Below are 144,179 nucleotides of genomic sequence, written 5' to 3'. Positions count from 1 at the left end.
TGTCTTTTTGTTTTTTTGCGAAATATCTATTTTACTACCACAAAGTCTTCCCGTTGCGTGTGAGAACCTGCATGACACCTAAGAACACCAAATTGATGTATAATTATAACTTCTCCTTTGCAGACTTCCACTTCATATAGCATCCTGATGAGGGCAATTTGCTAAAAACGTTGAAAATGATTCTGAGAAATGAAAATGAATTTGCAGTGCCCAGGGAATGAGCATGTGTGCTCGCTCACCAATTCTCTTTGAAAAAAAGAAGCGGCTATAAAAGAACTTTCTCCGGTACACACCTGGAGGTTGAACAGCTCTTCTGTTCGGCTTTGTTGTTGTTATAAAATCTCATGAAAATGGAAATGGCTAGCAGCTTTTATCGGCAACAGACCACATACGCTAACGTATTGGGATACGCTAACGTACGAGGATACGCTACAAGCAAGGCAGGGATACTACACTATCTGGCCCAGAATCTGCGAAAACCAGGCTTAGGGTGAAATTTCACAAAAATGACTTTTTCCCATTTTCAGCTTCTACTGGGCATGGGGGGTCAGGAAACTAAATATTACAGGTGTGGGTCGACTCATAGTGGTATTAAAAGCATCTCAAACACACCAGGGTATTGTGTTAAAAAATCCAAAAAAAACACAAAATTGTTATCACAGGAAAGAAATGAAGAGAGATCCACCAGACTGAAGGAAGAGACATGGATGATTTTTGTTTAGGTGACATGACAAGGTAGGAATGTGGGGGCAGGCTTGTTGTGGCCCCTTGGTGCTGCAGGCTGTAGTGGCCATGCACAGTTCTGCATGAATTATTTTGTTTGCTCCTCACTCAGCACATTCTGGGGCTGAATACATGTGCTGGCATGCTCTGGCGCTACACACCACAAGGAAACCCAACTCCAGTTAGAATGGCACCTTTTGAAGGGCGAATCTAGTACAACTGTTCAGAAACAAGCAAGAACACAGCCTTTCAAACTGTTCCACTGTTCACAGTAAGCGCATAGTGTGCTGGCGTGCTGCAGTATCTGCTTGGTGCTGACCAGCAAGTGAAATATCAGCACGCCGTACCGTGAATCCCTTGCAGTTAGCTGTCCAGCGAGGAAAGTCTCGAGTGGGGGCCTCTCGATCTGCTCGCTCATTCGCCTGGCATTCAGTAGCACTTCATCGCCAAGGACTTCAATTCAAAACCGTTTTCACATTGCGCTTCAAGCCATTTTCCTCGCGAATTTGCTGCAAACGTATGAGCTCCGCTGCGCGCGTTCCCTTTGCGTGAGGCCCAGAAACAGCTAGTATCTCTGTACTTCGATTGGCTGGATCGATGTCGTCCAGGTTCTCCTCGCTATCGCCATCACGACTCTAACTGGAGACGATTTCTTCACCATATTCCGCAAGCAGCAGCTAGCGCAGAAATTTCGCCATCCCTGAGTGTAGGAAATGGAATCCGTTCGATCAGCTCAAAAACTCTTCGTTGTGACTAGAGCCAGTAGAGGAGTAGCAGAGAATACTCTACCGGAAGCCCTTTGACTTCCCTGACTGCTGAAACCCTTCCTGCCATGACTGCTACTTCTTCAAACAAGCGAGATTCTCTTTGGTTCCACTTCACTGCACTCGATCGTCCACGCGACACAACCTTTTTACAAAACATCATTTTTCTCAAAAAAATGATTTTTCACCCTAAGCCTGGTTTTCGCAGATTCTGGGCCATCTTATCCAAGGGCGCGTTTGGTTGGTACGAACTAGAACAGGATTCACCAGAACAGCGCGTTTGGTTGGGACTGCACCTGTTCTGGGTCGGCCAGAACATGTTCTGCTTGCTCCGGCCTCGAGGCCGGAGCAGACCGAGCAGTTTCACTTTTTCACAGTGAAACCTGGCGGGAACATCAATTTTGGTCCCAGATGATCACGTGCATACGCTTTTGGGTTGGTTTCGTCGTACCGTACAAAGTGACCATGGTGACCCATACACATTTTGAAGAATGCACCAAGTTTGGCACATTTTTCCACAAAAATGTGCTCTGTTTCTGGAGTACCGTTTGGTTGGCATGAGGTTGCTCCATGTGCACCAGCTGTTGGATCCTGTTCTAGATCGTACCAACCAAACGCACCCCAAGTCATGGGGTGCATATATCGGAAAAGAGATTTTTTGCGTAGTTCTGTTATTTTGATATGCGGTAAATGTGTATAGCACGGTATAAAGAGTATTAAGAGATTCTTCCAGGAAGTGATATACATCCTATCAAAAATCTACTTTGTTCTCCCAGGGTTTTGTGGGACAATAAACTTGTTGACCTACCTGCCGGGCTGTTTGACGCGACAACCGAATTGAGACACCTGTAAGTCATGTTGTGCATGTATCGTAAACAGGCGTTTTTTTGGCGTAGTTCTGTTCTTTTAAGATGTGGCGAATGGGATTTCGGGATGTGGCATCTAGGCATATGCGGATCATGCCGGCAGAAAATGGGCAGAATTCGGTACTTTTTCTTGTAAATTTCATGCTTGTTTGGTATGTGGATAAAGAAATGGAGCAAAATTCGAGAAATTGCCCGCCATAAGGTTTGTATCGTTCTGCCAATTTCACTGCTTTTCGAGCAGAATCTGCCACCTTTTCGATGATTATCCACCAGTGCCCAGTGGCATCTCGTTGGTTGATCTTAGGTACCCTTCCCCACCCTTTATGACCGATACCTGATGCTGCTCACGAGGTGGTCGCAACCAACGTAAGCGAAAATGTGGATCTTCATCCACCCTGTACCGAAACCCGTGCAGAACCAAGAGCAGCTTTGTATCAGCTACAGTTGTATGTAGACAGCTACGAAGGACCATCCGTCTGCTAAGGATGATCATGGCCACTGCAGGTAGCCATGGCTGCGTGGCGAAGCTTCGACACGCTAGCTGCTATTGTTATTCATTTTCCACTCTTCTTGCTCCTGGGTGCCATTGTCCTGATCTGTCAAGGTCTGAACTGAAAAATAGCTACAACGAGATGTGAGGGCAGTGCGTTTCTTCTCATTGCGCCTGGTGGACGAATAATGAAAAAAAGTTCGCTCCTATTTGTTTGCAGCGTTGACAGCCTTGCTCTGTGACGACTTGCTGCTCTCCAAAATATGAATCATGCTTTCCTACGATTCCGAAATGTCATGTCAGTGTTTCAGGTTTGCAAAACCAGCGAAAGATAGCGAAATAACAGCAGCGAAAAGTACAAGAGGACAATTCCGGTATATGGATTGATATTGACAATGACCCTTCAGACATCTGTTTCTGTGGTGTCGGTGATGTGAGTGCAGAGTTTGGATCGGCCAAGAGCGCAATGAGGCGGTGTGGTGTATTGCTCTTGATATTTCTTACCAATATCACTGTAGCCGATATATTCTTATATCCGGTCACTCAATAGCCGATACAGACTGTAGTTGTACACAACTCAATACAGAAGAAAAAAATTCGCGTACAGGTACCTCTGTATCGACCTGACATCACTATCACATTATAGTCAGGCGTAAGAAAAAAACGTTCTCTTTGGCCTCAACTTCTTTGTTGTCCAGTTGGCCATTGTAGCCGTCGACTAGAGCGCAACATAAATCCCTAAACTGGTGACCCTTAATGCTGCCCACTTCGGAGTTTGCCCGATGCGTGCCATCCCTGAGCTCTCGCCGCAGTTTCCTGCTCGTCTCAACTCTTGGGTTGCCGTCAATTGCCGGCCGGTAACATAAAACTTGAATCTCAGCATCATTCGACACTGGATCCGCCTCAGACTGCTAAAACCCTAAAACCCTAAATTGGTGACCCCGACATGCGCTCTTCGGAGTTTTCATCATGCCATCCCTGAGCTCGGCTTGCCGCAGTTCCCTGCTCACCTCAACTCTCGGGATCCAGTCAATCGCCGACTGTTGACTGTAAAACCTGAGCCTCACCATCTCGAAACTGGATCCAGCCTCGGAGCTAGTGTGGCCCCTGCCGACCTCCCGGCCCACCTGGATAACCCACTATCCTGTCACAGCACATTGTTCAGTCGTCTCAAGCTGGAAATTGGCCACCTCCACCCCAAGTATCAGTTTGCAGGCATACGCCCGGCACAGCACTTGGAGGCACGCACGCCTCAATCAGTCCTCGCCTCACACAGCACGCCTCGCGCCAGTGTTTCCTGTGCTCAGTGACTGGTACGTTGCAGCCGCCTCTTACATGATAACACTCCTGATAACTGTCATGCATCTCTTTCTTTTCCAATTTCTGCTTTCTGAATTTTGTTTTGGTCTTTGCTACCACGTTATCAACAAACTTCATACACGCAGCGCTCTCTTGTACATATTGTATTCTATTTTTGCCTTTCCGCCTTGTACATGCCGCGCTTCCTTTCTTTTCTCTCTTTTTCTTGTTTATCGTGCTTCGCGCCTCCCGGCCTCACCAATGGCGGGGGAGTACTGTAGCGAACTGACGTCACTATCACATTATAAGCATGCGCGAAATCATAAAACATTCTCTTAGGCGTCACCTTCTTTGTTGTCCAGTTGGCCTTTGAAGCCGTCGTGTACGGCCCGACGTAAAACCCCTGAACCTCTACCGCCTACCTCCATCAATAGAGTGATTCTACTCTACCAGGAAGCTAAAAACGAACGCAGCCTAGAAGGCGGACTGGGGGCCTGGGGACTCTCTTGGTGCTTCAATGGCTATCCGGGATGCGTAGGAATCCCCCCTAGCACGTACTGCAGCTGGCTCTGATGATTCTTCCTTTCACGTTGGAATTAGTTGTTCTTTTCCTGGAGAGCCCGAATCTCCTCTCGAAAGTGCGCAATGGCGGCTTCCTTTTTCTGTTCTTTGGAGGCTGTTAGACTTTTCAGGTCCGCAATATCTTCCACAAGAAGACGCACTGTCTCCCTTAGCTGATTCATGATCGTAAGCATCCTGATGCTGGCGGCTTGAGGGTCCATTGGTAGCCCAGTCTGTAATGCTACTCGATCATTTGGCTGGATTTTTTTCCCGGAGTGCTCCGACGAGCTGAACTCGGCTGAGGCTGGCCAAGTTCACATTGGTCGCCCTTGCTAGGCTTTCTGTCCCTAGCTATCCAGAATACCAAAATCTATGGTAGCCATACTCCCCCTGGGAGAGCAGGGAATTGGACGTAAAAGAACCTACAACTGCGCAGGGGAACGACGAAAACGATTTCATGCCCCAGGGGCTGCTGTGGCTGTCGACGTCAGCGAGAACATCTAGCGTGTCGTTGACGTATGCCTTGAAAAGTGTTGGTCCAAGAATGCTTCCCTCGGGGACTCCAGCGGTGGTCGTGTACGTAGATGACGTACGCCTCCAACGAGGCACTGTAAGGAACGGGTGTCGAGGAACGAGGCCAGCCATCTCTGAAGCAGACCATTAATGCCTAGGCTACGCATCTTGTGGAGGAGGCCGACATGTGAGACACGATCAAACGCTCCTGTGATGTCCACAGCAAGGATACGCGCCGCCCTCCACAGCCCACAGCTCTTGCCCAGGCAGTTTGGAGAGCTTGCAAAGTGTCTGATTTTCCGAGGCCTCCGCGAAATCCAAACTGGTGTGACGTGAGCAGATGGTGGTCCTCAAAATAGTTTACGATGTGTCTGTTTACTAGAGTTTCCATTATTTTCGAGATTATGCACAGTAAGGATATGGGCCTGTAGTTGAGCGGGAAGATCGCTTGTGGATCAGAACAAAGTTGGCCGTGTTCCACATCCTAGGTTGGACTCCAGACCGGAAGCATAAGGCAAATAACTTGGACAGTGGCTCTGCAAGCTCGTGAGCACATTCCTTGAGGACGCAAGCAGAAATACTGTCAGGCCCTGTAGCCTTGGAGACGTCGAGCTTTGCCAGGAGGCGGCACACAGCCTCTGGGCGGAAGCGGATGGTGCAAAGAGGTTGAGCATCTGAGGGAGCAGGGTCCAGTAGGTCAGCCTCCACAAGGTCCAGACCGGCAACGCTACATTTCTTTGAGAAGAAGCGAGCGAATGCCTCGGCTTTCCCTGAGCTCGTTGCCCACTCGCGGCCGAAAGAGTTGACAATTAGGGGAATTTCGAGCTGTGTGCAGTTGCCAGCGGCGTTTTTCAACTTCGTCCACGACTGTTTGTCTCTGAGGGACCCAGTTGAGAGGTCGCCACAGAGGCTGTCCTCCTTTGCACGTCATGATCGGAACTGAGTGGCGATCGCTACAGTCACGGAATTGGTGAATGCCTGCTGAAGTGCTGGGTCGGGTCATAAGGGTGTTTTCTCCGGTCGCGCCAGCGCTTTTTCTTCTCCCTCTCGGTCTGGGTGCATTCAGGCGTCCACCATACCGAATCGGAAGGCCTCGTTTCCAGAACTTTGGATGGGACAAATTATGCAACAGCTTCAGTTATCGAAGCGGTAACTTGCTCACAGGAAATTTCCTCCGTGATGATATCACCCCATTGCACGTTGCGAAGGTGCGCCCTATTTCACCCTAAGCCTGGTTTTCGCAGATTCTGGGCCACTTATTGTTTTACTGCTTATATAGACAGTTTCCTCTGAGACAAGAATGTGACAATACTCATAAAAAGGGCTTTACGAAAATCTTGAAAGTTTTGGTTTCACAAGTATACTTTCAAGCCTTCTCATCAGGTGAAATAAAGGCAAAGGAAAAGGAAAAGGAACACTGCGAAAGGCCGAAGCATTCGGGCAGTATTTCTCCGCAAAGTGCAGTCTTGGTGACGACTTGCAAGCCAACAGCCTCCCTCCAGTCCGCTCCCGATCTCAAGCCCAACTCCGCAATGTCCACTTTCGGCCAAGCATAGTTGAGCGGAAGCTGAGGCAACTCCACCCCGCCAAAGCCACGGGTCCAGACGGCATCCCCGGGCGTGTACTCCGGCAATGCAGCAAAGAGCTGGCTGCACCAGTGTCACGGCTCTTTTCGCAGGCCTTCCGCCAAGGTCGGCAACCTACAATGTGGAAGACGGCAATGGTTGTACCGGTGCACAAGAAAAAATCCAAATCTGATGTTAAGAACTACCGCCCGATCTCCCTCCTCTCTATTCTGTCGAAAGTCATGGAGGCCATTATTAACCACTCAGTCCGACAGTTCCTGGAGGCACACAACATCTTATCGAAAAGTCAGTATGGCTTCCGCAGCCAACTCGGCGCCCAGGACATACTCACGCTACTCAACTACCAATGGAGTCGCGTTGCAGCCAGAGGTGGTCAGGTTCGAGTCATTGCAGTTGATGTGGCTGGCGCATTCGACCGCGTCTCTCATGTAGGCGTTTTGCACAAGGCACACTGCTATGGTGTAACTGGTCCACTTCTCGCTTGGCTGAGGGATTACCTGACTGATCGTCACTTGAGGGTTGCAGTTGGAGGTGAACTTTCCAGTCCGTACCCGACCAAAGCTGGCGTGCCGCAGGGCAGTATCCTTGGTCCCACCCTGTTCATCCTCTACACCAATGATGGCGAGGACCACCTCCCACCAGCTATGGAGCTAGCAGCCTACGCTGGCGACACCACTCTCTTCCACTGCCTCACATCAAGAGCTGACATTGACTGTGGCTCCGAGCTCCTCCAGCAGGGCATTGATGCGTTTTCCCGTTGGGGACATAAGTGGAGGATCAAATTTGAGCCCTCCAAGACGCAGGCTATGTCTATAGGCCACCATCGCCAGCCCTGGGAGCTCCCTCGAGCAACATTTGACGGCACACCGGTCAGTGAAGAGAGACGGCTGAAACTCCTGGGAGTCACCTTTGACGACACCCTGAGCTACTCCTTCCACCTCCGCTCCCTAGCTTCCCGTGCTAACCAGCGGATTGGCTTCCTGAAGCGAGCGTCTCCCATTCTGGACGCCGAGAGCCGCCAACGCGTCTACAACGGCTTTGTGCGACCCACACTCGAGTATTGCCCCTTAGTGTGGATGGGCTCACCCTCGTCCTATCTTAAGAAGCTGGACCAGATCCAGCGAAGGGCCCTCCACATCATCGGAGCAGGTACTTGGCTCCCTAGCCTGGCACTCCGTCGCCTGGTAGCTGCACCTGCCTATACCTACAAGCTCTGCTATCTAGATGCATCCAGCCCTCTGAAGCAGATGCTGCCTAAACCAGCCACTCACCGTGCCCCCGAGACAAGACCTACCCGTCAGTCTCTCCAGCTGCAGGATTCCCATCCATACCAGATGACAACTGGCCTGCCTGCCAACACCCGGAATAGCTGTCTCCAAGGATTCCCTGCTTGCACCTTTGCAACATGGAATGCCCTGCCACCAGACCTGTTCCACCACCCACCCGCCCAGCCCCACATGCAAAGCTTTACATGCCTAGCATGTACGTCTGAACCATCCTGCAAAGTTTGAATGACGTAGGTTGAGCGATCGCTCCGCGAAACATACTTTTTGAAATTCTCTTCATAGTATATCTTCCACCATTGAAATTTCGAATTTCTTCAAAAAAAGTGCTGAGAGGGGTGGCTTGCAACCTCGATATGGCTTGTTCCAGGCATGGTTTGGAGCCTTCTTCTTTTCAAGTAGTGGCGGGGATCTGCCCTGCAACTGCTACAACAAAAAATGATTCGATCTGAGAAAGGGTGAGTCCGCGAATCTCGGTTGAATATTGAGTATTTCAAGCCTTTTCACGACGAAGATGGAGTTCTTTTTGGAGATGGACGTCGCGGCAAAGGAAATGGTGTCCGACTTCTGGCGTCAGGTGAAGCCAGGGATCATTTGTCCAGTCAGGTCGGCAGCCAAACCGTCGGTAAGCTTGTGTCTGGATCCCGTTCTGCTCGATGTGGTAGATCACAAACAATTTGATATCGCACAAATTGATCTCAGCATCGTGCGTACGGTATTTTATATTCAGAAAATCCCAAAAAGTCTCTGTGTGGCATTCCTATGCCACGAGAAACTCCAATCAGGCTCCAATGTCCCCTGCCTTCATGATTGAATGTCCACTTCGTTTGAACAACGAACACAACAATCGAGGACGGCTTTGCTATGAAAAATACAGCTATACTGGAGCTGAAAAAAAGAAGAAAAAAACGTGCTCAGGATGAGACTCGAGTACACGCATACTCTCCCGGCAGGTGCAATTTTTTGTGAAAAATGCGTGTCGCCGACTGACCAGTAATTTCGCCTGACGTGTCAACATCTGGACTCACGCATCCGACAACAGGAGACGTCCAGCAAAGAATCATCCTGGTACAAGATGATCTAACACAGCGGCATCAACACCAAGCAACGTCGACTCACAATAAACTAGACCACCGGAAAAACAACCGGACAAGACACTTACTGGCATGGCAGTGACAGGAACCGCATCAACTAGAAGAATGAGAAGATCGGCAACGACGGCAATGGCAGTAGGAGCAGTCTGAAGAACAAATTGCCTGACTCCACCAAGACTCGAACCAGGGACCCTCGCTTGTAGCCAGCGATGCTGTCACCATTCAGCTATGGGGTAGTGGTCATCCCAGCAGAAACCGTTCAACATTTTCTTCAGACTTCGAAACTCACTCTTTGTGTGAATCTATACAGGCGGGTGGGACGCAGCCCTCACTGTAATCCACACACTCCACCTACATACTAGCACGCAATATTCTTCCAAGATCATACATCCTATCCAAATTCTACTTTGTTCTCCCAGGGATTTGGACGGTAATCCACTTGTTCACCTACCTGACGGGCTGTTCAAAGCCACAACCAAATTAAAAGAACTGTAAGTCATGTTTGGAATGTACCGTAAAAAGGCGTTTTTGTCGTAGTTCTTTTGAGATGAAGCAAATAGGATTTCGGGATATGGCATCTCGTTGATTGATCTCATGTACCCTTTATGACCCGAAGCTGACGCCGCCCGTGGAAGACTTTTCCAGGTAGAACTCCGTGTTGGAAGCAAAGAGCTGAGATAGTGTCTTTACAAGTTCCACTGCGCATTCCTTCAAGAAAGAAACTAGCTCCTGCGATTTCTTTTCCACTAAACCACCTATTTAACCTTCTTTACCACAGGCAAGTTCCCTACCGACTGGAAACTGGCTACATTTGTGCCTATTTACAAGTGAAAAGGCAGCAAATCCAAAGCGAGTAACTATCGCCCAATTTCCCTCCTGTCCTGTATTTCCAAACTTTGCGAACGGCTCTTCTTCAATCAATCAAAATTCTCCTGCTGTGGATCCTGCGCAATCTGGGTTTCGTCGTGGTGACTCGACTGCTCTACAGCTCACCAAGCTGATCCAAAACATTGTCGACTATCGTCATATGGGGCGGAAAGTTGCCATGTGCTTTTTCGACCTCGAGAAAGCTTTTGACACCTTGTGGCACTGTGCATTACTTGCTAAACTTTCCAAAGTTTTCGGTGTGTGTGGCGCAGCGCTAGAGTGGAAAACAGACTACCTATACGACAGAACGCAAGTAGTCTTTGTAGGTGGACTTCTCTCAGATGCCTCGCCTGTTCTGTCCAGAGTGCCGCAGGGATCCATCCTAGGGCCCCTCCTTTTCCTAGTGTATATTAATGAACTTCCCAGTCATGTTGAAGGTGTGTCCTTATTTGCTGACGATACTGGACTGCTCCGGTTCAATGAGTGTCTAGAGAGGCTGCGAGACAGTCTCCAGTGCGGCATCAACGAAGTCCATCAGTGGATGACTACCTGGAGATTAAGACCTAATATCGCCAAGACTGAGATATTATTCCTGCCGAACTCAGAGCCAACCTATGCATTCACTCTTCCCGGATCTCTCACAAACCTCACAGTGGTAAAGCAACACAAGCATCTTGGTTTTGTCATTGACTCAGACTTATCGTTTAGTAGACATGTCGACTATATCTGTAGCAAAGTCAGTAAAGCTGTTGGCTATCTCGTGTCTCATTGCTCCCACCTACCGCTTGAATGCATTTGCCTTTTTTATCATTGTAATATTCTCCCCATTTTTTTCTATTGCTCAACCGCCTGGTCATCCCTACTAAGTAAATCGTTAATGAGTACCCTGGAAGTCCACAATAAGAGGATACTGAAAGTCCTTTTCTGCAAACCTTCCCTATCTCTAGTCAAGCGGATCGAAAACTGTGTATTGTTGTTCATTCTATTCGTCTTGACAAAGCCCCGCCACACTTGCGTAAATATAACTGGTTTCTTCCCACTCGTTCTACGCGCAATCCCTGCACTTTACCTAAAGCCCGAACATCAGCTTATACCAGATCTCCGTTTTTCGCTGCCTATTCTCTCTGGCTGGCCCTGCCTCTATCAGTAAAATCGTCTTGTACCCTAACTGATTTCAAGGCCAATATGAAGCTCGTGTTCTAAAAGAGAAGTTCTGCTATACGTCAAACGTAGAGAAATCACTTAGATATCAGGTGTCTGGGTTAGAGTCTACGGCTTCGTATGTTTTGGGTCCAGATTTCTACGCGGAGCTGAGGTTCTCTACGTTGTGGCACACGCAAAGAAAATACGTACGGATTGGCTGGGTATCGATCAGCTGATGCAGAAAACTGCCAAATATAGAAGGGAAATTCCCAGTACTCATTCCACGTGACTTCTCTACGTGAAGAGTAGAGCAGAACAGGATTTCTTTACGTTATGGGAAAGCGAAGAGACTTCGCGTGATTCTTTGCGTCACCCTAACGTAGAGCAGAACCTCCCTAATACCGTATTTTCCGCAGTATAAGCCACACCGGGATATAAGCCGCACCCCCTTTTTGAGGCAAAATATTGACTAAAAGTTGGTATTCGGAGTATAAGCCGCACCCACAAACCAGCATTTTTCACACTCATTGACAAATGGCCTTTCTACAAATTTATTATGTATGGATGTGTGGAAACCGGCACTTGCAATACCCAAAATAGAGTCCCCGTATACGCGTACCGTATGGTGTAGCCCGCGCACTAAAACTAGTAAAAGTGCCGGGATAGCAACACAGGCGCGAAGCTGAGTCGAATGACATGTAACGTGACGTCAGAATGCATACTGATGTATGCTAAGCATTCATTCACGCAGGCATATTCGGTGTATAAGCCGCAGGGCCGATTTTGGTCCGATTTTTAGCGAAAAAAAAGTGCGGCTTATACCCCGGAAAATACGGTAAACTGCTAATTCTTTATCGAGGTTTGTTTCTCTTTGCCTCCAGTAATCTGTAATATTTATATTTCTGCTTTGTTTTTGTTTACTGCCATGGCTGGCTACTGCCCCCTCCCTCCATATTGGCCTATATTCTCTGGCCACGGTAAGGTGAAATAAATAAAAATAAAATAAAATTGCATCGCAGCTCAAAGAAACTATTTGATCGCAAAACGAAGTGGGACCCATGCCGCTCGTCAACAATTACAACACTTTCGTTTCGACAAGTTCTCTCTGACTCCATTATCGATACGAGGAAGAACTCGTTTGTTGTAAACGAGACGTTCATGACTGTATGAACGTGAGTGAGTTGTCATTCTTCCTGCTTTCGCGAGGAATATTTCTTCCAGTTCACAGTGAGTTTTTCCATGCAGCTCTCGAGTGCTCATATGGTAAGACGGCAAACTCCGCGGGCGATCGCCAGGATTGCTCATCATTTTGAAACGGACTGTAGGTCCTTCACATTGATTCAATACCGAATAGCTAATGTTTACTGCATGAACCATATAGCTGGCAGTACTTCTTGAAGAAATGAAGAAAATCTATCTGGCTGCTTTTGGAAAACGCCCGGCAAAGTACAGATATTTGCATTCGGAACCGAATGATTCTAGTCTATACATGTTGCCACTCACCGACATACAATATTTAATGCTCGCTCCATAGCAAACCAGTCGGGCGAACTCATTCAAATCGGTGAGGACGACGGAAAGCGCCCCCTCAAGCTCCAACACCAGGCACCGCTCCAGATGCCAGCACGCCAAACCCTGCAGCGTGGTCACCTCCACCGAGTCTGACAAGAAATTTGAACTGACAACCCTTGTCACTCCAAACAACAATCATTAATTTACTGAAGAGGGAAACATCCCCGACACAAGTTGTTTCACAGAACACATATTTTCGGTTTTACAAATCTTTTTAAAGGACTGACCGGTTTCGCTGTCTAAGGCAGCTCATCAGAGTGAAGAGAAATGTAAAAACACAACAGAATGTATGCAGGCGAGAGTGGCACTAAATTATACATAGATACAAGTAGGCCGCCAAAATGCTAGGGGCCCCAAGAGCATTGGGAGTTCCTAATTTGGAAGTGCTGCAATTCTGTTATGACATATGTGTAATAATGTGGGCTTGAATTCCAATATGGATGAATGCTTAATATATGGAACATGCTTTGTAATTTTGAACAAGTTGTATGTTGTACATGAAAAAGCATGCAAGCCCAGTTTGTACATTATATCTGTCTGGTAATGTGTACAGACTTATTTCTGGCAGTGTCAATATATTGACACTGCTAAAAAAATTCAGGAAAAGGGCCGTAAGTCGTAGATTTCACGAAAAACTGCTGTTTGATACTGACTTTCTTCTCATTGCTTTTCTTTCACATGTACTTGTACATGATGTAGTCACTTTCGCATGTAGAATATTCCATGTTTAATTTGACGCTAAGTGTCGTCTGAAAAATGGACAATGCCGAGGCATTCCCGATCTCGACGGTGTTTGATGATTACGAGACAGAAGGAATGCTGTTCCCTGCTCGGTTTGATATTGCTCCGTTTATGATGTTCCTTGTTTGTTACTGGAGCACAGCAGTGCCAAGAGTAACAAATTTTGCTGAAGCAACTGTGCCCAGTTATTCTATGAACAATTTTTGCCAGCATTTTCTTCTCCCTCCTTTATCTTGCCTTTCCCCTATTTTGTTGCTGGAAGAGGTTTGATGGAGTTGTGTGCATGTGCATGTGGCGGACCAGTTTAGTACCATCATGACTTTTCAACACGTGGCTTCTTTTCTTTTCTTTTTTCACATCACCCCATGTGGATCCGTGGAATCGATTCCGAATCGATTCCAGGGCTCACGACATGGAAATCGAACGACTTGAATGCATGCGAATGGATTTATGAATCAATCCAAGTGTGTAATCGAAAGCTCTCAGCCGGGCCATCCTCCACTCGCTCTGGCGTTTTTCGGCCGTAAGTCGCAGGATCTGCACTCTGGAACCTGCTGCCAGATGATGTTGGGACCATAGCAAGACAGAACAAGTTTAGCATAAGTTGCCTACCATATTGTTGGTAAGATTAGCCCGCCCCTAGCTCTCCTCAACCACCCTGTCACCCCTTGTCAGATACTTTCGTCATTTTCTAATTCCTGTCCTCTCTTTTCTAAATGCGGCTTACTGTAAAGCGGCTAAATTTAGCGTTTTGCAAAACTGGACCAGTTAGCGGCGATTAATTTTAGCGATTTTTACCTTCCACCGAAAACCTTAAAGAATTTTATTTTACGAAGCCTCGGAGTGCTGCTGCAGCTGGGACGCAGAGTACATGAAGAATGAGAGAAGAAATCAAAGAATGGAAGAAGAAAAAAGAATCAAGGAATCAAAGAGAACCATAAGGTAAGTACTAGTGCTGGTCTATGTACATGACTGAACACTGTTATTGCTGTTGCAGAGATATTACTGCTCATTACTAGAACTACCGCTAGGAATACAGTCCAGAATTCCAGCCTTCCGGAAGCCCAGCTTCACGCACGCTGCTGCATCCGCTAATTCGGACATGGCAGTGATGAGCCACCTGGCATGCCGTGGCTTGACTGTGGACGCTTTCAGATCGACCTTGACTTTGTCAAGGGACACGCCATCCTTCAGCGCTGCCTCAACCTCGGCCGCATACCAGTCGGCAAAGAGTGCCTTCATCTTGCCCTTGAACTGGTCGTTGAAGGTGAGGTCCAGTGGCTGAAGCTCACCAGTACAGCCAGCCGGAATGAACACCTGGTGAATGTTGTGCTCCTTCAGCTTGTCCAGGACTGAAGTGCAGCGGTGGGAGGCAAATACATCAAAAATCGCCAAGGCAGGTTGCGATGCTGGTAGCTTCAGCTTCTGTCGCTGCTGTGCAGCATATGGAACCACGACGTTATCCACAAACTGCAGCATGGTTTCCTCTGTGCTCCAGTGAGAGGGGGAGTGGGTGATATTCCAGTCATCCGGAAAGTTCACCTTGGGATGACACGCCGGAGTTTTCCCAGCGTAGATGACTTGCGGAGGAAGCAACACGCCAGCAGCAGATACGCAGACGAGGATGGTGATCTCCCTCTTGTCGTCCTTGCCGACAACACTGACTTGCTTACTGCCCTGCTCAGCCAATGTCCAGGAGTTGACAGGAACCAGCTTGGTCCCTGTCTGGTCCCAGTTGATGATCAGTTCTGCTGGAATGATGTGCTCCTGTACAACAGTCTTGATCCGCTGATGGAAATTCGATTTCTGCTGGTCGAAGTCTTCAGGGAGCTTCCTAGCAGCTTTGGTGGCCTTCCGTTTTACGAAGTGGTGACGCCTTCGGAACGAGTCAGCCCAGTCCTTGGTGATGTTGACATGTCCACCATTCTCTCTCAGAAGACTTGGCTTCTTGTGCGCAACGATTCCGCGCGCAGCTGCTACAACAATGCTCGTGCTGACACAACCACCAGCGCTACAAAGTGCGCGGATATAGTCCGCCACTTCCGCGTCCAGGTTGCCCAATAAAATCGGACGTCCTTCATTTCCGTGAGGAAGAGCAGTCACCTGGTTCGGGTCCTTGACATCTTTTAGTGTCGCCAAGTACAACTTCTTACAATTACGAATTGTGCTCTCGTTGATTTTGTGGCCAGTCTCGCTCGAGAACTTGTCGACCGCCGACTTGTTACCGAACTCCGCAGCATGCCTGCCCATCTTTGCTCTCAGCTCGTCGGAATAACGATGGTACTTGGAGCGTTTCCGACTTCCAGGAGCTTTGGCCAGTTCCTCCATCACAGATGCATTTGCCGCCGCAGCTGCAGTTCCGCTATCGGCAACAGGGAGAAAGGAAGGCGTGTTCGAAGAGGGATCATCGGAAGACTTTCTCTTCGAACTGCTGAGCCACTGGGCGATACTCATGGCGATAAAATTCAAAAGATTTCTTCGAGCAGTACTAAAATCTACGGAACTGCAATCTGGCCAAACATTCCAACAACACTCTCCACAACACTGAGACATTCTCCAGTCGATCGTTTTATTCTCTTCTGGCTCAAGTCGCCGTACTCCAACGACAACTAGCAAGTGTTGTTACGTTCCAAACAGCTGCGCGCTTTACTTTAGTTTGGAATCTTTAGATGTAGCCCTGCAACCATCGATCAGCGCTAGCTGCGAATGTACAGTCAGTCCATGCAGTGAGTGATACACGCGCGCGTACATGTACCATGTACGTAAGTACAGATCTGTTGCAAAAAGATCGATCATCGCGTACTGCAGTGTACTGTAGTACATGCACAAAATTTCATTTTCGCGTGTCAAACTTTCGCGATTCGACCCTGCTCGCGAAAGTCGCGAAAGTTAATCGCTCGCGAAAGTTTGTCGTTTTACAGTATCCATTCGCCTTTATAACATTGCGTCTAGTTCCCGCTTATTGTGTGAATTAAAATAAACCAACCAACCCAGCAACATAGCAGATCGACGGATTTGATCGAGTTGATCGACAATCAAGATCAGAATCAAAATCTGGACGATGAAGGCTGATCAGCAACACGATGTTTGCGTACATTTACCCGAGTTGCCCGAGTTCGCAGAATGTAGCAAGGTGTGGGTTTTCCTCAGGTTCGGTGAGGTGCGAGCGTACGTCTGCTTGTTGTAATTTTCTTGTCGAGCAACTATTTGTCTCCAAAAGGTCGACACTCTAATCAGTGACAATGCAGAGCTTGTTGACCGCGCAACGTTTGGTCTCAGCGCGACTCCATTGACCTGGCAAGGAGGATATTTTGAAATCAGCTCGTAATGAAAATTCGATTTCTAGGACTCGGATGACTATGCTCAAAACCCCAATAATGACCATTGTGTTGAGATCATCACGTTATCTGCTTGCAGGAATATAGATCAGGTGGGAATAGAGACATTATGTCGATAGGAATCAACTCTATTCTCTTTGTCGAGCTATGTCGCTCCGGCACCAGATGTCATCCATGCGTGAAACACAAAATTACTGTTGGCATCCTAAAAAATGCACGAAACACACGACCAACTTACCAGATACACGAAATAGCCGTGGATGCATTTCCGTACCCAACAAGTCGATCTCTCCAGGGTGCACCTAAAAAGCAAGTGCTCGAACCTGTCATACCTGTCATACTGGCCAACCCTCCCGGTTTTCCTGGGAAAATCCCGGGAAATCAACACTACTCCCGGGGTCCTGGGGATTTGAAGGAAAATACCGGAAAAGTCACAGTTTCGTCTGATACAGGATTTTCCTGAAAACTCCATGGATTTGCTTTGAATGTCCCCGTTGTTTTCAAAAATATGTACGGTGCGCACTTGCACTTCGAACTGTAAACGGCACTTTCAAGACCTGACCACAAGATCTGCACTGACAGGCGCTATAGGCGGGCGCCGACGTGCCGACTGATTGAACTGCAGTGCAGGGTTGAACTGTGCCGTACGCAGATCTGCAGAGTTGAACTTTTTTTGGCGGGAAAAGCCCTTTTCACTTGTTTTTGTGCCATCCAGGGATTTTGCGAAAAATCCAGGGATTCTGCATGTATTGTCAAGGGATTGAGATTTTGGTGGTTGGTTAGTATGCTACGTGGTCGAAATTTCAAATGATATTCCTGGAAAACAGGTTGCAGCTAGATCCCAAATCATGAAGTGCAGGGCATCGTACCTCTTCATGGTTTAACTCAAGCAGCATTCCTTCATACATCACAGTAGCAGCATAGCAAATATCATGTTGCTGATCAACCTGATCATCTAGATTTTGATTCTGATCTTGATTGTCGATCAAATCGATCAAATCCGTCGATCTGCTATGTCACGCGGTGGTCGGCACACGGCCAGTTTCAGGACGCAAAAATATCGTGCTTCGATCGCACAAATCGAGATCTGTTCAATATGTTTGCACTTCTGCAGAGCTTTGCTGCTAGTGAAATTCGAGTTGTTCAGGGAAGGAAATGGTTGTTGTTTGGAGTGACAAGGGTTGTCATTTCGAATTTCTTGTCAGACTCGGTAGAGGTGACCACGCTGCAGTGTTTGGCGTGCTGTCTGGAGCAGTGCCTGGTGTTTGAGCTTGAGAAGGCTCTTTCTGTCGTCGGGTATATAATTGGCAATGTTGCAATGTGGTGAAGTGAAAATATTTGAATTTGTTTATTTCCAGAAAACCTGGAACACTTTTTACGAGACATGTCCTGGGTGGTAGTGGAGTATAGTCCACTATCCTGCAGTCCATGGTTCAGAAAAATAGACCGCGTAAATGGCTCCCGCTATGGCCCTTGACATTTGGCTATTCTAGCGATGCAATTTAGTGATATTTGGAGATGATGGCCATTGCTTTCCTGGATGTAGCCATAGCTCTATGTGGTGGTGATGTGAAGACTGCTCAGGTGAGGTAATGTTGGCTGGGTGGTGGTTTGTTCTTAGCTCCGTTGCGTATGCTGTACCAGCGCTCGTTTTGGACCCAATATTCAGTCGTATTTTGAGCCCATTTTAGCCAAGGTGTCCGTAAATTATGCAACGAGCCCTTTTGCATGATTGTTGTAGACCCCAAAGCAAACCTACTTGCAAAATTTGAGTGAAATCAGAGAGATGGCCTGCCCAGCGTTTTGGTTTTCTCAGATATGCTCTATTAAAAATGCTACAAGATGAAAACATTAAATTTCCCTGTCAAAATTTTATTTTATACACAATTTCCAACATTCCTTCATACTCTTTCCTTGTTCAGGCTTTTGCAATATAATAATCTCCGCTATCTTCCCAGTGGACTGCCTCATGACACACCTCACTTAATTCATCTGTAAGTCTTGCCTGACGAACAAGACTACACACATTCCCAGTATTTCATGATTCAGCCGTTTGCTCTTCCTCTAAGGATCTCTGCGGACCTGGGATAGTGGGTAGGCTGGGGATGCTGTTTAGGATAGCCATCGGAAGTGGCCCTACTATTGTGACTATCGAGTATGCAAGATAAGTTACAAAGGATACTACTGTCGATGATGAGGAGTATGATTGTGATTTGCTTAGTTTATGATGCAGTTTTATCATAAGCAGATCAAGACTTTGCAGTGTGTTGCAAATTCCTGTAGGAGGACGAATAGCTTCTTTCGGCTCATACCCACACATTATTTCATACATCTACTTCGAAATAAATTTATACATCTCTTATACATCTAAGTTGGTAATCGATAGGCACATCAGCAAGATGTGCAACCTCCGCCTAGAAGAAAACCTGCAGATAAACTGAGATAATCGCTGCAGACAAGGCAACGCTACTGCATTGTAGGAGTGAGCTTGTATGTAAATGACTCGCCAACCAATTCCTACTAAAGAACCCCAGTGCAGCCATGACATATTCGCAGGTGTGCAACCACCCCTAAATCGCAATTTTGTATCTCACCCTCTACCTTCGCTCTCCTCCCACTTCCCTAAGCCTCGTGCTGCCCGTTGTACGAGGAGCCAAACCACCCAACCCATTGCAGTGAACACATTGCGTACTTCTGATGGTGTCAATTCTTTTTTGAACCGTGCTGCATTGTTCTTTAATGCGCTACCCTCTGAACTCCGCAGTTCTTCACACACTCAGCATTACATGCAGAAATTCAACAACTTTTTGAAGGACCCAATGCAGGTCAATCGGTTCCGTAACTTCCTTTTTGGCCGCGTTACCAATGTGTGGCGGACGTTGTATATCCTGGAGTGACCGTTGTACAGTGGATATCGGTTATAAAGTCATCGGACATAGTGATAAACCGGCTATATTGATACAAAATGAAAATATCAAAAGCAAAACCAGAAACAGCCAGTCAAATTATCATTATAACCAATATATCGGATATAGCGATAAATCGGCTATAAGGATACAGAATCACCATTCAAAACATCTCTTTGTGCAGAACAAATATCGTCTATAATGATAGCAACACTCGAGTGTGAGGCATTGACGTCTCGACTTGGAGCCACATGTGTGTTTTCATAGTGTATTCTGGTCTGATGCTTCCTGGATGATGCCTTTGGGCCAAGAAGTTCTTCACTCTAGACTGGGGAAGGTGCAGCAGCATGCATCGTGTATCAGTACGCTACATTAGCGCGATCGAGTACCCACACGTGTATAATGTGTATGTAAGACGAGCGCAGTTGAAAATCGCCTGTAGTGATATACCGGTACCGGTTATAGTGATAAAATGTGAAAAATCAGAAGGGCACGTTATAACCAATATCTACTGTATATCCTTATTGACTTCTTTTTCTTTGCTGCAAGTCACACTCCATGTATGTTCTTCATTATCTTTACCTTAACTGTGTCTTCACATTGGCTATAGCCTCATCGTTTAACTTTTATTCTTCCTTTTGCCTCATCGGCGCTCTTTAAATTTGTTTGTCAACACTGTTGAGTTGTTCGATGTTAAATAAATAAGAAGATGCTGACTGAAGGCGCAGGCAACATCAGTGTGCGTGTTCAACGGGTATGGCGGCGTGGTGTGGCTGTGTGCGACGGGCTGGCAGGACAGTGATTGCCTCAGGGGCCTCTGGGTCTGCCGCGTTGGCCAGTTCGCTTCGTCGTTCGTTCCCCGTCAAGTTACTATGGGACAAGTACAGTCAGCCACAGTATCTTTGTTTTTGTGGCACATGCAATAACTAACCTTTCTGGTGTCAGACTGACTGCTGTTTTTTGCGCTCCCCCCCCCCCATTTTACACGTGCTTCATGTTCCTGTCCCAGCCATGAGCGTGTGTCGTTATCACCTGACCTTGTTATCACTTTTGTCACTTAGGGTCTGCCACGCCTCTATGCAGAATGAACGCAATTGCGCCAATTTAGCCCTATAAAGATTAGTCAATTCTTATTATTCTGTTATTATTATTATTATTACTTCGTATTATTATTATTATTATTATTATTATTACACAAGAGAGAGTTTGGAAGCTTTGTCACAACTCCGAGTTTCACGTATCTCTACGATCATCAGGCAACTGATGGATCCAAAACGGGCAGCCAGAACATAAGGGGGAGCAAGGTGGGAAATTCCGAGGGGTGTCATAGGCGACGCGTATCATAGCGCAAGAGTCAGGTGCAGGCGTGAAGTTGCCAAGTCTTCAGACTTGGGGCTATGCAGCAGTAGTTCCGGCATGAATGATATAGAATAGAGCTGGGGACAAATGCCAAATCCACACATGCCCACACCACTATACAAACATACACCCACATTCTCTCCCTTTTCTCACATACACATAAATGCCAAATCCACGCATGCCCACACCACTACACAAACATACACCCACACTCTCTCCCTTTTCTCACATACACATAAATGCCAAATCCACACATGCCCAGACCACTACACAAACATACACCCACACTCTCTCCCTTTTCTCACATACACATAAATGCCAAATCCACACATGCCCACACCACTACACAAATTATTATTATTATTAATATTATTATTCAAACAGTAGTTTGGAGGCGGTGGGAAAACAGTTTCGTAATAAGTATTCGCATGCAACGACGCAAATCCACACAATTCAGTAGACACTTCTTTTCTATCAAACGTTTTCTTTCCCTTCTCTTCAGGATAGTACAGGGAATGTTGTAAATTTGAAAAAACACATAACTATAATAGAGAATGAAAGAAAGAAAAAAGTCAACACTTCAACACCTATGTGGAAGTGTTGACTTTTTTCTTTCTTTCATTCTCTATATAGTTATGAAAAGGCGAAGAGGAGACAATAACTTTATTAATGCGATCAATAGTATAAGTGAAGCGGACATTACAAAATGATGAATGAGAATACATGTATCTAAAATGGTTGTTCCTAATCGATTTTCTTGAGACTATCATCAGGGAAAAAATTTCTCACAATAGAGGCTATACGGAGAAACAAACTACTTATAGGTTATAGGATAGTGGGAAGTATACAAGGTGAGGTGTGAAAAGAAAAAAAGTAGCTCACACCGTCGGAACACTCTCACATCTTTTCTTCTAATTTCTTTCGTCTTCTCTCCCACTTTCTTTTTTTCTTTTCACACCTCACCTTGTATACTTCCCACTATCCTATAACCTATAAGTAGTTTGTTTCTCCGTATAGCCTCTATTGTGAGACGATTTTTCCCTGATGATAGTCTCAAGAAAATCGATTAGGAACAACCATTTTAGATACATGTATTCTCATTCATCATTTTGTAATGTCCGCTTCACTTATACTATTAATCGCGCTATGTAGTTATGTGTTTTTTTCAAATTTACAACATTCCCTGTACTATCGTGAAGAGAAGGGAAAGAAAACGTTTGATAGAAAAGAAGTGTCTACTGAATTGTGTGGATTTGCGTCATTGCATGCGAATACTTATTTTAATTATTATTATTTATGTTAGGTTGAGCACTCTTACCTTATCACGAACCCTTGCCGCTCACCCTGTGCAACGCTCACTGCTCTTGGAGCATTTCGAGCACTCTTGGCGGGGTTTGCAGGTCTTTATCAAAATGCTTTGCTTCACGGAAACGTATTTCATTGCGAAGAGCTGCGCTTCGGTCCTCTGAGCTGTGCTGAGGAGCTCTAACAGAGCGAAACAGTTGCTGTCCACAGATTTGAGTATTGTTATTATTATTCGAAGAGAATTGGTGAGCACACATGCTGATTCCCTGGGCACTGCAAATTCACAACTCAATTCATTTTACAGAATCATTTTCAATGTTTCGGCAAATTGCGATCATCAGGATGCAATATGAAGTGGAAGTCTGCCAAGGAGCAGTTATATACACTAATTTGGTGTTATTAGGTGTTCATAATATTTCTATGACTGCACATGTTACCTCAGTGCTAGAAATATGACATGTCTAAAACTAGTGAAAGATCACAAGTTTTCACTGACTCATATGCTGGGTGTTGGTAATAAGTTAGCACAGCGCAGATGTCACCAGATAACTTGAGAAATGTCTGAACAGGTTCTCGCAAGCAATACACGAATGTGACCATGTCAGTGTTTTCCAGAAAATACTGTCACCTAGGTAGCCAGTGTGGTGTGACTGTTTTAGAGTAATGACCATCCAGCACTGGTGTTGATCTCTGGGCCTTCGTTTCTGATCTCTACTGCCTCTCGGAATTTGCGGCTTGCCCTGTCACTGGCTCTTGCAACCACAGACACTGCCGAGAAGACGCTGTCCCCGACACCTAGGTTGATCCTCGCATGCTTAGCTCGCATGTGGTCACCCCATGCTTATCCACAGTGCGCCTACGAGCTTCACCGTTGTGTTCGTCCAGTCTCGTCTCAAGTGTGCGACCCGTCTCTCCGATGTATTTTCCCTGCACAACTTGCATTGCAGCCGTTTTTATCACATTCTTCTTCAAACATAATTTCACTCCACCCGACTCACAAGTCAGACACGGTCCCATTGGGCGTCCTCTTCTCTTTGTCTTTCTGATGTTGGGCTCCTTAATGCAGCTGGGCGGACTTTGTGCTGAGTGACAGAGCTGACGTTTGAGGCTACCCGCATGCTCATAAACCACCCGGACTGGTAGCTTGTGCTTCCGGATAGCTTCCGGATGATGCACCCTGTCCGACTTATATGGCAGCTTCAGAAACGCACAACACGGATTACCTTGGCGGCGACGCTTGGGGTTTCCTTGCTGCTTCTCGGGCATTGATGATGAGGCTCTCTGGATAGTGGTTGAGTTGAAGTTGGTCTTGAATTTTCTGTTCATTTTCTTTACACATGGTGTCATTGGAAGACAGACGTTGTGCTCTTAAGAATTGAGACTTGGCAACGGCAAGTTTGATGTGATGGGGCACAGCAGATGCGTAGTCTATCAGCAATCCACTATTGCATGGCTTTTGGAAGAGCTTGTACGTCATCTGGCCCGACTGTTGTATGGCAATCGTCACGTCCATGTAATCAATCCAGCCTTTGCTACTGCTGAGCTCGTAGGTGAACTTGAGTCGGTCTTGTCCTGCATTGAAGTGCTGTATTAGCTCCAAGAGGCGTTTCTCACCGTGGGTCCAGATCACATCATCAAAGTACCGTTTGTAAAGCACAGGCAGAACCGGTGACTCAGCCAGAAGGTGCGTTTCCAGAGAGTGCATGAACAATATTGCGAATGGTGGTGCTAGATTATTGCCCATTGCAACTCCCTCTAGCTGGTGGTAAATTTCACCTAAGAACACCAAATTAGTGTATATAATTGCTCCTTGGCAGACTTCCACTTCATTTTGCATCCTGATGATGGCAATTTGCCAAAACGTTGAGTATGATTCTGTAAAATGAATTGAGTCGTGAATTTGCAGTGCCCAGGGAATGAGCATGTGTGCTCACCAATTCTCTTCGAGTTATGAAGCTGCAGGATGCCTCACCGCTACTTCGTTCATAATATTATTCAACATCATATGCCTCCACTGATGAGCTCAGGAGGAGCGAAACAGCTGTCTGGAGGGCCATTGTCAATATCAATCTATACACTGGAACTGTCCTCGCTGAAGTGATGGTTATGTGAGTGCAGAGTTTGGATTGGCCAAGAGCGCAATGTGGTGGTGTGGTGTATTGGATTCCATAATGGCCGGGTCGTCGCTACTTCTTCTCAACTTAAACGAGAGAGCTTGGAAGCTCAGGGCCCTACGCTATGCTTTTATGCTTTTTTGCTTCCGTTGATTGGCTTCATCATTGTATTGCAAAAACGTTTCAATCAGTTTGAATATGAGTTAAGCAAAAGTATTTGCAGAATTTATTACGGATCGTTATTTTTCTCTCACTTCATCCACTTTTGGTTTTTTCCTTCTTTTCCTTTTGATCTCCGTATAATCGGATTTTCTGACCTTTTTGTAGTGATACATTGACCTATTGAGCCAATGAGGTAAAATTATATTCCATATTATTGACCCCCACAGAAACTTGTGATCTCTAAGCGGTCAAATATCAGCATATATGGTAGTGACCAAATTTATTGATGGCTGGCGCTGTCGCCTTCATCTCTGGTGCAGGTGTAATCTAGTGACTTTGTTCATTCGTTATAACAAGAGTACTCTTGGTTATAATAGTAGTCCAATCCCTTTGCTTGGGTTCGTGAAATGGGCAACGCGTGCAAGTAACAGTTAGCTCGTGTTAAGTGCATGGTTTTGTATTTAGTTGGTATGTGGCAGCTTATGGGACAGAGAGACGTTTGCTCCCCGATCGGCCGAGCTTGTGTATTTAATAGGGACAGGTACGGGATAGCACCAGACGTAGGTCCGTCTGTCACAAACACACATATTGATGGTACGGTACGGGACAGGTACGGGATATCGCCAGGCATGTCGACGGCCCAAACAAATACACACCTTGATGATACGTGGGTTTCATATACTTTTTAGCAAAATAGGTCACAGTTTGTCTAGTTATTCAGTTTCCTCTTTACCAAATTGATGTGTTGCCGTTGAACGTGCTGATACATTTCGGTTAACTGAGGTCTTCGTTTGTCATGGATTTTCCTGCTCGCGAGGAGGGCCTCACATTTCTAGAGCTGCGAAGACTCTGTGAAGTATGTTACTATCATAATTATTATTATGCTTCGTTCCACTCATCTCGCAGATCCAACGACTGTTTTGGCTCTAGACCGAAAAGAACCAAATGAGAGCAGACTTTGCTAGGGTGCCCCGTTATTCGAGAGTGATGTTGTAGTGGTGACAATGTTTCTACCGGATTTTGAAGGTAATTCCTGCCGGCTTGCGGAGCAGGACAGAAAGAAGCTATACGTGTTATTGTCCAGTTTTTCTTTCATTTCAAGTACTACGAAAAGTCTCTGGATCCCGAGCGTTCTACTCCTCTGTTTAGTGCCATCAAGTATTGGTATGAACAGACCGCCGGTGTATGGCTTGTACAGCGTCCTGTATGTTCTAAACAGGTCTGGCCTGATGCTCCTTCGAGTTACCAGGATCTCACTCACTTTGAACGTATGTATCGTATCCGAGCGAAAACAAATATCCATACATTGGCAACTGGGGTGAAGAAGAAGGATTCCCGGAAACCAACAAATCTAGCTCCAGGCTCAGGATTTAGTCCGCTTGCCAGAGTCTAATCGTGACTTTAAAAAAAATGCAGAACTATAACTATAATGTAACACCCACAGCACAACCTACCTCCTCGACCCAGTCACTGCGCCTCCTGGTGACTAATGCTTTTGCTTAGCAAACAAATTTGGAGAATTTGTCCACACTGTCACGCATCACAATGTTGACATCGCTGTTGTGACCGAGGCCAAGTTTGATGCAACTATCATGCCAGTTGACCAATGATAAAGAATGACGTCAGCACTGGGTGACCCTAATTCTCCAACAGGACTCAAACTGCTGGTGACTGATGCCTGTAGCCTTCGTAACAAGCTGGACGACCTGAGGCATGCACTCAACCAGCACGACATAGATGTAGCAATTATCACTGAAACTAAATTCTCTGCTGGTGCCATAACTAGCCTTGACTCGTCCATCCCTGGATACGGCATGCCACATCGCACAGACCGGAACGAGCACGGAGGAGGTATCGCTGTGTGAATCAAGTCCACCCTTACTTCTGCTTATCTAGACCAACTCCAGTCTGAAGAACACGAAACACTCTGGGTTAAAGTCCGCCTCCATGGTGGCACAAGCTTGGTGATCGGCTCTGTGTACCGTCCAGGCTCCTGTAGCCCCACCGACCTCTGTCTCATCGATTCACTTGACGATACACTACCTCAGGCCAAAGAGCTGTCCCCGAACATAATCCTCGCTGGGGATTTCAACGTGCATAGTGCAGATTGGCTTGGTAGCGCGAAGTCAACCCCGGCCTGGGATGCCCTCGAGGATCTTTGTATAACCCACGAGCTCACGCAACATGTCCGAGAGCCCACTCGAGGTGCCAACACACTAGACCTAATCCCTCCACTTTCCAACAACCCATCAGCACCACTTTACTTGCCCCTTTAGGACGCTCAGATCATGGAACTGTGATAGGTCAATTCCCGACCATTTCACCATGCCGGGGAGAGGCCACCACGCGTACTGTGTGGCGTTACACAGTTCACCCTTGTCTCAGTTTTACTGGCCGTCATCATGATGTGCCATGAGATAATGATATAAATACAATACAAATACAATTGTGCTGACTGGGGGCGACTCAGAGCACACCTCAAGGCTGTCCCTTGGGCCTCCATTATCACGGACGATCCAGAGTTGTCTTGCTTACAAGTCACCAATACCATCGCTGCAGGCATGGACCAGTTCATTCCCCATAAGACTCTCGTCCTCCGCTCATCTGATCCCAAGTGGTGGACCCCTGAGTGCACACAAGTGATGCGTATCAAGGACAGCGAATGGAGGAAATGGCGGCACGACCTCGGCAATGACGTCAAGAAGCAATCCTTCATCGACTCTGTTACCCGCGCCACCACATTTCAGCACTCCAGGCAGGAGAAGGACTGGCACCTTCGGGCCCGGCTCACCTGCGGCTCGCTTCGCGACAAGGCATGGTGGTGCAACCTGAAAGGAGCATGCAGTCTTGGCCGAAACTCTGACATCCCCTCCTCCTCGACAATGCCGGGAAGGAACACATCACCAGCAAGGAGAAGGCTGACTGCTTTGGTGACCTCTTTGCTGGCAAGTGCAGCCTGGGTGACAGGGACCTACATCGTGCCTCACCCACATCTACAACTCACCCACGTCCACTTCCGCATCCCGATTGTTCACCGCCTCCTGCGCCGTCTCGACGCGTCGAAAGCCACGGGGCCGGACAGCATCTCCCCCCGTGTCCTGAAAGAATGCGCTTCGGTGCTCGCACCGGTCCTGACCAAGCTTTTCTCATTGTGCTTCCGGCATGGATACTAACCTGAGGCCTGGAAGCTCGCCAATGTTGTTCCTGTGCATAAACGCTCATCTCGCTCACAGCTCAAGAACTACCGCCCTGTATCTCTCCTTAGTGTGATATCCAAAGTAATGGAGACCATTATCAACATGCAAATTACGAACTACCTCGAGGGTAACTCACTGCTTGCAGCGAATCAGTTTGGCTTCAGACGGAATCTGGGTACAGCCGACGCTCTTATTGTGCTACACCACTCCTGGGCATGCTCTATCGGACACGGGGCGCAGCACGCGTACTTGCAGTTGACATCTCTGGAGCCTTCGACAAGGTCTCTTATGCAGGTGTCCTCTTCAAGCTTCAGCAATGTGGCATCCAAGGAATCCTCCTTGCATGGCTGACATCGCACCTGTCTTACCGAAGCATACAGTGTGTTGTCGGTGGTGCAACCTCCCGTCCATACCCCATCAAGGCGGGAGTCCCACAAGGCAGCATCTTGGGGCCAACCATGTTTCTCATATACATTAACGGCGTATCAACATGCCTTCCTGGGAACACGCAGCTGGAAGCCTATGCTGACGATACGACATTGTACACTCTTCTCCGTAACGACCTCCCCACTGATGTTGCCTTGCTCCAGGACACCATCAATCATCTGTCAGACTGGGGCGAGGGGTGGCGTGTAGCGTTTCAGCCGTCGAAATCCCAGGCTAAGACAGTCACGCTGGAAAGAGCACAGCTAGCCTTGCCCTCTCTCCTCTTTGGAGGCAACACTGTGCCAGAGTCATCCACAATAAAGCTCTTGGGGGTGAATTTTGATCCGAAACTGTCCTTCGCGGAGCACATCCGTGCAGTGTCGATACGTGGCAAACAGCGTTTGGGCCTCCTGCAGCGAGCTGCGCCCTATCTCTCGAGAAGGCTGCCTCACGGTGTACAAGGGGTTTGTACGGCCTGTTTTGGAGTATGCTCCGCTCGTCTGGATGAAAGCTGCTCCCTCCCATCTGTTATGGTTCGTCTATACTCGGTGGTCGCCGTTCACACACTCAAACTCAAGACAGTCCAGTCACCTTGAAAACTCAAGCCTTTCTTTCCACAACTCTCCGAGAACTCCCCGAGAGCAACAACCAGTACCAGATTATATTCCCAAAAGCAGAAGTATGTGTCCCGTAGAACAGAGTTGGCGCGCAAAGAGTAGCAAGTCCTGTGCGCGTAGAACCTAGCGCAGAACCTAGCGGCGGAGTACACACATGCAGCTGCACGTGCACGCACCAAATCTCTGAAGCAGACATGAATAGAGCTGGGTGGTAGAATGCCTACGGGGCTTCCGGGGCCATGCTTTCAGCACCTGGACCTGAACACAGAGAAGTGAGGATTCATTAGCCAAGATGGCTATACAATCAAGACATCGATGAATACATGCGGTTGAGGTTACAACACCATCTTATGGGACCATTATCATTAGGTTTAGGCCTGTTTTGGAACTCCACTCTAAATAAAGCCAAACAACAACAACATCTTGCACGCCTAGATAGCATCGAACGCCGTGCATTGCGCATCATTGGTCCCGGGATGGAGCTACAGAGCCTCAGCCTACGGCGATACGTTGCTGCATTAACATACACGTACAAACTGCATTTCATCACCGGTTCGACTCAATTGCTAGCAGTCCTCCAGCAAAGGCTTAAGCCCCGTGACGCCACTCGCACTCGAAACGATCTCCGCATGGCCGCCGGCCACAGTTACCAGCTACGAAATCCCGTACCGCGCCAAGCTTCCCACATTGTGCAATCCAGCTGTGGAATTCCCTGCCGCCAGCTTTTCTAGACTCCGCCCCAACTCGCAAAATCTTCAAAAGTTTAAGTGCAACGTCAACGAATACCTCCGCCGACGGGATTGGCGATGGTCCACGGACATTCTGCCTGTCGACCCACCTACATTCTAGTGCCCCGTCAACGACTCCCATTGCTACAAATGCGCTGCACACTAGTACTAGCTGTTGTTTGCCCCTGCTTTCTTTTTAGTTTTGCTGACCCTTTCAGCTCTATCTTTTGTTTTTGGTGCATGTTTCTGGCCGTGATGCCGAGACCTCAGGTCGGCAGAGCCATCAATGCCCCACCATCACTGCTGCATCTCGGTGCAGCCCCTTCTCAGTAGTTGTCACGTTTGTCCTTGTCTCAGTACCATAGTCTTTCTGTATTATCAAGAGTACATAACCCCCCAGAGTGTGCAACTCCACTATGGGTGCTGTCCCGACAGAATTTCAAGTTGACGTCATTTTGATGATGCAATGCGCACTGTACACGGATTATCAGACGAATCCGGAACCTCTGGTTGACCGAAGCCGATCGATCCTGTACAAATTATTGCAAAGAAAAACGTGTGATGCGTTGACACCCGTACACATGTTGCAAATCACTGCTGCAAGGAGCATTGCGTCATAAATAATGACGTCAACTTGAAATTCTGTCGGGACAACAGGGTATGTGGGAGTTGCACACTCTGGGGGGTTATGTACTCTTGGTATTATTTATGAGTTCGGTATGTGAACATAGTAAAAAAATAATAATAATAAAAAAAAGGGTTCATTTCATCCCAGTCATCCCAGTCGCTCGCCATAACACCTAAGCTGTTGAAGCCTCATGTCAGACAGATCCGGCAAAAGCCGAGGAAGGAAAAGAAGAGGAGAAGAAAGAAGTGCTAGGCAAAAGGCAACACGCACGTACGGTACCAATACCTACTAGCGCTGTATTGTATTAGTTTACTTCCCATACATTTGCTTGTGTTCTTGCTCCGATAAGACTATTCTTGGTATTATTAAAAAGTTCTGTAGTATGCTAGCTATCTCTGATGGATGTCGTGGTGTGTGATTTACCATTGATTAGTTGTTTACACGGCATGTTATGCTTCTGACTAATACAAAGACCTTACTTCCACTCATAGTCTGTTGTACAAACTGTGACTTGTGGATTGTAGATAGGCATGGGTGGAAAATGCCAGAATTATAAGTAGCGTTATGGTGTGTGATTTGCAACAAGCAAGTAGCATTATGGTACAGTTTTTCTGGCATTGCCATTAGCAATATCCCACAAAATAACTAGCATTATCTGCCCAGGCCTAATTGTAGAACATTTGGGGTTAATTATCTCTATGCATTCATCCATCTAGTCTTTAATTCGCTCTATTGTAAGCAATGCAATGAATACATGTACCATAAAGTACCGTTGATCCGCCTCCTCTCTAATTCCCGCCCCCTGTCGATTTTCTCCTTGTGAAGCGACTTCGCCGTATACAACGAAATACGATGTTGAACCGACGCATGCACTGCTGTACACAATACTTGCCAATCCAGGATCAAAATGTGCACAATTCAGCACATTGAGTCTGATCCGCGTTGGCTCGCGGAGCCGTTGCTTGCGGCGGTGGTGTCTGTAGGCGATCCTCCGGCGGGAGGTGGACATCCGGCGGGATGTTATGCGCGCGGCTTGCGAGCCTGGATATACACGCAGAGCACAAGACAGCGAGTAGGTCAGGCTCACGGAGCCGTGCCCATAGTATACAGGCAAACCTACACCTGCTAGGTAGGCTTAACGCCCTCTACAATTTGCCTCGGTAGCATGGCAACACAGTGCCTGGCCCGTATTTTGTTTGCGCCATGCGGGCCACACGTATAGCGTACATATGGAGCGCCCCCGAGTACAGCGGTCGCCGGCTCGGGGCCTGCGGGGTGTCGCCCCCCCCCCCCCTTCCTCCCAAAAAGAAAAGGGGGGTTCTAAGGGGCCGGATAAGCCCATTAAGCACACAGAGTGGTAAGATAGACCAAGAAGGGTTCGCCCTGGCGAGGGCATGGATCATTGCCAGCGGAAATTGTAGGTGGGTTAGTAGAGTAGGGTAAACAAAACAACAAGAAAAGAGCAGAGATGCCAGATGCTGGGCTGGGGGACTACGGACGTACGGCGAGCCCGCGCAGTGGTAGCTGGGATTGCTGGGATTGCTGGGAGCTTGAATTGGCGGCTGGGGCGCCTGGCCAGCGGCAGACGGATGCGACTATCTGTTGTCGGGTTGGGCACTGGCGAGTGACGATGGGGCAGTCTCCGCGTCGGGAACCAGACGGCGGAAGCGCTGGAACTGGGCCCGGGAGAGTGCGTCTGCGATGCTGTTGTCGACGCCGGCGATGTGACGGACGAGCAGGCAGAAGTTGTGGCGAGCGGTGAGTTGCATGGTGCTGCGTATCAGTGCCATGACCCCGGCGTGTCGGCATGTGCCGGACTCCCAGGCGGTGCACACTGCTGAATTATCGCAGTGCAGGAGGATCTTCTTCTGTGCCCAGTGGGGGCCCCAGAGTTTGCAGGCAATGGCGATGGGCCACATCTCTCTCCACATTATGGACGTGTACGGTGGGGCCTGCTGCGCCGCTGACCATGTGCCCGCGAACCACCGACCCTGGTAAAAGCCGCCGAAACCGCTGCCAGACGCGTCGGTGAACAATTCCAGGTCCGGGGACTTAGACCATACGGGGTCGCGTAGGAGGGCCTTTCCGTTCCATAGTGGGAGGAAATCCTGCAACCATTTGATGTCGGCGAGAGCCTCACTGGTGAGGCGGACGGCCGCGGCAGGGCTGGTGACTGAGGAACACAGGTCGATGAGGCGGCGAGTGAACGTACGACCGGCTGGCACGACCTTGGCGGCGAACGCCAGGTGGCCAACGAGGGACTGGAGTTCGTGTTTGGAAGCTGATGGCCGGGTGGCCCAGGCTGCTAGGAGTTGCCGCAATGTACGGAGCTTCTCGGCTGGGAGCCGCATCTCCCCTGCCGCTGAATCAATGTCGATGCCAAGCACTGTGAGGTAGGTGGTGGGGCCAACAACTTTGTCCGGGCCGTCTGCTGTTGGGACACCCAGTTTTGCGAAGACCTGCAGAATAGTGGCTTTGTGGGTCGCGGCCGCAGAGGACGTGACAGACTCGGCTGCTGGAGACACTGATACGAAGTCATCCAAATAGTGCTCCAGTGCAGGGATACTGTAGTTATTACGGAGGATCCATTCTAGGGCAGTAGCCAGGCAGTTAAACAGACTGGGAGCGGAGCGTAGGCCAAATGGCAGGACAGTGTCGAAATAGTAGTTGCCCTTCCATAACATGCCGAGGAGCGGCCAGTCGTCAGGGTGCACGGGGCAGAGCCGGAAAGCGTGCTTCAGGTCCACCTTTGACAGAAGGGCTCCGGGGCCCGTCCTGCGCACGTGGTCTGCTATCGTGTCAATCGTAATTAGGGAGAAACGATTGGCCTGCTTGTCAATGAACGAATTGACTCTGTTCCCATCGGGGGCGGACAGGTGCATGATGAGCCGGTGGCCGCCCGACTTCTTGGGGACCACACCTACGCCAGAGGTGCGCAGATGGACGAATGGCGGCGCGTTGAAGGGGCCAGCGGTGTGACCGCGACTGCATTCCGTGGCCAGGTACTGGTCGATGACCTCGGGGTGTGCTGCCGCTGAAGACAAGTTCGGGCTGCGTACGGACACATCACGGGGTCCGGTGAACCCAATACGACAGCCGGCACGTAAATTGCTAATTAGAGAATGAACAAATGCAGGATTAGGGTGCGCCAGCAATTCAGTGTGTAATGCATCAATATTGATAGGGGTGTTGGGGTGTAATGCAGCAATGTTCATATGGGGTGTTAGGGGGTGGGTGAATGCAAGAAAGTGGTGCCGGGGCTGATTGCTGTTCATTCTTATTTCTTGGCTGGACAGGCTGACACGGCGTGCGAGCCTGAGCAGAAGAGGCAGGCGTGTCGAAAGCGACATGGGCCACTGCAGGCGCCGTGATTGTAGCGGCGGCAGATTTCGGTTGATTTAGTGCTTGCACTCTCTTTCGCCTGCTTGCCGCGAAAGGCCGAGGTGCACGCTCCGGCCAAGTGCCCCACCTTCTTGCAAATGCTGCAATTGGGAAGGGCCTGACCCGTGAAACACGTCGCGAAAAGCTCCGTGTCGAGCTCCGCCAGGGATCGGCTTGGGTCCTTTGACAGGGCCTGGCGTGCCCGCGTGTCATAGTCCACGACTGCCGAGAAGTGGTACTTCCCGGCTGCCTGTACCATGCGTATTTGGTGCTGCATCAGTGCAGCGGCGCAACGAGGTTGATCGCGGATGGCGATCAGGCTAAAAATAGACCATGCCTCGGTCCACGTGGCGAGGTTCTCAATTTTCCCTTTCGGTGCGCTTGTCACCGAAAGTGCCCCTTCCTCGTCTATGCGGAACCCGGTAGAAATATATTTGCCAGATCTATATACTCGACTCGTCTGATCCGATCCACTGTCTCCACCGAGACGTGTGAAATGCAGGAGGGGTAACCCATGTTCGTATGGTGCATGAATTCATCAGCACACATACCGTCTTCTTGGTGCTCCGTGACGTTCTCCGGTGCGTTGCCACTGAGGGCTGCTGCCACGCTGGCTGCCACGATCTGCTGGATAGACTCCATTTGTGAATCCGAGAAAGCCATGGTGGGTGTAAAGACTATCGCTGAGAGCGGAAGCTTAGAAGAAGACAATTTCAAACAATTTCTGCGGCGGGCAGGCACAACAAACAACTGGTGAATGTCTTTACTTGTTCCTGCCTTGCGAGGGTGGCCTTGGGTGAGCTTGCACCCAAGGCTGATAGGTGGCTTATACGGCATGCCGTACGTGCGTCGCGGTTGCAAATGCTTGTGTGGGGCCCCACACGGGAGCCCGGCAGTGCGTACGACTTTAGCGGAGCTCGTATGAGACTTAGCCGGTTTTGGCGTGTCTGCGGACGGCATCTCCATGCGGGATATGCGGCTCTGTGACATGTAGGTTAACTACGGTTTGCGCAACGCAAACCAACATTTACAGAAGTGAAGTTTCCTAAATTTCATGTGTAAGTTGCTGCATTGGAGTTTGCGAACAATTAGATAAAACTATAATTATTTTCAGAATATAACAGAGGTTCCAGGCTGTCCAAGAGAGTGCTCAATACCGAGAGGCAGTGCTAGTTCAAACAAGAATGAGAGGACGAAAACAGTGTTCTGAAAACACTTTTTTCGCCCTCTTCTTACCCATCAGCACTCACCCTAAGGCCGGAGATTGGCACCCACCGAGCTAGCATCCAGCAGCCAAGATGTGGAGCCATGCATCATTATGAATATTACAATGATGGTAGGTAAACAACAGAGAGAAACACACAACACTTTTTTTAGAATATCGATCATAGTACTATGCTATACAGTAACAATGCCAAGTTAGCTGCAAGTTAGGACCAAATCAAAGGCAACCGAAACATTCCATGCATCATGTAATACAACAGTGTAACACACAAGTAAAAAAACGATCAGAATGTACCAATCAGAATATGCCGCATCACAACAAGGCCATCAGTGGCAATACGTGAGCAAACTCTATCTTGATGATAATATCAAAGGTGATAATGATAATAGGAGGACAACTGTGCCAGTTATAGTGGATACTGTTACACTGGCCATGGCTATTGAGTAGTTTCTTGCAACTTCTAATTATATTTTGTGTCCCATACATGCACAGATCTCTTCACAGCGCAGTTTCACTCAACCTTCGCTTGTGTGCTCTCAAGTTCCCGAAGGATTTTTCACAAGGCACCATCTTACATGGAGGTCATGTAAATAATTATATTGCTTCAAGTAAGTAGCCCCTTTATACCACATCACACATTCCAGGGCTTACCGTTGAACTTTACACATTCCCTTCGTGCACACTTATTGGTCTCCTTTCAGCAAACAGAATCTACTGAAAACAGCGTGTTCTTGTTTGAAAGTACGAACAAGTAATTATTCATCCTGAAGCTATTCAAAAGACAATACTTAGCGTCTGGCGTTAGCCAGGGTTCATACAGATATCGGTGTGATGGCGTGTGTTTCTGGCTTTGGGCATGCCAACCAGAACAACAACAACCCATCCTCTGTCGACCAAACTGAGGTAGCGGAGAGTTCCAGCTTGCAGGTAATCGCTCCCAGTCCCCAACGTCCGCCACCCCTCAGCCTAGAGGCATTGGGGCAGGCATTGACGATGAGGCCTGCATTGTTGCCTCTGACGATGCGGATTGAATGCCCTGCGCTCATCGCCGTCGACGAAACAGCCATGGTCATGTAACCATGGAGGAGAAAACCAAGGCCGATGAGACATGGCGCTCCCCTCAGAGGAAACACCCGAAATACTGAGTCCAGATAAGTTTCAACCGCAATAACCAAAAAAACATACAACTTCCAAAGCAAATACCAATGTCAGTGAATTTGAACTTTCTGAGTACCAATGTGCGTTGCTTATTCAGCAAATTGGACCAGTTACTGTAAATCAACTAATTTTCGCTGGCGATTTAATTTCGCTGATTTCGCGGCTGGGTACCAACCGGCCAAAGTAAATCGCAGGCCAAAATTTGTCATAGAGGCAAATGATGCATTATTGAGCCATCGCTGCATGTAAGGGCAACAAATACCAATCGATTTCTTTTTTGAAAACCCAAATCGGCCAAAGTTAAATGACGGCCAAAAGTTTCCTTTCGAGATCGGCCAAAGTTTGTCATCGGCCAAAATGTGTTCATTCACAGTAGTAGTACTTTATCGGTTCGTCTGACTCTGAATCTCCCAATGAACTATCAGTCAGTTCAGTCCCGGAAACCTGAGCTGACACATCAGACTCTGACAGTCTCTATGCAATCCCAGGCCACAACCTGACCAGAGCTGACCGGCAGCGCTTTGGTGGTGGAGTTGCCTTGTATACCGCGGAATGTTCTAACCACAAGTGTACTGGAAATCCCAATGACAGAAGCAGACAGCGTATGGACGGGAAGTTCCACCCATGAACTTTCCATCGTCATTGCCACCATTAACCGACCCCCCCCCCCCCCCCCCCCCCCGTAGCGATGGCACCCTCTTTTGTGCAGAGCTGGAAAGCAACTTTAAACCAGCTAGAACCGGAGGTGACTATGTCCTACTACTTGGAGACTTCAATGCCAAGAACAGTGAGTGGCTCACCACAGACAGAACAGATCACCTTGGGGTCGACACACAAACTTTTCTGCACAGATACGGCCTCACACAACATGTCAGGTTCCCTACTTACATCCACCGACAAACACCTCTCTCATGCCTAGACCTTGTTATCTCCTCATTTCCAGGGGCGTAGAAGACGCTCCGGCCGGTCCGGCTTTGGCCAGACCACCTTTTCGCCCGACCACGACCACCATCGTAAAACAATGCCGAAAGTGCCCAGAATGCAGGATTTTGCACCCTAATTTAACGTGCCTGATTTCACAGCAATGATGTTCATATCCAATCACTTCCACCGTTTGGCACATCCGACCAAACTACTATCAGTGGCCACATCGATATTCAACTGCCCCCCATAACTCCCCTTCACGATCCGGAAGCACCACATTCTAGTCATGGGCAGACAGCACTATCCACCTTCTTCCAGCAGCCCTTTCACGCACAGATCTCAACCACCACCCTAAACCAACATGACCCATGCCCAGTTGACTCATTCTAGCAATCCTGGCGCGACAAAGTCCTGACCATCGCCCAAGAACACTGCCAAGTTACGTGCACTCACCCCCCCCCCCCCCCCCTTCGGACAAAGGGGACGTGCCAGCATTACCATGAATATCAAAGGGCCGCTTGAAAAAGATCAAGGATAAGCTCAGAAAACACAGAATACACCTTCATTCACGCTCACCTGACGACTAGAAAACGTTCTCTGGCCAAAGAAACCATGTTACCACTCTCCTGCATCGTGCAAAATCCGATTTTGTAAACAACTCAACAGCCTCCTCTACTTCCATACACCGCCTCATGAAGCACCTAACTACAGCTACAAAACAACGCATACCCGAACTAGTGAGTCAAGCAACTCCTGCAACGACACCAGCACAAAAAGCCGCTACCCTCAACGAATTCTTCATTTCACAGAGCAAGCTGTGATCTGGACGGAGGCGGCGTCCGTGTACCCTTGGGTTACAAGGGCCTCGGCAACATCCACAGTCTTGATACCGGCGTGACTGGTGGAAACTATGGTGTTGGCCTTCATGTCCTCTCGGATAAGTGATTTCCACCGTGGCTCGCCATTACGGGCAGCAGTACTAATGTTGCGCCCGTGGTTGGGGTCTGGTACCTGGGTAAGCCTCAATCCGCAGAAATCTAAGGAAAAACTCGGAGCACCAAAATCTGCTTCCTACTCCTACTCATTTGTTGTTCCTATTGCTGTTGCTGTGGCTGCTGCTGTTGCTGTTGCTGTTGCTGTTGTTGTTGTTGTTGTTGTTGTGGTTGTTGTTGTTGTTGTTGTTGTTGTTGTTGTTGTTGTTGTTGTTGTTGTTGTTGTTGTTGTTGTTGTTGTTGTTGTTGTTGTTGTTGTTGTTTCTTTTTGAATTTGAATTCTTTATTCTCACGATGGCACCATCGCCAATAAGAGATAAATTTATGAGAAGGTGAGATTGTGGGTTAAACAGTTGGAAAGTGATTTACATCACTTTGAACTTTACAAATATGGGAGAGGATGAGCGCTGCAGGAGCAGATTGAGTTAATCAGCAGTGAGCAGATTTCTTGTTTGAAAGCAGGTCGGGAGGAGACGTCACGAATGCTAGCAGGGAGGGCATTGTAGTATTCTAGGGACTTGTACAGTGGGGAGTCTTTACAGCGATCGGTTCTGGAGGGTGGGAGGTGCCAAGTGCGTGCGTGTCGAAGGTTACACTGGGTCGTTACTTGAGCTGGGTGTTGAGCATGCGTATGTGTTGTGGGGCATATTGGTATTTTATGGAGTGTGCAAGAGGGGTGAGCTTCACTTTGCGGCGAGAGAACATCGTCGGCCATTTGAGCCGATGGACCAGTGTTGAATGATTCAGAGAGGTGTAGAGGGGGGGGGGGGGGGAGAAAGAGGCAAATTCTGGCCGCCTTGCGCTGGATTCGCTCAAGACGGTCCAGGGCTGTGATTGAAGGCGGGATGACAGCAATGCATGCATATTCAATTACAGGAAGGATATATGTTTTGTAAATGAGGGAGAGTGATTTAGTGCTTTGGTTTGACCGTTTCCAATGGGTGGTGTTGTGGGTGGGAGGTGGTACGGCTCGATGGGGTGCAGCGACTGGCTTGATTAAACCCCTGATGGATAGGTGGTCCGAGTTGCCGATCTGCGGGAGACTAGAGATAAGGACATAGTCGCTGTCTACATCCGTGACGACGAGATCTAGGCAGGATTTAGGGTGCCCATTCTGCACAAGAGTGGGGAATGTGACATGTTGGTGTAGAGAGTAAGTTTGGAACAGCACTGCTAGATCCTCGCCAACAGCATCTGTCGTGTCAGAGTGGCACCAAGCGGCGTTCTTGGCATTAAAATCACCGAGGATAATCTTTTGCGTTGTTGTTGGTATGGCTCGTATCAGTTCCTCAAGGTGCTGGCAGAATAGCCGATGGTCGCAACGGGGTGGTCGGTAGACGCATGTTGCGTTGATGGTGCTGTCGTTGGCTGACAGTTTCAGCGATAATAGGTCAAAGCTGTCTGGGGTTGTTGTAGGGACGAGTTCATGAGGTATAGTGTCGTTCACGTAGAGAATCACTCCTCCACCTTGGCGGTCTGGGCGGTCTGCACGATGTAGTGTGTATCCACTGAGGGCAAACAGGGAGTCTGGGTCGTGCTGGGTACGCCATGTTTCAGAGACAGCAATGACATCATAAGGTGGCGTTGTTGACGATGCTATTGCTGACAGTTTGTCCATTTTGGGGTAGAGACTGCGAGCGTTGAAGGAGAAGAAAGAGATGCTATTTGTTCATTTCCGTTTTTCATAATTTTTTTTCTTTTTTCACTGGTGGGACCTGGTGTTGATGCTGGTTCCAGTTCAGGCATGGTCCATGGTGACTCCTGTAGGACTCTGGTCAGCTAGCTTATTTTGTTTTTGTTTTTAGAGTCATGTGGCTGTTGTGCGCCTGGGGGCGTCTGCTCTAGCTGGTGGCGTCTGCGTCTGCGACGTCCGGTGTAGAGTTTCCATTCTTCCTCCGCTGCATTGAGCTTCTGCAGGAGTTGTTCGGCGCGATTTCCATCTTCCTCAAATAGGCTCTCGTCATTGCTGTCGTCTTCCGCTGCCGTGCGAGGTGAGCCTGGCGAGTGGCAGTACATGCTTGCGCTGGGTGATAGTGCGCGGACTGCGCTCTCGTCGGCTCGATCGATATCTGTACTAGTTCTACGAGTACGAGTTTGGTGCTCATCAGAGGCACTGGCAGTGTGTCCGTTCTGGTCTGCACTTTTGCTGGGCTGGCTGTGTTCAGTGACTTCCTGTGCAGGTGAGCTGGCAGAGGTCACAGGGGACGCTACATGTGCGTACAGTAAGCTGACCTAGCCTGTGGAGGCTGTCGGATCTGGTGCTGGATCGTCGTTTTGGGTCTGTGTGTTGCTTGTTTCGGTGATTTCCTGTACGAGTGTGCTAGTACTGGGGTCAATTAAAAAAATCGACCTCTAAAATACATGCTTTGACACATGTTGGCTAACAAGGATTTTCCGGTGTTATTTGATAGATAATGTCTCCAAGAGTATCTTGGCCCAGTATGGCGTGTCCAATCGCGTCCAAAGGTCCCGAAATCACCCTCGATAAGAATACAAAATTGCCGAAAAAACTAAGTTCTCATCGGCTATATTCAAGCATTTTCAAGACTTTCTCGGTACTATATTGACTGGACCTGGGAGTTTTTACCCTTTTATGTGCCAGGAGCTATAGTAACACCGTACATACACAGGATGCGAACCGACGCGTACACAGATTTTGTGCGAGAGTTGGAAAGATTGAGCATCAAGTAGTGTAGTTGTGACATACCAGAAATGTGTTACCTCGTTTGGACACTTTCTTCGAAGTTTTGCATTGACTCGCTGGCGCTTTTGCCGTCGGAACGTCCACGAATGGATCGATGCTAAATTCAGCAGAACCTTCATTACAATGTCATCTTGGCTCCCCGGAAAAGTAAGCATGATTCCAACAAGGAGCAGCACAACAATTATGTGTGGAAAGCAGGGGAAAGTCATCATAGCTTGCCAAGCCAGTTGTAACTATTCACCGGACTAATCTACAACCGTGGAAAGTTTCAGACCTGGCTAACTTCATCGGGCTGGAATGAAGGCATTTACTTTGTGAGTTCTGCTGCACAGGAGGTGTTACAGTGGACGAGCATTTGATTCGAATCTACAAGAGCGGCTAGTGTTAGTACCATGATTTGAACACACCGACCGTGGTGATCAGCTACCATTTGCACAAAAAAAAGCCTATTTACCAGCTCAACAGCTCTAGGACAACTGCCTTAGGAGTGCCATGCTGCAGTGAGAGGGAGTAGCTATGTGGTGTGGAGTGTTACAAAAACGAAATCCGAGTACCTGGAGGTAACCTTTCCCAATATGCAACACCAGCAGTAGAAGAATAATTTCCTTGTCACAGAATTTGATGGCTGGGCCTAGGCAGTGTGAAACTACAGTTATACTTATAAAACACTAACTGCAAGAAAGAGTCCGATGTCCAATGTCATGGCTTGTCTCTCCTGAACTGATCACGGCACGTAGTTGATGCGATTCAAGAGCGGCGGTGAAGAGGGAAAACATGTTCATATAATACCTCATGTACTAGTGGCTAAAGAATTGTCCCTGACAGCAGAGCCAATAGTGATGGTGTAGATGGCGGAGTAGAGATGGGCTCAGCTGTACGGCGTAGAGTTTCCGAAGCTCAGACGGAAGAACAACTTCAGTTAAAGTGAAACACATGGAAGTGAAAGTATTCGCATCACAATGTTGGGATGGATCAGCTTTTTAATCTGCAGCTATTCACCTGTGAGCGTTGTCCAACTGCAGCCTTGAAGTCTTTTCAAAGCATTTAAGTATAGTGACAAGCTAGCCAATGTTTGGACTGTTTAATATCTACTAGTATGCAAAGGATTTTGGTATTTTCATTTTCATCATTTTTCGTTACAGCACTGCCATCGCATACAAATAGTGTTGTCCTTCTTACATTGCTGCGAGATCTATCGTATTATCTCCACGTACTTCGAGTAAATTAGTTCAGGTTGCAACTGTCCTATAGCACTTCTTTCCTTAGACTCTGACAGTTTCCTACCACCTTTTTCTTCTCCTGTTAGTACCCAGTGGGTTACAATACCTATTCTCTCAGTTGAAGTGTAACGCCGAACCGTCTGACGCTTCTCTCGTGTTTGCAGTCTGATAATAATGCATGCCTGTAAATAGTCTCATGTACCTGCTAGCCGCACATGCATGTACACGTACCTCAATGCTAACATTCGACGCGACATGTAATGTACATGTACATGTCCAATAGCCAAGTTTCACTGCACTTTGGAAATTTTGTTTTGACACTGTAAAAGTACAGTACTTGTCGCCGTACTGTATCTACTGCTTGCTCTGAGCAAAATGAGGTGCTACTTGGCCATATACATGTCAGTAAAAATGGATATAGGAGCAATTCTAGTTAGGTTGCCATGGTAATAACGGCCTTTTTCTATTTTGATGTTTTTCACCATGTTCGGACACAATTCGGCAATCGAAACCTATGCCATTGTGTTCAGGAGGGAAAAACCATCCAGGAATGATCATAAAATCCATGTTAGCAAACATGTGCCAAGTAAAAGTGAGAAATTTCAAATGGGCCCTAGGACTATGCTGGCAGGGGCCGGGGTCGCTGCCTGTGCGTACAGTAAGCTGGCCTGGCCTGGCAGGGCTGTCGCCAGTGTTGGATCTGGTGCTGGGTCTTTGTTTTGGTTCTGCCGCGTGTTGGTTGAAGTGCGGGTCCGTGTGTGTTGTAGCTTGTTCGATTTAGGGCAGGAGCCGGCAAGGTGATTTTCTGAGTTGCAGAGGCGGCAAGTTGGCGCCTGGCCCTCATGCTTCACACGGAAGGTATTGCCTTCGGCTGTCCGCACGAATGATGGCACCTGCCTGCAGCCGTTGTTCAGGCGAACAGTTGCGAAGCGTACGCCTGTTCCGACAAATGCGCCCGACTTTGTGCGGGTAAGGCCGTGGCGAATGGTGCCTTGCACCGTACCGTATTTTGTGAGATCCAAATCGGAGATCCAAATCGGGACGTCAAAGATATGCACTTGCAAGGAGAGAGAATGGCGGACAGAGATATGTGTTTCGCCAAGAAAGAAACCGTGTTCTGCAATGGACTTAGTTGTAGATTGGCTGCAGAACGTTACCTTACAGGCTGATCCGGTAATTTGGACGGAGGCGACGTCAGCATAACCCTGGTCGATGAGGGTGTCCGCAATTTCTACTATCTCAAATATTACGGTATTGGCCTTCAATTCGGCCGGCGACATCGACCTCCACAGTGGCTCTGGGGGCTCAGGCTTTGGGCTGCCTGGCACTGGGGAGTCATCCATGCTAGATAGGTAATACTAGTTAGAATAGCAGTGCATATTATGCTTCTAGGGTGGGGACGTGGTCACGACACTCAGAGCTTCAAAACTTGCTTCTTACTCCTGGCGAGCTTTTGATGTTGTTGTTGTTGTTTTTGTTTTTGTTGTTGTTTAATTTACTTCTCAAATTCTAACGGGCAATAACAAGAAAGCGAAGGATAAGAAAACAATTATAATTGAAATTAAGGGCTAAAGATAATGAATTATAGGCGAAAAAATTAAAAAATAAAAGAGCGGGGTGGTACAGCCGTTTTCCTATTCTGAATTCCCGGACTTAAGCTGAGGCATTAGCTGGATCCATGCAACTATCACACAGCAGCACCGTAGCAAGAGAGCTACCTCCGTCAACATCAGTGGACGTGGACTAACTAGACTATGAGTGGATGTGACAGCAAAAGTGACTGTGTGGAGGAGGCGTGGTCGTGCGGGTGTGGCAATGATGACAACAAAATTCTCTTCTCTCTTCCTGTCGGTGTCTCCCGCTTCTGGGCGGCACGGCCCATGCTTCATGCATGCTTGTTCTTGTTGTTGTGGTACGTAAGCCCAGGTACGTGTATATTGTGTCCTGCCGCTACTTGGGCTTTGGCCGTGACCACGATTTATCTTCTCGTTTTCTCCTTTCTCATTTCCTTTTTCCTTTGCTAAGAGCCGTGAACACGATTTACCTTTCCTTTTTTCTCCTTTATTTCTTTTTTTTGCATATTTTCTTTTCATCTGTTTCTCTTTCCACGTTTTCCCATGTCTGGGTTCCTTGGACCTCATTCGCTTCCTTGTCATCGGACATGTCAGTCCGTAAGGTTTTGCGAATTCAAATAAAAACACAACCAGCAAACCAATGTTGTTTTTGAAAGACCGTAAAGTCTTAGTCAGACAAAACCTCCCCCCTTTTGTTCCTAGCTTAATATGGTTGCAACCTGATATACATCATGAACATGTAAAACATATTTTTGGAATTTCGGAACCCCGACACAACACACTTTCTAGTTCTTCAAAAACAGTTCTAAGTTTTGAAATTCATTATGACTCAGCTGCACTTGTACAAAGTTTACATTGTATCAACTGCATTGCATAGTTTCATTTTTGCTTTGTTACTGGTACAAAACCACAGTTCCAATTGTATTCACATTCATATCTCTGATGAAGCTCTACAGAGCAGAAACCGGTTAGATATAATGAATTTCAAAACTTGGAACTGTTTTTGAAGAACTAGAAAGTGTGTTGTGTCGGGGTTCCGAAATTCCAAAACTATCAGTTATTCCAAGTGATATGATGTTGATGAGTGATCTGCAGACCTACGAAAACAACTTCAGATCAACAACTGGCTTCTTCTGTTTAAAAGATCAGGCTTATATAAACATATTTGGGCAGCTTCTAGAACATTCAACTGCCTTACATTACTAGCACGAGAAAGAACAGAGAATTGAGCTTCATCCAAACGAGATAACAACTGATGGTTTTGTCTTCTTTCACATAGATTTGACTGAGGCCATTTGCCGGCAAGACTGTGGCATCATTTCCTCACTGGACAAATGCTCTTCGTGTACCGGTTATCTGTTCAACTACACTTGCCTAGGTGAGTGGTATTCGAGTAGTACGTATTCCACTCAGACCATGCCAGCAAAGTGGTGACAGTGCTTTTCCAGGGTCATCAGGGCACAATTCCTGCCCCGTATAACTGACTGCAAGTGGTTCCTAAACCAGTTCCTATTCCTCATTGTTGTTTCTTTTTTCCCCTCTAGTTTTCTTTTTACGGTATTATAATTTCACGGAGAAGGCGGAGAGCCCAAATGTGTGCAGTTTTATTTTTATTATTTGCCATGGCGACCCCCGTGAGTCCAAATAACCGGCAGAGTTGGGCCTTTTTCTTTCTTCTCAGATTGAAATTCTTACCAGGCGTGGGCCATCCCCTGAAAAAGAAACTGGTATTGTACTACTCCTTGGTGGGCACTGTTACGTACATTTCCAATGGGCTCGAGCATGCGTCTGCAGTACAGTACGGCATCACAGAGTCATCTGGTCATACGAGGATACAATCAATCACGTCCCTGACAAGAAGTCAGGGAGGGGCGTGGATGGGAGAGATGGGGCGCTCTGGCGGGATTTTACGGTATATTAGACACCCTTAGCAAAAAACGTTATGTTTCAACGGTATTATCGTAAGGGGGAAAACACCGTGATTTGGGTTCGATCTTTAGCAAGATGCACGCTATTTTCAGTATGCTGTTGCCACGAGAATAGCTTTGATTTCGCGCGGTACAACCATTTTTGTCACCATATACGCGATACAAGGTGAAATGCGTACGGACTATGCAATATTTGGCCAAAACACGTACCGTTGGTCGCAACGATAAATCAGCCCCCATAACGTTTATACGCTGCAGCTTCAACGCTATTTGGGTGATCAAGGTATACGAGTACCGTAAAAAATAGCGTTACCATTGTTTGCTAAGGGTGTCTAATAGCCTCTTGTACGGGCAAACTAAATACAAGTGCAACGTTGCAACGTCAACAGGGAGAAAATGAACTGAAATACATGTAGCTGTGAAAACAATATACGGAGGGAGGTAAAATGGCTGTGAAGCAATCCGAATATCTGCCATGATCATGCTGAGATTTGCATCCCCTCACAGCCTCAGTTAGTTTCTGTCAGAGACTGAGAGAGTGCTTTCTTTATTACTCCGCTGCTCGCTAAAAACGACCTGGATACTGTAAAAGCAGAAGTTTTCGGTGGTGTTTCATTTTCGGTAACTTCGGTACAGGCAATTTTTACCGATAATAAAACGCACCGAAAATTTGGGTACAACCGATACTGTTTATGTTGTCATATAAATTTGGACAAATTGTATCAAACCGCGCGAATATCATGGTGACGTAGCCAAATCAGCAAGATGTTGTCGCATCACTGACTTCTTGGGATGAACCAAAGGCATTTCGCGAGTTCGCATTGCACGCGTCCATCGCAGATCGCATCGCGAGTCGCGTGCGATGCGAACTCACGAAATACCATTCACAGAAGAAGTCAGCGATGCAACAAAGTCTTGCTGATTTGGGTACGCCACAACGGTATTCGCGCGGGCGGTACAACTTCTATAAATTGATAGGCAACTCTTGAACCTTAGTACAACTTTGCAGTAGAAAAGGCCAACATCGTACGCCAAATCGCTTGTCGCATCGCAAAAGTTGAGCCAAGCTCAACTTCCGCGATGGCTCTGTTGCGGCAGTTGAGTGGGGTCCGCGATGGTTGCGATTCGGGGATTTCCCGGTTTCGCGGCTGTCGCACCACGTGTCGCATCTCAAAAGAGCGGGATTCACAGAAGCTTTTTTTGCGATGTGACACGCGATGCGACGCGATCTGTGACGGATGCGTGCGAGGCGAACCCGCGAAATGCAATTCACAGAAGAAGTCAGCGATGCAACAACGTCTTGCTCATTTGGGTACAGTCCGTGCGCCAAGCTGCAAGGGGAGGTATATTATGCTCGGCAGGCCGCGAAAGAGAGGCTTACTGGAAGACTAAAGGCCGATTCACAATACAACTTTCTGCGACGCGACACGCGATTTGCGACAGTTGCGACAAGAAACTGCCTGTCGCGAGCTGTCGCAAGCTGTCGCAATGCACCTGTCGCAGAAGTTGAAGAAAGTTCAACTTTCGCGACATGCGACACGCGACATACACAAATGGAGTACAGTGTCGACCCTGGGTGCACGTGCAGTGTACGTTGCAGTGCACGTGCATAGTACTACTTGTGCATGAGGATGTCGCAAACATGAAGAATATTGTGAACCGTGTGTCGCTGTCGCAGCTCGTCGCATGTGTCGCAAGTCGGGTCGCATGACGCGACACGCGATTTACGACAGTTGCAACAAGAAACTGTCTGTCGCGAGCTGTTGCAAGCTGTCGCAATGCACCTGTCGCAGAAGTTGAAGAAAGTTCAACTTTTGCGACATGTGACACGTGACACGCGACATACACAAATGGAGTACAGTTTCGACCCTGGGTTGCACGTGCAGTGCACCTGCATAGTACTACTTGTGCATGAGGACGTCGCAAACCTGAAGAATATTGTGAACCGGGAAATTGTGTTGTGTGTAAAACCCTGCCTCATAAGCCTTGTTTGAATTGAATATGACAGTGATTTTGAAGACAATAATTATTATGATCGACACGTCAGCCTGGTTTTAGTGTTGACATACGAAGAAATAATCATATTAAATAGAAGCCTAATTTGAATAGAAGCCCAACACTGCACAATAGTGCTAACCAACGGATTAGTTGGTGGACTCGATCGCATAACTTGTGTCGGAGTCGTAGTGACGCCTGGTACCGTTCAGGTTTCAACAGGTCACATTACAGGACTGCACTTTGCGTGCATTCATCGAGCACTACACCTGTAGCCATGCATGACTGCCTCAAGCTCCATACATGTGCATGACTCATACCATAATACGATAAGGTCAAGTGTCTGACCGCCAACACGTACTCATTAGACTACGTCACGCATTCACCATTGACAGTGTTGCTTGTACTCCCTATACACATCGACGCTTGCTTATACATGTAGCTGTGTATTCTTTGTTCTACAGTCAGTTCTAGCTAGGTTCTTGATAGATTTTGCTAGGGCATGGTTAGAGTGCATCCAAGATAATCCAAGATGGAGTTGGTGTTTTGAGAGTGAGAACTCGAACCAGTAAAGTTTGTCTCCATTGTTGAACGTGGGTTCGGAAAGTATCCGCAGTCGGTATTACAGTTACGGTACTGATGCAACCTGGTTCCGGGGAATACGGAACATAGTGGTCCTTCGAGCCGGATCACGTCCACGATGGAGAAGCTCAGGCGGAGTCAGCGCACGACGAAAGGCGTCGCAGCGCCAAAATTCGGGTACACAGACACCCAGTCCTACGCTGGTGCTAGTGGTGGAGATGACAGGATGACCGAAAGTAGGAGCCAAGCCGTCACCGCGAATTCAGCTGACAGGCTCAGCGCCAGGATAGCCGTGTTACAAGCGGAACAGGCTGTGGCGGAAAAGCGGCTGGAAATCGCCCGGTTGACGGAGCAGGCGATGTCGGAAGCCGAAGGGACGTTGAGGGAAAGGTCCGTTGAGACCTCCAGCTCTCCTGCGATGCGAGAAGAAGTCTTCCAGGAAGCGGGTGAGTTGCATGAGGCGGTTGCAGCCCAAGATACGTCGCTTATCGACTTTGACGATGATGTAGTTGCACCTAGTTCAGTTGCTGTTCCAACACCAACAGAGACACACACGGTAGTCGGTGTAGAATCTCAGCCATCAGAAGGAGAGGCTTCCCATAGATCTACGCACGTAACGTCAGAATCAGCAGTAAGTCTACACCATGCAGCCGCCTGTCAGGCTAGCACACCACCACCGGTAGACGTAGTGATAGGCGCACATGTAGAGAGGGACTCAGATGTCCAGCATGTCCGTGCATTCACTCCGGCACACAGCTACCACTACCAGGCACCGCCATGCGTAGTCCAAGATCCGATTCATGAACACCTGAATGAACCTCCGTTTCATCAACCAGAACCGCAGGCACAGGCACAGACACAGGTACTTCAAAGAACGATTGAACACACCACTGCTGTTGTAGCCGATGCCACTTACGCTGACTATCTAAGCGAGTCCATTCAGCGGGGAATAGGGCCCGAGCCCTGGGATAGGACATTCGTAGAGCGTCAGCAACTGCCGAGATCCAGTACTGGCAGTAGTCTACGCAGTGTAGAACGTGAGTTCCGGGCCAAGGAAGTTGCGTATCAGCAGCAACTACTACAGCTTCAGACGATGATCGATGAATCCGCGATCGTCGAGAAGCGGCGCCAGCGAGACGCTTACGCACTGCAGACGAACCTAGAGGAAGCTGAGGCGAGTAGGGCAATGGTCGAGCTAGCGTGCGACAAGCAAGCCAGGGATCTTGCGGCAGAACGAGAACGCAACGATGAGCTGGCCCGATCGATGACAGAGCTGAGGCAGCGGCTATTCGCAGCGGAGTATGCCCTACGAGAAAGCCGTGCCAGACAACGACGAGCGCCGAAGTCTGGTAGTGTCACTGAGCCTGTTAAAACAGTACAAGGCTTACCGGTAGTGCAACCACAGCCTGCCCAGGTCCACGAGGAGAGACGTGAGCGCTGCGAGTCGACCGCAAGCACAAGGCATAGCGGTATCCCGAGCACTACGTCACCCAGTCACCCACACGCATCCATGCCAGTACCCGCACCACGAAAGCACCGTCGCGACACGAGTGCACGTGCACGCGGCTACATGACAGTCTCAGACTCCGACTCAGAGTCAGGGCCACGTGGATACTCTAGTGCCAGAGCTACGGAGACGTGTACCGGTGGTAAGGGCGCAGCAAGTAATGCGAGTGAGGTCGAAGACGCGTACATGAGTGGTTGTACCTCTACTACCGGTACTATTACTGGCAGCACAGTTAACAGCAATCCTGCCCGTCAGATGGCAGACCTGGCCAGTGAGTTTGTAGGTGCAATCACCCAGGCCCTACGTCAAGGGCAGACCTCCCAGGTCGAGAATAGTAACGCTGGCATCAGACAGCTGGCTGCACGCCAGTCATCCACCAGCAGCAAGCTGCCAATCTTCTCTGGCAAGCCGGAGGAATGGGCCGCGTTCCTCGCGCTGTACCGAAGCAGCACGGAGCAATGCGCATACTCAAACGCAGAGAACGTCCAGCGCCTGCAGACCTGCCTGAAGGGACCAGCCCAGGAGGCAGTACAGCTGCTCCTGGCCGTGCCAGACAATGTAGACGAGGCGATCCGGACACTGGAGCGTCGTTTCGGCCGGCCGGAATTGGTAGTGAAACAGCTAATCGAGCAGGCCAAGGCGCTGAAGCCAGCCAGAGCAGAGGACACGGACGCCCTGCACTCCTTGGCCACATCTGTGAGGAACATCGTCCTCACTATGAAGCTGCTAAAGAGCCATGGCCACAGGAACAACCCTGCGCTCCGTGATGAGCTGGTGGCCAAGCTGTCGCTCCCCCATCGAATGCAGTGGGGCGAGTATGTGAAGGCCAAGGGCCTTAGTACGGATGAACTAGACCTTGGTGTCTTGTCTGAGTGGTTGGCCGAACGAGCGGAAGCCGCCTCTCTGGTGACACCAACCTCCACCAAGACGGCCGCCGTTCAGCCAACCCCACCGCCTAGAAGGTCAACGACCCTGGCCGCAGTAACAGCGGGCACTACCCGCGACGCCACCTCTGACTCCCCAAGGAAGAAGAAGAGCTGCAGGAAGTGCATGGAAGAGCACGCAATGGCGCAGTGCAAGGAGTTCCAACAGCTACCCGTCCAGAAGCGATCAGAGCTGGTGCGCCTCTTGGGCCTGTGTGTGAACTGTCTACAGGACGGCCACTTCGCCAGAAATTGCACCTCGAGCCACTGCAGGAAGTGCAAAGGCAAGCACAACACGCTGCTCCACAGGGACGACTCTGACAGGCCTAGCAGCGGTAGCCAACAAAACGCCGCTCGCACCAACACCGCGAATATGGCTTCTGCAGCGAGCGCCCTGCATGCCGAAACCCCAGCAAACCTACCAGCTCTGATGACGACTGTGGGGACAGTGAGATGTGGAGACGTCGAGCTACAAGCAACGATCATGCTGGATTCTGGGTCCACCTGCAGCTTCATCACCACCAACATGGCTGAGAAGCTGAATGTCCCACCCGGTGAGACCACGTCCGTGCGCACGACTGTTCTCGGTGGCAGCTGTCTGCAGCACGAGTCCAGGATCGCTCCCATAGAGATCTGTCACAAAGACTCAACTGCAACAACCCCAGTGCAGGCGGTCATTCTCCCTCAGATAACCGCCGACATGCAACGTGTGGACTGGGATGCGCAGAAGGCAAGCTGGCCACACCTGCGCGGGATGAATCCGGATACCCCAGCTAACCCAACTGTGGACATCCTACTGGGCCTTGACGTTCCACAGTTGCACGCCTTGCTAGCCGAACGCCGTGGGCCTGGCCATGGTCCAATCGCAAGAAAGACACCACTCGGATGGATTTGTTTCGGTCTCCTGGAGGGGAGCGGAACATCGGCGGAACCAACCGTCCACCACGCCACACATGCCGCGACCGCAGAGCCCACCGAGCCAACCCTGGAGCTGAATGCCATGGTGCGTAGCATGTTCAATTTAGACACCATCCGCTCTACAGCCACGGGAGAGACCATGTCTCGAGCTGAGCGTGAAGCCGAGAAGGTGACTGACGACACCATGAGCCTCAACAACAACCGTGTCACCATTGGCATCCCGTGGGTCGCTGAAGACAGAAAGCCTCACGTGACCTCGAACAGACCGATGGCCCAACAACGACTGGCGAGTCTCCAACGGTCCCTGTACAAACGACCTGAGCTCGCAGCAGCGTACGCCGCTGTCATCCAACAGTACCTGACGAAGGGGTATATCCGCGAGGTGCCCGAGACGGAAGTGCACAACGATGCGGATGACCAGTGGTTCCTGCCCCACTTTCCCGTGATCAAGGAGGACCGCACCACCACCAAGGTGCGGATAGTGTTTGACGCGGCGGCCAAGAAGAACGACGTCTCGATCAACGAGGAGATGCACGCCGGCCCAGCACTACAGAACAACATCGTGAGTTGCCTACTCAAGTTCTGTAAGGAACCTGTGGCTCTGATGGCAAACATCAGCGAGATGTTCCTGCAAGTGGAGCTGGCTGAGAGAGACCGCAGGTATCACCGATTCCTGTGGGAGGTCGACGGAAGAGCCAAGGTGTTCGAATTCCAGCGAGTGTGCTTCGGGTGTAAGGCGTCGCCATACCTCGCCGGAAAGGCCGTCCAGGCTGTCGCGGCCACCTATGCCGCCGAAGGGTCACCCACACACACCATCATCATGGACAACCTCTATGTGGACGACCTACTCGCGTCTGCGCCAACGCCAGAGGCGGCGGTGGGCCTACGTACTGACGTCCAGGAGACACTGGCCAAGGGAGGCTTCCATCTACGGAAGTGGATGTCGAACAGTGCAGAGGTCATGAAGTCTGTGCCAGAAGCCGACCGGGCGCCGAACACGCTGATCTCGGTAGCTGACCACCAACACCCCACGCTACCCTGCGTGAAGACGCTAGGAGTCGCCTGGGATGCTGAGAGCGACCATTTCACGTTCAAGTACCAGGTGCCCGTCATCACGCAGTACACCAAGCGCACTGTCCTGAGCAAGATGGCCTCTCTGTTTGACCCACGAGGGCAAGTGTCACCCTACACCATCCGAGCAAAGGTCATGTTCCAGGACGCCTGCCTCCGCGGGCTGGAATGGGATGAGGAGTTCGCAGAGCCTGAGGCTAAGGGTTGGAGGAAGTTCTTCGAGGAACTGCCCAAGCTAGAAGCCGTGAGAGCCACCAGGTCATTCAAGGACCCAAACCGGGATCCGGCCGATGCAGAGCTCAGCCTCCATGTGTTCGTTGACGCATCCGACGCAGCAGTCGCAACAGCAGTCTACGTACGGGCGAGTTATCCAGACGGCATGGCTCGGTCCACGCTGGCCATGGCCAAGGCTAAACCAGCCCCGCTACACCGACAGTCGATCCCTATGCTTGAGCTACGAGCAGCTGTACTCGGCGCCGAGGTAGCCGAACAAGTCGCCCAAGCCCTCGGCATCAGCTCGTCCGACATCACGTACTGGAGTGATAGCCTCAATGTCCTGTACTGGCTTCGCTCACACAGCCGCCGTTTCAAAGTCGAGGTGGGCAACAGGGTCAGCAAGATCCAAGCACTGTCGGACCCCCGTTAGTGGAGGCACGTTCCGACATCAATCAACCCTGCGGACAAGGGCACCCGGGGCCTATCTGCAGCCCAGCTCGCATCCGATGACGACTGGTGGCATGGCCCGAAGTTCCTACGCGGACCCGAGAGTGCATTCCCGGCGCGGCCGATCGAGGTTCCCAGTAGTCTGCCGGCAGAGCTGAAGAAGCGATCCGCTATGTCGTTCAGCGCGGTTCCAGGGAAGTACCAGCTTGACCCCTCCAACTTCTCGTCTTGGACGCGGCTCATCCGTGTCACCGCTTGGTGTCAGCGCTTTGTACGTAACGTCCGTATACCGAGGGAGGCTGGCGCCAACAGACCAACACCCGCTCCACGACGCAAGTTTGGATCTGCCAAGTCAGTGAACGGTATGACAGTACCCGCTCTCTCCCCTGCAGAGGTCCAGGCGGCCGACGTGTTCTGGGTACGGAAGGCCCAGGAGGAGGTGTATGGCAAGGTCATCAAGCGACTGGAGTCCGGCAAGGAACCCGATCCCAACGAGCCATTGCTGAAGCTGCGACCCCAGCTGGAGGAGGCACATGGCACAACCGTACTGACGGTCGGTGGGAGACTCACCACTGCACACCATCTGCCGCTGACGACAAGACACCCCATCATCCTGCCCCCGAAACATCGGGTCACAGCCCTGATCGTGGATGACGAAGACGAGAGATGTCAGCACTCCATGGGTCCCAACCACCTGCTGGCCAACCTCAGCAACCGGTACTGGCTGATAAACGGGAAGTCCGTTGTGCGACAGCATCGCCACAGGTGTGTCAAGTGCCGACGAGGCTACGCGAAGGCTTTGACTCCAATCATGGGAGGGTTGCCGGATTACCGGACCTCGTCACCACTTATCGCCTTCAGCAAGGTGACCATCGACTTTGCCGGTCCATTTCTGACGCGCCAGGGACGAGGCAAGGTGCAGCAGAAGCGGTATATCTGCGTATTCTCGTGCCTGCTGACCAGAGCGGTACATCTGGAGCCCGTCAACTTGCTCGACACAGATGGGTTCTTGATGGCGATGACCCGATTCTGCAAGAGGCGTGGAACCCCGGAGTTCATAGTGACAGACAACGGGTCGAACTTCACCGCCGCAGAGCGACAGCTGCGCGAAGCCGCCTGCACGATAGATCAAGACCGCCTAACCACCCACTCCGAGCTGCGAGATGTACAGTGGCATTTCAACCCATCGAGAACGCCCCACTTCGGTGGTGTAGTAGAAACGATGGTCAAGGCAGTCAAACGCGCACTCTGGCATGTGCTGCACCAGGCTGGCCTCACGGATGAGGAGTTCTCAACAGCGCTGGTACATGCCGAGGCAATGCTGAATTCCCGTCCCCTTACCACCGTATCATCTGACAGCGACGATCCAGAAGCGTTGACGCCAAACCACTTCCTGATGGGACGCGCGGCTGCAGTCACACACCTCGAGGCGGAGACAGAGGATCTGGAGAAGGTCCACCCCAGACGGCGCTGGCTGTTTCTACAAGTGCTGACAAGGCAAGTTTGGAAGAGGTGGCTGCGCGAGATGGTCCCGGCGCTAAACGTCCGGTCCAAGTGGTACAGGAAGGCAAAAGACGTCGAGGAGGGTGAGGTCTTCCTTGTCATGGATGAGAGTACTCCGCGCGCGACATGGCCTCTGGGACGCGTCACAGCCACATACCCAGGGCAAGATGGTGTCGTCCGTGCAGTCAACGTGAAGATCAAAGGCAAGGAGTATCGACGATCAGTTCATCGCCTCATCCCACTGGAGGTAACAGAGGGTGAGGTGGAGCTCGACTCCGAGAACTGCCCAGCCACAGCCAACGTCAATGTGGACAATGTCACCAGCTGAGCAAATAGTGGATGGTGGTACGGCAGTGGCGATGAGGTAGTAAGGCTGTGACTGTAGTGTTAGCAAGCAATCCACAATCAGAGTGAACAATACATCCAACCGGCTAGATAAGACGTATCCTCGTTCCCGGATATGTCTAGTGACGTTACGGCATGCATTTGACACAATGATGTTAGGTGTGACATCCAATAGCAGTTCCCCAGGAGTTAGAACATCACTCGGAATATTAGTTTGTCTCACTCGCATACATTGATTAGGCTATGATTCGTTCGCGAGGGAGGTATGTCGGAGTCGTGGTGACGCCTGGTACCGTTCAGGTTTCAACAGGTCACATTACAGGACTGCACTTTGCGTGCATTCATCGAGCACTACACCTGTAGCCATGCATGACTGCCTCAAGCTCCATACATGTGCATGACTCATACCATAATACGATAAGGTCAAGTGTCTGACCGCCAACACGTACTCATTAGACTACGTCACGCATTCACCATTGACAGTGTTGCTTGTACTCCCTATACACATCGACGCTTGCTTATACATGTAGCTGTGTATTCTTTGTTCTACAGTCAGTTCTAGCTAGGTTCTTGTTATAGATTTTGCTAGGGCATGGTTAGAGTGCATCCAAGATAATCCAAGATGGAGTTGGTGTTTTGAGAGTGAGAACTCGAACCAGTAAAGTTTGTCTCCATTGTTGAACGTGGGTTCGGAAAGTATCCGCAGTCGGTATTACAGTTACGGTACTGATGCAACCTGGCTCCGGGGAATACGGAACAACTTGTACCCACAATTTCCATGTGACAAAAATATTCCTTGGCTCACCATCTGAGGTCATAATTATGTTAAAAAATATAGAATGTAATGATAATGTTGAGTCATACAAGGAGTTTTATTAATGCGATTAATAGTATAAGTGAAGCGGAAATTACAAAATGATGAATGAGAATACATGTACACAAAGGAACAACTTGGGACAGGTACTAGTAGTGGGAAGACATTTATCATAGACAGAGAGACGGAGAGAAAGAGGAAATAAACGACCACATTATGAAAGAGAGAGATATTTTGAAGAGAGTTGAGAGAGAGAGAGATCTGAAGAGAGTTGACGCAATATATAGGGCCTGGGTAGCTATGGCAAACATGGGTGCGCAAGTAGCTACCCAGGCCAACGGAACGAAAGGTGAGAATGACGTAGGTGAGAATGACGTACCACGGGCGGAGGTACCTAACAATAAGAAGAGAAAGAACATCAAGCAGTTATGTAAGCAGAAGCTCCACAATCTAAATGCAAGGTACCTGCGTCATATGTCATCTGACAATTCTCATCCAGAGACGTGTGAGTCCAGGAGCAACGTTTTTATGCTATGAAGGATCTAGTTCTTTTTGAGCCCGCTGGATTGGACTCGATAATTGTAGATATGTGTAACTAGCTGTTTCTGTTCATAGTTTCTCCTAAAACCTCGTCCAATTTCATCAATGAATCAGTGTCTACTTTAGTATCGCCATTGACACTATCGCCCGACCCTGGGGCACAGCGAGAATGCTCACCTTTGTCTGTTTAATTCGCGCACGGCTCCTTGGTTTCCATGGATTTGTGTAACAGTTTAGCTAAAACGAATTGTACCGGTACATAATTTTGTGTGTAGTAGACATGCAACACCTTTAGCACTTCAATGTGTAGCAACTGTAGTCAGGTAAATGTACAAGACTTATGCAGCATGCCGAACCAAAGCTGCTACACAAATCCGAGGTGCGGACGTGTTTTGGGATTTTGCGAGAAATCATGTGGAGATTAGAGGATCAAAGAGATGTTCGTGAAGTGATTATCAAACAGACAAAGAGGTGGTTTTTGTTGTGCCTCAACTAGAATTATACATGGTTATAAGCAAGTCATTTTCTTCGGGTATCGGGTTCGAGTAGTTTTGCACGAGTGGCAGATCGGGTAATGTTTCCATGGTAACACCGCAATGCACCCTTTCCCTTACATGCTGGGTAGACGTGCAGAGTACTACATGAATTTGCACACGTGCACTGTACATGATGTCATCTGCGACTTCAGGTTTCCGGGTACTATTCTGTACCAGTCTACACGAGGTCCTCACGGGTAGCATGGGTACCCGACTACCTGTGCACACGACTAATTCTGAACTCGGATAGTGAGCCAATTTAACTATGGCAAAAAAAGATTAGGGGTCAAAAAAAGAATATTCTGGTCACCCATTTATCAACACAACACCAAAAGGAGAAGAAGACAACAAAGGATGGAAAGCGGCGAAATAACCGCTTCTCACCACGTGTCACTAGGCTTTCTGTGGAAGGGAGGGATCTTGATCGGCGATCTGGTCTCAGGAACTGCCCTAATGCCTACTGTTTCGAATGAAGGCATCACCAGCAATGATGGTTTTCACCTCTCACTACCAGGATTACAAAGGGAACATAAGATACACCCACTATTCTACTACAGCCCTGCTTGCTTCAAGGTTTCCAGGGTGAGGAGCCACAGGAGAAGGGATTGTGTCATACAGTCAGACCTCGCTTATCCGGTCCTCGTTTATCCGGATCCCTCGCCATACGGAAGAAAATCGCTGGTTACCGATGTGCAGCATATGTTATGCATACAACATAACCGGACCTCGCGATCCGCATACCGGTGCATGATTTTGTGTACAAACTGGTTGAAATGTGTACAAAAAGCTTCGTCGTATCCGGTTGCATGTGCCTTGCAGAAGCTAGAATCAGGGAGTTGTACAGGCAAATGAGGTCCTTGACCTGCTGGGTGCATGTGAACAGCACTCAGTTGCATGCACTTGTCATTTTTCTCGCTTGTTTTAGATACTGTGCAGGCTAGTTGTACTGCATAGGACCCGTCTACATGTATGTACAATGTCACTGCTTTTGACATGCCACATGCATGTACAGTATGTGTGTTCAGTTATCCGGTTCCCTCGCCTATCCGGATATTTTTGTGGAAAACAGATGTGTGCGGTTAAGCGAGGTCTGACTGCAGTATACTTGGAGGTGACGGAGCTGGCGTGAGATAAGTTGGGGCGGCTTCAGAGGCAACTTGACAATGTGCATTCCTTGCTGGAGGTTCGACAATGTGTAATTTTTCTTCCTTTTGGTCTAAAATCGAGAGCAGTATATCCCTTTCTAAGGACGAGAGTGGAAGTTGCGTTGCAACTCCGAGTTTCCAGCAATCAGGATCACACGTTGCCTAATGATCCTGACTGCGTGAGACTCGGAGTTGCAACACAGCTAGGCATTTTCCAAATCGGCCGGCCGAAAAATTCGCCGCAAACATTGGCTATGAAAAGAATTCAAGAGAGTACCTGAGATCGAGTGTACCTGTGGAGCGATAAAATGCTAAAAGCAAAAAGAAGAAAGGAAATCATACGCCAACACCGGTACGCGCTAAACTGCACTTGTCTTGTAATGAAGAGGGAAAAACGGGCGCTCAAGAAAATACACAACTCACCGGCACGCACATGGGGCTAGCATGGGGTGAGATGGTGCTGGTGGGGGTTGCCATGCTCAACCGGCGACCAGAGTTCTCAGCATCTTCACATGGCACACCAGATGAGGGAGGGAAGCATAAGCATAAGCATGAGGGGAAAAAGCACGGGAGAAAATGGAAGGACATTGTTCCGAGACTGAGGTGGGACTGAGGTTTTGGTCAGCTGGAGTGGACGGTGGTTCGCAACTGTGCGCACGCTGGCTCGGGTGCGGGCCCGGGCCGGGGCTGGAGCTGGAGGGGGTAGGAGGGCTGTGATCATGGCAAGGTATGATGTGATAGACAACAGGGGAATCGGTCGGTAATTCTTGGGATTGGACTTTGACCCTTTTTTGTGAACAGGCACAACATTTGCAAGTTTCTAAGTTACAGGTTGATAGCCATTGCGGAAGCACTGGGCAAATAGCCGGGAAAGTGGGAGAGCCAATGGTTAGGCGCAAATCTTCACCATGGCAGGTATTGAGTCAGGTCCAGTGGCCTTCCTGGGGTCGAAAGCAAGCAGGATGCGGCGCATTGTGGCTGGGCGGAAGTGGATTGTAGTGAGCAAGTTCTGGGAGCGTAGGCGAACAGAGCGCATTATGCAGGAGGCGTCAAAGTCATTCTCAAGGCTGCATTTATCAGCGAAGTACTGGCATATGAGTTCGGCCTTCTCGGTATTCCTGGTGTGCTCATTGCCATGGCTGTCGATGAGAACTGGGATAGAGCTGTCTCTACCGAGCCCTCCGGAGTGCTTGCTCAGGCTCCACTACTCCTAATCCTGGAGACTGCCTGTTGCAGGCTTCACTCTGGTGTGCTGGAGATGTGCTTGCTTAGCGCTGGATAGTCGCGCACAGAAGCCAAGCATGCCCATCTATACTCTGCCTGAAGAACAAGATTAGTCGAGTGCTTGCGGAGTCAGCGTCCCATGCCCACAAAACTACGCTTAGTTACATTACTGCAAGAGGAGTCAGGATCATCAGTGATCAGTTCGTTCCACGCGGTTGCTTGGTAGAAGGGTGTGAGCAGAGGCCAATCAGCATGTTGGTAACGCCAAACGGTCCAGGTGTCTGGAATATCATGGGATGGAGTTAGCTGGAAGTTGGTGGCGATTACTGCATGGTCTGATCGACCAAGGGTTGGGTACATGCTGGTTTACTGTATACACTGTCATATCATGTCATGTTATATATTATGTGTACGCTTTTCTGATATACGCTGTCTTTTGCATGCTATAAATACCTGGTGATCTTAGTGTTAGTTATTATGTTCGAACAAGTGAAATACACCGTTAAGAGTCAATAGTTGTCCTCGTGCCGTGTGCAGTGTGGTCGTTCGTTCCTGACACTTTAGAGAATCAGACGGTTCACAACACCCTTCTCAAAGCATGTAAATGTACATATCTATACTCAGTATACTGTATGAGGTGACTTCAAGAGTTCAAGTACCGCTTTGAGCCAAATTCTGACTTTGGGGCTCATAGTATGGCCAAATTTGGACATTTTCTTAGCCGATCAAAAAGCCGATTAGGCGAGAAAATCGGGCCGATTTTGGAAATGACAAAACACAGCTTCCCCATCACTACCTCTCTCTCTCTCTCTTTCCCTCTTGTGTGTGCCTCTGCCCCTATATGGGTATTGAGCACTCTTCGGACAATTGAGCACGCTACTTGATTACGTTTAATCAGCATTATAATTCATCACTCAGAAAATGGTGGGCATCACGCAAATGCATCGTAAAAAAGGGGTTTGTCAACGGGCAACCGCTTAATTCAGTTGCTATTCACTCTTTGCGCAAGTGCTGGATGAAATTATCATTTATAGAGTAGCTTTTGGAGCATTATGAGTAGAACTATACAAACCATTTTCGGAGCATTATCCGCTGGATCCGAGCACTGGACGGGACAACAACAAATACAACAATGGAACCGAGAAGCACTCAAACGCCAGCTTAGCAGATTTCATGACTTCCTAGAATTAGTGTCAATCATTACCGGCAGTGTATTAGTGTTAACTGTATCCATTACGTGAGTTTGATTTGTCCCTCCTACATTTTAGAGCCTCGGGCTAAGAAAAGGGTGCTATTGGCCTCACTCGCACAACTGAGAAAAGGGCACTTGAAAGCAGGGTACAGACCTTCGCTCTGTAAAGTTGCCTTCACATCTGTGGCCGTTACTATTAAATACTTCGAGATTTTTCAACACGGTTTTCCGCATATGAATCAGTGAGATTTTGAGTTTTAGGTATGCTATCTAACTCAATTTAACCAAAAATACCAATAGCACCCTTTTCTCAGCCTGGGGCTCATTACATTTATGTACTCCTTGTGTTTCAACCTGGCTGGTGGTCTAGAGCGAGATGAATGTCTACATCAGATTCATAATTGCGACTCCAATGCTGCGTGTACCAACACGGTTAGGTCCTACAACTGCACGTGTAACTCTGGGTTTTACGGTGACGGCAGATCCTGCAAAGGTATGTTACAATTGTTATCAGTATGATAATATGGCATGCCAAATAGAGCTTCAATGGAATGGTTTTGTTCTGGCAACTTCAGTTGCGCTCCATGAAATCCAGCCAATAGTGCACATTTGGCAGCCTCAACTTGTACAGCCTTTGACGCCCTGAAAGCGGCATGAATGCATCTGGACGTACATAGGGTCCAGTGGATAATGCCGGCATTATATTCGGCGTTATGAGACTATCCGAGCATCAGAGCATTATGGAGCATTAGATTCAAACAAAACGAGCATTGTGTGATGTTTTAGCGGCATTACAAATTGCATTGTAGATAATTATTTTGAAATCCCTGTTCTTTTTCTCAACAATCTGCTATATGCAGTCATGAGATGCAACCCTGGTCGTGTCTGAAATGCGTAGATCTACGGTTGGAGCATATTGTACCATGTACCTGTAGCCGTATATGACTTTGTGGACAAGTAACACTTTTAGCACTTTGTTCGCTGTAAGTAGCAATGCTGTCAGGTACGTACCGGTAAATGTACAGTCATGTACGTACAGTCGGAGTCAAAGAAATACGACGCATGATAAAAGCCAAAGGCAGCACCCATGGGGCCCTATGATGTTTTTTAATCGGTTTTGGACGGTGCAAGATGTATGATAATAGAGTTTGGACTTGAAATGAGCCGAGGCACTACAACCAAAGATGTTCCACAAATTCGAAACGATGATTTACGTGGAGTAGATGTTTGTTTAGAAATATTGGAGAGCCATGGATCATGGAGGAGACAGACGAAGAGGAGTTTTCTCGTTGTGCCTCAGACCCTGGCGATGGCGTCTCCACCAGGATGAAGGAGCGGCTATGAACAGAAAGCGGAGAGCGTTCCAAAGAACTGTCTTTGCTATGTCCAGCCAAGGCCAGGAGGCTCGAAGAAAAACTAGAATTACCCGTACTCAAGGTCTCAGTTACAAATCCATATGAGCTCTCAGCATTGCGTGCCCGACTTTTCTAGTGAAGCAGGTACTGGTAGTTGTGGACGGTTGTAATGCCAAGCCTGCAGTCAAATGCTATAAAAGGGAGAAGTATCTTTTTCCTGCATTTATCTACACAAGACCAAGAGGAGAAGAAACCACGAAAAGCAAAGGCTGTAGAATTGTACAATAACTTCCTACCACCTGTTTTTCCCAAGTTGGAGGGATCTCGATTCATGATCATCTCTCACGAACTGACTTAATGTCTCCTGTTTAGGATAAGGCACTTTTCACACAGTGGAATCAGTGACAGGTTGTCTGCAGGCAGGAATACCACTTGCAAAGATAAGCTTCCAGCATCCATATGATCACCAGCAATAATGGTTTTCACCTCTCAGTACCTGGATAATAAGGGGGAAAGATTTGATACATCCACTATTCTGCCACCACCCTGCATCAAGTTGCAATGGAGAGCAGCCACTGGAGAAGCGAAAATGTCTTAAAGTAATAACAGGTGGTAGACCCGGTGGGAGATATTGCGGCAGATTCAGAGGCAGATAGACTACTTCCTCCGTTAACAAAAACTTCGTGATGGAATTTTGAGGGGCTGATTTGGGCAAAAACTGCCCTGAAATGAGTCACAATCACTTTATTGGCCTTCCCTGGCATGCCATGACAGAGGTACGATGCAAGGAAAGCGACCTTTCACAACAAGCCGAGCGGAATCGATGGTTGCGCTGTGGAAACATAGGTGACGACAGTCATGGCGAGCGAAACTGAAATGCCACTTCTCCGAGGGGATATTGCGCTGCTTGGCCTCTCTACCACTTTGGCACTGAGTACGTCGGAGAGTGATAGAGAGCGATAAAACGGAGCAGCGAGCCCACACAATGAGCGAGTGAACAAGGAGCTGCTCCGATCGCACGGCTCAATGAAAACAATTCTGAACTGAAGTAACACGTTGGTTCTCGTTCAACCTGGGCAAAGCCCAGATTCGAATGCTGATGACCATGCATTCTTTCAGAAGTCTGCAGTCAGATGCGAGTCTCGTGGCTAAAGAAAGTCGACTGGACTTGCTAGCCGCTGCCGTTCAGTGCTGGTATCCATTAGAGAAAATGGAATCAGTTCAGCTGTGCCTTTACTCCTCGTTTCGCGGAGTTCTGGAGAGCGAAGATGAAACCAGGGAGTTGTAAAATATTTTTCACGACTCCCTGGTGGAAACGAGTAATCGCCATCGCGGCGGATCACGCAGCTTGAAAGCAAACTTACTTGAACGGCGGCGACATCAAGCGGAGTGTGATCAAAGAAGCCGAGGCAAGGCTGAAACGAGCTGAACAACGACTCGAGAGAGATGACGACTCGCGTACAGCAGATGACGACTCGTATGCAGCAGATGACGACAGCGACGCAGGTCAAAAATGAATCGAGCGAAAGCGACGCAAACTGAACTCTCTGCTCATTCCGCCAACAGTTTCTCTTGTAAAAGCGCTGTACATAGGCTGAATCACCGTCGTCCAGTAATTTGCACTCGATACAAACTGTTCTTGACCTGTTCTAAGCGTTTTCATATCCATCAAAATCCATCACGAAGTTTTTGTTAACGGAGGAAGTATGTGGATTCCTTCCTTCAAGTTTAACAATTTACAGCCATTCTTCCTTTTCTGTCTCAAACCAAGATCATTACATCCCTTTCATAAGCATCATTATCAGCATAATAAAGCAATTATTGGAGCATTATTGCTAGCATTATACAAAAGTTTTCGTAGCTTTATCCGCTGGACCCAAGACGTACACATGTTCAAATTACTATGACGCAATGAGAACTGGTAAAGGGCGCCAGGTTTTCACTTTGGGTTGGGTTTCACCGAGCGCAATTGTATGTGGTACATACATAGTAACTCCTCCAACAACATGGTCTTTTATTTCCGCTCCTATAACCATGTCTTGTCGTTGATGTTGCTGATGTCGTTATCGTTTTTGGAATCTTTCATTTTTTATCTTCACAATTACCTGTGGCCACAGAGAGCAGAAGGAACACAGATACGGAATCAAAAACAATATGTAAAAAACACTGCATTCTAAAACGCAACTATACCAATTAAGAGTTTATGGAGTGCAGCGGTGTGGTATAATGAGGCTATAGTTACGATAAGCAATGCGAGAACTTACATACTGAAGAGATAAAGATACGCAGGCTTTGAAATCATATCTGTGGTTGATTTACGATATAGGGAAGCTGGGGAGTCTCTTAACCTTCTTGTGCGTTTTGTGGGTACCTCAAAGATTCGGAAGAACCTGAGGGTGCGAATGAGTTGGATTCGGAGTAGATGGATTGCAGGAATGTGTGATCGTGCACATCTATGGTGCAGGCTGTGTTCAAAAATGAATTGGCAGAGATTATGGCAGCTGCTAAATGAGGGCCATTTGAGCCGGTGCAGCAGCACGGAGTGATTACTATGCTCAAAGAGGGGGTGCATATAGAGACGCGTGGCACACCCCAGGGCGCGCTCAAGCCGGTCCTTGAGTTCAAAGGACGATCAGAGAGGATTGCACTTTTGAAATATAAAAACTTTTAAAAAGTGATAGAAAAGGGATTATTCGAACTAGTTTTCGTACAACACTCATCAAGAATCAACGTTGCTCTAAAGAACAAGGCGAATGAAAGATAGAACAAGTCAGTCTTGGTGCAACTGTGAGGTTTGTATCGTTCAGTGCGACGGCTGGTGGTCAGGGAGCAGAGCGGTTGGTGTGATGGAAATGATGGATTTTCAGTACATGCCAGGTCTTCAGACACTGTGTTGCTGTTGCTACAGCTGAGTGGAGATGCTCTTCCGTGTCTAGAAATAGTTCATGAACAGCAACGGCAGCAACAATGCTAAGCAATTGACATGATGCAAAACAAACTAAAAAGGAAAGGAGAAATACATGTAAGAGAAAACTTTAAAAAACGGATGGAAAAAGGATTAAGAACTCCGATGGTGAGCCAAGGAAATCAAATTTTGTAACAGGGAAATTGTGGGCCCGAGTTATGCGAAACTGACAATGAGTACTGAGACGATCCGACGCTAGTCTTGATCTGTCTCATTTAGATTTTGTCCACTATCGTTGTTAAAAGAGGAAAATTGTGGGTGCACATCCAGTACATTTGTATATTTGCGTGCTTCTCTCTCTCTCTCTCTATCTCTTTCTCTCTCTCTTTCTCTTTTTCTCTCTCCGACTCTCTCTCTCTCTCTCTCTCTCCCTCTCTCTCTCTCGCTCTCTCTCTCTCTCTCTCTCCCCTCTCTCTCTCTCTCTCTCTCTCTCTCTCTCTCTCTCTCTCTCTCTCTCTCTCTCTCTCTCTCTCTCTCTCTCTCTCTCTCTCTCTCTCTCTCTCTCTCTCTCTCTCGCTCTCTCTCTCTCTCTCTCTCTAAAAAACAAAACAGTTGGGGAGTAGAGCTGAGTGACAAGCCTCAGCAAGGGACATCAGACGAAATACACATGCTGATTGGTGCAGACTAAATCAACGCGATACTGCACAGCAAGGAAGACGTTAATGGTGATACTGTGTGGAACAGAGAAAGTCCTCGGTCTGAAATGGAAATCCAGTGATGAGTCCGATAGACCACCTGTTTGGACACGGCGATCCCTCCTAAGTGTGTTGCGTCAGTGTTTGATCCGCTAGGTCTAGCAGCACCTACAGTTGTGCCGGTAAAGATGCTGCTATAGCAAGCCTGGAAATTCGGTGGCGACTGGGATAATAAGTTGCCTGATGGCATCGCAGCCGCATGTGCGCAATGGCGGGGAGACTTGGCTGAAGTGGTAGGCATTGACATACCACGTTGGTTTTGCTGCAATCTTGACACGCCTATTGTGCTTTATGCCTTCGCGGACGCCAGTGAGAAAGCGTTTCGATGCTCTTTGTATGCAGTCATCAATGGACAGTCACACTTGGTATATTTGCCAAGGCCAAAGTGGCAACGGTGTCTCCACCCACGTTAGCCCGCCTTGAGTTACATGCAGTATGTCTAGCGGCTTGCTATGCTGAGTTTGTGGTGAAGCAGCTGCGTGTGACCTTCACGCAAGTCTATGGCTGGACTGACAGTCTCACTACCGTTCATTGAATCAGTAATCCATCGTACAAATGGAAAACATTAAGGTGAAGCAGCTGCGTGTGACCTTCACGCAAGTCTATGGCTGGACTGACAGTCTCACTACCGTTCATTGAATCAGTAATCCATCGTACAAATGGAAAACATTTGTGGTGAACCACGTCTGTCAAGACCAAGAGATATCGAAGAAGTTCGGCATTGTGTGGAACCATTGCCCGGGCCTTCACAACCCGGCAGATTTTCCGTCACGTGGGAGTAATGCACAGCAGATCCGTAGTCCGTTCCTGTTGGGCAGGCCAACCTGGATCACGGAGCCGAATGACTGGCCCACCGCATCCTCAACCGCTGGTACTGATGAGTCCAGTGTAGAAGTGCGAGTGTCAGCCACCACCTGTAGTCGAGAATCTCTGATAATGAATGGTGGCTCCGATTCAGTAAGTGGTCGAGGGCACAGGGCATGGCGACTCGGATGTTGCAGTGGAAGCACACTGAGCCTCGTGCTGAACTATTTTGCAGCTGACAACGTATTGTACTGCATCGTTCAAGCCAAATGTTTCGCTGAGGATCTTGAGCTGATCAAGCAAGGTCAACCATTGAAGCCTGGGTCGAAGGTGGATCATCTTGCACCGTTTTTGGATGAGCATGGGCTGCTCAGAGCCGGAGGGATGACTCCACTACAGCGAGTTGGCGTATGGAGCCAAGCACCCAGTTCTAATAAGCAAACATCATCTGACCGAGTAGCTGTTGGAGAAAACGCATGTCGAAAGCATGTACCAAGGTGTAGAAGGGGTCTTCTTGTACATCCGTCAGAAATTCTGGATTATCGGCGGTCGACGAGCGCTACGCAACATTACTCAGTGATGTGTTATATGCCGCCGCTACAAGGCTAAGTCTGCCCGCCGCTGCCAACAGACCGAATTGTTCAAGAGAGGCCGTTCGCAACTACCGGCATCGACTATGCTGGTCCGTTGTACGTTCGACGTGGTGAGTCAACTCCGAAGGTATTGATAGCATTGTTTGCGTGTGCCACCACCAGAGCAGTTCAACACTGTATTACCCATGGGTACATGGACGCTGAAAAGTTATAATTCCAGACAAGAAAAGTACTTCCTGCTTTCTATGCCGGGGTTTCCAGCATAATCCGACTTCAAGTGGGTGAAGATTTGTTCCATTTATGTACAAGAAAAGATTCGAATGAGTATGATTCGGATATACCTGGGATTGGTGAATGAGTGTTTTAAATAGGTATTTTGAGGTCTAGACAATCTCCTGATGATCAAAATATATGCAGCAACTTCTTGAGAATCCAATATGCTATGATGTTCTGATGTGCATTTGTGTGCTTTCGATAATACGTGTATACACCCAATCACTGCTGCAGCATGCAATTGCTTGAATCACGGTCAGTGTACTGAAGATGGCACCTGCAACTGCCGGAAAGGATTCCACGGAGACAAGTGTCAGCATAGTAAGTGAAGTGAATACGCATGCTTCTTAGGGCGCGTTTGGTTGGTATGAAGTAGAAGAGGATTCACCAGAACAGCGTGTTTGGTTGGGACTGCACCTGTTCTGGGTCGACCAGAACATGTTCTGCTTGCTCCGGCCTCGAGGCGGAGCAGACCCTAGCAGTTTCACTCTTTCACAGTAAAACCTGGCAGGAACATCGATTTTGGTCCCAAATGATCACGTGCATACGTTTTTTGGGGTATAACTCGTTGTACCGTACAAATTGACCATGGTGACCCATAAACATTTTGAAGAATGCACCAAGTTTGGCACATTTTTCACAAAAATGTGCTCTGTTTCTTGAGTACCGTTTGCTTGGCATGAGGCTACTCCATGTGCTTCAGCTGTTCGATCCTGTTCTAGTTTGTACTGACCAAACACACCCTTTACTGTTAGTGTAACATGAGTATGTCCAATACTCAATCCCTCTCTTGAAAATTTGAAATGAGCGAGTCGTTGTTTCGCAAAAACTACTGTCAGTAGTATGACCCCCAACATGTAATATTATTTGTCCCTACTTAGCAGAATAACACAGTAGTTGCGAGTATTTCCCGAACTAGGCTGCAAGCAAGACTACAATCATGCGTACCAGGTGTACTACGTTTGGTTTTGCAAGAGTGTAGGCGTGCATTGTTTTATGTCTGGTCAATAGAATACTCGTATTCGTTCGAATAACGGCTACTTCCTCCGTTAACAAAAACTTCGTGATGGATTTTGATGGATATGAAAACGCTTAGAACAGGTCAAGAACAGTTTGTATCGACTGCAAATCACTGGACGAAGGTGATTCAGCCTATGTACAGCGTCTTTACAAGAGAAACTGTTAGCGGAATGAGCAGAGAGTTCAGTTTGCGTCGCTTTCGCTCGATTCATGTTTGACCTGCGTCGCTTTCGCTCGATTCATTTTTGACCTGCGTCGCTGTCGTCATCTGCTGCACGCGAGTTGTCATCTGCTGTACGCGAGTCGTCATCTCTCTAGACTAGAGTCGTTGTTCAGCTCCTTTCAGCCTTGCCTCAGCTTCTTTGATCACACTCCGCTGACCTTGATGTCGCCGTCGTTCAGGTAAGTTGGCTTTCAAGCTACATGATCCGCCGCGATGGCGATTACTCGTTTCCACCCGGGAGTCGTGAAAAATATTTTACGACCCCCTGGTTTCATCTTCGCTCTCCAGAACTCCGCGAAACGAGGAGTAAAGGCACAGTCAGACTGATTCCATTTTCTCTAATGGATACCAGCACTGAACGGCAGCGGCTAGCAAGTCCAGTCGACTTTCTTTAGCCACGAGACTCGCATTGGACTGCAGACTTCTGAAAGAATGCATGGTCATCAGCATTCGAATCTGGACTTTGCGCAGGTTGAACAAGAACTTGAGTTCAGAATTGTTTTCATTGAGCCGTGCGATCGGAGCAGCTCCTTGTTCACTCGCTCATTGTGTGGGCTCGCTGCTCCGTTTTATCGCTCTCTATCACTCTCCAACTTACTCAGCGCTAAAGTGGTAGAGAGGCCAAGCAGCGCAATATCCCCTCGGAGAAGTGGTATTTCAGTTTCGCTCGCCATGACTGTCATCACCTATGTTTCCACAGCGCAACCATCGATTCCGCTCGGCTTGTTGTGAAAGGTCGCTTTCATTGCATTGTACCTCTGTCATGGCATGCCAGGGAAGGCCAAGAAAGTGATTGCGACTTATTTCACGGCAGTTTGTGCCCAAATCAGCCCCTCAAAATTCCATCACGAAGTTTTTGTTAACGGAGGAAGTAGTTTTCTCAAATAGTACTCGAGTCGATGATTATGGCACACAGTTCACCCATACCGCTTTTTTGCTACAGATGCTGCTGTGAAATGTTAAAATTTTGAATGGTCGCACTAAAATACTGCCTTTATGATCCATAATTTTCTCAAATCTAGACTGCTCATTATACTCCGATTATGCCTTGAATGTCCAAACCTTGGGTCAAGGTGGGGGGGGGGGTGTAAATTATGCTCGGGTGCGCATTATACTCCGACAAATGGGGTATGTACTTGAAATGGACCACGGTATCCCTAGGCAGGAAGTATATAATTATCTTGTTAAGTGTGTTGCAACTGTGCTCTACTGTATCTGAATATGTTTTGCATATGTACTGTATTCTGTTCAGCTTTCAAAACGAACTGCCTGGGTACAGACAAGGCAGTGTACACCTGGACGGCTCTCGCCAGCTTGCCGTGTTATCCACACCTCGACGAGGGCAGCTGCCAGAACAAGACGAACTATACGAACGCCCGCCAGATGTGCAGAAGAAGAGGCTACGACTTGGTTGACTTTCATGCCTTCGCCATCCTAAAGCTTGGCGTGCGCTACTGCATGGAAGCATTGCTCAACGAGATGATAGCGAGCAGTTACAGCAGCCCTATCACAATATGGACATCGTTCAAGAGGAAAGACCAGTATACCATTTACAAGCAGGGCAAGAACGACTTAAGAGAAGAATTACATGATAGACATGGAACAAGCCATCATGATGTCATCTGCGAAGGTAGGCCATTGCATTGTGATCAAAGAAACGTGTGAGAGAGATGCTGAGTAGCCAGCAATGAATGGATAGGGTCGAAAATGATTTTGAAGAGATTAGAGGACTGAAACAGAGAGGCGGCAGCAATAGTGAGTACAATCTGGGTTTCCCACTGTAGGCCTGCAGATATTGCCCGATATCTGTACCTGGCTATGTTAAGGGGGTAAAAATATACCGCTGACCTTTATATTTGATAGGGTTTTATTGAGCACGGCATAAAATAATAGATTTTGGGTCACTCTTTATTCAGATTTATTGCATTATTTTTATTGTACATCTTCTCTACCCAAGACTGTATGTGACCTTGTCTTGCAGCCAAGTGGGTCCACATCAACGACTCAGTATACGCCGCTGCAACACCAGCACTCACAACCAATATCACTGAGCAGTTTGCAGAGGAGGCATGTCGGCAGTACGGACTTCACCTCATAACCGAGGACTGGCTGCAAACACATCACAGTGTATTATTTCGAGAGCCCTGGCTAAAGAAGTTGGCTATTCTTCATAAGCCTCGGAACGCACCTTTCCACGTGAAACCAATCCGGGTGAACGGCCGCTCCCTTTACAGAACCGTAACATTTAGACAGCCAAAAAGTCTGATGTATCAAAACACCACAAGCACTATGCGTGCCCGAATCCTCTGTGTCAGTAAGTGAGAGGATAATAATATCCAGTGCCAACATGTCCTGTTCCAACCTGTCCTATCCCAATTATGTCCTGTTCACCAACATGTCCCGTCTCAACATGTCCTGTTCACCAACATGTCCTGTTCACCAACATGTTCTGTCTCAACATGTCCTGTGCATCAAACTGTCCTGTCCCAACATGTCCTTGCAGCACAGTTAGTGCTGTTACTCTCTCCCCCTGGCCCCCCCCCCCGCATATCATTGCATTTATGGCGCATGCCCCGGATTGATTGTACTTGTACCTAACAAAGAAACCTACTTTGACTGTGATCTTTTGTTGGAGCATGTAATTATTCAAGTACAGAAAGAATACTGTTCCATAAGGTGACATAGCAATTTGGCGACGAAGATGTCTCTGACGAAGTTTGACTTTTTTGGATTAGGCTGTGTTTACATGAGGCGTTTCAACCCGCGTTGAGTTCGACCCGGTTCAGATTTCAACCCGCCATGTGCACACAATGAATGGCGCGTTTACATGACGCATTGCGCTTGACCAGGGTTGAAATTTCGCCCCGGGTTGATTGCAACCTGGGTCAACGATATCGTACTACATACTTCTGTGCGTATCTCGTGCCAGGTTTGAACAGCACTGCACATGCAAATTCCGTGGGGAAAGGACTCACGTGACCATACAGGACACTAGAAGTGGAATTTTGGCGGCATATCAGTATTTGACCCGGGTCAACTGTCTTCATGTAGACGCTCACCTATTTTGTCTATCGTACAGACTTTCAATCCGGACTGAACTCGACACGGGTTGAAATTTCTCATGTAAACACAGCCTTAGCCATCATTTTGGGTTTTCCACATTCTATTGTCAGATTCTGTAAGAGTGCAGTGCAATTGACTTTTTGCCTTCTTTTTTTGCACAGAGTTCTGTGAGAACGGTGTTCTTGCGCCAAACCTGATGACTTGTATGTGTAACCGTACCACATCATACGGAGAATATTGTGAAAAGGGTAAGACAGCCAGTCGTTAAGTTCTTTGTGTGTGTGTTTGTGTGTGTGTGTGTGTGTGTGTGTGTGTGTGTGTGTGTGTGTGTGTGTGTGTGTGTGTGTGTGTGTGTGTGTGTGTGTGTGTGATGCTGTGAAGTCGGCTGCCGTCGATGTGGCTGGGGAGGTGGTTGGCCGAGACAAGCGGCGTGTACTGGACTCGTTTTGTGATAGTGCCCCGGCACTGGAGCCCCTACTAGCATCACGTAATCGGCTATACGACCTGTGGCTCAGAACTGGCCATCATAATGACCACAGGGCTTTCAAGGAGGCTCGTGGCCAGGCTCGGGCTGGTATAAGGCAGGCAAAGACCACCTGGTTAATGAAAAAGCGGCGGTGTTGCAACGGGGACGTTTCAGCGGCAATCATGTGTGGTCTGCCATCCGAGATATGCAGCGCTGTTTTGGTGGGCTGAAGCCAATATCTGTACAGGCTATCCGCAACACTCGGGGAGACGTCTGTGGATCTGTGCAAGAGCAGAGGGGCACATGGCACAGGCATTTCTCGGGTGCTTTGAATGTCTGCATTACTTACGATGCAGAGGTATTCCAGCAAATTCCCCAGCGGGAGATCATGCCCTCGCGAACGCAGCCACTGTCGGGAGAGGAGTTGACCCATTCTCTGAGACATCTGAAGAACGGCAAGGCTGGTGGCATGTCCCAGATCGTGCCCGAACTGTTGAAGGTCGGTGTGCCCGTCCTCCACCCGCTCCTTCTTGACCTGCTTCAATCTGTCTGGTCGGAGGGTTACGTACCGCATGACTGGCGTGATGCAGTGCTCATCCCCATACGAGGGCGACCTCGATGCGACAACTGGCGAGGAATTGCATTGCTGGAGGTTGTGGGAAAGCTAGCTGCTAGGGTTGTGCAGAATCGGGTGCAAGTGCTCTCTGAGGATGAGCTACCGGAGTTGCAGTGTGGGTTCCTGCGAAACCGTGGTTGTGCTGATGCCATCTTCTCTGTCCGCCAACTGATAGAGAAATCATATGAGCATTATCGAAGCTGTTTTGTGTCTTTGTGGACCTCCGCGAAGCATACGACTCTGTGCCTCGTGAGGCTCTGTGGCAGGCATTGCTTCGGCTCGGTGGGCCCCCTTAGGCTGTGGCTCTCGTGAAGTCGTGCCATATGGACATACGGCATCTGTTTGTGTTGCTGGTGGTTGTACCGATCCGATCTCTGTAAAAAATGGTTTGCGGCAGGGGTGTGTCATGGCTCCTGTGCTGTTGAACCTGTATTTCGGATTGGTGATGGAGCGCGGCAAAGGTCTGTTCTCAGGGAGCGCGGCATTGAGTCTGGTATGGATTTCAGCTTCTTTATTGATGGGCAATTGTTTCCCCGTGCAGCTGGGCGACGTTGACAGTCTCACACTGGTCATGCTGATGATTTTGAGTTTACCGATGACGGCGTCCTACTCGCAACAACTCGTGCTGCAGCCGAGCTCTCCCTATCCGCCTTCCGTGATGTGGCATCCAACTTTGGCCTCACGGTCAGCATGACGAAGACTAAGCTACTGGTCGCAGGTGATGGAGTCGCCGCCACTAATTGTTCCGGTCTGGCAGTTGGCAATGAAAGGGTTGAAGCTGTTACCTCCTTCCCCTATCTTGGATCTGTCATAACTAAGGATTCGCGAGCTCATGCCGATGTCCAGAGCCGCTTTGCGAAGGGTGCAAGGGCCTTTGGCTGTCTTCGGCGGATTTTGCATGATCAGAGCCTGAACCTGCCTACTCGACGGCATTTGTACGTGGGGTGTGTTCTCACCACAGTTTGTATGGCTCAGAGTGTTGGACCCCATTGAAGTCGGATTTGAACAAGCTGGACAGGTTCCATCACGCCAACCTACGGTCAATCCTTGGCATTTCGCGCGGCCGCCAGTGGGAGCAACACATCACATCGGAGCAGCTACGCGCACAGTGTGGTGACCCTACTCCACTGTCGTGCATGGTACAGCAGAGACGCTTGGAGTGGCTTGGGCACCTAGCTCGGCTTGATAACAATCGGTTACCCAAGCAGTTGCTCTTCACTCATCTGCCACGAACCCGCCCGTTTTGCGGCCCCCGACATCGCTGGAAGGGCGCTGTCTGGCCTGATCTGACTGTGGCCGGTGTGCACAATTGGTTCGAATCGGCCAACGATCGCGGAGAGTGGCGTGATATTGTGTCGGCAGCAGCGGGGGTGAAGGAGCCTGCCCCGAAGGCAATTGTGTGCCACGTTTGCGACCGCCTGTTTCGTCGTCGCGCTGACATGGCCCGGCACAAGTGCACAGCAGTCCAAAAGCTCCCCGTACCACAACAGCCTGGGTGAGTGCAGTGTCCTGCCTGCAGTGGATGGCTCCGGAGCAGCGGTGGGCTTGCAGTGCGTAAGTGTCAAGAGAGTGACAACTGTGATGACCGACCGCCAAGTGGTGCTCCTTCTGTTGCCGAGGTCCCGGTATGTACAGCCTGACAGCGTACTTTTAAGTCTACTGCTGGCCTCAAGCGCCATCGCTGTGGACCCCGCCCGAATCGCCCTACAGTGACTGATCGCCAGCACTTTGAACATCATTGCCGAGTCTGTAATCGACGCCAGTGTCGGAGGCGACAGGACCTGGAGCGCCATTTGAAGCACTGCCTACCTCTTCCCTAACCTCTCTGACAGTACCTCCCTTCGGGAGCGCCGTGGCCATTTCTGGCAGCTGTCAATAGTAGTGTGTGTGTGTGTGTGTGTGTGTGTGTGTGTGTGCGTTTCCCGTAAGTGCATGTGGGAAATTCTCCGGAAGGCGGGCGTACCTGACAAGCTGGTTACCATTATCAGCTCATTTCATACCTCTATGTCTGCAAACCTGTCGATCCCGGGCATCGAGGCCGAGCCTATTGACGTGCAAAATGGCCTTCGACAAGGTTGTTGTATGGCCCCAGTATTGTTCAATATATTCATGTGGGCAGTATTCCAGCTGTGGCAGCGTGAGGTTGCGGACATGCCTGAGATTGGACTTCCTGTCTCCTCTAACTCTGGACCGTCTCTCCTTTTCAAACGCCAGAAGACTGACACAATCAACATCCATCGTGACTGTCACTTCGCAGACGATTCGGCACTTATTGCTACAACTCGCCATGGTGCCACACTTGCGCTCAGCCGGTTCATGGACGTCGCAACTCGCTGCGGCCGACTATGTAATGCGTGCGGGAGATGGTTCTTGAGTGCTGGCGGGCTAGCTTCGCATAAGTGTCTCTCCAACTCGGTTGCTGAAGTGGCGTCGGTCTCGGCTGTGGCATCGGCAGACTCGGTCCGGAAACAGCGGGTTGCCCTGCCCTGCTGCAGAGCGCATTGTCTCGGCTGCGGTCGCTGCTGCAAGTCATCCCGTGGTTTCGACCTGCATAGCTGTGCTAATTTCCTGTCCAGCAAGTAGAGCGGCGTTTCTGGATCCAACGCTGAACTCAGTGCTGTCGACCCCTGCCCAGGGGACACGTGACCATTTGATGGCAGTGTTACCATGGACCAAGGTGTGCGTTTGTGTGTGTGTTTGCGGTTGTGTGTGTGCGTTTTTGTATGTGTGTTTATGTGTGTGTGTGTGTTTGTGTGTGTGTGTTTGCGTTTGTGTGTGTGCGTTTGTGTGTGTGTGTGTGTGTGTGTGTGTGTGTGTGTGTGTGTGTGTGTGTGTGTGTGTGTGTGCGTGTGTGTGCGTGTGTGTGTGTGTGTGTGCGCTTGTGTGTGTGCGTTTGTGTGTGTGTGTGTGTGTGTGTGTGTGTGTGTGTGTGTGTGTGTGTGTGTGTGTGTGTGTATGCGTGTGTGTGTGTGTGTGAGCACGCGCGTGTTTAAAAATCTGGGAGCACTCACTTTAGAGAAGGGAAAGTACACTAACCAGACAGCAGGGAAACAGCAGAGATCTGATAGATATAACCAGTCCTAATAGCTAGATGGAGTGTGTTTTGGCTGGTGTGTGTGTCTGCTGCCATTTGACACACCACATAATGTATTTCATTGAGAATCCTTACAATAAAATCAGAACTTGAAAAGCTACCGTATCAGAAGCCCCCTCTTTAATTATACCCCCCCCCCCCCTCCCTCCCTCCCTGCAATGACCGTTTGAAATAAAGCGAAGCCTCTCCAACAGAAATGAGAACCACTTTTCACGAAGCATGGTCAGAGGCCAGGCATTGCCATGTTCGATATGATCAAATGTATCATCACTTGCATGTACTGTAAATGTTCTGTTGTGGACATTGAAATCCTATGAGATGACTGTGGCCGGCGCCCTTGCTGCTTTTAGTGCGTACACGTACTGTAGTTTGCGTACACACTGTTTAGAATGGACCAGCAGTGCTCACGGCTGCAAGTTCAGTGCCCCCGTGGCCGCTTGACTTCCCAGCAGATTTCAATCTCCGCTACAGTATATATCCAGGTGCACACTGTTCGTACAAACTGATCCCAGGCCAAGTTGCTTTGAAAATCTAAAGTTTAGGTTTGAATAACAGTATGCAGTGGAACAATAAATGGTAGTTTCCTTGCCCAATGCAGAAGCAACTTTCCATATGTAGAGTGTAAACTCGCCCGCTAACGTAAAGTTGCTCAGAGCGGACCAATATTTTATAAAGTGTTCCTACATGCTCAAATCAATCTCTCCAATGTCACTCAAATATTGACCTGGAAACTTTGTGTGGTCAAATTTCTGTATTTCCACTGCTCGTTGCCGCTAACATCCCATGCATTATCTCTGTGTCACGTCTTGGTTGTGCGTTTGTGATGGCTGCTGCAGAGTGCAAGTGTTTGAACCAGGGTCAGTGTGACGACAAGGGTAAATGCATCTGCCCGAAGCGATTCACAGGAAGCCATTGCCAAGAAGGTACGTACAACTGGAGCGTGTACGCGCTACGCTTGCGGTTCATGCGTCCCCAAACGCGCGCTCAAGCTTTCACAAAGAACAGCAATCCGAGTCGTATTTAGCGCGTTCGACAACTTCGAGTACTAATTTGTTGACCCCGCCAGTCAATGTGACTGGCATGTACGCTAATACAGGTCCTCCCTCATTATAACGAGTCCATTTAGTACATAAATCCCGTTAGTAAATAGAAATCTGAAATCCCCTGGCGAAACGTGGTCTATACAACTGTTTACAGGTCCGGTTACAACATAATCCGTTAGTACATAAAATCCGTTATAACGACCCTTTGCCCAGGTCCCTGGATTGCCAAACCCTCAGTATAAGATAGTATCACTCCCTTAGTGTTGACTCACATAGATTTTTGCCATACCTAAGCAGTCAAATATTCCTGCATATTTCACTCCTTAGGGCTATATTGACTGCTTATATTTGACTGCTTAGGGGTTGCGCAGTTGAACGGTGCCTAGTGCAGCATTGTCACTGCATGAGTAGGTTGTGCAATCATAAAACCGGGATTCATGAGGTTATCGTTCTGGAATTTGAAATACGGACTGTTTGTCGTGATAAATCTAATATTGACTTCGTACTTGGTCAGTATAGGAAATAGAACCTCGTAAAAGACCTCGGCATCGCCTTGGTCTTTTACTCGGCTTTTATTTCCTATATTGACCTCGTACTCAGTCAATATTAGATGCATATTGACCATGCAGGACTAAGGCCAAAATACGTAGTATAAAGCAGGAAGAGGAAATACTTATGTATTCGTGAATATGGACGATCCTTTGCATCCAAGGAAGAGTTCTGTTGGAGATTTTCAATTATCTTATAATGAGTTCAAGAGTACATAAACTTTGCCAGAGTGTGCAACTCGGGATGGTTCCTGTGGGAGCGTAATTCGTACAGTACGTCATTTCTGACGGCATGGTAAGCCACAGGTACTGTGAAAAGTTGCGTAACCAGTCGCAGTGCTGCAGGTCACCGGGTTGTCCTGATTTCGGTTTTTGATACGGATAGCCTGGTGAATTTACTTGTCGGTGGATGTACACAGTCACACAAAACACCGAAATCCTGAAACAGGACGTCTAAAATCAAGCAAACTTGGCTGATTTTCAGGCTATGAAACATGAAAATTTGAGCTGTACGCAAGTCGCGGCTTGGCTGACCTCATCAGGGTGACGTAGTGCACGAACTGCGCTGTTTCAGATCTGATATGCACAGTTGCACACTCTGGTTTATGTACTCTTGACGAGTTGAAGCATCGATAACTTATGTTGTATCGAGGGTAGCCCCGGTAAGTAGTGCCTATTTCACCTTTAGCTGCACGCTTTCATGAGAAATCACACCTTGACATTTACTGCTGTTATTGTTTCCCCCTGATTTTACCTTGCTTGCTGTATTGTTTCATTTGTTCTTTGGTGCAACGTTGATTTCCTACTTGTAGTAGGAGCGTTGTGGTTCGAATCACTCTTTTTTCAATCGCCTTTTCGTCATACATGTACACGTATTTCTCCTTTCCTTTTTAGACTGTTTTCGCGTTGTATCCATCGCTTGGCACTGCTTAGTAAAGTAATCCAATGTCACTGAAGAGGTTAATTAGTTGTTACAAACCACCAGTTCTCAAGTGGGAAAACCTTCGCGCTAATGACATTGTATTCATTGCAGTGTTGTATCTCGACTCTGCCGTACCGCTGTTGTTTGCTGCAAGGCATACGTTATAATATTATGCGCTGTGTGCGGCATTTACTGTGTACGCTGTTATGTCCTGTTTTATATGCGTATGTTTTTGAATGTTCGCTGACTTTTGCATGCTATAAATAGCTGGTGTTATTAATCTTAGTTGTTGAGAAATATACTGTTGGAGAGTAAATAGTTGTCCTCGTGCCGCGTGGTCGTTTGATCCTGACATTTAAAAGAATCTCAGAGGGTTCACAACATTTGGCGACCACGCCAGGATTGAAGCGAGCATGGCAGAGCAACAAAGTAATTTGGAAGCCAGATTTATCGCTAATGGAATTCGGTTAGGATTGGTTGGCGATGCGTTGAGGGAACATTTGGAGCAGAGGCTCCGACAGTATGAGGAGCATGAGGAGCGTAGTGCCAGAAGGCGAGAGGAGGCGTTCCGCACTGAGTTTGAAAAACGCTCAAGGAGGTTAACGAGCGCATTGCCAAGGCGTGTGAGGGTTAGGTTGAAGCTGCCAGTGAGAGTGCGATGGGAGGTACAGCGGAAGCTCCCAGTCACAGCGGTGGACGTAAGCCGTTGATGAAAATCCCCTCATATTATGGAACGCAGCCATTGGAGCGTTATCTTGACCTGTTCGAGGACATATGTTCCAAGAACGAGTTCGAAAAAAGCGAATGGCTGCTGCGATTGCGCATCGCCCTAGCGGGTAGCAAAGCGGAGAGGATATGTATTGGATGCAATAATTACGAGGAAGCAAAGCAAGAGTTGCTTGCCTCGCTCGGAAAGTCGCCGGATAAAGAGTGGAAGACAGTGCTGACAGGCGAGCAGCGATCAGAGGAGTCTTTTCACCAATACGTTGTCCGTGTTTGCCGAGAGGTAGAGGTGTGGGCCACACTCGCTAAGACGGAAGATAGCGAAGATGGACATCAAGTATAGCGCCTACATCGGTAAAATGGCCCCTGTGCTGCAAGCAATGGCAACTAATTCTTCCAAGTTGCTTCACGTTATGATCTTGTATTTGAAAGCCCTATTTGAATATTGTGGCCAGCCGTCCTTTAAGGTACGGTACGGTACGGGACAGGTACGGTGCGGGATAGCGCCAGACGGAGGTCCGTCCGCCACAGACAAACACCAAAGCAAAGCTGTGTGGACCCTGGCTAGCGTCAGACGTTACTAAAGTAACATCTTCTGCATAGCTACCGTAATTAAAATTATGGTATTATCTTGTTACAGTCCTGGACATTTGCTTCATAACTCGTTTCCAAGTGATTTCCCTGGGGTAACCCTTTCGTATTCGTTCATCTCTAGTTGCTGCCAAAAGCAATAATTGCTGTGCCATTGTGATCACGTGTGCCAGTAATGACTGTTATTTGTTTGTGTCCTGTCTGATTTTTCCATTGCAGTTGTTACATGCGCTACTCCATTAGCGCCTACTTTTGGCAGTTTCTCTCTACCGGCTGGTGTATCAAGCTTTGTCTATAATACAGTGGGAACATTTGTCTGCAATCCCGGCCATCGCCTTGTCGGCGATGCCACCACACAGTGTTTAGCCCATGGTGATGTCAGCAGCACACCGCCCATTTGCCAGAACGTCAACGAGTGTAATAATCCCACATTGCATACATGCGATCAAAACGCGTTGTGTAGTGATGTGATTGGCACGTTCACCTGCAAGTGTTTGGTGGGATACATTGGCGATGGCAAACGTGGAAACTGCCAGAGTTAGTACCAATAGTAAAGTCGGTGGATATTTCCACTTGATGATGGTGTGCAGTGTTTGCAAACCAAACCATTTCCTGTTTTCTTGTGTGGTATTGAAAGCTGCTCAGAGTTCCTTTTTGTGTTTGTTCGTTCTTTGCCGCATTCTCTGCTGCTTCTGCCATAACACCCCTCTGTCCGCTGAAATGATCTGTGCAGCAGCAGTTTGCATGATTGATCTGTGCACATGTTCTGCTGGTTTCAGAATTTGGACAAGTATAGATTATACCAGAGTTTGTAGAATCAATCGACAGCAACACGGGTGTTTATAATCTCGAGAAAAGATCAAATTGTTTTCACAGCAATTGAGATTGAGGCTATTAGAGCTGTCTGATGAATTTGAATTGTTTTTGTTGTCCCTATAATATGACGCTGGCCATGGTTACATGCAGTATGTAATCAGTTAGTAACCCCTTGCATTCTGCTCACATACTGGTGTTCAGACATTGATGAATGTTTGCCGGCTAGCCCATGCCATGTGGATGCTAGCTGCATTGATAATGATGGCGGATACATGTGTCTGTGCAAGTCAGGTTACCACGGAAATGGAATTCAATGTCAAGGTCAGTCAGCAATTTGTAATGAGTACAGAGGTGTCGGCACAGTCAAATTGTTCGGGATGTGGAAACTCCAAAGTTATGCTCATTGCGCCAATTTCCAGAGACCAATTTTGTTGGCAGCACTTAACATGTAGCTGATAGAGGCCTGTCATTGTCATGCGTTACGGAGCGTCTTTATATTTTCCGGCTAGGTACTCAAGATCCAGCTGTTAGCCTGTGTGTTTGCATCTAGTCCTGCATCTATCAGGGTGTGTTTAGAGAATGTTTACAGTCTACTCATGCCAATTAAAACCATGCAAAAGCATTCAGGTACCTAGGATGGGGTCCCGGCTTCAGACCAGCAATGTTCTTGTTTTCCAGATTTCAGCTTCTTGTCCTTATTGTATTCCGCTAGTGTCCGAGAGTAGATGTGAACTGTACAAAGTAACTTTACATGAAACCCCGGTATTCCTGAGTTTAGTGTTCAGCCTGTTTCATTACAAAAATTGTAATCTTTTTGTTCTTGAAGAGGAAGGTTTTTGAGCTGATGAGCTTGTTACCAACTCTCGGCAAAACACTGAAAGCTATTTTTTGCTTTTTGCCGTCGTCAGGTGAAAGTTCAAGCTAGGCAAAGGAGAGTTGTTCTTCGGCACTCAATGTTACTGTACTTAATGAGTACTTTCTCACCTAGTCGCAGATGCAGAGAAGTAGTTGCTGCCACAGGAAGGGAGAAAGGTTTTTCTGCAGCGAGAGAGACTCTGCTGGAACTGCCTCAAGTATGGCCGTGTGGCAAGGGACTATCGGTCAGGCTCGAGGTGCACAAAATGCCAGGGGAAGCACCATCTGCTAATAAATGATGTGTTGGAAGGAGCAGGTTACAGCCAGGATCTTGAGCTGATCAAGCAAGGTCAACCATTGAAGCCTGGGTCGAAGGTGTATCATCTTGCACCGTTTCTGGATGAGCATGGGGTGCTCAGAGCCGGGGGACTACTCCACTACAGCGAGTTGGCGTATGGAGCCAAGCACCCAGTTCTAATAGGCAAACAATCTGACCGAGTAGCTTTTTTGGAGAAAACGCATGTCGAACGCATGTACCAAGGTGTAGAAGGGGTCTTGTTGTACATCCGTCAGAAATTCTGGATTATCGGCGGTCGACGAACGCTACGCAACATTACTCAGTGATGTGTTATATGCCGCCGCTACAAGGCTAAGGCTGCCTCAAAAGTCTGCCCGCCGCTGCCAACAGACCGAGTTGTTCACGAGAAGCCGTTCGCAACTACCGGCATCGACTGTGCTGGTTCGTTGTACGTTCGATGTGGTGAGTCATCTCCGAAGGTATTGATAGCATTGCTTGTGTGTGCCACCACCAGAGCAGTTCAACACAATAAGACCCATGGGTACATGGACGCTGGAAAGTTATAATTCCAGACAAGAAAAGTACTTCCCAGTTTCTATGCCGGGGTTTCCAGCATAATCCGACTTCAAGTGGGTGAAAATTTGTTCCATTTATGTACAAGAAAAGATTCGAATGAGTATGATTCGGATATACCTGGGATTGGTGAATGAGTGTTTTAAATAGGTATTTTGAGGTCTAGACAATCTCCTGATGATCAAAATATATGCAGCAACTTCTTGAGAATCCAATATGCTATGATGTTCTGATGTGCATTTGTGTGCTTTCGATAATACGTGTATACACCCAATCACTGCTGCAGCATGCAATTGCTTGAATCACGGTCAGTGTACTGAAGATGGCACCTGCAACTGCCGGAAAGGATTCCACGGAGACAAGTGCCAGCATAGTAAGTGAAGTGAATACGCATGCTTCTTAGGGCGCGTTTGGTTGGTATGAAGTAGAACAGGATTCACCAGAACAGCGTGTTTGGTTGGGACTGCACCTGTTCTGGGTCGACCAGAACATGTTCTGCTTGCTCCGGCCTCGAGGCGGAGCAGACAATAGCAGTTTCACTCTTTCACAGTAAAACCTGGCAGGAACATCGATTTTGGTCCCAAATGATCACGTGCATACGTTTTTTGGGGTTGAACTCGTTGTACTGTACAAATTGACCATGGTGACCCATAAAAATTTTGAAGAATGCACCAAGTTTGGCACATTTTTCACAAAAATGTGCTCTGTTTCTTGAGTACCGTTTGGTTGGCATGAGGCTACTCCATGTGCTTCAGCTGTTCGATCCTGTTCTAGTTTGTACCAACCAAACACACCCTTTCCTGTTAGTCTAACATGAGTATGTCCAATACTCAATCCCTCTCTTGAAAATCTGAAATGAGCGAGTCGTTGTTTCTCAAAAACTACTGTCAGTAGTATGACCCCCAACATGTAATATTACTTGTCCCTACTTAGCAGAATAACACAGTAGTTGTGAGTATTTCCCGAACCAGGCTGCAAGCAAGACTACAATCATGCGTACCAGGTGTACTACGTTTGGTTTTGCAAGAGTGTAGGCGTGCATTGTTTTATGTCTGGTCAATAGAATACTCGTATTCAGACGAATGCTCGCTAGTTTTCTCAAATTATACTCGAGTCGATGATTATGGCACACAGTTCAACCATACTGTTGCGGATTTCTGTTCGACTAAGATTTACGAATGTTGTTGTATTTGGTTCTTGTCTGGTGGAGTCCAGTGTCTGATGTCATATTTGGTCTAAGTGTACGCGCGAGCATGGTGTAATGTGTGACGTTTATGGTATGTGATGCATGCAAGAGTACGCGACTCCAACGTTATGCTCATCGCGCCAATTTCCAGAGACCAATTGTGTTTGCAGCACTTTACATGTAGCTGATAGAGGCCTGCCATTGTCATGCGTTACGGAGCGTCTTTATATTTTCCGGCTAGGTACTTGTGATGTCTACCTTCACAGTCATGCACAAACACTCAAGGACACAGGTTGAGGTTTGGAAGAATACAATTAGATACAAGTGTGAAGAAGACAGGTAAGAACAGACAACCAGGTCAAGCCAAGCATGCACTTCAGGCGACTAGTCCAAAATGGCGCATGCTGGTTGTGACGTAATACACAGGCAAAATATATGACGTAATAGTCACGTGATAAGACATGAGCATCATATCACATCAGTACTCAAGATCCAGCTGTTAGCCTGTGTTATTTTTCATCTAGTCCTGCATCTATCAGGGTGTGTTTAGAGTATGTTTACAGTCTACTCATGCCAATTAAAACCATGCAATAGCATTCAGGTACCTAGGATGGGGTCCCGGCTTCAGACCAGCAATGTTCTTCTTTTCCAGATTTCAGCTTCTTGTTCTTATTGTATTCCGCTAGTGTCCGAGAGTAGATGTGAACTGTACCGCTGTCACGGGCTTGACAGTCAAGGTCCAGTGGATCAGCAGTCAGCAGAACAAGGCGGATCAATTGACCCGTGTTCCCAGCAGCTGGATCCGATGTGGCAAGACGCTCCTTGCTCGGAGTGCACCGTCCGTCACCGCTGGGGTGGTGACCGTTGGTCCATTCTCATTGGAGAGAGTATCTGCTGCTCAGAATGCAGATCCTCGGATTGTTGCAACTCGCCAGCAAGTCATCGATGGTGATCCAGTTACTGATCCTGCGTTTGTCAAGGTCAAGTCACAGCTCGTAGTCCATGATGGTATGCTGTGTCGAAGTGTGAAGTTGCTGCCCAATGATGCAGTCGTCATTCCTGTTATTCCTAGTTCACTCGAGTCCGATGTCGTTCGTGCTGCTCATGTGAACTGTGGTCATGCGTCTTGGGAGGGTACATGGCGCTTCCTCCGCTCGAAGTGCTATTTCCCGAACATGGCTGCCCAAAGTCAGCAGTTTGTGCGCCACTGTTTGCCGTGTGCTGCTGCCAGCCCAACCAAGGGCGTTTCGGCGGATGCCAGTCGCCCTGTGGTGGCTGATGGCCATGGAGTGTTGTAGTAATAGATACTCTGGAACTGGGCGTCGATCAGAGTGGAGAGTACCATTGTGTTCTCGTCTGCATGGATACTTTCACCAAGTGGGTGGAAGTGGTTCCGCTCCGTCAACATGACGCGGCATCAGTGGCCGAGGCATTTGTCGCCTGTGTACGCGGTGGGGCCCGCCCCGAGTGGTCCACTGTGATAATGGCACGGAATTCATCAACGCCGTGATGTCATCGCTGTTTGACACGTTTGGTGTGACAGTGCTCAACGGTGCCGTGCGTCATCCCCTATTACAGGGATCTGTTGAGCGATTTACCCGCACTCTCCTCACCTTAATTTGGAAGGTGTTGGATGAGGCTGATGATTGGCGATCTCAGCTGGACGTGTTACTGTATTTCGACCGTATTCGTCCGCACTCTGTCCTCAAGATTTCTCCTATGCGTGCGATGCTTGGCTGGGAGCCCACCAGTGTACTCTTCTCGGCTACTCCTGGGCTGGGCCTGACTCCATCTGATCTTGAACGCCAGGCTGCTCGGATCCGTGATTTTGTGGAAGCTGAGCTGTCCTCCAAGGCCTTTGTTGAGTCTGAAGCTGATAACTGTCTGTTCGCCGTTGGTGATGCCGTTCTTCTACGTCGTGAAGTAGAGCAACCCTCTTGCGCATGTTGTACGTATTGTAATGATTGATACGTACTTTCGATATTGATTTCGCTGGTGCACATGTTGGTGCAGCGCTGGTGCACTCGACGGTGCACGCGCTGATGCACGCGATGGTGCAGCCAGTTGTTTTGCGTTGTACGTGATGCAGCTTGTTGAGGAGAAGGGTTTTCAATATATTGTGTTCAGTTCTTCTTGCTTCTGGCCTGGTCGAGTTCGTGCTTTTTTCTTCTGTACACTTCTTGTGCAATTTGGAATTGAAATTAATAATTATAGTCCAACTTATACCCTTGCACTGGTCTGGTGGTGGATAATTCCACAAAACTCTCGTTTTGTCTGTCCATTTTTGTGTATGGCTGATCTGCCCTTTCATTTTGTCTTCTCTGTGTGTGATATGTAATGCAGTTGTGTGCACAAATCCCTGGGTGAAAAAGAACAAAGCATGTGAATGTAAACCGAGACCAGACGGACCCATCTGCACAGAAGGTAAGGGCTAAAGAAAGCTGCTGTCATTTTAGCCCGCGTGTCAAAGAACATATGACCCATGCATACCCGCGTGCTGGACTGTTGTATTTGAAGACAAGAAAAAGCACTTCCCAGCGTGTATGCCTGGTTCTCCAGCTTATTAGCTGAACGTGTGTTCTATTCAAGTGCAAGGCATGATTATAAGTTGGATATACCTGGGATTGGTGAATGGGTGTTAGTGTTAGTGTTTGTGGCGATGTTGAGGTCTATACAATGCCATGATGATCAAGATACATGCGACAACGACTTGAGAATCCAATAGGTTATTCAAGTTCTATCCCTATTTGTGTGTTTTGGGAAATACGTGAATGCACCCAATCTCTACTGCAGTGTGCAATTGCTTGAATGATGGTCAGTGTACTGAAGACGGCACCTGCAACTGCCGGAAAGGTTTCCATGGAGACCAGTGTCAACATGGTAAGTAACTGCTAAATGAAGTGAATACTCGTGTTTCTTTGATTCACATGCTCCTGGGAATTGTGACCATATATGTGCATGCATACATCAACAATTATTCATAAGTTATGAATCGGGTCGGAACCAAATTTGGGTTCCGAACCGATTCATACCTGTGTTTTACCACCCCCCTCCTTTCGGACACAGGAAGCTAGTGCTTGAAGACAGCATGCCTTTCTGGAGACCATGCTCGAGATCTCTCTGACTTCCTAAGAGGCGGTTTACATGACGGCAGTGCATCCCGCCGGGAAGAGAAGCACGTGATCCCGAGACCTTGCAAAACAGACCACGGAATGTCACGACATGCATTTCCAACCACCGCCCCCCTCCCCCCAGCCCCCTCATGGCGCCGGGACCGTACCGGGATAGCCGGCGGGATACGTTCGCGCCAAAATATGAGCACATGTGACTAAATCTCCATGGTAGCATCAGGCACGGGATGAATCCTGCCGTCGTGTAAATCACCTCTAAAGCACTTGATTGTTACAGAAATTGTCTCAAGTGCCAAAAGAAGTGCCTCGGAAGTTTGATTATTGGTATACCCCCCCCCCCCCCCCCCGCCCCTCCTTCCCTCACTATCTATGAATTAACCATGGCTCAGCTCTCCAAACCCGGTGCAAAGACGGTCACCACGAAATTATTCAATAGCCTGCTTGCATATACGCCTAATCAGAGTAACGTTACTCAAGTAGATAATCAAGCGAGATACGGAGGGCTTGATGGCTGATCGAAGCCCAAGGGACTAGCCCGAGGGCTTTGATCAGTCATCGATCCCGACTTTACCTCGCTTGAATATGCTTCAGACAATCCCCAACCAATATTTTATCGGAAATAACATGCATCTTAACCTCTCTATTATTTGAACTGGATTCCGGTATCCATCTGAGAAAGTCGGTGTACGTCGTGTTAGAGTGTGCTGCATTTGCGTTCTACTTCGCCTGACTGTGTCTTGCATGTGTACTGTGTTATGTTCAGCTTTCAAGACAAAGTGCCTGGGTACAGATAAGGCAATGTACACCTGGATGGCTCTTGCCAGCTTGCCATGTTATCCACAACTCGACTATGGCAGCTGCCAGAAGAAAACGAACTTCGTGCACGCCCGCGAGATGTGCGTGAGAAGAGGATACAACGTCGTAGACTATAATTCCTTCACTAAGCTTGGCTTGAAGCTGGGTGTTAGCGACTGCATAAAATCATTGCTGAGCGAGATGATGGCTAGACGTAACAGCAGTTACAGCACCCCTCTCAAGATATGGACATCGGAAATGTACTTTGGTCAACATCTTATTTACAAGCAAGGCAAGGACAACTCGAGCGACGCACTATTTGACGGGGATGGAAGAGGCAATCATGATGTCATCTGTGAAGGTAGGCTGTTGCGTTTTAACCCATTTAAGGCTATAGGCCATGGCACCCAGGCTCTGCACTTCCTATTTGTCAATGAAAAATATGTATAATCTATACCGGTATATACCATACTTCCCCACATATATGCCCATGGGCTTATAAGTGAAAATTTGCTGCAAAAAAGAAGTTTTTGCTGTGTGAACATGTCTGGGTAGAAGCCCATGGGCTTATATGCGCAATAAAGGTTTGTCTGTGTTCTAAACAATGGTGTTATCACAATGCTTAGCAGTATATTCAGCTCCCGGGTGTTTCACCAAGAGTGTTGACATTATAAGCGTATTAGGAAACCAGAGGCCATATGCCACGTACTGCTCTTTTCTCTCCGAAACTCAACACTTGCAAGCCAGATATGAAAGAAAGAAAAAATCATCAGTCACGCCACCGGGACTCGAACCAGGGACCTTGCTATTCGCGAGCAATGCTCTAACCAACTGAGCTACAGTATGACTCTTATCCACAGTGATGGTCAGTCTATCCTTCTTCGATCAATCCATATCTGGTACTCCGAGTTTCTTGAGTTTTTTTCAATCGTCAGGCAACTTTTCTAATTCTCTATATATAGTTAGGAACCTTGGGAGCAACCACTCATATATATACGTCCTCAGCGCCTGGGCATCATTTTCAATGATGTATATATATATAGCGGTTAGTGGGTTAAAGGGTGTGTCCAGTGATAGTAGTGGGACAGGAGGAATGAAACAGAGACGGCGGGAGTAGTGAATGCAACCGAGGTTTCCCTCTTCAATGAGAAACCTACCGCTCTAGCCAGGGTCATATCCACACATGAGTAACCAATTAGTTTCATCTGCGAAGAAACATTTCATGTGTATGCTTGCGCCATAACCCGGTGTTATACTACTCCCTTGGTAGAACCGCTGAATGATTTGCAAATGTGACACGGTGCTGCTCTACGAAGTCTGGCGAGCCCCAGGCCTGTGAACATTGTAGTGTTGAAACTATCTCACCGGATACTCGTTAGCTCGCTCGCCAGAAACTCGGCTCGTTTGTGCGGCCAGCTCCTTTGCACTAAAGAACACCGTACACCGTACTCCGTACACATGGCAGTACATGTCGACCGGGGAGTCGTAAAATATTTTACGACTCCTTGGTCGATCGAGAGTCCAGTCCCGCGCAAAGTGAAAATCACTCGCATTTGCAGTGACTGTATGCCTGCACGACACTTTGAGTTGCTTCAGTTGTCGTTGCAGCTTTGGTGGACTCTACTGATGTCGTGTTCCGCATCTGCTGACCTGTCGCAGGATATGCTTCGGTCACCTCCATTCGAGTGAAAGTTACGCTCAGTCGTTTGGAAGTTTTCTCCCGCGATGCAGCGAAGACCAGGGCTACTTCCCATCTTTGCAAAACGGTCTTTTCTTTCAAAGGCTGCTCAAAGACGGCGCTGAAAAGACATCTCGACACCAAACAACAGTCCGAAGTGAAGCAGCAGCAACCCCAAATGCCGGCGGTGATAATTTGAACCATCTGAAAAAAGTCTTTAATAGAAAAAAAATTATTCAAAAAATCATATTTGCCACATCAATGAAACTCGTTAGCTCGCTCGATAGGTTGCTCGTTAGTGAAACTGATCGCTCGTTTGTTATAGATACGCTCGTTTCAACACTAGAACATTGAACTACTCACTAGCTCTGGGCACTTCCTTATCCATGAGATCGGGTGTCATGGAGCGGGGCGTTTGATTTCAAGCTCCCCTTATTCGTAGATTTGTTTCATGATGTGTTTCTACCCACAACTGTATCTTCCCTTGCTTTGCAGCCAAATGGCTCCAGGCCAACGGTTCTGTACACGCCGCAGCAACTCCAGCACACAGACCCAGCGTGACTGAGCAGTTCGCAGAGGACGCATGTCAGGAGTACGGACATCATCTCATTACCAAGGAGTGGCTAGAAGAACATGGCCATGTGTTAACAGAGCGCTGGCTAGAGAAGTTGGCCTTATTGCATAAACACCAGCAAGCACCTTACCACGTCGCGTCAATCCGAGTCAATGGCCATTCCCTTTACAGAACCGTAATGTTTAGCGCGCGAAAGCAGACGTTTCAGAACGCCACAAGCAAAACTCAAGCCCAGATTCTCTGTGTCAGTAAGTGAGACAAGGCTTCTTAACTTAAACGGCTGACCATGCGCAAGTAGTGCTCTGCCCTTGTGTGTGACATCAGCACGATGAGTATACTGTTGTGCATTTGTGCATTTGTGTAACATGTCTCCTGTGCCACCGTTAACTGTGTGAACAGGGCTTGTGCTAATAATGAGCCACTATGTACGATGTGACCTTGCAATGTGCAAACATGTCGTATCCAAGCATTTCTTGTACGCACAATGGATCCCAATATAGAGAGCCCTTCCTTAACTGAGGATCAGGTTGTGTTTTTTCCCGTAATTTCGAAGTTTCGATTGCGACTTGCTTGTTTGGCACAAGCAACTTTATTTGTTGGAAGAAAGTCTATGCAGTGTAGCGTGGCGATTGTCCGCACTGCTGGGAGTGCAGGCCATATCTTGGTGTTCGCATGAGGGGTATGATGGGATATTATTTTACAGTCAAACACCGATTGTGCGGACGTTAACTCTCCGGACAATCGGTTATCCGGATCTCCTGGTCGGGCTGGACAACATACAAAATTGGCAGCTTTTTTTTAAGTTTTGCTGATTTTTGCCACTCGGAGCAGCACTCAAGCGATGCCCAAGATGTTTTACAGCAGGTTATTCAGTCAAAATGTACAACGATGAGAAGCTGGAGTGCACCTAGTTCCTGTCGTACTAAAATGTTGAAAATATGCTGGAATATGCATGTGATAGATGTATGAGTGGTCCCATAACCGACCATTCTTCTCATCTGATCACCGTGGAAATGGCCGATGCCCCGAAGGGTGGCTGACAATTGGCACCCTGCTGTATTTTAACGGCAACTGTCAAATGCACTATGCTTTAGCTCTTTGGCAGATCCTATGAGGGTAGATACTGAAAAAAATCCCTGCTCTCACGCATCAGTTCCTATAATTTTTTGCTGCCTGATAAGGTTTCTTGGACCATCATTTTGGGTTATCAAAAATGTCAAGTGTTAGGGACTGTAAAGGCCGATTCACAATACAAATTCTTGCGATGCGACATGCAACTTTACAACACCTGCGACGAGCTGCGACAGCGACACACAGTTCACAATAGATGATATGCCAAATAACGTGCTACTAGACTTGAGGGGGCATTGCACACAAGTTGCATACAAATTATACTACAATGTGTACACGGTAGGCCCTGAGCTCTGCAAGAGGACAAGTCACAGGTAACTGTACAACTTTGAACTTTGTATGCAACTACTCTGCAATGCCCTCCCAAGTCTAGTTGCACGTTATATGGCATATCATCTATCGTTTTCATGTTTGCGACATCTTTATGCGCTAGTATTACTTTGCACGTGCACTGCACGTGCACCCAGGGTCGAAACAGTACTCCATTTTGTGTATGTCGTACAACATTCTTCAACTTCTGCGACAGGTGCCTTGCAACAGCTTGCGACAGCTCGCGACAGGCAGATTCTTGTCGCAACTGTCGCAAATCGTGTGTCACGTCGCAGAAGGTTGTACTGTGGATCGACCTTTAGAGTGTAATGCAATTGACTTTTTGTTGTCCTGTTCTGCACAGAGACGTGTGAGACCGGTGTTCTTGGACCAGACCTGAGTTGTGTATGTAACCGCACCTCAACCTATGGTCAATATTGTGAAAAGGGTAAGACACCGAGCCATTCGTTTTTTTTGTTTTATCTGAGAACACGCAGCAAGACTGCTGGAGATCATCCGGTATCATGATCTATGCAAGCGGAGAGACCGGCCCAATTCACCTAGACCACTTAGTTATTGTGAAAGTCATGGAAAGCCCTGTACCTCGGATGAAGCATTTGCTGGAGATGGCTGACATTGCCACGGCTAAATGGCTAATTAGCTCGTGCTCAAGGGTGTCATCGATTGGCGAAACTGGATTGAGTGCGAGCAGGCAGTGCAATTCGAGCAACGCTGACCCAAACTAACAAAGCAAGGGTGTAGTACGCAAAATGCACGCATGTCGTACAAAGATTCTGCGAAGGCTTCCAAAAAACGCCAACGTCCATTTCCACTCCAGCGACTCCCGGTGTGGAGGCCGGTGTTATCGTATTCCACTCCAAGTACACCTACTCCGGATTCGGCCAGATTAGGCCAATTGATCACGCACTTGCTCGGGATTCGCCCTATCGATCATGCCCACCTCAGTCAAATGGTGTTGTTGTTGTTGTTGTTGTTGTTGTTGTTGTTGTTGTTGTTGTTGTTGTTGTTGTTGTTGTTGTTGTTGTTGTTGTTGTTGTTGTTGTTGTTTCAAATCTTTATTCTCACGATAGCCAGTGGCCAATAAGAGATAGTTTTGTTGTTGTTGTTGTTGTTGTTGTTGTTGTTGTTGTTGTTTGAATTTGAATTCTTTATTCTCACGATGGCACCATCGCCAATAAGAGATAAATTTATGAGAAGGTGAGATTGTGGGTTAGAAAGTTGGAAAGTGATTTACATCACTTTGAACTTTACAAGTATGGGAGAGGGTGAGCGCTGCAGAAGCAGATTGAGTTAATCAGCAGTGACAAGATTTCTTGTTTGAAAGCAGGTCGGGAGGAGACGTCACGAATGCTAGCAGGGAGGGCATTGTAGTATTCTAGGGACTTGTACAGTGGGGAGTCTATACAGCGATCGGTTCTTGAGGGTGGGAGGTGCCAAGTGCGTGCGTGTCGAAGGCTGTACTGGGCCGTAACTTGAGCGGGAGTGTTGAGCAAGCGTATGTGTTGTGGGGCATATTGGTATTTTATGGAGTGAGCAAGAAGGGTGAGCTTCACTTTGCGGCGAGAGAACATTGTCGGCCATTTGAGCCGATGGAGCAGTGTTGAATGATCCAGAGGAGTGTAGAGGGGGAGACTTGTTGTTGTTGTTGTTGTTGTTCGAATTCGAATTCTTTATTCTCACGATGGCACCATCGCCAATAAGAGATAAATTGATGAGAAGGTGAGATTGTGGGTTAAACAGTTGGAAAGTGATTTACATCACTTTGAACTTTACAAGTATGGGAGAGGGTGAGCGCTGCAGGAGCAGATTGAGTTAATCAGCAGTGAGCAGATTTCTTGTTTGAAAGCAGGTCGGGAGGAGATGTCACGAATGCTAGCAGGGAGGGCATTGTAGTATTCTAGGGACTTGTACAGTGGGGAGTCTTTACAGCGATCGGTTCTGGAGGGTGGGAGGTGCCAAGTGCGTGCGTGTCGAAGGCTGTACTGGGTTGTTGTTGTTGTTGTTGTTGTTGTTGTTGTTGTTGTTGTTGTTGTTGTTGTTGTTGTTGTTGTTGTTGTTGTTGTTGTTGTTGTTGTGTTTATTTTTATTTTACTTCACCAAGTGAACAGGCATTTCTGCCTTCTCACCAGGTCAGCGGAGACCTAGTTCCGACCAAATGATAAATGTCTCGATTTCCACTAAGCATAGAGTAACACCCCGTGCATTTTTCTATGCCACTCCGTGCATGCGTTTATTGATGGGCGTTGCAGCATGCAAGTGCTTGAATCACGGTCAGTGTGACAACAAAGGTGAATGCAGCTGCCCGAAAGGATTCACCGGAGACAAGTGCCAACTCGGTAAGTAGAAAATATTTAGTTTTCTTCAAGTATTCTTTTTCAGTTCCCTTGGGAATTTATAATCATGCACTGACAAGTACTTTGACTCGCTAATGAAGGAGTCCACGCTTTTTGGACGTGATCGTACAAGGCATAATAATAAATTCTATGGCAACAGTCCATGGTAGCCATGGAAACGGAGCATGGAATTTTGCATTCCACTGCCATGGCAATCGATATGCCACGGTCGAAATTCACTTTGGACGCAGTTGCAAGCGCTCCGACAGGAACATGGCGCCCATTTTGAGAATTGATAAAATTGCACATATGCAATGCCCTGGATGTAGTCTTGCCTTTTGCGCCATTACTTTGTACTACAAGGACCTCATCTCAACAATTGTTTCAACAAGATTCTCAAGCAACAGCACTTTTGCAGCGCGATTTCTTGGGTTCTACCGGTAGGACCCGTGGTCTTACCGGTAGGACGGCATGCAAGCTATCATTAACATTCCAGAATCACGGGTGGTCAATATCATCCTGGAATTGCCCAACCAAATGCAACCTTTAAGTCTGTCTGACTTCGTTTCTGGCTGATTTACTCTCTTCCTCTTCTTCCCCTTCCTTGCGATGTGTGATGCAGTTGTGTGTACACATCCCTGGGTGAAAAAGAACAAAGTATGCGAATGTACGGCCAGACTAGATGGACCTAACTGCAAAGAAGGTAAGGGCTGAAGAAAGCTGCTGTAATGTATGTAGGCATGTCAGAGAATGTATGACCTATGCTCTCACGCATGCTTGAATGTTGTATTTTGAAGACAAGAAAACAACTCCCGAGTCCTCATGCGGGCTTCTCCGACCTGTTCTGCAACATATGCTCAGTTTGTAGCCGGGATGTGATAATTTTAAACTGATTTGGAGAGCATATGTCGGCTACAAGAATTCTGGCTAATCTGAACACTGCAACTAGAATACAGGGGCGAAGAAGCTACAATATTGTGTTGCCTTGTAAACTGATCTAAAAAGAAAAGAAAAGAAGAAGCTAAAAATTAATACATCTCTGCACTTGAAGTGTAAAGCGTGAAGTGTGCAAAGCAGCGTGCACGGAAGTCAATGCTGCGCCTGTAATAGTTTTACCTTGACACTTCTTGCTTGTCTTATGGTAACACCTTGTGTTCCTACTATTCTCACTCCTGCGGTTCTCGCCTTTCTTTTGCTTTTAAACCTCTGGTTTGAACATCATTCGGGGAATTCTCCAATCAATCAAGTCTATACTGTTACACTGGTAGCTTGAGGATGGTTGAGATCATCGTTTGCCCTTTGACGTGCCTTGTGCTCCTGGCCGCTACTGCTCTGCTATACGCCGCTTTCCGTGAGATCCGCCGCGCTCGGGACAACGTGGCTGCTACAGTTGGACGACATCAATTACCTGCTACATCAAGCTCAAGTCCTCCGGATCTAGCCCCGTGTCGATCGCGTTCTCTCTCCCAGACAAGCCCGAGCGTCAAACGCGTTACCAGAGAACCAAATGTTTTCCATGGCAACCCTTCCGAGTTCAAAGAGTGGGTATTTACGGTCGAGTTAGCCTTGAAGTGCTCACCTCAGGTGACCCGGAGAGCCAAGTTAATTTTGCGGCTAGCTACCTCGCTGGGAATGCGCGTCTTTGGCTAATTTCTTCCATCGAAGCAGGTGAGCAGTTTTCGGATTGGCATTCTTTGAAAAGCGCCCTAGCGCGAGTTTATGGCCCGCACTATGACGGGGAAAGAGTGCGGTTGGATATGTTCTCTATCCAACAGCGTGGGTCAATTGAATCGTACGTAACGGAGTTTTCTCGGCTAAGTTTACAGGTGCCGGAACTTGACGAACTCTCCAGAGCCTTGCTATTTGTCAACAGCCTGCACGGCAACATGCGGACCTTGGTAGTGAAGGAACACCCCACTACACTGTCAGCCGCCGTTCAGGCAGCGCTAGCAGTCGCCTCAGACAGCCGATTTCAGCGCAGACCACCACTGGCGACCGGGCCGGGATTCGCACCACCATCAGGTAGCAGAAAGCTAACAAAACTAAGCCCCGAGGAACGTGAGACATTACGAGCCCAGGGGGGGGGGGGGCTGCTTCGCATGTCGTCGACCAGGCCATATGGCCCAGAATTGCCCGCAGCATCCAGATCACCCAAACGGTGGACGTCAGTAAGGCCGATGCGATTACTGACGCATCAAGAAAAGGCATCACCTGCGTGTAGTGTGTGCTCCGTCTCTACCCGTAACCGATTCAGTAGCCTCGCTGTGGAGGATGTTGACGATGATGCTGAATGCTCCGAAGCCAATTTCAAGCGAGATGTTACACCAACTATTGAGGCCCAGGTTACCAGCATCAATGTGGAAACGGAACATGAGCTCCTGCGTGTAGAAGGCAAAATCAACGGTCGTCGCGCGCTTATGTTAATAGATTCGGGCTCGACCCATGATTTCATTGCCAAACAGTTTGCCAGGAGAGTTAACCTGCCAACCGAAATTGGCTCGGAAAACCTGAATGTCACGCTGGCTGATGGAGCATCAAGCTCGTTTCCCATGGAGACGACCCATGAATTGAAGGTTATCGTAGGCGACTTCAGCGATAACCAAACCTTCACGGTGTTCCCCCTTCATCGCTATGACGCTATATTGCGGAAACCTTGGTTAACGCGTAACAATCCAGACATAAACTTCCGGACGAATGAAGTCAGGTTGAACTCGAATGGTTTGCCTTGTGCGTCAGCAAACCGACCGCTCCTGTGGAGGCGATGTTCATATCTGGTCGTCAGGCTAGGCATGCTCTTAGGAGTGGAGACGAAGGTGTTCTGGCATGATTCAGCGTAGAAGACGGCATTGCCAAGGAACCTCCCGACAAATCCACTCAGAACGAGCACCCAGATCTCAAGGCCATGTTCCGTGACTATGAAGATCTTTTCCCGGATGATCTGCCAGCTAGACTCCCACCAGAGAGGTTTGTAGACCACGAAATCCGCCTGGAGGAAGGCTCATCACCCCCATCGCGACCTGCCTATCGCCTGCCCAGGCCAGAAATGGAGGAATTGAAGAAACAGCTCACAGAACTCTTGAAAAAGGGTTTCGTAGAACCAAGTAAGTCCCCCTTTGGTGCACCGGTGTTTTTTGTCAAGAAAGCTGATGGTTAGTTATGCATGGTCTGCGATTGGAGGGAGCTAAACAAGATAACTGTTAAGAACAAGGCGTGCTTGCCCAATGTGGATGATTTATTCGATACCGTACAGGGCGCTAGGTACTTCACGAAACTAGACCTCCGATCAGGGTATAATCAGATTCGCATTCAAGCTGAGGACGCGCCCAAAACCGCGATTAACACTCCCTTTGGGCATTACCAATTTAGGGTCATGGGATTTGGTCTCACCAATGCACCGGCAACATTTCAATCCATGATGAATACGATTCTTCAACCATATCTGAGGGAGTTCGTAGTCGTGTTCCTAGATGACATACTCATCTTCAGCAAAACGTGGTCGGAGCATATGCAGCATGTCCGGTCGGTATTGAGCGTGCTCCGGGACAACCAGTTATTTTGCAAACGGTCAAAATGTGAATTTGGCGTGGAGAGTGTGCGGTTCCTGGGACATTGCATCGATGGACTGCACGTCGCCCCTGACCCAGACAAGATTGCCGCAGTAAAGGTCTGGCCCGCTCCGACTTCCGTCACAGAGGAGAGGCAATTTCTTGGATTTACGAATTATTTTAGACGATTCATAGATCAATACTCATCGCTCTCTAAGAACTTAGAGGAGATAATGGGAAAACATGCACGATTCGAGTGGAACAGCTCTCGGCAACATGCCTTTGAATCGCTAAAGCATGCCTTGTTGAATGCGCCCCTATTGCGGCTGGCTGATGTGAACCGACCATTCAGAGTGGTAACAGATGCAAGCGATTTCGCCTTGGGATGTGTTCTTCTCCAAGAACTAGAGGAAGATGCCTGGCATCCAGTGGCTTATGCTAGCCGAAAATTGTCTGCTGCTGAACAGAATTATACAGCTACAGAAAGAGAAACATTGGCCGTAGTGTTTGCGCTAAAGACCTTGCGCATATACCTCTTTCAACACTTTGAGATCATTACAGACAACATGGCGGTAGTTTATTTGAAAACAAAACCAAGCATTACAAAGAGAGAGGCGCGATGGGTTGAATTCCTAGCTGACTATGACTACACAGTCCGTCACAGACCCGGCAGAGAGAACCCTGCAGATCCCCTTTCGCGTCGCCCAGATCTCCATGAGAGTAACCTCGTGGAGAATGCAGTACCACGTTTGAATGCTATTGAGTATGCTTTAGCAATGAATGATGACGTGTCCAATACAATATCAGATGCCTACCAGAGAGACAAAGAGCTAACTCCCATCATAGAAAGATTGAAGCATTCTCTCCCAGATAATTTGCATGATCGCTATTATTGGGACAAATCCACTGATCGCTTGTACCTCAAGGCATCCCCCAATAACCGGTTGTGCATGCCACAGTGCGGTGTCCGGTTAAAGCTCATTCAAGAACACCATGAGTGTGCAACGGCTGGCCACCCGGGTCGTGATCGAACGTACTTCCGCCTAGCAAGTTTTTTCTACTGGCCCTGAATGGGTCTCGATATCAAGAGATTTGTCAAAACCTGTGATCTCTGCCAGCGAACGAAGGGAGGTCAGCCACGAACAGGGCTTCTCCAGTCACTTCCAATACCTAATAGTCCTTGGCAGGATATCTCAATGGATTTTATTGTTGGATTGCCCCTTACTTCTCGTGGCTTCGACGCAATTTACACCTTTGTAGACCGACTTACGAAATGCGTACATCTTGTTCCAACAAACTCGAAGATTGATGCTAAGGGCAGTGCTCAACTGTACATTCAAAACGTGTTTCGTCTGCACGGGCTGAGCTCGACCATTGTTTCCGATCGCGATCCACGATTCACTGCAGCTTTTTTCAAAGAAGTATTCTCTCAGCTAGGAACTAAATTGGCATTCAGCCCTGCTAACCACCCTCAAACGGATGGTTTGACAGAGAGAGTTACCCGGCAAGCGGGAGATGTTCTAAGAGCATTTGTGAACTTGAGACAGGACAATTGGGATTCGCTTCTACCACTCTGCGAGTTTGCAATAAATAGTTCACAACAGTCATCTGTAGCTAATACACCGTTCTATCTAAACTATGGGTTTGACCCTAAGTCCCCGCCCGAATTCATTCTTACGGGAGGGGAAAGGAGTGATTCGGTCGATTGGCTTCACGAGCAGGAAGCCGCACTAAGGATAGCTCGAGATGCAATGCTCGACGCCCAGGCAAGGCAAGCTCTATACGCAGACCAGACGAGAACGCCCAGTGATTTGAAGGTTGGTGATAGCCTTCTTGTCTACAGAGACTTTCTACTGACCCCGGAAGCTCGTGGCCAGCCCTCTCGGAAGTTGCAATCCAAGTCGTTTGGTCCGTATCATATCCAGGCTAAGATTGGAGCGAATGCTTTTCGCTTGGAACTACCCCGTGAACTTCGCTGCCATCCCGTGTTTAATGTCACTGCTCTTAAACGCTACGAAGAGAACACGATTCCTGGAAGACACCAACCCCCGCCTTCGCCCTTCACAGATCTAGATGGACACACACGCTATGTTGTCGAAGCCGTTTTGAATCACCGACACCGCAGTGGTGAGCAACACTTCCTGGTGCATTGGAAGGGTTACCCCAGCAGCAAAGCTACGTGGGAGCCCGCTGGCAACCTATGTGATGAGTCTGGTCGGAATATTAAACCGCTGCAGAACTATCTAGCCTCACAACGACAGCAGCCTTGATCTAACTGGGCTGAGCCATATGCATCTCTTACTGAGATAGTTAATAATATGTTATAGACTGATATGGTTTTGCGTCATCTCCTTGTGAGAGTGATGAAGTTGAGTTGGATTACACTTCAATGTGGTTATGCATGTGCATGAGTGATTATTTAATATTCCCCTTTCCACAATTGCATCTCCTAACTGGATTGTGTTATCTAATAGAACCTTGGCTTCCTATGGGGCCGGGAGAGTGTAATAGTTTTACCTTGACACTTCTTGCTTGTCTTATGGTAACACCTTGTGTTCCTACTATTCTCACTCCTGCGGTTCTCGCCTTTCTTTTGCTTTATAACCTCTGGTTTGAACATCATTCGGGGAGTTCTCCAATCAATCAAGTCTATACTGTTACAGCGCCCCTACCCCTTCGGCAAAAATATTGATATGGGGAGTTGGACACCCTTGTAAGTGGTTAAAAGAGCTGGTTTGAGGCGTCCATGATGATGGGCAAGGACATGTGAACAATTTCTTGACAGTCCGTTATTCTGTTCCTTTTCGTGTGCTTTGAAAAATGCATGCACATTCCCAATCACTGCTGCAGCATGCAAATGCTTGAATGACGGCCAGTGCACCAAAGATGGCACCTGCATCTGCCGGAAACGTTTCCATGGAGATCAGTGTCAGCACAGTAAGTATATGCCGTATGAAGTAAACCCCTGTTTTGTTCATGTTTCTGGAATACTGTAAAATGCCTAATGTTCGCGACGGATTAATGTTCGCTATTTTCGCCAAAATATTAACCATCGTGAAATCAAGCTTCAACAGTGGGTGTATATAGGTGTCCCCTGTGCTTCGCGACCTTTTGCCATCGCAAACTTGTTGGTTCTAAGAAATCGAGAAAATTTAGTGACGCGAATATTGGGCGATTTACAGTAGCTGAAAGCTCGGCTGCTGTTCATTATGATTTGGCTGTGAGCTGCGCTTGGTGGGTCTCTACATTTGTGGCATTCTCCGTCCTCACTACGTACACGCCAGTGTCCGAGTTCAAAAGGCCCACTGGCACCACACAACAGGACAGCTAGCTCCATGGACCTGCAGGCGGGGAAGATCATTGGACATGCATTCGTAGTGCGTTTGTACGTGCGGCTGTTCATAGTCCCATAGGCCTGTCCATGTGGCTCTGCAACAAGATACATAGCCACGGCAGGTGCACTTGCAGCATTACGATGCAATGCGAGGTCGATTATGAAGATATGATAGTTAATTCTTGTAGGCAGCATATTCTTGTACACGACCACACTATAACCGATATGTACTGTAACAGTTTAGGGCAAGGAACAAAGCAAATAGCGCCTGACGTAGGTGTTTTGTTCGGAAGTTTGAGGAAAGTTGAGAGCGGAAAAGTCTGCAGAAAAAATTGACTGCCATCACCAGAACTACAGTAAAACCTGGTTTAAGCGACCACTCCGCGGTGCAAGCAAAAGCGGTCGTTAAAGCCAGGTGGTCTTTAGAACCAGGTCCCACAGTGTCTGTGTAGAACTGTCAGTGCATGGAAAAATGGTCCGTGTTAAGAGCAGGTGGTCGCTAAACCCAAAGGTCGCTTACACCAGGTTCTACAGTATAGCTGTGATGGTCCGATGATATTTGGGATCATTTTAGTAAACAAATTCTGAAATGGACTGCGGTATCCCTACTGAGCAAGTGTACGTCTTGGTAGGCTGTGGTCCAGTTGTGTTCTACTTCATCTGACCGTGTCTTGCATGTGTACTGTGTTATGTTAAGCTTTCAAGACAAAGTGCCTGGGTACAGATAAGGCAATGTACACCTGGATTGCTCTCGCCGGCTTGCCGTGTCATCCACACCTCGACGGTGACAGCTGTCAGAAGAAAACGAACTTGACGCATGCCCGCCAGATGTGCAAGAGAAGAGGATACGACGTGGTAGACTATAATGCCTTCACCAGTCAGATGCTTGGCGTGAGAGACTGCATGGAAGAATTGCTCAACAAGATGATGGCAAGCAATTTCAACAACCCTATCACAATATGGACATCTTTCTTGAGGGATGGCAAGCATGTCATTTACAAGGAGGGCAAGAACAACTTAAGAGAAGAGTTACATGATAGTAGTGGAGCAAGCCATCTTGATTTCGAGATGATGGCGAGCGGTGACAGCAACCCTATCTCCCTATCGTCAGGGCAAGAACAAGTTAAGAACAAGTTGAGAGAAGAGTTACATGATAGTAGTGGAGCAAGCCATCTTGATGTCAAGATGATGGCGAGCGGTGACAGCAACTCTATCTCAATATCGGCATCGCTCGAGGAGGATGACCAAAATATCATGTACCAGCAGGGCAAGAACGAGTTAAGAGAAGAGTTACTTGATAGTAATGGAGCAAGCCATCATGATGTCATCTGCGAAGGTAGGCTGTTGCATTGTCCACCCAGCCCCATGCCTGCAAATATTGGCCGACACCTGAACCTGTCTCAGAATAGGGGTGAAATGGTAGCATTGACCTTTCCGTTAGACCGGGTTTTATTGAGCATGACTAGATTGTGGGCACCCGTTATTTAGATTTATTTCATAACTTTTGTCAAAAAGGCAGAAGAGACCAGAGAGAATCGGTTAAATAATTGTTGTAACGCTTCGTTTCATGCACAAAGTGGAGCTAAGGCAGTCCTTTGTTGGATCGCTCCATCCTGGTGGTGTTGAGTACTCTAGGCCATCTGGGAATGCTCGCTGTTGTCATTGCGTTTATTATGCATACAGTCGTCCCTCTCTAATCTGGCACCTTTTGCAATGGAATTTTCTGCTGGATAAACAAGGGTGCTGGATTATCAAATTCTGCCCTCCAACCCGGCCCACATGTTATGATACATGTTTGTGTCGCATGTCAAAACATAGGGATTTTCTGTGTCAAACCAAGTACTTTGTGGAATCATGGAATGCATGTCTATAACATACACTTGGGAATATCTTATGCACTAGCATAGGATATTTATTCCCAAATGTATGTTACATGTGTTGTGTATGTTACAATGGTCCCTGACAGTATGCGATGTACAACTGCTGGATTAGAAAATCAAATTATGTACAGTTTGAGTGGTTTGTTGCAGAAAATCGCTGCTGGAGGCGGAATTCAAGTGCCGGATTAAAGGGTAGAAAAAGAACTGAAAAAAATCGTTTTGCCAGAAAGTGTGCTGGTTTGCAAGGGTGCTGGATAAACAAGTGCCGGAATAGAGAGGGACGACTGTATGCCCTATTGCCTACTGTATGTGCCCTTGTTTTGCAGCCAAGTGGCTTCACGCCAACTCCTCAGTATACACCACAGCAACGCCAGCGCTGAGGCCCAACGTCACTGAGCAATTCGCAGAGGAGGCATGTGAGCAGTACGGACTTCACCTCATAACCGGGGCCTGGCTGCAAGCACATGGCTATGTATTAAGAGAGAGCTTCCTAGATAGATTGGCTATTCGGCAAGCACCTTATCACGTCAAACCAATCGTGGTGAACGGCAACTCCCTTTACAGAACCGTAACGTTTAGCGAGGGAAAACAGAGGTTTGTGAACACCACAAGCAATCACCGAGCCCAAATCCTCTGTGTCAGTAAGTGAGATGTCTTGAACTTTTAAAAGCAAAACGATAAAATTATAGCATATGCCTAACAAACTCGGCAACCTGCACCACTGTGACTGTTTAAGGAACTTTTCACCGTACCTGTGGCTTACCATGAGGTCAGAAATGACGTACTGCACGAATTACGCTCCCACAGGAACCACCCCGAGTTGCACACTCTGGTTTATGTAATATTGTCGTTAGTGTTTGGCACAAAACGCATAACTTGTACACCTTGGGTCCTCTCTTTTAATTTTTTAATCGTTGCCTTTCCATCCGAGTCTGACCTATTAGTATTATTATTATTTAAATTTTGAAATGGGCAATCTCCACAGGCGAATTGTATCATATTTTATCAATGAAAAATATCAATTGTGCACTCATAACCATGTATAGAAAAGCAACATTAAACGCAATGCACCTACAAACATAACGCTTGCGAAGCACGTTATTTAGACATTCAGTCTGATCGTGAGTGTATCTCCGTTTAAAGTAGTTAAATAACCGACGAGGACGGGCAAGCGTTATGTTTGCAGGTGCATTGTGTTTAAAGGGGAAGTTAAGGCAAAAATTAAAATTTCACCAGTTGTAGTCTTCGGGGTGCTGAGTCGAATGGTCGTGGTCCGAGGAAGCTGAGACGCTCCCTTCCTACTTGAATCCCAATCGAACTCGCGTACTTCCACTGAAACTGGGTGACTGCGCCATACTAGATGGGGATTTGTATGCAAAATGTCACTAAAAGCGCCATTTCGTTCTTATAAAAGCACGGATGACCGCGATTGGCCCATATGTTGTAGTCTTTTGGACGCTGAGTCGACTGGTTTTGGTCCGAAAAGGCTGCGATGCGGCGTTCCTCCTTTATTCCCAATCGAACATGGATGAAGAAGCGGTCACGTGCTCCTGCGTACACCAGTCACCTGGTCACCGTGCCTGCAGGGTACAACTTACTAGCCTGTTTGACCTTTTTTGGGTGCAGTCCAGTCACTCGAGTTGAACTCGAGTTGAACCTTGGTGTGAAAGTTGTCACCTGCTGGCGTGGTGACCAGGTGATTTGGGCACCCAGGACCACGTTACCGCTTCTTCAACCATGTTCGATTGTGAGTAAAGGAGGAACGCTGCATCGCATCCTTTTCGGACCAAAACCAGTCGACTCAGCGTCCAAAAGACTACAACATATGGGCCAATCGCGGTCATCCGTGCTTTTATAAGAACGAAATGGCGCTTTTAGTGACATTTTGCATACAAATCCCCATCTAGTAGGGCGCAGTCACCCAGTTTCGGTGGAAGTGCGCGAGTTCGATTGGAATTCAAGTAGGAAGGGAGTGTCTCAGCTTCCTCGGACCACGACCATTCGACTCAGCACTCCGAAGACTACAACTGGTGAAATTTTGATTTTTGCCTTAACTTCCCCTTTAATGTTGCTTTCCTATACATGGTTATGAGTGCACAATTGATATTTTTCATTGCTATTTTACGACTGTTGTCTCCTCGTCGGTTATTTAAATGCATCATATTTGTTTATGAATGGCTGTTACGAGTAGATCTACTAACGGTTACATGTGTTTTTGTCCTAGTACTATTTCGAGTGCTGGCTTCAGTGCTTCAACAGTGTTCACGCCCCAGTTTGCTTGCAAGCGAAAGTTGCCTGGTAACTTTGTGTAGTCTAATTTCTCTATCTCCACTGCTCATTGCGTAACCAAACCGTGTATTTTCTCTGTTTCACGCCATGTTGCGTGTATGCGGTGGCTGCTGCAGTGTGCAAGTGTTTGAACCAGGGTCAGTGTGACGACAAAGGCAAATGCATCTGCCCGAAGGGATTCACCGGAGACAATTGCCAGAAGGGTAAGTAGAAGCAGGCGTCCATAGCCCCAAGAGTTTGCAACTCTGTACATGGGGTCCGCGCGGCGGAATTCCAACATTACGTACAAGTTCGTTGCGCTTGTACTACTCCCTGGTGCCAAACAGAAAATCCAAGCACCACGGAATGCAGAGTTTTGTCCTCTGTGCCTCAGTGGCATGACGTTATGTTGGAATTTTGCCGCGCAGTGGGCCTGCAGCAGCCAGACAACCAGTTGCACACCCTTGGGGTTGTGGACTCTTGGTAGAAGTGAATTTCCTTACCGATCTGAACACTTCTTCTTCTTCTTTTTACATGTACGCTTCACATTCACATCAAGTTCTCTCGCATGTTTGTCACTATTGTAATAATGCATGGTTAGTACTCTTGGTTGCCATATTAAAGTTGCTGTCTCCGAAATGCTTGTTTGAATTTGTTTACTTCAAGTGTTTCCTTTACATTGCATGCAATTCTCAAAGTATACCTTTCGTGGGAACATGGCCTCCCCTGACTGTGTGTAGGCTTTGGAGTTGTTCCGGTTGGCCCTGATTATGCAGTCCTTGTTCTAGTTTCTATTTTGAGTGAAAGTCGACAGAAGAAGTATACCGGTTCACCAAGCTCTTGCTAGGAATAAGAACACAGAACACATGTGCATCAGCAAACCTGCTATTTTTGTGTGGTCGAAATGCTCATCCGTCCGCAATGTGTTACATTTCCCTGGTCAATTGTCCAGTCTCTTGCCTCTTGGAGATGCATGGGAGCCTTGACCCTCGAGGGGTGGGGTATTCCTATAGATGTGGAAAACTCGGCCTGCAGCCGAGTGGCACGCAAACTGTGCATGTTTTTCCTCTTATACTAGTAAAAATTAAAAGAATTTGATAACTGCAATCAGTAATACAAGCTGGATGGACATTTGTGTACACTTTGTTCATGTAATGTAAAACTGTGGAGACAATGTGCAATAAAACGATGAAAATGTGAAGAAATTGTGTAGAGAAAAAAACGAAAGGGACTCAAACAAGTTTTCGTACAACACTCATCAGGAATCTTCGTTGGACTAAAGGACACTGAAAACTACATTGAACTATTATAGAAAATGTAAGTTAGAGAAATAACACTAAGAACAACAGCAGTGAATTTTACAAACACAACAAAGACCGAAGCGAGGGCGACCTAGAAAACAACCGTTACCTACACAACTTGCGGATCCTGGCTCACAGACTGTGCTTGCTCCGCCGTCGCTGGTGGCTGTGGTGGAGGAGGGTGGTCGTGGAGGCTCATTGGGCCGGCTTGTGTCGCCGCCTTTGCTACTGCCGTCGGTGGTTCCTTCACTGGTGCACCCGGCTGCTTTGGCTGGGGTGGTGCCGCTTGCGGTCCCGGTCCCACTGCCTCCTCCTGATCCTCCGCCGTCGGCTCTTGCTGCGGTGGAGCTTGCCAGTGACAGACCGCGAGCAACACCGGCAGTGGCGTTACCACTACAATTGCCAACCCAAAAAGACCCACCTTGTGTATCAGCAGCTCCCACACCATCACCAACAATGCAATCTACAGCAACCACAACTAATCCACCATCCAAGCCCACTATTGAAAGACCAAGACGATCAACAGCCAACTACAACAGAAGCTACGCACTCAACGGACAAGGGCGTAAGGAGGGACGTGACAGCAGGGTGACGGCCGAGTCACGTTTAATGGACCAAGTCAGGCGGGATAACAGAGAGAGCGCAGAGAAAGCGGATGATGGGACGGACGGTGAAGGGAGCAGAGAGTCGGAGAGCGACGATTGTAGTGATCGTGAGAGTGCCGGTGAGAATGTTAGTGTTGTTCGTGGTAGCAAGTCTTCAATGTACAATCATCTGTTGGCTAGTCTTGATTGTTGCAATTCGTATTCCGACTCTTCTTTCACTGTATTGTTCCGTGGTCGTCATGGTTATAGACTACAGTTAAGGTGGCTCACGCCTATTTCAAAAAAATTAACGATTGCTCTGAAAATTTGGCGGGCGGTTGCTCTTAGGTAGTGTATGCAAATGGCGAGTTAAAAAAACGGGGTCTCAATGCTAACTTTTGAGATATAGGCGATGACAATTTCACTAAATTGTCAAATTTGTACGGGATTTGTGATGTATAGCGGACGGGTATTTCATCAAGAACCTGATTTACAATCTTCCTCAATTTTTGGTTATTGAATGGACTTACTGTGTACATGCCAATGAGAAAATAAAAAATATATGCTTCAATGCTCAATTTCGCCATATAGGCGCAGAATGCCTTTTTGATAAATTTGCTTTGCTACATGTACATGCACACCTACATATCCCATGTACATGTCCATATACATCTACTCTTCTCTACTAGCCCACCCAACCCTGCAATACACATTGACACAAGTGTACACACACATACACACACACACGCATACATGCAAACACACACACACACACACACCTGTCCTGTCGAGCCACTACCACTAGGGTCACGTGGGCCCTGGAGGGGCAGTAGAGAGAGAGAGAGAAAGAGCACGCCACCCGGTGGCGCTCCGGACACACACACACGCACACACACACACACACACACACACACACACACACACACACACACACACACACACACACACACACACACACACACACACCTTTGGACCTTTGGAAAGCCCATCGCGATTACCATAAAGAAATGGTGAGATACTACAGTAGTACCCTCTACTGACACAATGCAACCACGTTGTCCAGTACATGTTCGAATCAAAAATACGTTCGTACATTCGTGACCATTTCAATTTATATGCAAGGGCAACCTCCACAATCCACTGGCTTCAGAGTCGATTGATCATTATAGAACGGCCATTCTTGACAAAATAGTCAGACAAATTTTGTGAAGTATGGCGTTCTACTGTGGAAGGGACTCGCCAAGTCACTTGAACCAATTCAACGAAAATACAAAATACTAAGGTTTTACACATTCACGTACCCGTCTGTGCCGTCCCCCATTCCTTCCAAGACATCCACATAGGCTCCAACGCTTTTATTCTACTCTTTTTCTGAAGCCGACCATGGGCATGGGCAGTGCCTGCTGGAAGGGACATCCCAACACTTCTCTGACAGGTGACAATTTCCACACGTAAAAAATGCACCTAAAAAAAAGTAGCCAAGTGAAGGAGTGAAAAAAAGAAGAAAAAAGCTCACACCCTAGACTCGAGTACGAGAGTTTCGTACTCAGGCCATATCCTCGAGCTGGACCCTTCGAAACTGGAGTGCGCTACAAACTCGCTACGCCAACTCCGCATGCACTTTTCTCGAACGTAGGATGCGCGAGAACCTGCGCAGAAGACGAGTTTAGAAATAGGCGCGAGCCACCTTAAAAGTTTTTAGAAGCCATCTGTCAGCGTCTGTATAAGCCTAATTTGTGTGTACAGAAAGATAGTATAATTGGGTTGAAATTGTTCAAGTAAAGTGTCATGTTTGGTGCGGCCAAGCTTGGCCGTTAATGTTCTAGGTGTAATGTACTGCTGTTATTTGTTGTCACTTTGTCCTTCATTCTTTCTTTCTCTTCTTTTTTTCGTATTTCAGTTGCAAGTTGTTGGTACACACATTCGTTATTGCTCTCGCTTTCATTGTTAAAATTCACTCTTGTAAATTTCACTGCTGTTGTTCTTAGTGTTATTTCTCTAACTTAGATTTTCTATAATAGTTCAATTTTGTTTTCAGTGTCCTTTAGTACAACGAAGATTCCTGATGAGTGTTGTATGAACACTTGTTTGAATCCCTTTCCTTTTTTTTTCTCTACACAATTTCTTCACATTTTCATCGTTTTATTGCACATTGTCTCCACAGTTTTACATTACATGAATAAAGTGTACACAAATGTTGATCCAGCCTTGTATTACTGATTGCGGTTATCAAATTGTTGTCTCCTCGCCGTTTGTTCAAAATAAATAATAATAAATTATTTTTCCCTCTGTCTACTTGTCTGTCATTCTTGTGTCTGGCTAATCTCTGGCTGTTCTCCCTCTTTCTTGTGATATGCGATGCAGTTGTGTGCACACATCCCTGGGTGAAAAAGAACAAAGTATGCGAATGTAAACCCAGACTAGATGCACCTAAGTGCACAGTAGGTAAGGGCTGAAGAAAGCTGCTGTAATATTATGTGCCAGCGTGTCAAAGAATGTATGACCCATGGGAACATACATGCCGTTATATTGTATTTGAAGCCAAAGATACACTTCCGAGTTTGTATGCCGGATTGCCCAACGTACTGTGACCGTAAAAGTGGCTGGAATTTTGTTCTATCCACGTGCAATACATGATACAGTCATGTGGGCATCGGTTGGATATACGTGGGAGTGTTGTAATCTGGCTGTTCATGTAGCTATGTACTGGTGGGTACAGTGTCATGATGATCAAGATACATGTAACAATGTCTCGAGAATCCCATATGCTATGTTGTTCTGCCACTATTCGTTTGTTTTTGGAAAATATGTGCATCCAATCACTGCTGCAGCATGCAATTGCCTGAATAATGGTCAGTGTACTGAAGACGGCACCTGCGTCTGTCCGACCGGATTCCACGGAGACCAATGTCAGGACAGTAAGTGTCTCTGTTTGGTTTTGATTAGCTATATTTTTCTTCACCAGAAGCACAGGCAAAATCTGCCTTCTCACTGGGCGTGTTGCCACAGTTGCAAAATGATGAAGATAGTGATAATGATAAGAAAAAGAGAAAGAGGAAAATGCAATCATGAACAAAGCCCAAAGAGAAGACGGAAACAAATCAATGAGGGTATCTGCAATGTGAAGTGAGTATGTAACACCACACCTGCACACATTCACTTAAAAAACACACACACACATACACACACACACGCACGCACACACACACACACACGCACACACACACACACACACACACACACACACACACACACACACAAATACACACCGGCACATGCACAATTACTCTACCCGAGCAGAGCAGTAGTGCTGGACTACAAGTATTGCTTTTCAGAAAACTCACAGTCAAAGCCGTTTTCTTTTTTTTTTTAAGAACAATGGCTTTGGCACCTCTCTGTAGATGCTTGTAGCAAAAGGTTCCTTCCTAAGGGCATGCAGACTCCATTGTAGGCACTTCATATTTCACACAGTTAGTATCATAGAGTTATGCTAAAATGATGTGACGTTATTGGACTCATTTACCTACTTACCTACTGTTTACAGAAAAATGGGATTAACTGATTCCAGTGCATTTGTCTCCACAGCATTTGATCATAGTGGTCCGGAATTCCAGAAAGAGAATTGAAATGTACTCACCGTAGTGTCGTGTATTACCGCCGAGCGTATTCCTGTGGAAGCCGATTTCAGGGCTAGGCTTCTATTCAGTATTCACATCAAGCTTCTATTCAAACCAGGTATTTATATGTGCGTCAACACTAAAACCAGGCTTGTGTACCAAAAGTGTATTCTGAAATACACAAATGTCGGTTCAGCTAATTTTTTTGATTGCGGTTATCAAATTATTGTCTCCTCGCCGTTTGCTTCTATATGAGATAGGCTTTAATACAAGGCACTACGGTATATCATAATTAGTACAAGCCTTCATCCTGTTGGTAAAAGCGCATAAATGAGATTGTGTGGGTGTGACTTTCACAGGCCCCAAATATAGAGAAGGATTCGTTACGCACTAGCAAAATTATGGGATTAACAGCTTGTCCTTATAGTGCTTCAACCTTGAAAATTTGAACACAAGACGGACAGAAAGGGTTTTTGGCCACCGTAATATTTTTCTCCTGTACCTGAGTATGTTGTACATGTCTGTGTGCTGTTCTGTGTTCAGATTTCAGGACAAAGTGCCTGGGTACGGACAAGGTGATGTACACCTGGACGGCTCTCGCCGGCTTGCCATGTTATTCAGGCAGCTGCCCGAAGATAACCAGTTGGACGAAAGCCAGAGACGCATGCAGTGATAGGGGATATCAGCTGGTCGACTTTAAAACCTTCACCTTGCTCGGCTCAAAGCTTGGTGTGCGTGGCTGCGTAGAGTCATTGCTCCACGAGATGATGGTGAACAGTAACAGCAGCCCGATCACGATATGGACATCATCCGAGTACAATCGTCGGCGTATTATTTACAAGCAGGACAAGAACAAATCGAGTGGTGCAATATTTAGTGTTCATGGGTTCGGCCGTCACAATGTCATCTGCGAAGGTAAACAATTGCTTGTTTTAAAGCGATATCATTGGACGGGCAAATGGTGAGAATGCTGAGTAGCACACAGTGCATGGACAGGATATTATGTCCAATGATAATGACGGGACAGGAAAGTATGAAACAAAGAGACAACAAGAGTGCAGCCACCTGGGTTTCTCACATCAATGGCACACCTACCGTTATAGCCAGGGTCAGACCCACACATGCGTAACCAATTGATTTCACCTGCGAAGAAGCATTTCATGCGTATGCTTGTGTCATAACCCGGTGTTATACTACTCCCTTGGTAGAACCGCTGAATGGTTTGCAAATGTGACACGGTGCTGCTCTATGAAGTCTGGCGAGCCCCAGGCCTATGAACATTGAACTACTCACTAGCTCTGGGCACTTCCGTATCCAAGAGATCGGGTGTCATCAAGCACGATATTAAATTCACAATAGCAAGAATTTCAGTTGTCTGAGGATTGCTTTAGGGGGCGTTCGTTTTTGATCTACAGGTTTGGGTAGAAACTACTTCTTTCGGTAGAGTTTTTCGTTTTTTGAAAAGAAATTCTACTCAAAAGGGTAGATTCTACTTTTTTCTACCGGCTCTACCGGGATGAAGTTGGTTGAATCCGGTAGAAGTTGGTAGAGCTACGGGATTTCCAGCAAGATCAAGGATTTGTACACAACTCCATACAAAAAGGAAATATTTCACGTACACATCGTGTAAACTTCTAAATCCGGTAGAACAGCGTTCGTACACTTGCCTCTATCATCTACCTCTATGGCCACTCATTTTTATTTCTATGCTTCTCGTCACCCACGCGCATACGATTTAGGAGTCTTGAAGAAAAAAAGAAAAAAACTGTGCTGCACTGACTGTGCATATGGGGACCAGCACACACATTCACATGTACATGATGTGGCGTGGCCTGTGCGACACATGATGCGAGGTCGGCATTTGTTGTGCGCAATCTAGCTGCACATGCACAGATTGTGATAGAAGCGCCTACCACATACTAGTTGCTAACTATGGATGCTATTTTGCATGGTGTATTGGTGGATTTTAGTGTGAACAAAGGTCTAATAAACTTTTTTTATTCTTCGGTCATTTTGTATTTTTCCACCTCTCGCAAACATTTTTTGATTTTCAGGTGACGAGAAAACTAGAAATAAAAACGTGTGGCCTATCGGTAAAGTGACTCTACTCTACTAGGTAGCTAAAAACGAACACAGCTTTGGCCTTGCTATTTGCACGAAACGCAGCGTTAAAGCAATAATGATGCCGCTTGTCTTAGTTCTCTTCCGCCTATTTTTGTTTCTACCCACAACTGTATATGCCCTTGTGTTGCAGCTCAATGGCTCCATGCCAACGATTCTGTATATGCCGCAGCAACTCCAGCACTCGGACCCAGCGTGACTGAGCAGTGCGCAGAGGACGCATGTCAGCAGTACGGACTTCGCCTCATAACCAAAGACTGGTTACAAGAACATGGCCATGTGTTAAGAGAACGCTGGCTAGAGAGATTGGCTTTAGATAAGTCCGACGGATTAGGTTACCACGTCGCGCCAATCCTGGTCAATGGTCAGTCCCTTTACAGAACAGTAAAATTTAGCAGACAACATGTGACGTTTAAGAACGAAACAAGCCATGAGGATGCAAAGATTCTCTGTGTCAGTAAGTGAGAGAATAATAAGTGACTGTCTTCTGCAATGGCTGTCCATGCACAAGCTGTGTTTGGTCCCTGTTTGTGCCGCTAACGTGATGAATATAGTTGTGCGTTTGTGTAAATGTGTCCCGTCGCTACGTGCACTGTATGAACAGGGCTTATGCCAACAATGTGCCCACTTGCAATGTGCAAACATGTCGTCTCCCAGCATTTCTTGCACCCACGGTGAATCACAACATTGAGAACACTCCCAGAACTGAGATTAAGGCTGTGTTTCTTCGGTGTCTTCCCAGGGATACTCCGAAGTCATTACAGCATGTTTTGATTCTAAGGTTTTGTTTGGCGCAATATCAGTTTGTGGCAGAGACGGGGGAGAATTTACTCCCTGGATTCCAATTGCGAGGAATCAAAATGCATGACAAGCTGAAGTTCGACATGCCATCAGGGTTGAGAGAATTTACAGACAACTTTTTGTTGTTGTCAAGAAACAGGGGGAATTCCCATGACTGTCACCACGTGAGGAGGCGAAAGTTTACTACTTGACGTGAAATCCCCGGCGAGGGCTGTAACCCTACTATTTGCCGACGGAGCTGAGAACTTTCCTATGCAAATAGACTTTTCGATTGCTCAATTCCATTCAGGGAAAGCCGAGTTCCGAACATTTGAGCATCTGCAGTATGCACTGCACAGTAATACGGATGTATCTATCGTACAGCAAGAGCTCAGAAACCGTGTTGGAAGTGTTATGGTGTCATGCATCCCGTTCTATGGTACCGTGCCTTGCTGTCATGCTTCCGTTCTATGGTACTGTGCCTTGCTGTCATGCTTCCGTTCTATGGTACTGTGCTTTGCTGTCATGCATCCCGGTCTATGGTACCGTGCCTTGCTGTCATGCATCCCGGTCTATGGTACCGTGCCTTGCTGTCATGCATCCCGTTCTATGGTATCGTGCCTTGCTGTCATGCATCCCGGTCTATGGTGCTGTGCCTTGCTGTCATGCTTCCGTTCTATGGTACTGTGCCTTGCTGTCATGCATCCCGGTCTATGGTACTGTGCCTTGCTGCCATGCATCCCGTTCTATGGTACCGTACCTTGCTGTCATGCACCCCGTTCTATAGTACCGTGCCTTGCTGTCATGCATCCCGGTCTATGATACCGTGGGTGTAAAAGCCCAAGAACAACTCGTCTTGTTCCTTCAATCCAGGTTTTTTTTTTAGATAAGCTACTATCCCCATTCTAGTGTTATAGCAGGGCTGCCACTTGCTCCGATTTTTTGGAAATCGTCCGATTTTTGATCCCCTGTCGGACAAACCGACCGATTTTATTTTGAGCACTTTTTAGTCCAGTTGGCCATTTGGCTCTTCCAGGTCGCGTTTGTCCAGTCATTGTACATGTACATGTACATGTAGCTGTAAAATGCTAATGTGTTGACCGTTAAAAATGTGTTCTGGGACCCCAACAGCAAGCCATTTTCCTAAATATTTTCACCCGGGGGACCCCCCAGACCCCCGTCAGATTTTTCTCCCTCCAAGTGTGGCAGCCCTGTTATAGACTGCATAAGAGTAATCCAATATTGACTTTTATTATCTTTTTCTGCACAGAGTCCTGTGGGAGCGGTGTTCTTGCACCGAACATGAGTTGTGCATGTAACCGCACTATGTCCTACGGTGAAGAATGTGAAAAGGGTAAGACAGCAAGCCATTAGGTTCGTGTGCATGTGTGTGTATATGTGTGTATGTGTCTGTATGTGCGCATATGAATATCTGAATGTGCGTGTATGTGCGTGCTTGTGTGTGTATGTGTGTGTAGGTGCGTGTATGTGTGTGTAAGCGATTACAGGGGGCAAAGCCACCTGTCCGGTTGGTCCTGCTTTCACCGGACCACTTTTCGGGCCGATGTTTCCTTTTCTCTTTCTAGAGAGCTGATGGGAGTTCAGCGATCGATTGGGCGCAGTACCATGTGCATTATGTACACAGCACCGACTAGGGAGACCTGCATGTACTGTGCCTTATATGTAGGGCTTTCAGGGACAGACTGGCGGCACAGAGTTTTTTTTTGCTTCATGTTGATCGAGAGTCGGAGATGGCTGCGAAAACCTTGAAGGCATCTGTTCCTGAGATTTCTTATATTCCCATAGCCAGCAATGTTTTTAGTTTCCAAAACAATTGTGCGAGGAAACGAAGCCTGTAATGTGCGCTTCTAAGCCCTAACGGTTCACAATCTTGGCTTTCCTGGATTATGATAAGGGTGCAGGTTCAGTGCTTTGCCACACGACTGTCTATTCTTCCGGCCACAAACTCCACATTAGAGAGGTTATTCCGTGCATTTCGCCACCTGAAGACGTCACAAGGCCGTCTCCATCATCTAATGGTTTTGCAGTATCATCAAGACGGACGAGAAAAAAGTACTTTCTCCAAGTTTAGGTCATATCATCATAACTGCAAGTTTTAAAAGGTAAAATGTCCAACTGAGACCAGTCCAAAAGTGGTCGCTACCGCCCTGCATTAGGTTTTTGTTGTTTTTATCAGAACACACACCTTCCAGAGAAAGGGATGAACACTAACAAGAAGCCGTCCCTACATCCCCTGTGTCTTGTTTGTGTTCTTGAGCTGTGAAATGTGATTGGCTACTTATACTAATGTTCCAGAAGGTTCTAGAATTTTGTCGGCAACCGGTTTTCGTAGATAGCTTGTTGGTTAAGGACCTAGAACATGGTTGGAGGTTGTCGAACTTTTGTTCCCTTCCTTTCTTCTTTATTGTTGCTTCTTTACTCTCTTTGCTTTCCAAGTGTGTATATAATATTTCTTCTGTGAGCATTATTTGTAAAACTAGAAAGTGAGTGCTTTGACTTGAGTTTGTGCGTGATTGCCTCCGGGGGCCACTTACTACACCGTGACCTCCTGTGCATTATTTCTGCATCACTCACTCCATGCATGTGCTTTTTTCCCTGCCTGTTGCAGCATGCAAGTGCTTGAACCAAGGTGAGTGTGATGACAAAGGTGAATGCAGCTGCCCTAGGGGATTCACCGGCCACCATTGCCAACTCGGTAAGTAGAAGTGAATTCGTTTTACTCATTTCATATGGCTGGCGTGGGATTTTTAGAGCGTACATCCATGTAAAAGTGGGCTCCCCTTTACCTTACGTGTACGAGTAGGCTTCGCGGTAGTTTTAACAGGGGTGACAGAGAACTAGGACATGCATACTGGTCTTTTGGAGTGCTCGCTTGAAATAGGAGTGTTGGGGTGAAACGAATATTCTAAATCGTACCGAATATTCTGTAAACGAATTGAATAAGTATCGCCGAAGTAGCACCAACCCTTTCTTCAAATTGGATACCGGATATTCTATAGTTTGTTTGTTCTCACATCACTGAAGAATATGTAGACAGTTCTGTCTGGTTCAGCCTTGTGAGCCATAGTCCCCTTTCCCAGCATGCCAACCACCGCATTCTACTGCCATGTACTCGAGGTTACTCAAAATTTCAGAAATTTTCGGTTCTCAATATTTTCGGCATGAGGGCAACAGGCTAGGTTAGGTGGACAGAAATTTTCGGTACAGAGAAGCAGTTCCCTATTGGATTATGTGTGTTAGTGTTTGTTTGGTGTCTTGAAATTTTACGTATGAAACAGACGCACCGAAAGTTCCGAAAATAAAAGTACACAGAAAATTTGTGAAATTACAGCACCCTAATAGAGAAGTTCGGCAATACGTAAAGTTGAGCAACTTTACGTTAGTGGTACATATTTAGGACTCTCTAGCCAGGTCGACCCGGTCATACACTGCCGCGTTCCAAGCTGCCAAGGGCAGGTACGTGATTCGAAAACTCCATCAGGCGGAACACAGGTCCGCATGCAGTGGGACTCTCCATTCATCGACTAATTATGTTGCGCGGAACCTCTCTAATGTTGTAAGCTATAACCTCACACGGACCAAGTCAATGACTGGAATATTAGGCTGCGTTTACATGAAAATGCACGGCCAGTTTTCCATTTTCGGTCCCGCATTTCTTCTTTAGTTTTCGTGCGTTTACATGATCAAAGCTGATCCGAGGTGGTCTCCGTTTGTATCGTTTTCGCGCGTCTACACGGGAGCAAAGGATCCGCAAACGTTCGTCATGTGCCAAGTGTTGTCGTGGAAGCACCAACAACACTCGTCACATGACGAAAATTGTAAAAACATTTTTTGGGATTGCCGGATCCGTGTAAACGGCCGAAAACGAAACAAACGTGACGGAAAACGAGGCCAGCATACCGTTTCGACTGTTTACGCACTCAAATTTCTCCTTCAGAACATTTCCGTTTTCAAATTCTTCCACCTTGGCCAGCGTTTTGGTTTTCTTCCATTTTGGTCTACAACTTTTACGTTTTGCTCTTCGAACCGTGTAAATGAACCACGCATCCGAAAGGATTTTGTTGCGTTTTCACCCCCAGCTTTGTCGTGTAAACGCAGCCTTACTTGCACATGCAAAATGTCCAAAACCAAAACACTATGTATTCAGATCTGAATCGAATGCTTCGAATTGTTATCCAAAGGAACAATTCCAGAATATTCAGAATTCGTTTCACTCCTAAATGACACAACAAAAAAAGCACGAACAGTTCTCCGGCCACACTCCAAAATAGCAATTTGTGCTACTCCTGAACTGTGAACTGTTCGTGCTGTCGTCTGCAAGTGCTCTGGTTTGGTCTGGTCTTGTCAAATGAAAAACCTATTACCACCCTCTGTCTTAAGTTGGTCATGTCACGTTGTGCTTCTGTCGTCATTTTGTTTGTTAGCAAAGTTTCAATTGTCTGAGTGTGCCGCAGAGCAGTGATGATAATTGACGCTATCTACTGATAGCACTGATTTGTAAACTGCTGCTTGTCATTCCTGCTTTAAGAGTGCTTACCTTCCAGCAGCATATCTATCTTTTGGAAGAAGGCCATTATGATCGAAACCCAGATTTATCCAAGTTTCCCTGGTCCAGCCTCTTTTACTTTATAATTGTCTTTAGTCTGCCTGACTCCGTTTCCGGCTGATTCACTCTCTCGTGTTCTTCCTCTTCGGTGTGTGCTATGTGATGGATGCAGTTGTGTGCGAGGAACCCTGGGTGAAAAAGAGCAAAGTGTGTGAATGTCAACCGGGACTAGATGGACCCAACTGCACAGAAGGTAAGGGCTAAAGAAAGCTACTGTAATATGCCTGCGTGTCAAATAATGTATGACCCATGGGTTCATGCATGCTGGAATGTTGTATTCGGAGTCGAGAAGAAGAAAAAAACTTCCGTGTCCTCATGCCAGTTCCTCCAACCAATTCTACCTCTTTATTCTATTCATGTGGAATAAATAATGCATATTTATGGGGAGTTGGTCACTCTCATGAGTTGAGCTATTTTGTTGTCAAGAGTTCATTTTACGTCTCCATGTTATCATGTTCAAGGACATGTCAAGAACCCGCTTTTCTGTTCCTCTCTTTCTGCTTTTTTGGAAAATGCGTGAATATTCCCAATCACTGCTGCAGCATGTAATTGCTTGAATGACGGTCAGTGCACTGACGATGGCAGTTGCAATTGCCGGAACGGTTTCCATGGAGACAAGTGTCAGTATAGTGAGTATTATGCTGTATGAAGTGAATTCCAGTTTGCTGGCATATTTCTGTGAAATGTGGGAATACCTGTACACATTAAAGAGACGTTGTTTTTTTTATCTACAGGTTTGGGTAGAAACTATTTCTTTCGGTAGAGGCGTTCGTTTCTTCTACTCAAAAGGGTGGGTTCTACTTTCCTCTGCCGGCTCTACAAGGAAAAAGTTGGTTGAAGCCGGTAGAAGTTGGTAGAGCTACGTTTGCTGTGCATATTTCTGTGAAATGTGGGAATACCTGTACACATATTAAACGGGGCGTTCTTTTCTTGATCTACAAGTTTGGGTAGAAACTATTTCTTTCGGTAGAGGCGTTCGTTTCTTCTACTCAAAACTTCAAGTCAAAAGTGTGGATTCTACTTTCCTCTACCGGCTCTACCAGGAAAAGGTTGGTGGAAACCGGTAGAAGTTGGTAGAGCTACGGGATTTCCGGCAAGATCAAGGATTTGTACACAACTCCATACAGAATAGAAACATTTCACGTACATATCGTGTAAACTAATAAATCCGGTAGAATAGCGTTTGTCCACTTACCTCTACCTTCTTCCTCTATCGGTAGAGTGACTCTACTTTACCAGGTAGCTAAAATCTAACGCAGTTTTTAGCTGAGAGCTATTAGAATGGATATGCTAGGGTCTGATCCTTCCAACAAGGCCAAGATGATGAAAGTCTATCAAGGTGAAATGACAGGACAAAATGTAATGTTTCGTCCTGAACTGTGGGTCAAACGATACCCCGGAGAGAAAGTGCACTGGAAAGTCAGTTTGCTGGAGGAAATGGAGCTAAATGGGCGAGTGGTATTTGCATAGGTATATAATTTTCAATTGAACTATGGTACCGCTGCTTAGGAAGTGTACATTTTGTTTATGTGTGCTTTCTACTTCACCTGACTGTGCCTTGCATGTGTACTGTGTTATGTTCAGCTTTCAAGACAAAGTGCCTGGGTACAGATAAGGCAATGTACACCTGGATGGCTCTTGCCGGCTTGCCGTGTTATCCACACCTCGACGGTGACAGCTGCCAGAAGAAAACGAACTTGACGCATGCCCGCCAGATGTGCACAAGAAGAGGATACAACGTGGTAGACCATGATTCCTTCACCAATCAGACGCTTGGCGTGCGCGACTGCATGGGAGCATTGCTCAACAAGATGGTGACAAGCGGTTACAGCAACCCTACTTCAATATGGACATCATTCATGAAGGATGACGAACATCTCATATACCAGCAGGGCAAGAACAGTTCGACTAAAGAATTGTATGATAGTGATGGAACAAGCCATCATGATGTCATCTGCGAAGGTAGGCTGTTGGATTGTGATCAAATGAACCCGTGAGAGAGATGCTCAGTAGCCAGCAACCATAGGGTAGAAAGTAATACTATGCATGGTTAGCATTTTACCATTCACGCGATTTGCGACGGTCGGCCTGTACCCGTTTGTTGTGTGTGTAGACATGGTTAGCATTTAACCGTTCACTCTAAATCCAACCGTACTCGTACCCAACACCCAAAATACCATTGGTTTGGTACCGTTTCGACGATAGAAAGCTCTGTTTAGCGGAAGAACGAAACGGTAGGATTCCAACAAGGGTACGTCACAAGTCGATCGTTGTGTCAGAAACCGAAATGCTAACCAGTGTCTTGAAATCACACACAAAATGGTACAGGCCGACGTACGGTCGAAGTGAATGTGAACGGTAAAATGCTAACCATGTCTATTGACAGGGCTAGAGGACTGACACAGAGAGGCGATGCCAAGAGTGATTACAACCTACATTTAGGTTTCCCACTCCAATGGGAAAACCTACCCATCTAGCTGGAGTCGGACCCAGACACGAGTTACCAATTCACCCCATCTGCTAAGAAACAGTTCATGTCTTGCTTGTGTCATAACCCGGCATAACGGTGACAACTGGGACGTTCATGAATTATTCTTTGCATATTTTATTCCATTTGTTCGTTAGAAAAATAACATGTCGTCGTATGCATCTACGCCGGAACATACCATCAGCCAGTCCGGACATGTAAACTAGAAAAATAACATGTCGTCGTATGCATCTACGCCGGAACATACCATCAGCCAGTCCGGACATGTAAACTATGTATTGAAAGTTTTCGTTCCCTTCTTCTCAAAACACTACAGGATAAGAAGGGAATAAACAAGGGCATGTTTGATTGGTGAATCCGGATTCAGATTAGAGTCACTGGAGCAGTCAGAACACCAGTTACCAATCAAACAGAACAACGAATATTTTTACCTGAAATATTGTAGAACTCATGATAGCTCACCATGCCGCGAACTTCAAAATTTCCACAGAGTTCAAAGATGTTTACATTGCTCAACATGCGAAGGCAAAAAAACTTGAAAGGCAACTACAACCGGAGAAGAAGCTTCGAAGACAGCCAAAAAATCAATCATGGACGTGGGGACCGCCGTGTAATGTGCAGAATCACACTTAGACCTCCATGTACATCACCACGCCCTTTCGTAATCACTGACATGCCAAAATCTATTCAAATGAAAACAAAAAACGAAACTCATTGCGTAGTCCTGTCAGGTTCTCATTGGGCTTTGCAACAAGCTCTGGCTGCTCCAGCCTCTGGGGTCGGAGTGGTCAGAACATGTTCTGAACACTCCAAACCTAGAGCAGACCAGTGCAGACCAATCAAACGCCCCTGTTCAAAACGCCCCTGTTCTGGATCCGACCAATCAAACGCGCCCCAAGAGACTACAACTATAAAGACACAAAGTTAATTTGTTCATCACATTATTATGTCGGCATCGTACGTTTTATTCATAGCTTGGTTAAAACTTCTTTCTCCGGGACTGCTTTAAGTGCAGTTGCGCTCGGTGAAAATAGACCCAAAGTGCAAAGCTGGCTGCCCTGGATCAGTTCCGATTACATCATTGTATTGTACATGCGTACGCGGCCGCATTTGTCCCACTTCCACGTGTCAATGGCCGCGCAAGTTGAAGGCACTAAATCTGCACGCTTGGCCGGGTCTCACCGAGAGCAACTGTACTGGGTAGAACCACTGAGTGATTTGCAACAGTGGCGTACTGCTGGTCACTGGGGTCTGCCCAGCCACATGCAGCTTTAGGTATAGCCAGCATGCTGCTCATCGAGATGTTTGAGTAGCGGCAACCTTATTATTCGTATGCATAGAACATTTTTTTCACTTTAACCTCTCGCCCCGGTTTTCGAATCGTTCTCCTTGTGTGTGTGTGTGTGTGTGTGCGTGTGTGCGTGTGTGTGTGTGTGTGTGTGTGTGTGTGTGTGTGTGTGTGAGTGTGTGTGTGTGTGTGTGTGTGTGTGTGTGTGTGTGTGTGTGTGTGTGTGTGTGCGTGTGTGTGTGTGTGTGTGTGTGTGTGTGTGTGTGTGTGCCCGGCAAATACTCAGGGTAGGGCTGAAACGATCACTGCAAAGCGGTTATCAATTACCTTCTTTTTTTAGTTCATTGCTCTGACACTGCTATCAGACAAGGTTTCATTGAGTACGACTATAGAGTCCAGGGCACCCGTTATTCGAGTATATTTCATTACTAATGTACCTATTATCTGCCCATTACTGTATGTGCCCTTGTCCTGCAGCCAAGTGGCTCCATTACAACGACTCGGTATATGCCGCAGCCACGCCATCACTGAAACCCAACGTGACTGAGCAGTTTGCAGAGGAGGCATGTCAGGAGTACGGACTTCACCTCATAACCTATGACTGGCTGCAAGCACATGGCCATGTATTAAGAGAGCGCTGGCTAGATAGATTGGCTCTTCGGCACGCACCTTACCACGTCAAACCAATCCGAGTGAATGGCAACTCCCATTACATAACTGTAACGTTTAGAAATCGCAGTAATCCATTTCAAAATTCCACAATCAATCGCCACGCCAAAACCCTCTGTGTCAGTAAGTGATAATTATATTTTTAGAGTGGTTTTATCAATGGCTTCCCCTGTGGAAGCAATATTTTATTCATCTGTGTCTGCAACCAACATAACGAAATAGCATATCATGTTGGTTGCGGACACAGAGGAATAAAACATTGCTTCATGTGCGCCTTTAATTTGCCTTATAAATGAAAGACCTCATCCCAACAAATGTTTCAAGAAGATTCCCAACCAAAATCACTTTTGCAGAGCAATTTCTTGGGTACTACCGGCCGGTGAGAAGGCATGCAATCTGTCGTTATGAAAATGCCTTGAGTGTGAACAGGTTTCGTCCAAACATATCTGTGCCATCATGACTTATACCAACATGCATTGTGGCAATGCAGATTGGGACAACAGTACTTGTGCCAGTATATCATATGCCAACATCTGCTATGCCAATGTCTGCTGTGCCGAAATATAACTATAATATAACACTCACAGCACCACCTACCTCCTCGACCCAGTCACTCAGTGTGGGATTTCTGAATGTGTGTAGTGTTCGGCGGAAGGTAGCAGAAGTTCAAACGTTCATCTCAACACGAGGCATTCACGTTCTCGTGATAGCCGAGACATGGTTGACCCCGGATGTGTCCGATCAGGAGTTGTCCATCCCGCACTTCGAGCTATACAGAAGAGAAAGACCTGATCAGCGAGGTGGCGGAGTTGCTGTGTATTGTCATGAGTCACTTGCTTTTCGACAACGGGCCGATTTACAGTGCGAGCTAAAGATGCTGTGGCTGGAGATTCTAGCCCCTGGTCGACATGGAACGCTCCTCGGCTGCTGTTATCGGCCGCCAAATAGTTCTGCTGCCTACTGGACCACACTGGATCAGAACGTTGAGCAAGCTGTTCAGGGATGTCAGCAGTCCACTGTGGTACTTGGCGACTTCAATGTTGATTTTAGCAATCCAACTTCTCCATCTGCATCCCCTTTGTACAACATACTTTCCCACTACAATCTCTGCAATTATGTTACTTCTCTAACTCGAGTCATGGCAACATCATCCACGGTGCTTGATTTGTTCCTCTCATCCTCCCCATTGGATGGTACCTGTGAAGCAATACACTTAGATATAAGTGATCACTTTGCTGTGCTGGCCCGGTTGAGCATTCACACACACCACCACGTGTCATCGTCAGTAAAAACCACCAGACGTCTCCATCGAGTAAACTGGGACAGTTTCAGTATCGACCTCCAGAGGAAACAGCAGCAAGACTTCGATGCCCACAGCAATATCCATGATATGCTTCATTCTTTCACTTCTTCTATCATGTCCACACTAGACCAGTATGCACCATTGGTACCCCAGCGTAAACGCGCACGCCGCCCATGCCCCTGGCTGACTGATGAGCTTGTGGGTGCAGTTCGTAAACGTAACCATTTACACCGGCTCCTCATGAGAGATCAAGCGAATGTACAATTGCGTGATCAGCCTAGAGAAACTCGGGCCATGGCCCGTCGACTCGACAGGAAACTGCGCAACCAGTTCTTCACTGAACAATGCCGAACGAGTGACCAGCGCAAACTGTGGAGAGTGTTGAATGTTGTAACTGGCCGTCAAAAGAAAGTCCAGGTCCCACAGGCATCCCTACAGGATCTCAGTGAAACATCTCGTAGTGTCGTACATGACCAAGCGCGTCCCACCACTCTTTAAGCTCCCTTGGGACCAACCCAACAATGTGGTTTCTCTGCTTTCCAGCCAGTCGCAGTTTCTGCCGTCGAGTCCTGTTTGAATGCTGCGAACATTCAAGTGTAGCGAACTGTGAGCGAGTGATGCAATGGAGCCTTTTGTGTTGTCTTTTCTGCGCAGAGCACTGTGCTAATGGCGTTCTGGCCCAGGACCTGAGTTGCAAGTGCAACCGCACTGTCTTCTATGGAGAATACTGTGAAAAGGGTAAGACTGCAGGTTAAAAACTGTCTAAGTCTGTGTGGATTATACATGTACTACAATGGAAATAACCCGCTGGTGAACGGGGTATACTGATGTCTATATTTAAGGACCAACAAAATCCGCGTGTGGCTTATACTCAAGTGCAGCTTAATTAAGGCCGATTCACAACACCACTTTCTGCAACGCGACTTGCGACAGTTGCGACTAGAAACTGTCTGTCCCGAGCTGTCGCGTACAGTCGCAAGGCACCTGTCGCAGAAGTTGAAGAAAGTTCAACTTTTGCGACATGTGACGTTCGACATGCACAAATGGAGTACAGTTTCTACCCTGGGTGCTCATGCAGTGCACGTGCATAGTACTACTACACGGGTGTTTGCAGTGCATGAACTCTGGCCAGTCGTCCCCGTACGCAAAATGCGTACGCATTCGGATCTACCGTACATTTCCTCGTGTTTTGGGCGAATCTGAGCGGTACGACGCTGTCAAATTGGGCCTGAATTTGCCCTGAACCAGCCGCTATCGAAGTAAAATTAGGCATTTTGAAGGCTACACGGGAACGCTGCGGCCATGTCTTCTCTCCTGAGTCTTTTGTTTGAAAATCGGAGTGTTTTTGAGCTCGTAGTTTCGTCTTCATTGTGGAATGGCCGTGCGTACATTCTCCTTGGAATTACCAATGTCACACCCCCGTTTATTACATTACTAGGAGTTTGGCCGGCAGCCACGATAGTTTTTATCCCTGGTTCCATATGTCCTTTCATTGAACAGCCAAACGAAACTTTGTGGCGTGGGGGTCTCAAGTTTGTCACTTTGAGTTGTACACAACAACCACATCAACACCTCAAAGAACCAAAAAACCAAGTGAGCAAAGTATTTCAATGTTTCGCTTTTGCCTGGCCTGCTGTGAAGATGGAGACTTCTACTCGGTAGCAGATACTCGTATCAATAAGCTGGGAGGGAGAGCGTGGCCAGTAAAATGTTAGGATAAAAAGAGCCACATTCTCTCTCGGAAAAGGTCGTCGTTCCAACACACTTGCTCTACCCAGATCTGTAGTAGGCTAGATTTTGCATGCACGTGCGAGATTCGCATCCGCCGCGCACATAGCCAGAGTCGAAATTTTTGTACTCTCGGATTTGCTGCCATCTTGACGAGTGGCCTCTGCACACTAGTGCATAAGGATTTCGCATACATGAAAAAAAGATTGTGAACTGTGTGTCGCTGTCACGGCTTGTCGCAGCTCGTCGCAGGTGTCACAAGTCGCATGTCGCGTTGCTAGAAGTTGTATTGTGAATCGGCCTTTATACTCGAATGTGGATTTTACTCTGGAAAATACTGTACATAACCATGTGCTGATATCACGACCGTATTTCCACACCCAGATTTTTTGCCACGAAATGCAGCTACCTACCCTATAGTTTGGAAGCTTGCACATCATTGTGAACCTGATGAAGGCAATTTGCCGAAACGTTGGAATAATTGTTGTGAAATGAGTTGAACTATTGCAGTGTTAATGGAAGAGAGCGTGTGGGCTCTACTCTCAACTGTTTAGGAAACTGCAGGAAGCCTCCCCACTTTTACTACCCTATCTATCGCCGTTAATTAATTTGACGCAGAATAGGCCTCACCCCTATTTTTTTTGGGTTGAACTAGTGATGTGTGGCTTTTATACTCTGGGAAATCTGGTGCTTGGACAGTCTGGCTCAACCACTGGTAACTTGTTTGTGGTTCAATTGCTCCCGTCATGCTTCTCATTGCATAGCATGCCGTGATGCTTTTCCTTGCCATTCCCTGCTCTTGTTGCGCATGCATGAACATATCGTATCTCTACAGACGACTGCAAGTGCTTGAACCAGGGTCAGTGTGACAACGAGGGTAAATGCATCTGCCCGACAAGATTCTACGGAGAACATTGCCAACTCGGTAGGTAGCAAGATATTCATTTTTGTCAATGCAAACAGTTATTTTCACTCATTGCATATAAGGCTGAGGTTGTGATCGTTTCTTCATACCCTGATCCAGATCTCCACCCACTACTACTATAATCATTCCGTTTGAATGTGGTGGATCTCCCCCCAGTGCACCTGGGGTGTTGTGTAATCTGGATGTTTAAAAAAACTGCTTTGACGTGTCGCACCCGATGATGATCATGAATCATGTACTAACCATGCTGTGCTGTTCTGCTGCTATTTGTTGTGCACTGAAACAATATGTACGTCATGCACTGCACACAATAATTGCTGCAGAGTGCAGAACATGTCTGAACCAGGGTCGCTGTAATGAAGACGGCACATGCACCTGCGCTGAAGGATGGATTGGTGACCGGTGCCAGACTCGTAAGTGTCTACTTAATGAAGCAAATACGCTGCATTCCTTCGGCGTGCGCACTGCATGTTGCAGTTACATTTCTTTCGCTTTGTAAATCTATGTCCAGTGAAAGTAATGCCATGTGTTCGGATTACAGTCCGCATTTTAAACACTCCTAATTTACACCCCCCAAAAAATAAAAGGTCTGTGCTGCTCACACTCCAGTGGTTAAATACACCACGATGTAAAGGGTGGATGGGTATAATCTGGGCACGGATAATACTCAGGTACGGCGATTCCTCTGGAAAGTATGGTACATTGTAGTAGTTGATTTGCCTGTCGTCGGTTGGACTAGTTGAGCCAACTTGCATGCATGAATGGCGGTCATCGGCCCCAGCAACTTCTGGTCTCCTGGCTTGTTGCAAAATGCCCATTTTGTGTCACCCGGGAAACATAAGCGGGACTTGATGACAGCGGATTTTGAGAAGTGGAGTGTCCCTGCCTCATTAATATCATCAAGAGTCCATAATCCCGCAGAGTGCGCAACTAGGATGGGGTTGTGGGACGGCGTAATCCGTGATTTACGTCATGTTTGGGTCGGACTTGCGTCATTACGTCGACGCGGTCAACCACGGTTCACACTTTCCCTACTCATGATGTCACACTATGACGTTCAACACGGATTTCGTCCCAGATCTGATCAGTGAAGTTGCGCACTCTGGAGGATTATGGATTCTTGATATAATGGTTTGACCTTGCTTGCAGCCGCCGTGAATGGTTTGTCGATGATGTAAGCCGAGTAGATTTATGTCAGGGAAATGCAAATTTTCTACTCCACTGGCCGAGTGGAGTGAAGAAATTAAGCTTTCCCCAGTGGTCACTAGAACAGGTTGGAACTACAGGCACACTACATCGCCTGATGTGAGTTTTCGCCATCACCAGACCCCATAGAATGGGTAGCCAGGCCGTTGTAGATGTTGGATGGGATGTCTTCTGGTCCAATGGATTGATATAATCAGCTCCTACTCAAGCCCGTCCAGCATCTCGACATAAAGAACAGTATTGGCCGTGGATTTACAAGCCAAAAGTCTGCTCGATCTGTCATTCCGTGCCCCTCAAAGACTGTGAAAGTCCCTAAATAGTACCTCACATCTTTTTTTTCTTGATGTCTGCTGCGGGCATAATTTGCATGCTGCACACGTTTTTCTTTGGGAGGTTCGTAGACTGATTTCTTACTGTTATGCCAATGTCTGGCATACTGACCTATGTTGTTGTTGTGTGTTGGTTTAATGTAGGGTGTGCGGACACGGACCCATGCTGCGTGAACAAGCGCATCGTGACACGCCGGGATCAGGTCTGCCGCGCCGCCACCAGCGACTGTGACATGGCGGAGTACTGCGACGGCGAGAATGCCACATGTCCACAGGACCTGACCGCACGCAACGGCTGGCCTTGCTCCAATAGTCAAGCATCCTGCTGGAGTGGAGTTTGCCAATCACGAACTGGCCAGTGTCAGAGTGTCTGGAACGATATGGATCAAGGGTCAGCTCCTGAGGATTGCTTTGCAATCATGAACGTATTTGGAGAACGTACGGGTAACTGTGGTTTCAAATCGTCCAATTCCACCCCAGGAACCTATGCAGCCTGTGCGGCTGGAGATGCCCTATGTGGTAGTTTGTTCTGCCTTCCAGTTGCTCGAAAGAACCAACCCAGTAGTGGCGTTCTGTCCCAAACTATTCCCGTACGCGGCGTTGGCGGTGTACTCAGGTGCAATGGTTTGTACGCGTCCCCGCCAAGAAACCACGATGACCCATCGCTCGTGAAGGACGGAACACGCTGTGATGCCAGCGGCGCTAACAAGGACCTCGTGTGCCACAAGCAACGCTGCGTGGACCAGTCTCGAGTCACCAGTCAGTGTTCGGTCGATGCTGACAGCGGCAAAGAGTGTGGTGGAGTCGGTGTCTGTACAAATGCAACAACCTGCCTTTACCAACCCACACCTGGCAAGTTTTTTTTTCACTGAATACCACAGAACCATCAGATGCTGCACAGCGGGGGCGGTGACATATTGGATGGAAATGGGGGCGGGGCAAAAGTAACTCCTCCAACCAAAGGTCTCCGAATCATCTTTACTAAGTTACCCTCATAGTGTGTGTTTTCAATTCATTTTTAATTTCTGTACGTCCACGGTGCGTTTGGTTGGTACGATCTAGAACAGGATCGAACAGCTGGTGCACATGGCGCAGCCCCATGCCAACTACACGGTACTCCAGAAACAGAGCTCATTTTTGTGAAAAAATATGCCAAACTTAGTACATACTTCAAAATGACTGTGTATGTGTCACCATGGTGGCTGTGTACAGTACGAAGAGTCCAACCCCAAAGTGTGTGCACGTGATCATTTGGGACCAAAATCGATGTTCCCGCCAGGTTTCACAGTGAAAAAGTGAAACTGCTCGGTTTGCTCCGGCCTCGAGGCCGGAGCAAGCAGAACATGTTCTGGCCGACCCAGAACAGGTGCAGTGCCAACCAAACGCGCTGTTCTGGTGAATCCTGTTCTAGCTCGTACCAACCAAATGCGCCCCCAGTTGGCATATGGATGCGATGTGCTACAGATCTTGGCTCTCAAACTATTGCTGCTACATGCAATGTACAAGCAACAAAAATAGCCGTCACGCCTTTTTGAGAGCTGCCTTACTGCGTGTGAGCAAAACTCTGTATCCTCCAACCAAAATTTTCATCGGCTCACGTGCTCAACGTAGAATGGTCATTCAAAGTCCTCAGATTCCTGAGGCTCAAGCTATTCTGACCTCTACTTTGCACGAGCCATGCAACTATGACCTACAGGGAACGTCCCCTTTCTTGGGCATGCTGTTCACAGACGTGCTCGCCTCACACGCAATTTGTAAAAAAAATGGTCGTATCTGTGGTTCGCTCTTTCGCGCTATTACTGTCCTCGCAATTGAAACAGGCCCGGCAAAAAACGGTATGGTTGCCAGGTATACTAACCACTGAGCTTTGGATATGGTTACGTGTGGATACACGGAATTCGCAAAACAACTTCGTAGCACGTCCTGTGGTACTGCGCTGTAGGACTGTTTGTCAGGATGGTTCATGTGCAGTGCGAGCGCAGAAGGACCGGAAGTTGTGTGCGGATTGGATCACGTTTTTCAGTTTGAATTTTCCCCACATCGCGGATGTTCGAGCTGGGAAGGCAGAAGAACAGAGGTTCGAATATTGAGGGGTTTTCAGCCCTAACGCAAACCCAGATTTTGCAATTTCACAAGAGTTTTAAAAGCCTCAGTACAGCTCCTGAAAAGAGTTTTTTGAGTAATAATGATACGGTGGCGAAGACATACCTTTAATAACCAGAGAAATGGTGGTAGCTACTAGTTACTAGCAAGAGTAGATAAACAAGAGTGCGCAACTCCGGATTTCTCCTGCACAATCTGCAAATACCCCCGCCCACTGCAGAATGTTTGTGGGCGTCACCTTTTTTCAGAGAAACGCGCATTTTGCCGCAGAGCAGGGCAGAGTAGGCAAAGCCCGATTTTGCCAGTGAAGCTTCGATATTTTGCCGCAACATTTTGCTTTCTCATCGTTAATATTTTGCTTTCATTTTGCCAGGCCACTCGATATTTTTGCTCCCTTTTTGCCCCCAAAAAAAATTGTGTCACATGTGGGAAAAGTGACCGAAAGTGGGTCAAGTGTTGGCAAAAATGAGAAAAAGTGAGTCACGTTTTGCTAAAACTGTGCGAAATTGAGTCACGTGCACCGTGTAAGTGTAAAATCTTCAAATTTCCAGCGAACACACCGATATTTTGCTCCGTTTTGCTAGCAAATTCCCTTTCAGAATTCTTCGATATTTTGCTAGCATAATTGCTAGCAAAATCGGGCTATGCCTAGTCTGGGGCACGTGCTGGGCACTGGGCTTGTAGTGTAAGTCCGGCCAAGAGCACGAGGGAAAACTTTCCGAAAGACTCGCAGCGCGAGCGTCGTCGACAAGATTACGTCAACAAAAAAATCTGCCGTGGGCCTACCCATCCGCGAGTTGCACACACTTGTTTATCTAGTCTTGATGGCAAGCGGACCGAGCTCGGGACAACCTTCCGGGTTTTGAGCTGACTGCATAGGCAGGAGCACCGGTGACCTCAGAGTTGAGGAAATTCCTAATTTTCAGTGCCATCTGTATCGTAACTTGTTAGGGCCCGGTCACACATGCACTCGGAAGTAGTGGATCCGCTGAAGCGACGTCGCAGGAGCGAACAATACCATGGCAACGGCGAAAAGCAGAACTTCCGCCTCAGTGGAAACTCCAATCCGCTTCCTCCAAAATTTTCGAACCAAGACTGTCGCTTCTGCGGTTTCGCTTCAGCGGAAAGCACCACGGTCTGCTGTATAAGGACTTACTACAAGAAATTTGTATGCGCATGATGCCCATGCAACAAAATGCGTGCAAGATGGTCATTGACCTCGTTTATTCTCCGTACCGTATGCACCACAGCCCACTTTACTCTCATTTTCCGCCGAAGTAGGAGTTTGCCCTGTTTGTATGCGTGACCATACACACGTGGTTTCGCTGGAGCGACACCAGGCTCGCTGTTGCAGAACTTCCACGCTGAAGCGAACCCCAGTGCACGTGGGACCGGGCCCTAAGTGTTCCCCTTTCAAATATCACCCTGAGCACTATGAGTTCAGGAGAGCAATATGGAACAAAAAAGTGAAGGTCTCAAGTCAAAATGTTGGTGGGTTTCCATAGTAATTTTTGAAATCAGATTTTGCGAAGAGGGGATGGTATGCTGTTGTCTGCTTTGCTGAGATGCTTGTGTGTGTCCTCTCTGTTTCTCCGCAACAGAGATCAACGAGTCGAGTACAGGATCCGCTAACACTACCCAGGCTGCTACACCCACGACCAGTGGAATAACCAAACCAACGAGCGACCCAGCCACAACCACTCCAACCGAAGTCGGTGATGAACAGTGGAGTGGTTTATAATTGTAACTAGATACTCATAAACCGGAGGGAATACTACCGACAGGACTAACCTGGTGCCCTTCCACTTACCCACCCATCTTCCATGGCATCCACAATTCGGTGCAGGAAACTCGACAGAGCGTTTCCAGGACGTGAGGAGCCTGGCTATCCAAGTGTGTTTCCAGTCCTGATAATTTCCTCCCATTGTAAATTTCAAATCTGCAATTTCAGATCAGTGAAAATCTGAGGCAGACTGATATCCCATAACCCGCTACGGCTGAGTAATTATGTCGTATTTTAATTAGTAATTATGCATCTATTATTTGCAAGATGATGAGGGCAATAATAGATTGATCCCGACATAGCATACCTTAACTGTTTTTGCTTTGTTGTTGTGTATTGTACTAGCACATAGTATATACATAAGTCGTCTACATTACTTCTCTATAAACAGATGTTCTCAGTTGTTACTTAGTCATTTAATGTGTTCCCCAAGTTCTTTGACTGAGAATCTGGCAGTTTGGGCTCAAGTCATTTGGCTCCAGTTTTTTTTCTTTTTTCATTTCTAACTCTTGTTTCTAAGTTGAGGAAAAGTTCTCAATCTTCGGACTTAAAATCTCTGGTCACAACTGGTGCGTGTACGCGTGAAACCACGCGTTTGTGCGTATTTTTGCTGGCTTTTGGTGCGCCATGCATACGGAAACGCGCCCAAATAGAAATTCCAGCATGTTGGAATTTGCAGCGCGTATCAGGCGCGTACCAGCCTACATGCCATTCACTTTGATTGGCGGGGTCAACAAATTAGTACTCGAAGGTGTCGCACGCGCTAAATACGACACAGATTGCTGTTTGTAACAAAGCTCAGCAAAAGTACATAGCCCCCCAGAGTGTGCAACGCCTGTTCCAGCCCTGCATAGTCCCTGATACCAAGAGTCCATAACCCCTCAGAGTGTGCAACTCGTGATCCTTCTCAGCACAAATCAGTGCCGCAACGAAATCCAAACTTCATACGTCATGTAGTGAGTAGCGGATGTACCAGATATGCACATGGCCCCATCCGCCCATGCTTGACTATGGACCGGATGACGCAATGTTTGGATTTCGTTGCGCCAGACCCCAACCTGGAGTTGCACTCTCTGGGGGGTTATGGACTCTTGCTGATACTGATAGGGTCTTGGTTGAGCCAGGTTTTACAAAATTAGGACAGGTATACCATGGCGAAATGTGTGGAGAAGCAGATCCCAAACCCAGGTTTTGGAGATTTAAAGTGGGTTTTTGATCCTCAATTCGGCCCAAATTGGACTTTCAAAAGCCAGCGGGACTGTTTCCGATGAATGGACTGTAGTAAAATCCCTTAATTTGTCAGGCTGCGAAAAATTCGCCGAAAATGAGACTGATCGAAAATCGCTACGCTTTTCGCTGATTTTGGAGGGTTCCTTTGACAATCGTCGAAAATCGACCAAATCTTCTAATAATTATTTCACAAATTTTGAGGCCAACATGCCAACAGTTCTTTTAGCCGATTTTCCAATATATTCCAGTTTTGCAGCCGATTGTCAAACAATCAACTGATTTTGCAGTCGAATCTGATGTATTTTGGACCCGAGCGAAAAGCCGAACAAGCGGAAAAAACGGGCCGGTTTGGGGAAAGCCTACACAGGGGGACCTTTCCGAACCTGAGCTTTCCAAGTTGGAAGGTTGTTGGTTTGCGCCTTGGAGAAGTGTTGGACCTAGATGTCAGGTCGCTGAATGTCTCAGTACTCCCGGCCTTGTCAGTTTTGTGTCATTTTGTCGCACTCGCTGACTGTATAAAGATCTGGTTACGTTGGTGGACAGTTATCATAATAACAAACAAACAAAAAACTAACTAACTAATACTGCGACAAGAATACCATGTACAGGTCTACTCTCCATATAACGTAATCTCTGGGACCACGCAAACATTATGTTATATCGAGAGGTATGTTATGTAGAAAACCGTGTGTAAAATACAAGACGCATCTCAAAATGAAGGGTATTACAAGGCGGGTTCAACCGTGCAAACATATACACACTGTACCACCATCGACATCAGATACCATCAATGCTGCAGAATATATGCACAATAGGACTAAACTGGCTAGCTACGGCTACAGCTTGATTGTACTGCGCACGTGAATTTACGTTGTATCGAGAGTGCACACGTCGGGGACTGCGCCGTAGGGTGCGTTATGCCGAGGTTTACGTTATGTAGGACTAAACTGGCCTAAAGTTTGCTAAACTGCCTAGCTACAGCTACCGCTTGATCATACCATGCACATGAATTTATGTTGTATCGAGAGTGTGCACGTCGGGGACCGCAGTAGCGTGTGTTATGTCGAGGTTTATGTTATGTAGGATTATGTTGTGTAGAACAAATTTTGTATGGGAGTGATGCTGTTTCGGCGCGGGATTTGATTTTTTTATGTACTAAGGAGGTTTATGTACAAGTGAGAGTTGTTATATCGAGAGCAGACCTGTAACAGGAGATGAGCCCTCGCCACGGAGAACGGTTTTGGGAAGCAAAGATGCAATGCGCTTGAGAAAAGCCGAAGCCTTGCCTCGACCACCCGTGCCACAAAACAGCAATGGTGCTGGGATTCATGCTGCCATGGAGAATCATAATCAGTAAATTGATGTTGCTGCTTTTTCTTCTTCTTTTTTTTTCTCCTAGAAGTCGTGCAGAACATGCCCACCCTACTCATCCGACTCCGCACCTGAGTATGCAGGGTCCTGGGAGATGACGCGTCTGATGTAACGACTCACCGACATCTTGGAATCATCTTGGACTCTAACCTCGACTTCACCAGCCACATCACTACCATCACGACACAGTCCCGCCAGCGAGTGGTCCTACTGATCCACATGACCAAGCGTATCACTCCGTAATATATACACAGTAATCCGCAAAGACCGAAATGAGGCAGGAGGTGGTGTTGCTATTTGGGCTAAATCAGAGCTCTAGGTTACTCAGCTCACCCATGTCGCTTGCGGCTCACATGAGGTGCTGTGGGCATCAGTGTCCACGCACGACGGGCGCCGCACTGTCCTTGGTGCTATCTACCTACCAGGATCATGTGCCGAGACTGACACTTTTCTTATTGAGTACCTGGACAGTGTTCTCGACAATGTCCGGCACCTGGGGTCAAACCTAATTCTGGTGGGAGATTTCAATGTGCATAACGCTGGCTGGCTGCAGAGCACTAAGACAACTCCTGCTGGAGAGTCACTTGAGGTGCTATGCGCAACCCACCAACTCGCCCAGCATGTGCCACGTGTCACTAGGGGATCAAACACCTTGGACTAATCATATCAAATTTTCCACCCCAGTGTCCACTTCAATCCATGCTCTAACTTCCAAGCTGTAGACCCGAGGCGGGAACCTACCACCTCCCGCAAGGTTTGGCGCTATGCCTATGCCGACTGGAGCCGGCTGAGGGCACACTTCCGTAGGCTAGACTGGCCGCTTCACTGCTATCCGATGACCCCAATCAATCGTGCGAGAGAGTGACTGCTGCCATTCTTTGCGGAATGGAGCAGGTTATTCCCTCCAAGGTACTCGTTACCCGGCCATCCGACCCGTCTTGGTGGACACCAGAATGCAGCTCCGCTGTCGAGGCCAAGGAGAGATGTTGGAAAGCATGGAGGAGGAACCTTGCCAATAACGTCCTGAAGGCCTCCTTTATTGCCTCTGTCGGCAATGCTGTTCACACCTTGCAGTCAGACCGCACTGCCAGTGACGACCGTGTTCGGCGGCAACTAAGCTCCCGGTCCCTCAGTGGCAAGCAATGGTGGTCCAATGCTAAGAAAGCAGCATGAATCTCCCGGTCTTCAAACATACCCCTGCTGATCGATAGCGACGGAACATAGTATCACTCAAGCAAGGACAAAGCTAACGGCTTTGCACGATATTCTGCCGACAAATGCAGCCTCGGTCAAACTGATCTACGTCCCGAAGATCTACCTGACATGCAACACCCTGCGTACGAGGCTCTATCCAACATTTGCTCCTGTGTTCCAGAGGTTCGCCGCCGCCACGCCAAGTTGGATACCTCCAAAGCAACGGGCCCAGACGGGATACCAGCTCAAGTCTTGAAGCATTGTTCCATCGAACTGTCATCCATTGTCGCGCAATTGTTCTCACTTTGTTATCGCCATGGTGTCCAACCAACAATCTGGAAGCTACCACACGTTTTCCCTGTTTACAAGAAGGCCGCGCGGTCAGCACCAGCCAACTATCGCCCAGTCTCTCTCTTATCCGTTCTATCCAAGGTAATGGAGGCTATTATCAAGAGTCAAATCACCAACTACTTGGAGAGACACTCCGTACTTGCTGACACCCAGTATGGTTTCCGTCCGAACGGGGGCACTGCTGATGTCCTCACGGCGCTGCACAATGAATGGGTCCGCACAGTTGCTGCAAGGGGCCATGCTCAGGTGATAGCAGTGGATATCGCCGGTGCATTTCACCATGTGTCACATGCAGGGGTGTTCCACAAGGCAGCGGAAATTGGCCTTGGAGGGAAATTATTTCAGTGGCTCAAGAACTACCTCTCGAATCGCCAGCTCAAAGTAGTTATACACGGGCAAGCATCAAACTCGCTTGCAATCACAGCTGGAGTACCACAAGGTAGCATACTTGGCCCCACGTTCTTCCTCCTTTGTGCTCCACTCGACTCGGCTGAAGCAGGTCCACCAACATAGGCACCTTGGTGTTACACTCCAAGACGATATGCGATGGGCCCAACACATCATAGAAATAGCCAACAAAACCAAAAAACTACTACAACTCCCCAAGACACGTGGCACAATGAACGCTTCCAGCCTATTGTTAATATACACGACCTACATCCGACCCGTTCTCGAACATGGCAGCCTTTCCCTCTCCAACACCACACAGCTACAGCGGAACACACTGGAGAGAATTCACCGCCGTGCTATACGCATCTGCCTTCAGATTACCCTCTTTGCACCAGTTCACCACAGTTCCCTCCTCCCATCATGCAAAGCTCCCCACCCTTAGCTCACGAGTCCTTGTTAAACAAGTCCTACTAGCATGGGACATCCACCACCAAACCTCGCCACCACACCTGCAACAAGCACATCTTGCAGCACAACGTCAACACTAACCATACACCTTTGGACAGACAAGGACCTACTCTATCGGACACGTACACACAACACAGGCACCGAGATTCCCCCATCAACAGGCTGTCGAGCGGGCGGATTGCAAGTTGCGGCTTCTCGTACACCGCATACTTCACGGCAATGTCAGTTTTGCTGCTCAAATCACGCCTGGAATACAGTTCACTGCCCCGATCCACCAGAGGTCAGGATGCCTGCAATCTGCCCCTTCCCAACATCCGCAGGACTTCGGGATCTCACAGAACAGTTTTTGCTGCTGCTAAGTTGTGGAATCTTTTGCCCTCGTCCTTAAAGTCATGCCCTACCACATGCCGATTCAAGCGTTTATTTAAAGTTTACTTTCATGGCTAATGCTAGGATGTTCCCTATCCCGAGAGTTCTCCATACTCACTGTTTTCTTTACTCCACCTATCCAGGTTATCTTAGATTTTATCCGTTTGGGGATGATTGTCCTTGGATTTCCAATGCATTCATAAAACAAACACAGAATGGATGTACAAAATACCTGCGAAAGTGAGAGGTGTTGGCTCCGAGCTCACCTATCTCTACAGTGAACGCAACCTCGATCGAAAGTCATGCCAAATGGATTTATCTACCACGCGTGCGCGTGCGCGTATACAAAACGGAGGAGGGATTACTTACTCTCCCTGTATGATGTATCTGTTGTATTCGTGAACAATGTCATTGATGTTTCCCTTGCATGTTATTGAATATGCGAGCATAACTTCCAACATCAAGGTATTCAGGTATTTTGTACTTCAAGAAGTATTTATATCATTATCAGTCTCATGGCACATCATGATGACGGCCAGTAAAACTGAGACAAGGGTGAAAGCCAACCACAGCAGTAAAACAGATAAAATAATACAAATAAAAGGCGAAGAAGGCAAAGGAGGAGACAAACCAGCAGGATATACTTCGAAGTACATGAAACCTATAATTGAGCAGAGATTTTAGCAACAAAATTATCCATCGAAGTGCTGGTCTTTGCCTGCGTTGGTAATGTTGCCCAAAACACATAGCCAGCAAAGACCGGGGATCTAGTGAATAGGGTGGAGGCAGCGCGTGGGAAACTGAATGAGTTCCGCGTTCCGCGTGCATTCATAAAACAAACACAGAATGGATGTACTTCGGAATCTCACAGCCTAGCATTCCCCTCTAGTTGGCCTGACCTAGCACATCTCAACTCTCACGTCCATTGAAAGTCTACTTTCATGACCAATGTTGATGATCTAAGGAGAGATTCCTAGACGCACCGTTTTCTTCACTCCCTGAAAACCAAAATAACTAACCTTGTTCTTAATCTTTTCTCCCTTTCCATCGTCATCATAACAGTGGGCATGATTGCCCGTTTGACTTGCGATGTAAAATAAAAGCAATACAAAGCAATACAAACAGTGCCCTTACCCTCTACAACTCACTCCCTATCGACATCACAACCTAACCTCGTAGAAATTCTTTCCGAAACAATGCATCCAGTCTTCTTTTGAGCAGTACCTGTTCCTGTTCCCCGCATCCCCCTGGTTTCTGATATAATAAAAAATAGTAAATATTCTTGATGTTGGAAGTTATGCTCGCATATTCAAAAACATGGAGGGGAAACATCAATGATAATGTTCACGAATACAACAGATACATCATACATGGAGAGTAAGTAATCCCTCCTCCGTTTTGTATACGCGCACGCGCACGCGTGGTAGATAAATCCATTTGGCATGACTTTCGATCGAGGTTGCGTTCACTGTAGAGATAGGTACGTGAACTCGGAGCCAACACGTCTCACTTTCGCTCTACTGCCCCTTTGGGACCGATGCGATCCTTGTGCCAAGTTGTGGTAGTGGCTCAACAGAACAGGACAGGTGTGTGTGTGTGTGTGTGTGTGTGTGTGTGTGTGCGCGCGTGCGCGCATGTGTGTGTGTGTGTGTGTGTGTGCGTGTGTGCGTGTGTGCATGTGTAAGTGTGGTTTCTGAACTTTTCTCACAATCGTATAAGTTTCATTTTTTCGTGAAAACCCAGCTACACTGTGACCGGTACAATCGCATGTCGTTTATCTGGCGGTCAGTCACATGGCATGTCGGGTATCCAACAGCACCGCACTGACAGCTTATAGACCTCATAATTATTTAGTATGTATAGTCCTACTTCAAGTAAATGTAGGCAGTCAGCATCATGAAAGTTGCCATTACGTAGAGATAAATACAAGCTAGTCTCTAGAGATGAGCACGACTGTTTCAGGGCAATACGAGTGATAAATACAGGTACTTCGAAGTACTGCCTTTTTGATCTGTTAACACAAGATGGCTTTGTAGCTTCAGTCGTCCAGAATATTCATTTTATTCCGCGGGTGCCGCATAATTGACACGCAACCGTACTTGAGCAAGTCTCCAAACGCTATGTAATGGGCCGACATTTACTTGTCCACGGTGATGAGAAGCACGGCTCCTAATTTTTAAATCATGAAAGGATTACATACGCAGGTATTTTGTATTTATATCATTATCTCATAGCACATCATGATGACGGCCAGTAAAACTGAGACAAGGGTGAAAGCCAACCACAGCAGTAAAACAGATAAAATAATACAAATAAAAGGCGAAGAAGGCAAAGGAGGAGACAAACCAGCAGGATATACTTCGAAGTACATGAAACCTATAATTGAGCAGAGATTTTAGCAACAAAATTATCCATCGAAGTGCTGGTCTTTGCCTGCGTTGGTAATGTTGCCCAAAACACATAGCCAGCAAAGACCGGGGATCTAGAGAATAGGGTGGAGGCAGCGCGTGGGAAACTGAATGAGTTCCGCGTATTCCGTGTTTCGGAGAACCAATTATAAGCCTGCATATGCAAGGGTATTTTATTTAGCAATATTTTATTTATGAGAACACAGAGGTGGTACTTATGTCGAGTGGAAAGGGGACTGATCTTGGCAATTTCGTAAAGGCTAGCGGAGGGAAAGCGACGATCTTTGCTAAATAAGATTTTAAGGAGCATGCGGTTATGGGTTTCTAGCTTGTTCAATACAGTAGTAGTTATGCCAGACCAAGCAGTATCACAGTAGTCAAGTAAGGGCAATATATAGCAACGATGAAACAAGCGTTTGCAAGAAAGAGGAAGATGTCTACAGTGGGCTTGAAGAGCCCCAAGGATGGAGCTTGTGCGCTTGCAGACATACTGCACATGGGGTGACCACGACAATTTAGAGTCAATAACAACGCCAAGATGCTTATGCTCTTCAACAATACAAATAGCAACACTTGAAGAAGGAAAACAAAGTGGCAGGGAAGGGGAAGAAGGGGAAATGTACATAGCTGCCGTTTTATCAACGTTTGGCTGCAACTTCCAATCATGCATCCAGGTTATAACCTTGCCAATGCTATCTTGCATGGCTTCGTGCAGTCGTATAGGGCAAGCATTGGAGCAAAGCAGAGCTGTGTCGTCAGCGAAAAGGCTGACACCAGGGGCAATATCGGGGAGGTCATTAATATACAGGAGAAATAGCAGTGGCCCAAGGTTTGAACCCTGGGGGACTCCAGAAGTAACGGGTAAAGGCTCTGATAACACAGTTGAGAGGCGTACAAGCTGATGTCGGTCAGAGAGATACGATGAGAGCCAGCCGATAGCCTTGCCATCAATGCGATATACTGTTCACAGCTTAGCTAAGAGACCCCTGTGCCAAACAGTGTCGAAGGCCTTTGCAAGATCGAAGAACACTAAACCAACATGGGTATGGGCGTTCCGGGCGGTGTGGATGTCTTGCACGAGGCGGGTAACCTGGTACCTGGTGGAGTCACCCCGAAAAAAGCCCGACTGTGCTGGCGACAGGGAAATGCGAACATGATCATAAATGATGTCATATACAACACGTTCGCACACTTTTGATAAAGTAGAGAGCAATGAGATAGGGCGATAGTTGCTGGGGGGTGGTGCGTGGTCCTCTAATTTTGTAGGTGGCCACGACTACCGCAGGTTTCCACATGGCTGGGAATTTCCCTTCGCGAAATGATATATTCAAGATAATTGACACAGGATAGGCAACAGACGGAGCAAGAGCTCTCCAAACTTCGTTGGTAATTCCATCTTGACCAGGGGACTTGCCAGTTTTCAGATTACGGAGATATTTCCTCACTTGGGCTGTACCAGTCAACAATGATAGGAGGGACGCAGGCAGGTATTGAGGGTGAAGGGGTGAGTGGTGGTATAGGCCACGTAGGGTCGTCAGGAAGTCCAAACGACGTAAACTGCGTGTTCAATATGTCTGCTATGTCTGCGTGATCTGTTGCTACCGTGCCGTCTGAAGCTGTCATTGATCGGATCGGCTCCCGACTACAGATCTTACGAAGATGGCGGAGAAATTGATGGAGACTAGGGCGATCATGGGAAGACAGGGTGGCATGAACCGACTGTACATACCGACGATGGAGGGTACGTGACAAACATTTCACTTCGTTACGCTTGCGCTTAAAGGCAATGAAGTTTTCACTGGTTGGATACTTCCTATAAATGCTATACAAATCTCGCTTCAGTTTCACAGCACACTTGAGGTCCAGAGTGATCCAGGGTCGGGATGCATCCCGCATAGTAGGATGAGGCCTAATGTAGTCTCCTGTCCGCGGAACAACTTTGTAAGGCAACAGATGACGATGGAGTGCTGACTGTAGTAAAGCATCAAACAGGACAATGGCATCATCAACATCAGAATGCCGATGAAGTAATGACCAGTCCAACCTAGACAAGTCTTCATTCGCAACCTGCCAGACACGGGTAGGCACTTTTTTTATACCTGTACTGAGCCTGGGATGGAGGGACGATTTAGCAGTCGCTTGTGGTACATCCACACAATGTTCACTATCCTGAAGTCGGGCGCAAATATTCAAAATCATTCACCGAACACAGATAGGTGCTAGCGCACATACCGTAAAGTACCGCAAGAGCAACCCACCTTGATTTGGCCGCGACAGATTTTACAGCCAGGGAAAGGCAAATCGTATGGCAGAGTGAAACGAAGTTCGTACGATGTGAGCACTAAGGTCACACTATTAGCAGGTTTTTGTGTGAAGCTCGTGTCCGCTCGAAGCTACGGATATAGGATTGCCTGCAGAACGTGCAATATGTATACAAAGTTCGTGTCGTAAAACCTACAGACAGGAGACCACCTCCACAATACGACCCCGAAAGGACGAGATGGTGGGGCGTTCTGGCCAGGGAGTCATTTAGAAAAGCGATCCTGTCAGCTTTTCTATTATTGTGTTCACATGGCAGAAAAAACGACACCGCTATGCTACGTAAGTTTCTACGTAAGGTGCTCGGTACTTCACTTAGGCTACGTAAGTTTCTACGTAAGGTGCTCGGTATTAGATCTACCAACGCGTGGTAGCCGCGTGCTGTGCACGTGCACGGCAGACATTGTGTTGCATGCAGTGCAGTCCGTTTTCGGATGTACATACGCGAGGAACTTACTTCCTTCTTTGGAACTGCTTCTTGCATGAGCTGTTTCGGATATTTCGTGTCCTGGCTTATTTCGCTTCGGCTCTGCTGAGACCTCTTTTCACGGAATATTACTCAATGACAGGTGAGTTGACCAGTTCCCTTTGATTCATTTGCTTGTGTTGACTCTTTCATTTACGAAAAGTGTGCTGATTTTAGGTGGAATACAATAAAATTAATAATAGAAAAGCTGACAGGATCTCTTTTCTATATTATTAACTTACTTTTCTGCTGTCGAGGCCTCCTTTTACGGGATACTCAATGACAGGTGATCTCTGAATTGACCAGCTTCCTTCGATTCATTTGCTTATGCTCACCCTTTCATTTACGGAAACGTGTGCTGATTTTATTCGGATTTAGATCCATTCGTATCTCTTTGCCCTTGCCAACAGTGTGCGAAGAACGCGAGTTCACCTTCTTGACGGTAAGGCTTATCTTGCTGCTGAGGCTTAGATGTGTTGTCGAAAGGCTCATGTTCATTTAGAAAAGCGATCCTGTCAGCTTTTCTATTATTGTGTTCACATGGCAAGAAAAACGACACCGCTATGCTACGTAAGTTTCTACGTAAGGTGCTCGGTATTTCACTTAGGCTACGTAAGTCTCTACGTAAGGTGCTCGGTATTAGATCTACCAACGGGTGGTAGCCGCGTGCGGTGCACGCGCACGGCAGACATTGTGTTGCAGTGCAGTCCGTGTTCGAACGTTCGGATGTGCATGCGCGAGGAACTAACTTCCTTCTTTGGAACTGCTTCTTGTATGAGCTGTTTCGGATATTTCGTCTCCTGGCCTGGCTTATTTCGTTTCGGCGCTGCTGAGACCTCCTTTCGCGGAATATTACTCAATGACAGGTGAGTTGACCAGTTCCCTTTGATTCATTTGCTTGTGTTGACTCTTTCATTTACGAAAAGTGTGCTGATTTTAGGCGGAATGCAATAAAATTAATAATGGAAAAGCTGACAGGATCTCTTTGTTTCCTTCGATTCATTTTGCTTATGCTCACCCTTTCATTCACGGAAACGTGTGCTGATTTTATTCGGATTTAGATCCATTTTTATCTCTTTGCCCTTGTCTATAGTGTGCGAAGAACCGTGCGGCGAGTTCACCTTCTTGACGGTAAGGCTTTTAAGATGTGTTGTCGAAATACTCATATTCATTGTACATTGGTACGTTACAAGTAAGGCACTGGTCAGTGGCATACTATCGTTGGCAGTTCCCAATCTGGAGGGAAAGGTTCAAGGACCCATTGACCGAGTTTGCAAAATAAATTCGCATATCAGGGAAAATCTCCATTGTGGAGAGGATCAGTAATTTGTTTGCTTCATACGAAACAAGCCAATGGGTGCAGTCTCGTCTCGTGAAGATCTTGTACTTGTATGATTGGATTTGTTTACTTGAGTCTGGGCTGTTTGATTTGTGAGTACCGCCGAGATTGCACTGCCCCAAATAAAGTTTCGTGCCGCCAAAGCAAGAATTACGATCTGCAATCTGTTTGTAGTACATGTACCTGCAAGAATGTGCTGTACATGTATCGTACTTTCTCTGTTGCTGTTTCAGTTGCCGTCATCATGGTTTCTAAAGAAAGGTTCAGACTCATTTGTTTCATACGAGACGAGTCAATGAGTTGGTCTGGCTTAGAATCTTTCGCTGTAGAAGAAATCTATTCGTATGTCTATTGGAGAAATAATTGTATTCATTAGTTATAAATAGGTTAAGACAAACTCACAGAATAGATACCATCGGTCCCTTGGTGTTCGTCCTAAAGAGGTTCGACTAGTTGTTGGAACGAGGTGTCGGACTCAGCAATGTATTTGTTTACATTTTAATACAGTCATATTTATTGTTCCTCCTTTGCTGTGTTGTTTTAGAAAATCGTGGACTAACAGTTTGAAGTCATTGAACTACTTCCAAAAGTTGTATCGACATCAACAGGATTACAATTTCAGTGCAATATGATGCAGAATGACCTTATCACGAAAACCCATGATTATAAACCATTATAAACACAGAATCAACAAAAACATCTGCGACACGCACCTGGTTACATTTCTCAAATAAATCTGATCGAGGGTGGGGAAATCTGAAATATCTGAAAGGCAAGACAATTTTATGACAGTCATGAAATTCTGCTACAGCAACATGCACAGAATGACCTCCGTATAAAAAAGTATCACCACGGTCCACCACTACATACTCACATGGTTCCCCGCAGAAGAACATGCATTATGCCATTTTCTGCAAGAAAAGGCTTGCACATCAATGCGTATAATACGGTATTGATATGTACATAAACCCTTTATGTGCTCTTGATATGATGTGAAGGCCATCATTTAGTTTAAATTTACATATTGATTGATATAGTATTTGTAATATAGGGCATTCCATTGATTGGTGACAGAAAAAAACAAAAGAAATTATAGCAATAAAAACTGCTTTATGGCAGTTTTCTAAAAAAGTTATTGTGTTCTAGTCCATGGACCCCGTCTAAAAAGTAAGAAATTAACGAAATGTGATAGCCGAAAATTAAAATTTCACACAAAACCTCACAATAATCACACACAGAATGAAAAGCTACATGTAAAAGACCTTTTCCCCTCGTGATCCTCTTTCCTATGCATGCATAACATGCATGTTGCCAATTGTTGGTGCAGTACTACAAGTGTTGAACGCAGCATTTCA

At 47.4% G+C, this 144,179-nt stretch overlaps 1 protein-coding gene and 2 long non-coding RNA genes across 3 annotated transcripts in view; all 3 read left to right on the top strand.

Annotated features, from left to right (window-relative positions):
* Positions 1 to 18,823, top strand: part of LOC135821097 (uncharacterized) — a 72,706-nt gene extending 53,883 nt beyond the window's left edge. Inside the window, exons 5-7 of the long non-coding RNA XR_010554297.1 lie at positions 2,264 to 2,335; positions 9,599 to 9,670; positions 18,763 to 18,823. This is a non-coding gene — a long non-coding RNA (uncharacterized LOC135821097). The remainder of the gene's footprint in view (positions 1 to 2,263; positions 2,336 to 9,598; positions 9,671 to 18,762) is intronic.
* A 16,563-nt stretch (positions 18,824 to 35,386) lies between these two features.
* On the top strand, positions 35,387 to 60,839 carry LOC135821095 (uncharacterized). Its single transcript, XR_010554296.1, has 3 exons — positions 35,387 to 35,496; positions 44,740 to 44,838; positions 60,717 to 60,839. It is a non-coding gene; the product is annotated as an uncharacterized LOC135821095 (long non-coding RNA).
* Positions 60,840 to 66,943: 6,104 nt separating this feature from the next.
* Positions 66,944 to 127,905, top strand: LOC135821645 (uncharacterized). The gene is made up of 34 exons (XM_065334644.1): positions 66,944 to 66,947; positions 67,266 to 67,352; positions 69,527 to 69,904; positions 70,256 to 70,588; positions 71,499 to 71,585; positions 76,350 to 76,436; positions 79,560 to 79,877; positions 80,358 to 80,477; positions 82,169 to 82,255; positions 85,412 to 85,492; positions 85,862 to 85,948; positions 86,963 to 87,355; positions 89,168 to 89,494; positions 91,051 to 91,134; positions 92,957 to 93,043; positions 93,663 to 93,743; positions 99,436 to 99,522; positions 100,617 to 101,255; positions 102,126 to 102,440; positions 104,205 to 104,291; positions 108,317 to 108,397; positions 108,784 to 108,870; positions 110,113 to 110,484; positions 111,824 to 112,147; positions 113,741 to 113,824; positions 115,100 to 115,186; positions 117,210 to 117,290; positions 117,640 to 117,726; positions 118,682 to 119,059; positions 121,351 to 121,665; positions 123,500 to 123,583; positions 125,409 to 125,498; positions 125,822 to 125,911; positions 127,178 to 127,905. Exons 1-34 carry the CDS (start codon positions 66,944 to 66,946, stop codon positions 127,903 to 127,905), a joined length of 6,657 nt encoding a protein of 2,218 aa, XP_065190716.1.
* The last annotated feature ends 16,274 nt before the right edge of the window (positions 127,906 to 144,179 follow it).

Source organism: Sycon ciliatum, chromosome 7 (genome assembly GCF_964019385.1).
Source record: "Sycon ciliatum chromosome 7, ocSycCili1.1, whole genome shotgun sequence".
NCBI classification, from domain to species: Eukaryota; Metazoa; Porifera; class Calcarea; order Leucosolenida; family Sycettidae; genus Sycon; species Sycon ciliatum.
Note: the sequence above shows the minus strand (reverse complement) of the source record. Positions and strands in the feature narration are given on the sequence as shown.

What these genes read in the sequence shown, in the direction of transcription:
- LOC135821645 (XM_065334644.1), top strand. An exon ending in TGCACCTAAGTGCACAGTAG is followed by an intron (nt 108,398 to 108,783) that starts GTAAGGGCTGAA and finishes TCACTGCTGCAG; the next exon opens with CATGCAATTGCCTGAATAAT. An exon ending in CGGTGAAGAATGTGAAAAGG is followed by an intron (nt 113,825 to 115,099) that starts GTAAGACAGCAA and finishes TGCCTGTTGCAG; the next exon opens with CATGCAAGTGCTTGAACCAA.